Source organism: Caloenas nicobarica, chromosome 11, assembly GCF_036013445.1.
Source record: "Caloenas nicobarica isolate bCalNic1 chromosome 11, bCalNic1.hap1, whole genome shotgun sequence".
In the NCBI taxonomy this organism is placed as follows: Eukaryota; Metazoa; Chordata; class Aves; order Columbiformes; family Columbidae; genus Caloenas; species Caloenas nicobarica.
This window is the reverse complement of record NC_088255.1, coordinates 10,889,426-11,033,604: the sequence shown is the minus strand read 5'-3', so window position 1 is coordinate 11,033,604 and position 144,179 is coordinate 10,889,426. Positions and strand designations below refer to the sequence as shown.

General features: G+C 38.0%; 1 protein-coding gene across 2 annotated transcripts; it reads left to right on the top strand.

Moving 5' to 3' along the window:
* Positions 1 to 30,839: 30,839 nt before the first annotated feature.
* On the top strand, positions 30,840 to 117,242 carry LOC135992875 (contactin-6-like). Of its 2 annotated transcripts, none has more exons than XM_065642289.1 (20): positions 30,840 to 30,996; positions 46,809 to 46,904; positions 55,265 to 55,468; positions 57,149 to 57,251; positions 65,391 to 65,575; positions 68,225 to 68,361; positions 71,772 to 71,901; positions 73,048 to 73,198; positions 88,264 to 88,391; positions 93,941 to 94,116; positions 94,457 to 94,574; positions 95,442 to 95,600; positions 95,692 to 95,841; positions 99,722 to 99,792; positions 102,563 to 102,797; positions 103,337 to 103,452; positions 104,804 to 104,990; positions 108,032 to 108,144; positions 109,893 to 110,061; positions 117,091 to 117,242. In XM_065642289.1, exons 1-20 carry the CDS (start codon positions 30,855 to 30,857, stop codon positions 117,240 to 117,242), a joined length of 2,922 nt encoding a protein of 973 aa, XP_065498361.1. In that variant the 5' UTR covers positions 30,840 to 30,854. The 2 variants fall into 2 exon arrangements, with proteins under 2 accessions (XP_065498361.1, XP_065498362.1); XM_065642290.1 differs by lacking the exon at positions 117,091 to 117,242 and adding an exon at positions 110,736 to 111,166.
* The last annotated feature ends 26,937 nt before the right edge of the window (positions 117,243 to 144,179 follow it).

Here is a 144,179-nt window from a genome sequence, read left to right as displayed (position 1 = left end):
AGCACCTTTAGGAACGGAACAGCAGACCATATATTTTAAGACAAGTGACATCTTCGCTATTTCTAACAGCAAACTGTGGAGATGAACTAGTCCAGCCTGGAAATGTTAAGGCTTCTCTGAACAACCAGAGACATTTGGAGACCCACTGGTCAGTCAGAGAATGATAATAATTAGGTGTCCCTTGGACAACATGGAAGTTTTAATGACTTTGGGAAACAGTGACCCTGAAAGCTATATTCCTGTAAAATGACTTCCAAGCATCTCCCAAGAGAAGGTGAACTGGTAGAGCAATGACCTTCTCGGGAGAGTGAAGAGTGACATTTAGAGAAAAATCTTTGTTTCCATTTTATGGGGTGCCATGTGGTGCAGCTCATTTCCCATCATCAGTGAACAAACATACTCTGGTACAACAAAGCCGACAAAAGAGAGCACCTAAAGCCCCTGAAGACGCAGTGATGGGGTGGGGAAAAGGGTGATGGCGAGACACAGACAGACAGTCCTTCCCCCGCCATTTCAATGATAAAAATATTTTGGCTCTTGGCAAGATGAAGGAAGAGGGACTATGCCTGTATGGAGGATGGGCTATGAAATTTAGTTACTTTGACTTGATGTTAACAGGCTTTACTTGACTTCTCTTCTTAGAAAGACTTCATATATATCTTGCTAATTGCACAACAGCTTTACTCTCTTTCATATCCAGTTGTGATGCGGTAGGGATACTGCTTTGACTGCCTCTGGTGCTGAAGGAAGATGTCTCAGGAAGGCACTTTTCTAATGGAATAAGCTGATTCTCCAGCACCTGGAGGCACTGGCACAGGCTAATGTGGGCAGTGAGAGACAGGAGAAAAGGTCTCTTAGGTGCAACCTTCATTCTTGTTTTCCTCCAGTACCTCATTTGCTTCCCCTTTACATCAAAAAAATATGCGAGACCACATGCAAGATGGAGGAAAAAACCACCATGGATACAAAGGGAAAATATCCATCACCAATTTTTGCAGATACTGCAGTTGGAAAATATTATCCTAAATATTGCTTTAAACTGAAGCATGTGTGAGGCACAGAGAGTGAGCTGCTCTGCCCCCGTTCATTTCTAGAGGGGCTTCCACAAACCGGTCCCTCCGTATTTGTTCATTCTTGTTCTTAAAACTAATTTCACTACTTCCATTTCCTGTCTCTTATCAGAACCACAAACTGTTTCTAACTCAAGGGAAAAAAACAACAGACAAAATAAGCCAGTATGTGAGCAACGTGAATCTCTGTCCTCGGTGCAAGGCAACAGAGGACAAAGCCTCTCGTGACAAAGAGGACCAGTGCTTAGGAAGTCTGTGAGCAATTTCTAGGTCTGCCACATACCGCTTACTTGAACAGGAAGATGTTACAAAGCACCATGGAGTTTGAAATAGCTGTTTCCTTCAATACTCAGTTCAAAGAGGGATATATTCACACCATTTTGTAGCTTCAGCTGCTATGATAATGAAGCCCATATAGAAAGAAATGATAATGCAACAATGATAACAACTTCAACAAAGAAGAGACAATGTACATCAGTAGCAATTAGCTGGTGTGATGGAGAGAAGGAGTCAGCACTGATATTTTTATGCCTCCACAGATTGCAATGGCAGTTTTACCACTTGCTTTGACAAGGAAAGAATTAGGGCAAGGCTGAGCATTTGTGAAAACCTCACCTATTATATTTGGTGAATATAAATGCTTTTGCAGCTTTTCACTGAACAGACACAGACCCACCTCAAAATCTAGTTATTCTGAGTGGGCAGAGTGCAACACTGTCATGTTTCTCAGGTACACCATAGCCCAAACTGACCTGCTGGATATAGCAAATAATTTAATATTATATAACATGGGCTAGACTCACATTATAGATATATTCATTTCCAAGAAAAATTCTTTTTTTAAATTTCCTTAAGCATGCAGACATATGGTGAAAAAGAGGTTAGAGCTCAGATGGTTCTTTGAGGGTGCACTTTCAAATTTTAGGTTGCATTGATTTAGCTGTCAGAAAGATGTTATTTACAGTTCCTGAAGTGGAGCATGCTAGAATTCAGGGAAATCATTACTAGAGTTCTGTGTTTTCTATATGGCTCTAGTGCATAAGTCTCTTCTATAGTATGAAAGGCCTGACCAATTTTTATAGTGATTTCAATAATTACTACTTCCTAGTCTCTTCAGTTAGTTACTTCACAAAAAAAAGGTTTTTTTTTTTTCTACACTGAATTTTACATGGTTTCTTTCTGTTTCATATCAAGTCATTTCATCTCTCTGTATGAAAGGCTTATTAACTTTGTAAAATAACATCCTGGTAATTTAAAAGTCATTCAAGTTTTTTTTTTTTCATTTTTATTTGCAACAGATTCAAAGAAAATTCAATTGCGCTTTATTATCACTGCCAAGAAGCTGAGATTAGCAGGTGATCAAGCACTTAAAATATTTTGAGCACTTTCCATTGCCAGCAATGGAAAATTTAAGTACAAAAAAAATAAGATGACACAGTAAAACACCACTGAAAGTTTTCCTTAGGCATACTGTTTTTAAGTAAAATATAGTTCAATATATTTCTTCCATTTAATATAAATCTTGGGTGAGGATTCTGCTTCCCAAACTGCAAATCAGTTATATATGAGCACAAAACAAGCTGAAACAGCACATCTGCTACCAGCTCCCCCATTGCACAGGACTGTTCCCTGACCCTGGTGTCCTTCATTGATTTTGTTCACACCTGGAGACCTTCAGAGAGAAGCTCACAGCTTATGTTTGATCTTTCGCTTCCATAACCAGCTAACCTTTAAGCTTATGTTTAAGACATTGCTTTGCAAAGGTCACTACTAGAGCAGGGTACTTTGTTTATGAATGTTAAACTAAAACCACAGGGCTGGATTTTGAGATCCCCCCTTTCAGAGTTGAGGCTGCAGCATCTTGATTCGACATATAATTACAGTAATCAGATAGTTAACAGCATGGATTCCCTTGGAGTTTAATAGTCAAATCCATTCTATCTTCACAACCAATGCCTCAGTTAAAGCACTGGCATGTGTAATCTTAGATTTTTGTTACGGTGAGAATGATAGATATGTCCTACATGAAATGGAAGGAAACTCACCTGTAGTCTGTAACTTTCCACTAGCAGAAAAGTGATGTAAGTGGATAGTAAAAATGCGAAGGATTTAATTTGTTTTCAGAAAACAGACCTTGGAAATGCAAAAAAAGAGGAAAAACAAAAGATTAAATCTGCTTTACTTAGAAATGGAAATCCAGATCAAATTTTCATGCAGTTTAATATTTCCATCTAGCAGATCTGCACACAATGACACAGGTGAAACCTTGCCCACTAACTTTTAATAGCCAAAACAATATCTGCTACTTCCACATAATCACAGACTGATCATCCCTTCCATTGTTTGCAGAAGCTTGAAAATAAAATGTCTCTAGTTATTGATTTGCTACTTCTTTTTCATTTAGTGACTATTGATCACTGTTTATGTGCGTGTTCCTTGTTGAGCAGAAATTAACATTGAAAACTTCTTGGAATTCACTGCATTCATACCTACTTGACATTCCTGGGGAAGTTTGTTACCACAATCACTGTAACTGGGGTTTTAAAAAAAACCAAACTGTTTCCTTTTCTCCTCTAATCTCTTCACAGAAGAAAAATATATATGTATAATTTTTTATTATTATTATTATCATTGGCACTTGCCTGGGACAGAAAATATGGTTGTCACAGAGTTTTAGCTCACAGAGTCATTTCAAACCACAAAGTATTATTTAGGCTGCGGTTATCATGCCTACATTACAAAAATAAACCTCTCTGAGACGTGAGGCATTTTTTCATTACTATCTGGAAGAGAAACCCTTGTGATTACAACTAAAATTGCTTGCTGGTGTGTCTATGGGAAGCCAGCTCTGAGACACATGCTGATCTGAAATTTGAGAAAAATATGGATGGATTAGTCTAGTGGGGCCATGTGTAGGGGCTGGATGAATGAAAATATCCAAGATAGAGATTAACCATTGTTCAACTCAAGCTATTACATCTGTACCATCTGTAAAATGGTCCTCTCATTGGTCTTATTACATTCAATCGTTTTCCTAGTTTTGGTTTTTCTCCAAACACAATCAAAAATCACAGGCTAAGTATAGGTTTTCCATGAAACTAGATTGTAGTTCTGAACAATCAAATAAGAATGCAAACAGATTCTTTTTATTTACCTCGTATATGTTTTTCATCTTCCAGAATTCCCCTTTTCTATATTATGTCATTAAACATTAAGGTTAGACACACACATAAAAAAAGGCAATGTTTCATTCTCATGGAATTTAAACAGTTTCAGGAGCTGGAGAAAACACTCACACCTAACACTTCAGGATTTATGTTAGTAATTGCTCTAGTTGATGGCATAGTGATCACAATTAGCACCCAGAGAGATAAGGTTCTGTACAGCTTCTTCTGCAAGAGTTAAGAGAGGAAGGAATGAGAGGACAGCTGCTGAATGTGGAGGTAGAGCACAGACACCCACAAGACTTGCAGTCCCCACTTCTCTGGGTCTCTCTGCTTGTCCCTGCCTGTGCAAGGTCCAGCTGGATGTGACAATCCTTGTCCTAGTAGGGCAGCTTAAGGAGAATACTGTCCAAAATCCTACCAGCTTTGCAGCAAGAGATAAATTTATAGACTTTAATCCTAATCTCTATGCCTTTACTTGTATATGTTTGAGTTCTGGACCACTTTAGAATTTGGCCATGGGAACTTTTTTTCCCTCCTGCATAGCATAATAGCATGGTATTTTGTCCTGTGTTCAATATTAATATGTGCTTTATTGTTCTATTCTAATTACGATCTCATTATTAAAGGGGCACAATGTTTTCATCTGACAGATATTGCATCTCATTGTTCAGGAAACTTGGTTTTTCTGTGCTTATTGTTATTAATAATTTGCAGTAATTGAATTGGTATTAGAATATTACTCTGCTAAATCACTTTTGCTGCTAATTAAGCCACTATCTGCAACATTGCTTAGCTCCAAACATCATGCTTCTGCTTTTTAGCCCGCTGTAATTATCTGTAAGTCATTTATTTCTACTCAGGTAAGCCAGGTCTTTTAATCAAGACTCCTGTAAGCTTTGCCATGGTGTGAGCTGCCATTGGTGAGAAAGAAAAGTTCTCATGGACAAAGATACTTTTGTAATGATAAATGCATCTTTTACAGCAGCCCTGGAAGCCCTTAGAAATATAATAATTGTTCTTGATGGTTCCAAATTGGGCAAAAAGGAAGAAGGAGTGTTATGAGGGAAAAGTGAAAGATTACTGAAGTAATCCAGCTATTCAGGATATCAGCAAAGAAAGTCACTATAGCTTTAAAATGTCTTCTCACAAAATGCTTGTCTGCAAGATCAAATCTATCACACTATTTCTTGGGATAATATTTTCGCTGAATAAACAACATCACTTCATGATCTGCTTAGGAACATGATTCGCTTTTGCTCCCAAACAAACAGAAGACACAAAAAGGTAATTCTTGAGTTATTAGTGAAAACTCACGTTAATGCCTGGGGGGGCTTATTGATGTCTGTCTGGAGTAAGCATGGTTTTCTTTTAGAGACAGGTCACCTGATGTATTCCTTACATCGCAACTTTTTACACAGATCCAGGAAAATCACAGAATCACTTTGGCTGGAAGCAACCTTCGAGATCATCAAGTACAACCATAACCTAACTCTGGCATTAAACCATGTCCCTAAAAACCTCATCTATACGTCATCTATCAGAAACACTGTATTTCTATGCAATTCATTGTCTTGTCATTTGTCATGGAGGCACCCCAAAATGACTCCAAGCAAATGTACGCTTAAACCAACTTTTCATTCGTAACAAAAACGTAAGGACAGACTGAAACCAAACAACAGAAACCAGTGCAAGCCACAGGGGCAGAACACATGTGCGCATGTAATCCAGTCAGCACTCCAAAAACATTGGATAAACTGCAGGTTTGATATACCAGTTGGGACTGTTATTACCATATGACCACACAAGACTGATCATTTTGTTGGAAAAGACCTTTAAGATCGAGTCCAATCATTAACCCAACACAGCGAAGTCCACCTCTAAACCACGTTCCTAAGAACCTCATCTACATGTCCTTTAAACACCTCCAGGGATTGTGACTCCAGCACTTTGCTGGGCAGCCTGTTCCAACACCTGACAACTCTTTCCATTAAGTAATTTTTCCTCATAGCCAATCTGAACCTCCCCTGATACAACTTGAGGCCATTTCCTCTTGTCCTGTCACTTGTTACTTGGGAGAAGAGACCAACCCCCTCCATGCTACAACCTCCTTTCAGGTACTTGTAGGCAGCAACAAGGTCTCCCCTCAGCCGCCTTTTCTCCAGGCTGAACCGCCCCAGTTTCCTCAGCCGCCCCTCATCAGACTTGCACTCCAGGCCCCTCACCAGCTCCACTGCCCTTTACTCACAAAAACAAGAGGCCCCTCTCTCACTCCAGATACCCAGCAGAAATAATCACTTGCCCAAGGACTCCTTTAAGGACACATCCAGAAGAAAATCACTCACCGAGGAGCAGGTGAAGGCTCTCAGTCCAGGGAAGTCTCTTCAGATGGTGCGCCACTCTAAGGAAAGGCCCTGCTCACAGTCCCACAGACCGCCCCAAGGGGGCCTCTGCAGGGACCCCATTCTATCCTGGTCGGATCTGGCTGTGGGTGTTACCAACATGGGCCGGAAGCTCCTCCAGGTCTGGCCACCTCATTGGCTGAGGACGCTGTCTGTTGGCGGAGGGTGCCGCCCCCCTGCTCCCCCGCCGCGGGGTGAGCATGGGGGGTCACCGAGTGCCAGCGCGGGGGGGTGCGATGGTCCGAAGCCACCGAGGTGCGTAGTGAGGACAGAGACAATGGGGCACACAAGGTGCTAATGAGCCATCAGCTGCCCTATTGAAAGCTCCGGGCCTCATGGCGGTGTGTGCAGCTGCCACATCATTTTGCCGGAGTGTAAAAATGTGTAAAAAGGTGACAGATGTTTGTACTGAAATGGTTGCGCCGGAGCTGTTTTGCACCTACACGTGCGCACACATGTGCTTTGCATGTGCACACCAGTGCACATCGTTACGTAAAATCTGGTTTCCGTATCTTTGTTAGTTCATTTGCATGAGTGATTTAAGCAGCCCGCACCAAGAAAGCTGCAGTTACGGGATTGTGACAAGCAGAGGCAGAGCCGACCGAAGTCACATCTCACCTGCTGGAAATGTCGCCCTGAGCCCTCGTTTTGCTGCCAGTGCCACCGAGAGGGCTGCTCAGGAGAGGGACCGGAGGGTTCAAAAGCTCCGCTCGCATCTTCACCTTTCATTTGTCCCGCCCGTGTGGCAGATGTTCTCCTTCCTATCCCCGCCAGCTCTCGGACAGGCAGGCTCGGGCACTTCAGCATCATTACAAACCCTTGTTGCATGGTTATTTATATGCATTGATCTCCTGGATGGGTATATTTTTTTGCCACTGGATTTCCTTAAAAGCAAATGCAAAGCTCATTATCAATTTGGAGAACTGTGTCAGAAAACAAAAGCATAAAATTAGAGGAGAAACACTGTCCTTTGGAACTGGCTTCCCCTTCGCTGAATTGCTGTGTGTTCTTGGGCAGATTTCTGTTCATATTGTTCCATCGCCCCAGCAGATATCCAGGCTGCCTCTCCTCCCAAACCACAGCACGGTCTCCATCTCATCGTCTGTGCCCTGAGCTCACCCCGGAAAACAGCTTTGTAGTTTAGAGTAAAATCTATCCAAACGTTGACTCACATGCTTAGATGGGCTTCCCACCAACACAAAAGTGATTTATGGAATGCAATTTCTTCATCCTCTAATATTGTCTCACTTCACACATTTATGCCAAATAGTTTTTGATGATTGATTACTTTTCCTACAGCTTATAAAAAAAATGGATACCAGTACAGGCAATGTGAAAAAAACTGCAGGGGTTAATCTCTAGTAATGTCTTGTTGAGCATTAATCAGATTCATATTTCAGTCATATTAGTCTAAAGCTACTGAAATCACCGATGAGATAATGCAATTTAGGTCAGAATATAACATTATACCTCAAATTACTCTTTCTAATTAGATTTATTCTGCTTTACACTGAATGTAGTAGAAATAAAAGAGTTTGCTCTGCGTCTTTCTTGTAAACATTTCTGGTTTTGCAAAACAGAAATAATATGCTCTAGACCAGAGAAAATGTAGTCATTTATGCAATAGATATTGAATTCATATTTGCCTGGCAAGTGACCTTATCAGCTATAACTTGTCATCTTCTAATTAGTCCATTTTTTTTTTCACTAAATTAACCCCCAGCGTCTCCCAAAGATAAATTGACAGTGTACCAAATTATGTGTGGTGCTGCAATTAAAATGGTGGTGCATATGTACTCCGCAAAGTTGCCTTAAAGAAAGGTACATCTCCTTAATATCATATCAATCTAATTACAAATTCAAGGAGTGTTTATTCCCAATGATGCCACTGGCTTGCAAGGCTTACTGACCAGTAACAACACTGTCTTCTCATTAGAGCAGAGGTGTGGATCTCATTTTCACAGGAGGCCACATCAGCCTCGCAGTTGCCTTCAAAAGGCCAAATGTAATTTTAGGACTGTGTAAACGTAACTACTCCCCAGGTGAAAATGAGTTTCACACCCCTGCTTTAAAGAGTCTAAGAATAACCACAGAACGCTAAAAGCATACAGTGAGATCTAGAGACCGGGAATACCTCCATATTGTTAATATGCATTTCAAAGTACAGAAAGCAAACAACGAAGCCAGTTTTATTATTACTCCTTATAAAATCTGAAGCCACATGAAGTTTATCTGGATTCCAGGTTCACTTTTGTTTCCAAATGTACTTTCAAGACTTTCTATGACATAACATTTAAATTCACAGCTCTTGAAGGATTTACCCTCACAATTTCTGAGTGTGTTTTGTAGTAATATTTACTTTTACAAAAGCTTCTTCGATTCAAAAGTATCAGAAAGTCATTGGCTAAAGTAGGTAAAAAAAAAAAAAAAAGAAACTTGGACCTTTGCCAGCTACATGACAGTATCAAAAAGACATACTCATTGTCTCTTTCCTTTTTCTCTGGCAAAATGAACCTTTAGATATAAATGCAGTGTAAAATTGTATCATCTGCAGGTGCGTCCCCCTGCAGTCACTTCCAGAGTAACTTTCAGTCATCAGCTCCTGAGGAGCCGGCCCATTTTAGGAGAGAGTGGAGCTCATGTTCTCAGTGTGACAAAGCAGCACCGGTGCATCTGAGCTACTTCAGGTTACTCATGATGAGTAAGACCTGTGCTTGGTCTGTGCTGTCAAAATTGATAATTTCTGGAGAAGTACAGAAATACAATATTAGGAGCTGCACATCTACAAATTTTAAACATTTCCAGGGACAGATAGCTGCAGATCGAAAGTTGTGAAGATTTGAATTTAATTCCTTCACAATGCCAGGATCCTTACATGCTTTTAAATGTTACTGTATTTTACACATCAAGACTGACCTGAAAGTTGGGCATCTAACATTTGTATGGAAAAGACTGAAACACCATGAGCAGAATCCAGCCTAATTCACATTTTGTGCCTTAAAATGACTTGGTTTTACAGTTTGGGCTATAAATCTAAACCATTTGATTTGAAAAATCAACTGAAATTCATGTCTATTTTAAGGAAATTCAAGATTTTATGTCACAGTCTGATAAGTGTAAAATACTGCACTGTGCATATACATATCTAAATTATAGGGAGAAGTTGAGAAAAGAGCATTTTTGTCAGCCCAAAGTTGGACATTCACTGCAAGTCAAAATAATAAAACAACAATGTGTTATATTGCACCAACATTTTACTAAAATGTCCATATAGTTTTCAAAATAATAGAGACGTGAAAATACTAGGACACAGAAAATAAATGTGTTAATACAAGACGTGTTGTAAATTCAGTTGAATGCAGTTATTGAGGAGAGGAAACATGTAATACCCTACTTTCTTTCCTTTAAAACTCTGCACTCTAACCTGCCTAAATTAGAGCTGTATCTATCATTGATTATGTCATTCCCCAGAAATATGGCCTTCAGACGGTTTGTCATAACTCTACTGATGATACTACACAGCAGACGCATTAAGTATCAGTCAAGATGATACAATTTTCCAACTACTACAAGTCAAGCAAATATGTTTTCAGCCTTCTGGGACAACCTTTCCTGTAGATGGATGACACCAGATGGTGATGTATGGACTGAAACAAAGCAGTCCCTCATGGACCTTTCCGGTGCCTTTCTCTTCTTTTGATCAGGGCTCTAACCCTTATGGTAAGAATAAGAGCTTCAATACTTGAACCCCATTGAAATCAGGGGATCAGGAACCTGAATTCAAGTAACACGTGGCCTTTTGTCTTTACAGCCTGAAATTCTCCACCTCTATATTTTTTGATTTTTTTTTTAATAATATTGTCTTTATGTTATTTAATGCTTTTTGGTTTTTGCCTTTGCATTTTATTTTGTCTTTACATTTATTACGCTTTACTGCTCGCATTATTGCTGTAATTGAAACACTCCCTGCCCCAGCTCAACTTCGCTGTGATAAGAAGTAGCTCCCACATTGAGTGTACTTTTCCCCTTGGTGCATTATGCCTAAAACCCCTTTCCTATATATTTTTTTTTTAAATTTGCTTCAGTTTGAATTTCACCACTGGCATAGATGAGATGACTAATCCAATTTTCCTCTATGCAGAGTCCTCTTGCAGTTCTTCCTGCACTCCTACTTTTTCCCTGAATAGTCGTCATTTAATGCCCCGTTATCTTAGATGGCAGTCATTTAGTGGTTTATTAAGCAGTAATTTAGCAGCCCGTTATCAGTTCCTACCATAGCTTGGAAAAATATGCAATCCAAGTATGCAAGATTTCTGCAGAATTACAGCATTTTTGTGATTTTTGGATTAGAGAAAAATTACAGAAAAGTAATACATATGAAATGTTTCCCCTGTATTTCATTATTGTCCTTGCATTAGAACTCCCATCAGGCTATTCAGAATGTTGATTGCATGATCTCTATTTCTGTTTCCAGCCCAATAAGTGAAATTGTACAAAATTGCAGAGAACTCCGTGGACTGACCTAAGGATGTCCTAAGCCTGGACTTGGTTCTGGCTGCACTCATACTGTCCTTTCTGTAAGGCTGCCAGGCAAGGAGAAGGCATAAAGCTTAGATTTTTTTGGTGTGCTTCTTAAAAGAGGGAAACAGGGAGTTTAAATGAAACAATGGGCAAGGGTAAAAACTAAACTGTGCCCTAAGCATTAAATACAGTAGCATAGGGGAATCAGTATAAATCCCAGCTGGAAAAATTGTTTTGCAAAAGAATTTTGATAACAAAGGCAAAGAATTGATTTGAAATTACAGCTTTTAGGATTTGTATGAAAGTATTTTTTTAAATTAATAAAAAATTCCTGTTTATTAAAATTGCCAGATTACAACAGATAATGAAAGTAGAGATAAAAAGAAGCAGCTAAGAGGGTAAAGAGATGCCAGGCAGCTAAGCTGGCACTGGCGATCAAGCAGATACCAGAGACGTGGGGGTTTTTATGTATACCTACGAAAACCATTTCTGGTTCTGGTTTTCCTCTGGAAACACATGCATGAGAGACACAAGAGGACAAATCATACAAAATCTTCCCAAGTGGCATATCATCCCACGCTCTACATGCTCTTCTCTGGAGTGAGTGCCTCAGGAAGAATTAACTGGGACACCTAATGAAAACTGTATTTTGGATTACTGCTGTTTATAACAGCAAAGCATCGAAATGATGTCAAACATGGACACCAGAAGGGAAAAGGGACTGCCTTAAAGGTATCATGGTAGGTTTCTCCCTCTTTCCAATTTTCCCCAGGTTTTCCAGCCTGCTGACATGTCCAGCAGCGTTTCCACTTCACATACACCTGGTCCCAATTCCTGCCATGGTCAGGTCAGCTCTGTCTGCTGAACCCTTCCCTGTCTCTGCTCCAAAGCTGAATTTCAGTGCAGCCCTATCAGGCTGCATTTTTTTTTTCTCCTTTCAATTGGGTTTTGTTTTGCTATTTATGCTGTCATTTTTTTTGAGAATAGATCAGATAAAGGTCATTTTTTACTTGAATGGAAAAGAACAGTAATTTGACAGGGAGACATTCCCAGCTTGCCAGACATCAGAAATGTTGATATTAGCTCCTTTAAAACAGAGACTATAGACAAAAATTGCCAAAGCAACTCAACTGCTAGCAGTTATTTACCCAAAAATGAGTATTTGCAGTGATGTTTGTGGCTTCTGCTAAATTTTAGGATGCCATTACTGAAAAGACTTCAACTTCATTTCTGTTTGCTCAGAAAGAGATCATCATGAAGATATTAAATAGTCTCAAAAGACAATGGCTTCAAATAGTGTCTTTTGGCTGATCTATAATAATTTGCTTTGGCAATTTTATTCAACAACATTAGCACTGATCGCTTATGCTGTGTTCCTAATTATTTCTGAAATATTGTGCCGTTGCTCATGCTGAAATGCATAATGAGCAAAGCGGTAGGTTAGCTCGAAATGCAATATTCTAACTAGTTTTTAATCAATGAGCGATAATGATACCTTGTGTTTTGACTTTCACTGTTTAATTGCCAGTAATAAAGCGGATCTTAGTTGATGACATTTCACAGAGTTCAGTTTAGTTTATCTCTATTTATTCTATTTATTTTAAAAGTGCCTGGGAGCTTTCGGTGCCTGACACAATAGCAAAATATACAATGCTAATTATATTTTGGTTGCCTAATATTTTCCACAATAGAGGATTATGATGCCCTTTCACAGGGAGCTGTTGCACCTCACTCTTTTCAGCAGGTTACTGAAATGCAGTAGGTGTCTAATGGTAAAGGTAGGTTCCATGAAATCCCAATGAGATTTTTCTGAGATACAGACTGTTTAAATCACTATTTCCCTTCTGCTTCTTATGATAGCAGCAATTTTTTTTTTTTTTTTGCCAGGATGCCAAAATAATTAAACATAAGTACTCTAAAGATGAGGCAGATCTGCAGGTGATGCTGTACAAGAAAGTATATCACAAAGTACATCACATCTAAACAGCCATACTGGCTTAAAATAAAGGTGCATCCAACTGATTATGTGAGAGTCAGCCAATAGTAGTCACCTAAAGACGACTTGTAAGAGCAGAGATGGCATATAGCTATGTTGTATATTCTCCTACTTTTATATTACATGCAATATCCAATCCAGAGCAGAACGGGGATGATTTTTCAGACACAATTAAGCCAAATCCCCTGGGAGCAGAGAATTCTATGGCAATGCCAAGAGCTAAGAGGGAAAGCAAAGAGACATTTTTGCTCAACCCTTGAGTTTCTTCATTAACCAATAGTCAATTTTGCAATAGACTGTACCTGATTTTTGGTCAAGACAGACCTTTTTTTTGTTTAATTTTAAGTTCCACATGTAGTTTGTCTACTAAATGCATGTCAATACTGTGATGACAGGCATATGTAAATCAGTCAGTCAATACGATAAATATTTCGATAATATCCTGCCTGATTAATCTCACTTTAATCAGATCTGCCTTAGGTTTAAAATGTTATAAATATCTCTTGCATTCCTCTTCAATTATATGTAAGAAAATAAAGATCTTTTTAATCTTGCCTGGTTTGACATTACCTTAATTGCTTAAAATGATTTATTTTCCAAGATTTTATTCCCAAGTTATCAATCATCTGAAAGCAAAAAGTAGGTGGCAGCCTGAAATTTCTATATCAGATCTTCCTGTGCCCCAAGGATTTTTGCTGTGGTAGTAATTTGGACTACAAAAATTAATTATCTTCACATGTTTTTCTATTATCTTCATGATCTCTATTATTTCTAAGCTTTATTCCAGAATATAAACCTTTTTATCTACATACAAAATAATTTCTGATGTCAAGTTTTTACAGCTAGTTCCTGACTAACTTCATTCATGCCTGTTATTTAAACCCTAGTGGGAAAAGCAAGAATCTATGAAGCAGCCATTTCATTCCAGTTATTCAAAGTAAATAAGCAAAATTTAAATAACATGTACACAGACCTTAAACATCCACCTGCAATTTAAGTCTGTTATAATGGTGATTGTATCTAGCTTTCCACAAGGTCTGGGACTCATAACACTGCAAAAAACAAAATACTGCTTCACATTACAACATGTTTCCTTTTGAACAGAAATGGAAATTACAAAGCGTGCCCTCTGGAAACAAAAGAGGATGCATTTTTTGCTTTAGTATATTCATACTCTTTACAAACTAGCCTTTTTCATAATTTCTTTTTCATTCCAATGTGGCTGGATTTTTGCTAGTAAGCATCTGCTTGAAGATAATGCAGCTGTCATCAGTAGCAATTGCACACTGAAATCTTACACTTTTCAAATACTAAAGTATTTAGTACATCAATTACCATTATTACATAGCTTGTAGACAATATAAATAGAAGAGAAAAGAGACATTCTTAGCAGGTCTCTTCCTTCTTTCCCTATAGTGTGTGTGTGTTTGTGTATTTGCTAGCAAGAATGCATGTATTCTATACATTTATGTACACACATAAGTATAGGATAAGTGTATGCTACACAGGACAGTGTTTCACATACAGAGAAGACTAAGATAAAATGGAGTATCAGTTGCTTATACTTTGTTCAGTAGGGATTAGGGCACTGAAAGGCTTTCACTGACTTCAAAGCTCATGCTCTCTACGTAGAAAAAATAAAAGAATTGATGAAGCCTGAAACTGTACCTACTACCAGCTATGAAAATGTTAGCCAAACTTAGCATTCATCAGGCTGCTGCACATTTTCTATACTGAAATTGTAGTCACACTGGGGAAATAATTAAAAAACACCAACCAACAAGTGTCCCAGTAAATTCAGTTGTAATTGATCCATATTTTTCCAACAGATTCCCCAAGCCTTTCTGCCATGGGGCAGGAAGAGAGGTGCCAAGAAAGATAGTAAAGATTTGTGTAAATGAACTTGGAGATTAAAAGGCTTGGTTGTCCCAGATAGCCCAAGCTAGCCAGGAGCGGGGATGGAGGAATAAGGCATTTCAGTCTAGCTCCTTGAAACCACTCAGATGGTTTACCCTAACCAAGAAAAAGGGAGAAAAGAGAGACAAAGCTATTCCTTCTCCTAGGCTTGCTCAGGGTCTAGAGGAAGGAGGCAATGGAGCAATTCCCTTTTATCTCCTTCTGTCTCCAGAGTCACTGGATGGGAGCACAGGGCTGCAAGGCAAGATGCTTAATGAAAGGGCTGAAATGGGTCTGAAATGGAAGGTGTCTGTCTTTTTTTTTTCCCCCCCCCCCTCCGGTTTTGAGTATAAGCGGAACTGTAGCTTGCCATGTTGTTACATGCTTATTCAAGTCAGTTTTTCACTCTCTCCTCTTTTCTACAGAGCATCTATCAACAGTTGCAATGGAGTTTTGGGGTCATCACACAAAAACCCAGAGCTGATCAACACTAACAGTGACAAAAATTAGCTGAGTTTAATTAATCGCCATCCTCTTAAGACAGTAAAGCACAGTTATATTTTGCATGAAAAAAGTTGCAAAGAAAAAAGTGCTGGATTTATTTAACTGTCATGATATTAAATGATATAGCTGTTATCTTTTCCTGTATTGTAAATTATTGAATTAAGCCTTCAGTCAGTTTGGCAATGGTGCCAAATGAATATTACAGCAGTACAATGTAGCAAACAGTATCTGTCATTGAATCTAGGTCTCACTTATAACTGAAATGACACTGAACAAAACACTTGTGCAGTAGATTGGAAAGGTTCATTCTTATTTATTCATCTCGCCTTAGTAACACAAAAACTAATGAAATTTCATTGAGAAGAGTGCACGTCAGAATTACTATACATCATAAAGACACATCCCTCTAACTTCATTGTGGATATTTGTCTCTGTAATTAGGTGGCTGTTCCACAATAGTTCTGTATCTGAAGGACACAACCAAGTTCATGACATAAAAAAATCACTTGCACAAATAAAAAGGCTTCTTTTATCTTGTCTATATCTTGCACAATAGCACAAAAGTCTTCAGAAAGTCTTTCCATACAGCCAATGAAGTCAAGCGCAGTTAGTAATTATGGCGTTATTACTCACACATTTATTTATTTTTTAATAGAATATTACATTATTAATGCAGTTCACACATTGGTGTGTTTATAGCCCCTATACCTATTCAGGCTATTGTACCTTTACACATATGTCCACAAGGAATTGTTCATAAATCTGTACTCGTCTGTAACCAAAAGTGTAAATTAGTGAAGCTCCATTGAATGCTATCTAAAATGCTTCAATTATGAGCAATTTTTCTTCACTGTATCTTGAACTTCTGGATTGGAATCTTTAGGGAATATTTTGGTTTTGTATTGTATGCAGTTAGTATTGTGTAAATCCGAAATAAGAGTTTGATTGCTGTAGTCAGTATGATGCAATGAGAAACATCACACTTTGACATTTAGAGATCTATCTTTAATTATATTGGAATTAGAATGTGTGTATCTGTTAGCCTAAAATGCAGGTGGCTACTAAATTCACTGATACCCAATTATATTCACAGAAAGTTACTTCAAAGTGTTGAAGCAATACTGGTTAATCATAATAGAACTGTTAAAAAATATATGAGCATCAGATTTTGACAAAATCTTTTGTCAATACATATATTCAATTGAAAAAACTTCATAATTCAAGAATATCCTTGGTTTTGCACAATATTTCCTTAATTATTACCTGTGATATATTGTACCTTATTTTTATGTGCTAGAATCTGGCGATCCTGACAGCTGGTATATTAGTAATTAAAATCTTGTTTTATACTCTTATTATTTGTTTTCACACCCAAATACTTCAGGAAAACGTGCAGTTAGTATTTAACCTGAGTGCATTGCTTGCCACATTACCTTTAGGTCACCCTACCTACGTATTTATTTTTAAATATTAGGAAAAGTCTTGTAATATTTGTATAATTTTTCAAGCAATACAACTTAGGGTATACAGAATTATTCTCATTGAAGATAATTAATATTTCTGTGCCATTTGCCAAGAATGGAGACAGACACCCTAACTATTCCGGTCTTGAGCCACAGGCAATCTCTCCGTGATGGCTCCAACCCTGCTGCTGGGAAATGGCAGGTTCACAGCTACACCTCCTTTCATCTCCATTCACTCCCTGTTTTTCAAATCTACGAGGAAGGGGTATTGCCAGCCTACTGTGTTCCAGATTAAAGGGATGCCTTGCACTGTTGACTGTCATTTTATAGACAGCTTCATATATAAAATCTAGACTCAAGTGCAAAGCTTCAATTCATTACTGAGAGTTTCTCTGACTTCAGTGGGGCCAGGACTTCGCCCTGCACGCCCCCCCGACGTCTACCTCTCTCCCTACATCAGAGTTAACTAAGTGTCTTTCTGGTTTTGGTGTCTGATAACAGAGACAATGTGGAATTTCACCACTACTCCCAATTTGACTTTTTCAAGAGAAGCTGAAACTTGAAAGAAGCCCTGTGTCTCTGGAGCTCTTTGCATCAATGTCTGAAGGGAGAAAACGCATGAAAGTTGAAAGCCCTTTGGGAAAATCCTACAGGTTTTAGGTTGCTTCTGCCTGCTCAAACCTATAACATCTCTTCTAATCTCCCTTTCTGTGTAGTCTCCTGCTTCACTCTCTGATTGAGAACTGAGTGTCTTCAAGAGGGAGAGGAGGGAAGCCTGCCTCCCATTGCCTATGGTACTGACAAGTTGTTTTTCTTTTTCCAGAATGCTTTCGTGACCCTTTTATGCTTCTTACTTCTTGTCCCATCTTCTGTTTCAGTGTTAATGCCTGATTCCTTGAACTGATGTGTATTACTTTATTCTTTCTTGTTAGCAATCTCTCATTTTGCCATCTGCCATGCTCATTTTAAAGTCCTTGAGCTACCTGGTCCAGGCTTTTAATGAGGAAAATAATAATTCCGTTTTGCTTCTGACAAGATTCAATCAAAAGTCCTAATGTCATTTTCCGGGAAAGGCTCAATCCCATTTAAAGATCCGTGGGCCCTATAAATTCCCCCTCTTCCAATTAAAACTTACTAATGTCTTCAGCTGTGAAGAAAAACATATTTTGAAGTCATTTGGATTTTTCATATATTTGCTGCCCATGCTGTCATTACAAGGAAGAAGTCTCTAGCTCACCTATACCATCCTTTTTGCTAGAACTGACAGGTGTTTTACTATCAAGCTGATTTAAAAGAGGCCTCTTAATCAGGTGTCAGCTTTGGCCCATAAAGTCATATTAATGTTTTGGATCAGATATGAGGCTCTATCTAAGGCACATTAAGAAAGATTCATTAGAAACTCACTACCCCTGGAATTTACAGCCTTCCTGGAACTTAATAGCCTGGATAAATTCCTCCTTATCTGGTTTGCTTATGTGAATTATGGCAGTTTTGCATTTAGAAACTTTTTGGAGAACAGGTTTTACCATTATTCTGGCTTCTTTATTCTGACAATCTTCAGTAAGGATACACTGATATTCTATAGATATGACTGCCTAGGCAGCAGCATGACCCCTCCATCCCTACTGCTTGAGTCCAAGTGAGGAAAGAACATCCCTAGCCCATCATTTATTTGGGGTGCTTCAATGCAAGACCTCTAGCTACTTGTTCTATAACACACAGCACAAAGGACTCCTAATCTCCGAGAAGCTCCACGAAATGTCATGGCAACAGAAATAATCACAGAAGCTGCAAATATTGCAGATTTTGGAAGTCTCAAACCAATAGAACTGTATGTTTCTGGTCCTTGAACAAGGAATCCTCTTGAGTTTGTCTACTTGAAACAGATTTACCCAGGCAAACAAAAGGCCTTACGTGGTCTTTCTCTGCAAATGGGGCGCGGTGTTTATCTGATATTACTGATCAATTTGGGGCAACAGTAATTGCAACTCCACTTTGAAAAAAAAAATCACAATAGAAAGGAAAATCCGTAGTAGGAAAAGGATAAAAAGTCAGCTGATTGGTAATACTGGTCTAATCAGTTACCTGTATATATATGTTACAGACCGGGTCCTGGCCAGCCTCAGTTGCTCTCAGGTGTTATTGCTTAGCATTTCTAGTTGAGCAGATACCTCATAAGGAGCTGAACATGAAGCCATCCAGAGTCAAACAATAGGAAAAAACAGAAAGCAGGATTTGGCTGGAAATTAAGTTGACTAACTTTGGAGTCCAGTTTTGTGTCTCATTCTCCTTGTTTGGATGGGAAAGTGCATAAGCTTTTAAATATTTACTGTGACTAACCAAAACCTCCTTGACTACATTTGCTATGAATATTGTAGCCCAATATAACTAACTGTTGCCCGTAAAGCAATGAGAGGAAAGCACTGGGATATTCTCTGCTGATACATAATTATGAAAAAAATAGGCTTCCTCCTCTTCCATTGGCACTGTATTAATCTCTATATTGGCTGAAGACAATATCATATAATGAATAAAGGAATCATGTTTCATTTTCATACTTTAGATTTGAATTCAGACTAGCATAATTATGGTCATTATGGAGATCAAACTGATTTGGTATCATAAAGAAATACATTTTACCTTCTTATAAAACACTCCATAACAATAATTTATATTTACTTTCAACCAGCATGCTGAGGATTTGCACACAAGTTTTGTTTATAAAAATGATAAAGTTAATCAAATATTCATGTTCCAATAGATTAAAAAGATCTGGATTATTTAAATTTAAAAAAAATATTAAACAATCCTAAAAAGTTTCATTTGTCATATGTATCTCTGGAGAAATCATGGTGGCTAGTATTGAATTTGGAGAATGAAAGAGAAATATATGACTGTTCTCTATACAAAACGCAAAAGAATGCACCAGGAAATTAGAAATGACCACTCTGACCTTTTCTATAAATAAGAGATGGACTCACAATACACCATTGGCTCGAAAAGTGCACATCATTTCTCACAAATTTGGTGTTATTCTCTGTTGCAGATCAGGCAGGAAGAAAAGGATATTAAAGAGAAAACAAATGATAGCATGAAACCACCTTTACTAAAATTCATGGACAATGTTTTTGTGATAGGGTCTGCAATGTGTCTACCATAAAGGAAGTGTTGAGGTACTTGTAAACTATTGTGTCCTTATTCAACACTGTGCTGTATTAAGGACACTGGAAGGGGATACAAAACTAAGTTATTCAAAAGTCTGCAAATGACAAATGAGTCTAAATTCCATGTAGAACTCATCACAGAAATTTAATTTCATATTTATCAAAATATTTACATTTTCCTCAACTAAATCAGGGGATTTTATGTTCATTAGGTAGCTCACCACCACTAACTTCAGGCCCACCCAGCTACATTTATTTAAAAAATGGAACAATGATCCCTGAGTCATTTTGGTGCTGTAGAAAAGCTTTTCACTGGCAGTTCTGGGAAGGTAATGAGAATGACTAACAGGCTAAGTCAATTAACCCAGAAGGGAAGAAAATTCCTGCCAAAGAAAAGAGAAGTCAAAGGATCAATTGCAGAAACAGTGAAAAAAGAAGTCTTAAAAATTGTCAAGGGATTAAAAATAGAAGAGGAACAGGAAAAGAAACAAAGATTATTTAACTGTGTCCAGCCACCATCTCTGAGAGCCACTTTGCCTTTCCTCACATGGTTTGCTGAACAAATTGTCTTCTCAACTAACTACGACAAGAAAGGCTACTATAAGAAACAGAAACGTTTTGGGTTTACTTTACAACCATTTGATCCTGAAAAGTATGAAATAAAGAAAAAATAGTATGAGGTCTTGGGCCAGTTTTGAGAGATGTGTAATCTTTCTGATCAGAAAGTTGGAACTGTAACATATGAGCTATTTATTTTTCCTACAGCATCTTTCTCTATGACTAAAGACCTCTGGAAGAACCACAATATAAATAATTTTTAAAAAAGTATTTAAGCTCGAGACAGAGATAATGGCTGAAATATACACTTGTCATTAGGTATTTGAGTAACCCTACCAAAAGCAAACAGCAAGGCCATATCATGTCTTGAATGCAGTTCAGCGATAGCTTTTTTTCACTGGGTTTGCTTCATATTTTCTGAGATTTTCAACTGTGTCCACTAGTTATGGATAAGTCATGAAATATTTAGGGTCTACTCTAAGTTCACATATAGTCTGCAAAGTTTAGCAGAACGAAAAAGTTATGGAAATTGATACTTTTTATGGGATTTACTACATTTTATGGTCTGTCATGTCACTTACAACATCACATATAATGTTCAGCCAAGTTTAATATTTTATCTTCAAACCACTAACACATCTCAGCTGTTTACTAGCCTGACTTACTTTATATCCTAAACTGAGAGGATGTATTTTTTCTTTCTAGTATACCCATGCTATCTCCTTTATAAAACGAAATATTCCTTAAATAAGATGTGTCTACCCAAACAGCCCTTATGGTATAAAAAAAAATCAAACTTTTTTGACTGCTGTGTTGAATTTTATTCTGATTCTTTTGAATGCTCTTTCTCACAGCTACTGCTCATGAAAACACACTCACAGCTGGGCTGAATTTCTGAGTTTCCAAAGGACATACAGTTTAAATCAGGCTAACAGACACATAGGAATGGCCACGTTAATTAAGATATGGGGAAAACGTTGTGATTATCAGATGCCATCCTTAAAAAGGCTTCTGGTCAAAAAGCTTAAGTATAAAACATTTTCATCTGTTCATCCCTCTCTAGAGTTTTGCCAGATGTTCTTTGCTTTAGATCCACTGAAGTAGAAAAGCCTGACTACATTCATCAGTAGACAACAATTTTAATCTTTTAAGGTTGGAAAGATGAGCTTGTTAACTTTTCTGATTTAGTTAAAAATATTTCAGATATTAAATGGAGACTAAAAATTAATGATATTTAAGAAAATAAATATTATATTCTTACTACTTATATAAATATTATTCCTACAATTCCAGGATTAAGATTTTCAGAAAAATGGCATGTGTCACAAAAAGACAAATCCTGACAACAATGATGATCTGGCTCTTTTACAATTTAGAGGAAATAGATTTAAGTGGTTGAAAACTACAAAGGGAGATTAATATGTGTAGAGCTCCTAGTTTTGGTGGTTAATACCTCTTTTTCCCACTGCAAACTTTTTGAGTTTCTCATGTAAGACATCTGAGAACTGGAGGATGATCCAGTTGCTAAGCTTTATTTGAGGATCTGGGGTCATTTATTTGTTCTGTCACTAGTATTCAGTTATAGCTATGAACAAATCACTTAATCCCCATGAAAGTTTTCCTTGCAGGAATCTCTGAGATTTTGAGGAAGCAAATGGGTCTCACTACAGCCAACACTTCTGTTGTTCCTTTGTATTTATATGCTGTAATTAGACTCTGTGGATCACTGGGAAGATACAGGTTCTAGTGAAAATAATGAATAATCAACCTATGTTTAATGCTACTTCCGTTTTAAAAGGGCCCAAACAAGGGGGAAAACAAAACAAAAGCTGAAGTATACAAAAGTAATATATCAAAGGATGTGAGGGGTTGGAGGAGAAGGAAAGAACTGATTCCCTTACACTGTGACCATGACCTGCTGGACCCCATCACCAGAAAGAGAGGCCAAGTGGCAGAAGAAAGGAAAGCCCAGGACCATCACCCCACCACAACATACATACCCATGTAGAAGCTATTTGCTGGTCTGCTAGAGGTCCTCCTTTTCCCTCTCCCACCATATGAACTCTCACGGACCATAGCAAAATGTCTGTGTTGCTAGAGTTTTGCTGCAGTCAGTGAGCTCCTGTCCTTCAAAGTGTGACATGAGGCTGACACATCCAATTCACCACAGAGTAGGGACGTAGAAGCACCAAACACAGAAAACCACAGTTTCATGTTTTCCTCTTTCCAGTCATGATCTAAAGCACAAGTATGAGGTAGATGGGGGAGATTTAATAGATGGCCTTACAGCTTCCATAGGAAATATGCAAAGAAGTGAGTCTTCACTGTTACTTGCAAAATAAATCACAAACACCTAGGATATGTGATTTTATTATCAATCAGGCTTGAAATATTTCCTCCTTAATAGCCAAATGTCTGGAGGTGGATTCTCTGATGAATATAATAGCAGACCTTAACTTTTGACTGAAAGCAAAGGACACCAAAGGACACTTTAATGTGTAAGGATACACTAAAGAAGTCTAATCTTAAATTACTGTTTTTCTTTCACAGGGGAAGAAACCTTCCATGGTCCTATTTTTATCCAAGAGCCATATGATATTACTTATTCCATGGGCTCAGCAAATCCAGAAATCCTACTGAACTGTACAGCTAAAGGATATCCACTCCCATACTACAGGTGAAGTCAGCTTTGGAAAAGTATTCTCTCACTGTAAAGCTTTTAACTGTGCTTTAGGCAGTAGTACGTGATCATACATACCTCAAAATGTGTTGAGTATACACAGGTATAGTAAATTTAAGGAATGAAGGAAAAACATTTTTGCTAGTGTACTGTTAAGAAAACTAACATGGAAAAAGAAAGCGCATCCTTGAAAATTGGTCTCAAAGTATTTTAAAACATACAAAATTACTTCTGAATCCAGAGAATAGCTGTGAAAAATGGAAAATTTGAGATGTGTATCTGTATTTGATAAAACTTTCCATACATCAATATCTCCAGCAGGGGGATTGGACTAGATGATCTTTTGAGGTCCCTTCCAATCCCTGACATTCTGTGATCCTGTGAAATGCTTGGAAAGCAAAAGAGCAACATTGTTGCCCACTTCTAATTCTAACACTTCATTTATATATTTATAGCTTTTATTTAGAGAAAGAGCAAGGCATAGCTTTGATATCTAGTTTACGATACTCTGCAGTCTCAATAAAACCTTGGTATATAGGATTGTTTATTCAATAACTATGAACTTATCAAAAAGTAGGTTGTTGCACCAAGGATCTGGAAATATAACAGGAGGAAAAGCTGGAAATCTAGAAAAAATGACACGAATTTCTTCAGAAAAGGATGGGGAAGATAATGGTCTAGGAAAATGAAAATTTAAAAAAGAAAAAGAAATCACTCATGCAAGACATGAAAGAAAATTGTGCCCTACCAAATAGGCTCACACAACAGGCTCCTGGATGAGGTGTCACTTCTAGTTACCAACCTAGCTTTTGTACTTCATGTATTAATTTGTTTCCCGATATGGTGATACTAAAGGAATACTGTATCTCCTTTTTGCAATGTAACTTGTCTTTATATAAGTGGAAATCCTCGGCCGTTTCCCATCCCATTTGTTCTTCCAGTTTTCAACGTGAACATCCACTTGTTAGTGTCATGAATTTCAAGTATTTCCAGTTCATCCATCCATCTGCTTCATATCCATTTATACAGGCAGCTTTTTCAGAGACCTACAAAAACTATTTGCTCTTGCATTCCAACCGTAGACTTCTCATATGCACAAGTAGTAGAGAGAGCAGGTTGCATTTGGCAGGAGAGCTACAAAGTCTCCTCCAGATGTATATCTGATATTCCTATTTTCTCTTTCACTTTCTAATGCTTTCTTCCCATCCATGAATTAGATTCACTGTTTTCTTTGTACTAAAAGGACATTTTGAAAAGCCTGTTATTCTAGTAAGACCAAATCAACATCTAAGCATAGATCCTGAACTACCTAGGTCAGTTAGAAGTTATCAGACTGCTGCCATTACAACCTGGGAGATTTTCACCATGACTTGGAAGGAACAAGAAGTCTTCAGCACTTTTATTTTGCTGGAGCTAATGCCAGTTTTATCAGATAAGGATTGAGCCCATATATTTAAATTTCTAACAATTTTAGATAAATCAAGCACAGTATGAAATGTTAATCATATCCTTTGTTGAGTGATGGAAAAGAACCGCACTAACTACTGCAAGGTTTTTCTTTGATACAGAAAAAAGGAACGACTACAACAGGAATAAAGTTATATCCAAACTAATTTATAATTTAGCAAATTTATAGAAATAAATATGTGTATTAATACATTTTCTTTAAAGAAAAATGCTTAGCATTTCCTAAGAGTCTTATTTTGTTTTGTGTTGTATTATATTAGTATTATAGACCCATTGAATATAACAGTAACCTTTTGCAACTTCATTTTGAAATCCTCTGTCTAACAACCACAATTCAAGAATTACAGAGAACCGAAGTAGGCTAAGGATTAATAAAAATGAGAAATTTCTTTTGTTGGAAGTAATGGAGAACACAGATCTGTTCACAATGGAAACAAAAATATGAATATAAATATCTTTAAAATCAGAACATGTTATGAAACCTATATAATTGTCCTCATAAGCACCATTTTTTATTATACCTTTTTTCTTCAACAGTCAAAATTGTTTATAATATCAGATACATTATTTCAACGGTTTCCCTGTGTGATATTGGTGGTAAATAAACACAACCTTTCAAATTAGATTTATTAATTTTTTCCACTTGAGCTTTTCTGTTACAGCTGATGGAGGGATTATCCTCAACTAACTTAAGGAATGAATTTTACTTATTTTTCTGCTTACAGCCCAGCCACGAACATATCACAGTTCCACAGTTTTCTACCATTAAGTAACTCAGTGTAATACAGCTGGCCATCCTCCATACTGGGGTGGGGAGGAAAAAAAAAAAGAAAGTTATCTAGAACTTGCCAAGCAAGTGTTTTCTGCAGTATGTTGACATTTCCTGTTTGGTCTCAGCTGCTTAGTTCCAACTCATCACACTTTTCCTGAGTTTACATTCAGCATCCAGAGTAATCATGTAAACTAGCTTTTTCATGCAAGTTTGAAATTGAGAGGGTTTTTTTCCTCCCAGTAATCTACACACAGAGTAGTTAATTCATCAAGTAAATAAGAAATCCAAGAACAGCATAAGCATTATTCATTATGACAATATTTTAATATTTCAGCATAATGTAGAATGATGCAGTAAAATAAAATAAAGAGATTCAAATGCAAACCAAATCAAAGTACCAGAGAAGATAACTGTAACAGACAAATAAAAGCAAGGAGAACAGAAGCATAAAGTCTACAATGATTGCAAATGACATAAAATACATTAATAATCGTTGCATGAAACTGTTGAAAGATTCCCAGTAACCCCGAAAATATATTTATTTTATTCATACCCTTGAAAAACAAATGACAACCCTGCTATGGGGCACTTGTTCACTAAAATGCTGTCCCATGACTCACTGCAGATTCTGCTTCAAAAGTGAAGTAGAATTAGAAATGCCTTCAAGCTCTGTTGTCTTGCTCACAGTCAATAGTTTCTAAACTTTCTATTTTCTTCCTCTATGGAAATGCTGTATACTAGGGGAATTGCAAGGTTTTTTTTCCCCCAATTACAAGAAAGTCTCAGGTGACTTGGCAGGAATGTAAATAATCTAAAGAATGCAAATAATCTAAGGAACACAGAGCACAATGAAGACTTTAAAAAATTATGTATTTTTATTACAGCGGTACACTGAAAAAGTATTCAGGGAATCATATAGGCACAGAAAGTAGTTCAAATTAGGGAAAGATATATACAAATTAAGAGCTTCTAGCTGTTATGACACATTCACACGTGCTTTGTAAAACTTACAGAATTTTACATGTAGAGGTGGAGAAAGCATTTCTCTTTCAGCAGAAAAATCTAATAGTCCTAAATTATCTTTTTTTAAAAAAGGCAAGTAAAACAGATTAATAAAATATTGCATATGAAGTTATCAAAAATATTTTCATATTGCCTAAATGGAATTTTTTACTAATTCCTTAATTGCTTCAAGGTTCCTACATTGATAGTTTTACTGAAATGGATACACCTTAACATTTCATTTCCAAAAAGAAGTCACATCTTCTGAAAGAAAATGTTTCCTTTCTCTAAGCAGTTTCTATTGAACAATACTCTTTTTCAGATTCATTAGTCATACAAATTGGACTCATTTAATTATAGCTACCTAGACATTACATAGCACTGTACATATCTTTAAAGATGTGATCAGAAGTTTCCTGGTTAATTATCCACTTATCAGAAATCATAATCTTAGGTCCAAAGTTAAAACTTTCCTTAGCAAAAAAATCAAAGATTGTAGGTGGCCAAAAGACACTTTTATCTCACTGAAACAAACTTCCTGCTCTGAAGCCACTACCAGCCTGTGTAAGTGTTGCACTGCAAGTCCGACGCCTTATGCTTTGTATTTTTTATACAAAGTGGTGACTCCAGGCTGAGGGTTCCATCTTCTCAGCTCTGCTGGTCGGGGTGTAGGGAGTGGTGGTGGAATGGTGGTGTCAGTAGATACATTGCCCAGAAATAATTCTACTCAGAGAGGACAAGTGAGGAGAAACCTGTGGACATGCAGCTTCACAATCAGCTTTTGTATAATGAAACAAATTGATACTTCTCAAACAAGTCCTAAGAATATTTGTATTCTGCAAAGATCTCTAATATCTTACCATTTTTATAAGTTTTATGTGCTGGTGTCTTCTTTGAAGGTGTTGACTGGATCTATTTTTTTTTCCCCAATGTGAAAACATGATAGAAATTCATTTCCACAATTATTTTGTAAATTATTACCCTAAAGACAGATTACAGAATTTACAGTTGCATTGTAAATACATGTTACTCACACATTCATGTTCATTAATAAATTCTATTCCTCCTCGCTTTTATTTGCTTGGAGATGGAGACTATTTGAATAGCAAATCACAAGTATTGATTAAATAGTATAAATATGAGTAAATCATCATATATTACAAGTTTATCCTTATATAAATGAAACTGAAATGATTTGACTGTAGTGTACTTTAGAAGGAAGTTCCCAATAAGTACATCGTCAAAGATTTAACATAACCCACTGGCTTGGAAGAATACTGATGTATTGGTATATCCAAATGTTACGATAAATAGCTAACAATTTAAGAAAAGAGAACAAGAGAGAGCAGACTACCTCTCACCTGAGATCTTTAAGTCAAGATGGGAATCGGGGGAGGTCCCACTTATGTATATTCCCAAAGGCTTTAACTTAATGAAGAATTTATTTGGAACATTTTATAACTGGTGTTCCATAAAATGTTAGATTTTGAAGCAAACAGAATATGATCATTTGTTCTATGAATTCATGAAAAAGTGTTTGTTTTTTTTCTTTTTCCAGTTTAGATATATCAATATGATTTGAGAAGTCTTACATTCCTAGGGAACTATTGAATTCAGCATCAGAATACAGCACTTTTTTTGAGTTTAGGTTCTGAAACAATTGGTCTAAGATGCATTTCCTAAAATTGATTGAAAGTACTTTTCAATGGTTGCATGAAGAAGTCACTAAAATCTGTAGATGATCCCTGCCTTAAAAAGCTTATGCTAAAATTTTCTTAAAATAATTCTGCAAAGATTTCTGTGGAGTAGACAGTACACTGCAGAACACACAAAGCCATTAAATCATTGTGTATCACATGAATTCATTAATTTGCTTCCTTCAGTGATGTAAGCATATTAATTAGGAAAAAGCCCACACCAGGAGATGAACCTCTGATCTATATGCAAAGTTTAATAATTATTGTACCACGGTGATTAGAATGATTATGGGGATACTGTGAAGAATTCATTTGCAGCAACTAAGCCAACAACTTTGCATTTGTTTTGAAAAACAATTATAGAGCTTAATTGAGAGCCATGTAATGATGACAGCACTTATTTCAGTGATTGATTCTGAAATTAAAGAGAAGCGGCAAACTAAATACCAGAATATTCTATATTAGAAAATAGAAAGATTTAGACTGCACGTACCGTATATATAAATCCCAAAATACAGCAAAAGCCTAACACTGATTACAGACTACTGCTTCATAGAGCAGGCTCATGGATGCGCAGCCGCTAAGATTTTGCTCACCTTAGGAAGAAAAAAAAAGTAAAATATCTCAAAACAACAGAAAACACTAGACCAACTAAAGCAAAACATACAAAAAGAATAGAGCAGAGGTACAGAAGGGTCGAAATTATCTGCAATTAGTAGGAAGAATTACTGGTAGTCCACTGTTGCATCTAAATTTCTTAATGTTGATGAATTCATGAAAGAGGAGGCAGTAACTGTCAGGCCCACATAAATGATTTAACACTACTAGAATTTGTTCATAGAAGTCAATTGATTTAATATTTTAATCAGTCATTACTCATCTTTGAAAACAAGTGCCCACTTAAAGGGTCAGGATCCTCACTTCTCTGTACATATTTGTCAAGATTTCCCTTGGAACACAGAATTGCATTTGACAGCATAGTTTGCAAATCTCCTCCAGAAGAACAACAACCTGTGCAGTCTGATCATGTAATGTAAGGGGTGATGCGTTCAAACTGGAACACAAGAGGTTCCACTTAAATTTGAGAAGAAACTTCTTCTCAGTGAGGGTAACAGACACTGGAACAGGCTGCCCAGGGGGGTTGTGGAGTCTCCTTCTCTGGAGACATTGAAAACCCGCCTGGACGCCTCCTGTGTAACCTCACCTAGGTGTTCCTGCCCTGGCAGGGGGATTGGACTAGATGATCTTTTGAGGTCCCTTCCAATTCCTAACATTCTGTGATTCTGTGATGTAGAGAAAGGCCTGTGGGTGTCAGAAGTAAAGCATTGGGCTGTATATCCAGGTCAGATCTTCCAGGAATATAGTTACTGCTCAAGTTTGCTTCAATTTGTTAACTGTGGAAACTATCATCACTGTAAGTTCTCTGCAAATAACAAGAAATAGAGAATTTTTATGCTGTGATCCTTCAAGAAAATTAACAAGGATGCAATTGCCCTCATTTCGGGGACTGCCATAAAGCCTTCTGCAAACCCAAAGTGAGCCCTTAACAACTCTTGTGTGATCTTGGCATCCTCTGGAGGGGTAGGCATCACACCCATGTAGGTCAGCAGAAATTATACAGGCCTAAGAGAGAGTCATAGTATAAAATTAGGAGAAAATACACAGTTATGTAGTTTTAGGACTGCTGACAACTCAAGTGTGGCATAAACGAGCCCAAAACTTGCAAACATCAGTGGCTGAGGTCCTTTATCATTCCTTCGGACCTCATGTGGACAATGAAAATTCAACCCTCATGTGACTAGTGGCTCAGCCACAAAATTACCCTTCTTAAATCAGATATTTATTTTCTTTGAAATATAATTTTTATTTTGACATTTGTAAATAGCTGTATAATGTTGCAGACATGATCCATTTTCTACTTTAGTGGACTAACATGGACAAATCATGTTTTAAAATAACGGCATTCTCATCATTAAATTATGAGTCTCAAACTTGTTGTATAAGAACTTCTCTTTCCTTTCATCTGTCCTTTGAAGTGTAATTTGTCCTGATTTATAACTCCAAATCATTTTTGTAACCAAATTTATGGCATCAGTTGCAAGGACTGTGGTGCACATTCAGGTACCATTTATATTAAGAAAAATAAGGTAGATGCTGTTGAGGCATATACCATACTCCCAACTGGATGGATAACTTAGTTTGTATGAATAAGTTATAATTATTTTGTGTAGACATTTGGATGAACATTGGTGACTAGCATAAAAGCAGTAAAGATTTTTCAAATAACAGAATTATTGATATCATTAAAATTGATACAAGAAGCAGTCTTGTGTGAAAAATGATATAATTTTGTGATATTTAACTACATTTTTATCATTACAGGTATGCTACAGCACACTATTTAAGATAAATATGAATAGGCTCTGTAAATTATAAGCATAATTTGATTTTTTTCCCCTCAAAGGTGGAAGCAAAATGGTACAGATATTGATCTTACCATGAGTTATCACTACAGGTTGGTTGGAGGCAGCTTGGCAATCAATAACCCACATAAAAAACAGGATATTGGAACATACCAGTGTCTGGCCACAAATTCATTTGGAACAATTCTGAGCAGGAAGGCAAAGCTTCAATTTGCATGTAAGTTGGGAAGATCATATTTATTAGAGCATTATTTTCCAATTAATTCTGTACATGAACTGTAACTTACTGGATAATTAAACTATCATCGATGATTCTGTTCAAAAGGTTTGGCTTACATCAGCCATGTTTATTCTTAAAAAAATTATTCCTAGTAAATACTAATAACAAAACCAGACTTACGATTGCTGCTAGCCCTCATGAACAAGAATAACTTTCAGAAAATTGAAAGGTCAAGGAAGATGAGTGTAATTATTTTCACTTAATAAAGGTGTTTCCACTTTTTAAGACATTGCTTTCTTTGCTATATTACTGGTAGTTACCATTTGTGGGGGAAATGTTGCAAAAAGTTAGGCTTTCTATTTTCTGTAGGGTAATGAGGTCTGAGTAATGAAAACAGTGTACCCCTAATTGCCACACTGACATTTTGTCACATTAACAGAGTATGAAACACTTTTTTCCTTACACAGTGTGCAAAATGAGCAATGCTCTGAAATGTTTCATATTTCAGGTTGATTGGGTAAAGCATGTATGTTGTCTCGAGATGATTTAAAATATATTTTAGGCTTGCTCCCCATTTCACTTCTTTACAACTTCACAATCTTTTTCACAATGTTTATACATGGTGACTGAGTTCTGTTAGTGCCCTGGGAGGGGAACAGCAACAAAAACCCCAGATATTTACCTCCACTCCTTTTTCTTCAGTATAAAGGTCTGAGCTGTCTGTTGCTGGGAGAAAGCAATTGTTTTCAAACCTCATTAATAAAACATGTGTCTAAAGCCAACCTTGTGTCACTATTTCAGACACCAGTAAACTTATTAATTATTAATCTTGTTCCATTTCTCATAGCAAATCTCATGTCGCAGGGGTTATACAAAGGAGACATTAGAGGTCATGATGGTTCACAGACTCTCTTTTAGTAGAGCTGATCAAACAGTATATCACTAGTATCTCATTTGATAGTGTTTTACCCTGAATTTCTCAAAGAGCTTTCAATTCCCAAGAGCTGGTCAAATGGAAACGAAAATTTTGATTCATTATTTTCCCACTTTTCCTGAAACATCTTTGCAAGCCAACCTTCTTGTATGGGAAATTATTTCAGAACCTGGAGATGAAAATTGTTTAGTGACAGAACAAATCTCATTTTAGAAAGAAGCAAGAATAGATGGCTAACTCAAAATTGCTTGTGGAATCTATATTCCCCAAGAAACTACAATATGCCATGAATGGAGCTGTGAAAAGACCTGAAGAAAAGGAATAGCCTCAAATGAAGACACAAAGGAAATACAAAAAAAATAAAAAGGTGGGAAAAACGAAATCCAGGAATATCTGTGAAAGAAAGATGAAAAAAGAGGCTCCTGTGATTGCTCAGTATATCATATTACTCAATGATTTCATTTTTTTAATGGAAAATTCTGTCTCCAAATTCACAGAAGCACTTTGGTTTCCTGTTGGCTGCTTCCCCAGCCCATAGAGAATCACACCGACTTGGTGCACCAGCTCCTGGGGTGTATAAACAGCTCTTTTTGGCAGCACTCCTTTGAATAATATTTAATTGCAGTTCCTTCCTATGGTTTTCTATGATTACTTTTACTTATCGCCATATTATAACCATGTGGAAGTTGGGGAGCAAAGCTAGCTTCAGAAAATTGTCTTAACTCTTTGCAAGGAGGATGGTTTGGAGAAAGCTAAAAGAGTTAAAGAAGGGAAAGAAAGCTTACAGGGAAAGCCCTACTGATAAGAAGTCTTTTTTTTTTCCAGGGCACTGGTCCATGTTACTCCCTACATTCACAAATGCATCCCTGGTAGCCCTCAGGTAAATGAGAGATGCTGGTTGACACAGAAGTGTTTCATCTTCAAGCTCTTGTTGGAAGTGTGATCCTTTGGAAGTTTTCCCCAGTAGAAAAGGGAAACTGTACACCACAATGCACAGTTTTCTTTATTGAGACTGACTTTACTAAGGATCTACAAACATGGCTATATGTTTTACCACAGAGAGCAAGGTGGTTCTGCAGCATCCTCTTGCAACTCCCCACTTCTGGTGCAGCTGTGGGCCAGGGGTCTGTGCTCAGACATGCAAAACTGAAAGAAATCACATGTGATTTCTGCCCTGCCTGAGGCAGAACACATCCCAGTGTGATGCAGTCAATGCTACTGAGCAGCTAGAGGGCTTATTTGCCAGAAAATGGACTTTTTTGATGGCATTAAGTATTTTCAGCTGTTAAACATCAGTTCTTTAATACTCCGTGCTGGTGAAACATTCCCTCTGAATCTTTTAACTCACTAAGTAGAGCTCAAAGTCTCATGCCAATATACCACAATCAAAATGGGCTAAATATCAAGCAGTTCCTTTACTTGGGCTTCATACCCCCACCAAGACACTTCCCAAAGTTACTGTAGGGTGCAGGGCACAAAGTCAGGTCCTGTTTGTCCACAGCAGCAAACCCATATCTACCATCCTGCTTTAATCCTCCAGCTCTCAGCAGCAACCATATAGTGGTAAATATATCCCATATTCAAGAGGCACACTACTTTTTCATTAACGGTGACAGACATTTACATCCTTTCCCACAAAAAACAGAGAGGACGGACAAATTGAAGGTTGTCATTTATACTGGCAAACACAAACACACAGGAAAATGCTTCAATTTAGTGGCATCACTGCAAAACTGAGTTTTAGCTTGTCTTACAATAGAAAAAATCACAGTACATAGAAAATGCTATAATGACCTGATAAGAACAGTGGAACAAATTACCTTGAAACAGTTATTTCACAGTTAACTTATTCTCATTTCTTATTTTCATGTTGTCATCCAATTTACCTCTTTGTTTCAACCACTACTTGAGGCTATATCTTAAAATCCAGTCAGGTTGATATTATGACACTTTCATTCAATACCTAACAAAATGGGATTCTTCCCTGCATTGGACTGCCTGGCATATTATTGCAATCACCCTGATAAATAATGGAATCAAGCCTATTATCCAAGTAACCGGGCTTATGCATATTTGTCTTGTTACTACAAGGTAACTAACTCTGAGTTTGAATTAATGACACCTCTGGAAACCTATTGTACATCTCAACTTAATATGTGAAAAATACTTTTTCCTCTGTTCGAGATAGTGAGCTTTCCAAGTAGCAAAATAAATGTGGTATGAGATTAGAAATATGTCTTCACATTCAGCTGGAGTTTCATGCTTATCCTCTCTTAAAAACAGAGCTGTCAAATGAAAGCTGCAGGAGGAACATTGTACAGAAAGAAGTGACATAGATTATTAAAGCTACAGGCTGAAAATGAGAGACAGCATCAGTGCGAGAGAGCAGAGCAAGAGCACATAAACGCATTAGCAGGATACATCGCATGGCAGTCCTATGTTATTTGTACTTCCCGGTGAAGGTTTGTTTTGTCATAAATAAAGTTGAAAGCTCACTATAAATCCTGTATGTCTCCTGCTACCCACAAGCAGTACATTTTGAAAAGCTAACGTGCACTTTGCAAGAGCTGGAGCTGTTGATCTGGATCTTCAGCCTGGTTAAACAGCACTGGTATGAGATCTCACCTGGTGCAGCCATAGCCTGCTGCAGACATAGGACTCCTCACGCAGATTTGAGTTTTGAGAGCTTGGCTCCTGAGTCACAAGCTGCCACACACACGGTTCTTTCCCCACCTCTGAGTTCAGTCTTGACATCCAACACAACATCACCAGTAACACTTCGGCTCCATGGAAAGGGAAGGTCAAAGTCAACTCCATGGGGAGTTCATCTTTGTGAACATGCAAGAGTCAGCTTGAAGAAAGAGACGGGGACATGGAAGGTTTTCCTGCAGGTTTTACACAATTTAGTTTTCAAACCAAAATAAAGATGCTTGTGCACAAGCTTCCCAACAGCTTTTTCTTCTTCTACGCACACATCGGAGCAGGCACCTCCGATGAAGCGGTTGCCCTGAGCCCCACCACCAGCAGAGCCACCTCCCGAGGACACTGCAGAGCCTGACCAGGCACAAACAAAGCAGCTCTCACTTCTGAGCCAGAGACAGCAGCATCACAGTCATGTTCAAAACTCACAAAAGAAAAAAAGCATCCAGGTTTAAGGAAGTGTTTAGATCAGTAGAACTGGAGTTTCTCCTATTCTGCGATGCCAAGATGAACTCACATGCGTATTAATAGGGTGTTTTGCAAAAATCTATTTTTATTAATGAAGAGTATCTAAATTGCATTTCATGCCTTAAAAAATACAAACAAAAAACCTTCTATAGAGAACTGTTTAAATATGGCTTCAACCAGAACTCTATCCCAAGGCACACAGGGGATTTGTTTTAATTATTTCATCAGTTTTAAGTAAAAGTAACTGTGTGTAAACAACAGATCTTGAGGGAAATCCCCATAAGTAGCTGCAGTAAAACAGTCTGTCCAGGCCTGTTACTAATTCTTTTAGTTCTCCTACACGTCCATAACAGAGACATTAATAGATACGTAGAAGAAACAGGAAGTGCAGCTGAACAAACTAGAAAAAAGAAGTATTCCACTATGATAAAGAATCATGTGTGCACCTAATTCATAACTATCCAGGGTATAAACCCAGAAAATTCAGTATTAATTGAAAACATCTAGTTGCCTAGGGATCTCAAATGAGATTCTCAGTCAAATTGTTCTGCCATTGCTGATAGACAGTCACGACGATTGCAGCTTTCTCAAACCTCCATTATTAATAATGAATTTTAGGAAACAATGACAACAGTTTAATTCATGAATAGGATTAGTCATTATGTCCTGAACCACATGGGAGGGCACACAGTAGAGACATTAGACCCCATATTTAAAAGTTTTCCCTAGTGCTACAGGCTAACCATGAGGAAGGATTTTTCCTTGGCATTTGGGACTGCAACTGTGTTCCTGCATTTTTCAAAAGGGGTGCTGAGGGGTTTTGCCTGGTGCTTATTCTCAATAGCGTTTTTCTAAATATACACATCCTCCCTCCTCTTGGCTAGTGACAAGGCACTCATGGCAGTGTGGATGAGAATGATGGTGCTGGAGCACCTGGGATAAAATCTCAGTCTCCCAAGTGGTCTCACATGCTTTTTGTCAGATAGACAGAGGATGACACAGTTTTACCGAAATAAATTAGAGAGGCAATAGTTCCTCCTGGACAGAGTTTTTCAATTCCAAAACATAAAATAGTGTATCATCAGCATTTAACCATTTCAGGTGGAATATGTTAAAAGCAACCAAGTTCACTTAGTCTTTCCTAGATCATGACAGACTAAGCATTTGCAAAGCCCTGTTAGAGTGACTGTGAGATGCTCAGCTAGCGTGAAAGCCCACTTTTCATCTGATTACTTCATCATGTTGTTTACCTTTGACTGCACACAAATTACACAAACATCACAAAGCAATATAGCATGCCTCAAAATGTCATAACCCTTTTTACTTGTAGTATATGCTTTGAAACAGAAAATGGGAAAAATCAATACAGTTAGATCAGAGAGTCTGAATTTGCAAAGTCTGGACATGCATGAATTTTAGTCTAAACAGCATATACACTTCTGGATTGGTTGTATTGTGGTATTCTGTGTCCAGAAATCCCTCTCTAACATTGTATTTGACTAAAAGGTGTGCTAAATTTTGTAACTACCACCTCAAGTAAACTGGTTGTTAATTCATCACTGCATGCAAGGGCTGACATACTGATCAGGCTGTCCAGCAGCTTATATTGAAAGAATGAATCCTGCAACTTCTTTCTTTTTCAAAAGGAGGTATATGCTTCTCAATTTAGTGTTCAGTAGGTACTCAGAGATGACCAAGTGTTAACTGAAGAGCAAACAGGAGGAAGAATTCAGCTTTCTAGTGGCAGAAGCAGGTCAAAGATACACTCCCCCAAAGTTTTACTACATTTACTACATTCCCTCATCCTCTGTAGGGACATTCCAGGTAAAGTCATAGACTTGCCTCCATTAACATTTTTAACCTACAAATGCCAAGTAATGCATTGAGCTTTCCGTCTTGTTTTTTCAAAAGTGCTTCCTTACATGTAATGCAGAAACATATCTCAACTTGCAGATATCTGGAGAATCAGATATCAAAGTGTCCTTTCCAGACTCTCCCAGCCCTCCTGATGATCCTGGCAACACCTTACAATCTGCATCTTCCCATAAGCAGGTGAGAAAAAATTGCAAACTGCAATAGCAACACTCCCTGCAGATCAGTCCTGTCTGAAGGATGGAAATACTGCTGCCATCTCTTCTTATGTCACTAAATCTTACAGCTCTAAATTGCCTTTTGGACTTTTAACCACAGTTAAATAATCCATTATAACTACAACAGCAGTAACTACCTCTCCCTATGCATGAGTAGGTGGAATGCAAACTTCTGAACAGAATGAGTTACAGTAAATATACCAAGAATTCAGTTTATTACTTGGAAATAAACCCCATATTTTGTCAAAACTCTGCCTGGAGTAAAAAGAAACTGAACTTTCATTTGTCAGTTCTGATTGCCATGGACACTTTGTGCCAACGTTCAACACTCTCTCCAGCAGTTCCCCATGGTGGGAGTCTACATCAAGGTCAATTCTTAATGGACGCTCTCCATGGACAGACCCAGTAGCCTAAGGCATATTTGCTTTTTAGCTCTTCTTCACAATGTTTTCCACAAAATTAGGAAAAATATGGTGAGAACCTGATATGCATTGCTCTACGGGGTCTGTACCCTGCTCTAGCCACTCTGTAGTGGGGCACTGTGTTTCCTTTAAGGCTACTTTGAGCAGAATATTTGCAGAGAACCAACTAGAAGTGATGCAGCTTATTCACTGAAAGACCAAAAATGCTGCAAGACCTCACTTACATTCAGCTCATCTTTCTAAATCTGTAGAGCTTTCCAGTATTTATTTCTTTACAGAATTCTGTGCACACACAGGCTCTCACGGGCTTAAGGAAAAGCAGGAGCCATCAAGCACCATTCAACAGTGCTGAAGCAGGAAGCCTGGCATGGTTTCACCTGCTTGCTGACAGGACAAGGCAGGGTGATAAGAGCATTTCTATTTTAAAGCTCAGATACTATAAGGATAGATTATGGAAACATCCAGACCTTCCCAAAGACAGAAAGAACAGCTAGAAATCTTAAAACCAGAAAATACAGGTGTGTCTACATAATAAAGGGGTTTTGCTTTCTCCATCATTCCCTAAAGATCTGAATCTGCTTTGTGTTCTCAGAGCCCATCTAATGTCCAATACAGAAATGGCTTCCTTTTTCTTTTTAAACACACAAAGTGAGGCTGATGGTAGCAACATTCCCCTTTTATACTTAATGTCATCTCAGACCAAGCAGCATCAGAATTCCAAGCTGCATTTTTATCTCAAATGGTTTTAAACACCTCTCTCAGATTATCTAACCACCACCTTCAAGGCTATGCTGTATCAGGACACTTTGTTAAAGCTGTTTTTCTTAGACTTTCATTATAAAAAGGAGGCTAGCACTCTTTTACAGGAATTCTCCATGTACGAAATAGAGACATACACTACAGGCATATTGTAAGGAGCATTACAGACAGTGAGCTAGGCAGATAAAGTAATAATAGGGAACATACGAGTATTTGAAGATTATCTTTTAGTTATGTATTACTTACTATTCTGTAGTTCCTATGAAAGTGTTTATCCTAAATCAACCCATTGCAAGTTGTATTGGAAATGCGATATATGTGATAGAGATATGGTAGGTAACAGAGCATCTACAGGTCCCAGAGCTGCTAGATTCTGATTGATAAAATTTAATATTTTTGAAGGATAAACCCAGCCTATATTTGCAGTCTGGGTGATTTTCTTTTTATCTGCTCTGCTTTCATTGCATACAATATGCCTTAGATTCCAATAAATTATCAAATGAAACATCCATAATGTCCACATGAGCTGCTTCATTCTTTGGTGTGACAAAAAAATTAAGAAGTTACAATTGGAGGCTTGCAAGGGAAAAAAAGTACTGAATTAAGTTCTTGGAATAAATGACTGGCTTTTTAAATATAAAAATAATGAAGTTGATAAGTTATTTTTGCAGTGAAGGTTGATCCTATCTAATACAAAGGTTTTGAAGTACAAGATAAACGTCTCTATTCTGTAGCTTACGTTCAAGACGGAGGAACAGTGCTTGTCATCGGTGCTTTCCATGGTGTGAAGAAATAAGGTCACAGGCAAAGATTCTCTCAATAGGCAAACCACATCTGGTACATAGAATGCACAAAGCTGTAAATCTCTGTTTCCAAATATGCTACTGAAAGAACAACTAATAATGTATACTACACCTGAAATCCTACTTAGAAGATTCACATTCAAAAATCCTTTACATCAATCACTCAGGTAAAGATTGAAATTCCTGTTGGAAGGCAGTCTTTGATGGCTTTGCAGCTGGAATGAGTGAGATAAAGTGGAGGCATCTGGGGATAACCCAAAGTAATTCTGCGAGAAGCAGTTCTGTGCTGGATCAAGATCTCCAAAGGGCTGTGCAGGAATTCGTGAAGTGCTGAAATATGGATGAGCATGCTGATTTTGTTACACACCTTCGGTGGTGCATGAGGGCCCTCTCTTCCTTGACCTTGTTTTATTGTACATATAAGCGTAGATTATATTGTTGATAGAAGCATTATAAAGAGGAATTAATGGCCTGAAGTGGGACTGCGGGGTGTTCAACAGGAGGTACCCAGCAAGACCCTGGACATGGAGGTAAACAGGGCTCCCCACAGGACCATGGATATAGCTGCTCACTGCCAACAAGAAGTTGGTCCAAAGGTCCAAGGGAAGGGGCAAGTTCATGAACCATCTATGTGCCCTGGGAAACCAGGCTTTTTTGGAAGCACGGGCAAATAAAAAGAAGTCAGTTTTGGATAAGAGTTAACACCCCTGCCAAGAGGTAGTTTGACACAGGGAGACAAGGCCATCTCCAGTGTAAGTCAGACGAACCAGCATACTTCTGGCATGGATAAATCTGGCCTGTGCAACTTAGACTAGGGAGAGAAATGTGTTTTTAAGAGCACTCCAATCTGGAGAAAACTCATGCAGACAGTAGAGTGACTCTGTGATGACAGGTGACAAATGAACTCTGCCATGACAAGTGAGAAAACTGTTCAGGAACATAAAATATTAAAAATATATTTCTTACATCCTCCTCCCTTTGAGAGGGTCAAATCCTTGGATATGCCTCTGGCCTGCAGATGGGGTTTACAGCAAGAGCCCTAAGGCTGCATCAACACTTACTGCTCAGTGCAAGTCCTGTGTTCGGTTCAGAAGAGAGCTTTAATGTTTTACGCTTCTAACTGTATAAAAGTAAAAAAAACAAACAAAACCAAAAACCAGATGTAGACCAGCACTACAGCTTCACAGCGTATGTTTCTTTGCACTGAGTTTCTTGGTGCATGAACAAAAAAAAAAAAGTCAGCTAAGGATTCCCCCCACACCCTCCCAGTTTAATTTAATTGTGACCTTCCATTTTTCCTCTAGAGAAGCTTGATATTACTTTGTAAAGGGCATTTTCACTCTTTAATTGAAAAAGACAGTCAGGCTGTGGCAGAAATTATTGTTCCCCACCTTGAAAATTAGTGCCTGGATTGGCTATTCATACCATTTAAACTGAATTGAAGACCTGGGACCCATGTGCATCCTAATGTGTAAATTACATTTCCTCTCCCCTTAGAAGCTCCAAAGCAATTTAACTAAATAAAGGAGCCCTGATGAAGGTCCTGGTTTGAATATGCAACTTCAGAGAAGGACAAGACCCAGCAATTGTGCTTTTCCCCTCTCGATTTGGCAGACTGCTCTATCAGGGCAGACAGGAGCCAGGCTTTGGGGCAAGATGGCAGTGGAGCTTCTCCTGGTGGCCTTCAATCAGGGAAACAGGAGAGGGTGACTTTCTCTTTTAACCAGGGTGGGATGTGGTGTTCATCTCAGGTGGAAAACCAGAGCAAAACTGAGAATTTACAGTTTATTTTTAACCTATCTTGGTGAAAGGAGACACTCAGGTGTTGCTCAGTCTCATCCTGGCTGAAGCATCTTCAAGTTCTACAGACCCTATGCTCTGACAACACTGACAAAGCAAAGGTTCAAAGGTGCTTTAAATGGGGAAGAAGCAGAAGAATTCAGTAGGTGTTTAGTGGAAAATGCAAGTATTTAAAAAAATCAGGAAATGAGGAATGCTAAGCAGCTTTCAGACACCTTAGAGATAATACTGCTCTTAATCTCAGAATTGAATTCATAGAAAATCAATTAGAACGTATTTAAAAATTGAGATTAGATGGCAAAGGAAAGAGATTAATGTATTGACACTGTTATCAAGACAAAGGAACTGTAAGAGTTTGTTTAGCAAGTTTAGTACAGCTCCAAAAGCTGAAAAAAGTTTACTTTCCAGTGAAAGTTGTAGGAAATTACATTAGCCCTCCCTTTGGGAGATATTTGGAGAAAGATATTTTCAAAACACACCCTATTGGTAACCAAGCTGTAAGACATCAGTACTCATCTCCTACAAGGCAATTCAGTACAACAATACTGAGAAGCAGCAAGAGACATGGCTAGAATCGCAGGAGGTCTTTCTGGAGTGGTCTGAACAGATGATCACAATCTTTTGGCAACAGACACAGTCTGTACCTATAAGTGGCTTAGCCTGACAAAAGTTGGGACTGCCTCTATGTGGAAAAAAAAAAACCAAAACCAAAATCTGGCCAAGTATGGGACTTCCCAGAATTTGAGATTGTTTAAAAGGTCCAGTAAGTTCCAGTTTTTCTACGTGTGGCTATAACAGACCTAATTTCTCTGAAACAGGCTTTGAATTCAGACCCACATTTACCAGTGAGCTCCTTCATTATCTCACAGGCAAGTGAAGGTAACATTGTCAGCTCATAACACAGGTGTTAGAAATGCTTATAGCAAATGATAACAATGAGCTTCTTTTAAAAACTGCTAAGCTTGTAATTCTTATCCCATTTCCTTGTGAGAGCATTTCTGTTGTGATACATCACATCCAGTGACACCAATCATACTGCAATATATCATAGCCAATAAGAGAAACAGAAGAAACTGGAACAGATGCAATACATCACAATTTGCCACAGCCACATGGAAATGTGAAGAATTTTATTGATTTGTCCTCGGGAGCATAGTTAATTTGTAAAGTGCTCCTACTACTAGGTCCTTAACATTCATTGCACATTTCAATAACAAATAATTACAGCTATAATATTTGGGATTATGTAATGACAAAACATTTACCAAAAAAATCAAAAGTTCAAGAAAGCATGAAATTACATTAATTCAGATAAACTACTAGTAATTATACAAAGTGATAAATTGGACTTTCCTTAATTGTCTGTAACAATTTTGTATATTAAAATACCCCAGTTATCTTGGTTGCTATAAGACAGATGCCCTGTGCTTGTTCTTAAAATGGACTGGTTTGGAAGTGCTACACCTATCCCTGAGCAGTTTAATGAATTTCAAACATTAGTGAGAGGTTGAAATGAATTAGTTGCTACCTGAAATCAGGTTTTTGTTCCTGTCAGACATATTGAAGTAGATCCCTAATCCAAGGAAATCTGACCACGTCTTCACACATTCTATTGTGCAAATTAAACCTACTACTAAAACTTTAAAACTAGTTTTATATTAAAAAAAAAAAAACCACAACCAAATGTGTAGGTAATAGTGGCGGTGGTGAAATGAGAAGATATCAGCAATTATGTCAGTGCTGGGATTTAAAACACTTAAGAAAAAATACTGGGCTGCTAAACCTATTAATTCGCATATTAACACAAGTACTTGAGCAGGAAATATGTGTTTGTCAGTTACAATTTTTTCTATCTCCATAGATCATCACTTCAAGTAAACACCTCACCCACTGTTTGTGGGTTTGTTTGCCTTCTCTCAATGGCAGCTCTGTACTCAAAGCTATACCAGTAATCATATTTACCCCAAACCACTGTTTTTTCCCCACCTTTTTATTGTAATTGAATATCTACACTGAAGACTTTTGCAGGCCATATTGCTTGCTGCCATAAATCAGCATAACTTCCTTAATCCCAGTCGGGTACTATTGACTTACAGCATTAAAAAAAAAAAAAAGCTCTGGCCCATTCATTCTCCCCATTTCTCCCTTCATACCTGGTAAAGAGCAGAAAGCCTCTTTCACCTCAAATATTCCCACTTACATCAGAGAAAGCCCTGTCATTCTCCAATTTAGTCTCCACAAAATGCCATATGTTTTGCCTGTTCTGAGCAAATACCTTTCTTGCTTAGGTCTGCAAATGTTCCCAACAGAAAATGACTTCTTGCCACACACAGCTGAGTCCATATATTGCCACTCTTCACTGTGGAGAATCACATGTTCACCTGAGCATGTTGCTTAGCCTACACGACCTCATTATCACATCCAACTGATTAATTGTGCTATACCAATAGTAATCTACCAACACACACGGTGCTAGAAAAGAGTTGCTTTTTTGTTAAAGCTTGCAGCTGAGAGAGCAATGCAGTGTGAGGGAACACGTTCATAAAGTGAAATCCAGACAGACAAAGAATGGAAGGAACTATATAGAACTAGGTGATAATTTATTTATAGAACTCTGCAGAAACACTGAAGTTAGCAAATATACCATCTGTTAAATAGTCATATTATTCCTAAGTGCATATTAGCAATCTAAATGTGTGCCAAACACCTGATCTTAGTGATCTTATTCGCTACTCTTTTTGACAAGCAACATTATGTTTTATTAGATTGTGTCATGTTCTGTTATAAAGCTATACTAGGTAACAGTAACTGGGAGAACAGAGTGGTTGTGTTCTGTTTGTGTAAATGCCTGCTCAGGGCAAAGTGAAACAGACAGATTTTCAGAATAACAAGAACAAAGTAGAATATCTACATTTATATTCATCTTCAGGTTTTTTCTGTTAAATATATAACACATTTTAGATCGCAATTAATCATTGAAAATACCACCTCCCCCACACCCCCCGATAAAAAAACGGATGCAAAAATCTTTTGGGCACAGAGATTGCTTCCAGCAATAAGAAACATTTCTGATGGTCTACCTCTTGCTTTATCACTCTGGGCTGCATAACAATGATAGACAATTTTATAACTCATTATTGAATCTCATCTGAATGAGGTGTCATAATATTTCATAGGAGATGCTGCCTGCCTGGAGAAAAGGTCCAATAAAGATGATGACAGAAGACTGACTTCCCAATGAGTTATTTTTACTCATTTTTCTTTGTTTTGTTCTTTCAGAGATTTTTTTTTAATATGCAATGATTCTTTATTACAGAGAGAGACACTGCCTAAATTTATTTTCTACAATTATTTATCAAAATCAGCTTCAGAAAAAAAGATTATTCCTGTTTAGGCTACTAAATTTTGGGGGGGTGGGAGTCTCTAAAAATGCAGCATGATGAAGACTTCAGAGTCAAGCACTGGAATGGACCATCTAAAAAAAGTCTATCCCTAGAGGTCTCTAACAATGGGTTAAATAAGTATCTGTTAAGGACATCAGATACCTCTGCCTGTGATGGGCCAGAGGAATAGATTAAATTACCATTTATGTGCCTCCATACAGTAAAAATGATACCATGACATACGTAATTAAATTAAAAATTGCTAGCCACAACTTATTACTTTTCAAAATCTATTCCAACTTCAGAGCAAAGTATTATGTAGTTAACCCTGAATTGCCATGAAACCCTTTTTCTACTGCCGCACTGTACTCCTCCTTTCTTGGGTGCCTCATAAGTGAAGTTTTGTTCTCAACAAAAAAGTAGGCCTGATTTACCATAGCAGAAAGCATTGGAAACCATTAGTTATACCACATATATTTTCCCTACTGCCCAAGAGGTTTGTGGTTTTTTTTAAAACTCAGTTTTTACATAGAAACTGCACAACTGGCATTGTATTAGCAGCTCAAGGAAAGGGAAATATGACCATTTTTGTACCAAGTGCCTGAATCCTAAGAGATCTGAATGTTTTGCACATTTCCAATATTTTTTTTTTCTATTTGACATAATAAATAGGATTTCCCCCCATACAAAGCTGACTTCTTCTCCCAGAACGCAAAGCCTCAGGGCAGGCAACCCAACCAAATCCCCAGGTGATGTCTTGACATCTGGCCCAGGAGCCTGTTTTCCACACAAATATTTTGTGCTGGCCTTTTCTTTCTCAGAAAACACTTAATCTACAGGAAATAAAATAAAAAGAAGAAAGTTGATTAATTTTCTCAGACTGAATTTTGAGAACAAGTAAATAAATCCACACATTTAGAGACTGAACCAATAAGTACAAACCCAAAATCCGGTTGGTCTTATTACTGATTTAATTTCCAATTAGTATTACAGGATGGAAAAAAGTACCTTTTTTTTTTTTGATCAGGCCTTTGTCTTTTGTCCCTCCAGACTACGCAGACTGCAAGACAGAGATCTAGCCAGCAGGCAATTAAAAGAACATCAGAGTTTAAAACACCTTCTCAGCATATTGACAAGTACTATCCACTGTAGCTATGACAGCACAAGGAGGTGCTACGGCTGCCTAATTCAATTCAGTCACCTCAGAGTAGACAATATCTTTGTAGGAGACAATATATAGGACATGAAGAGGAGGAAAAGAAAAATTAGCTGTTTAAAGTTCAACGATGGGGGCAAAAATTGATATATTGACATAAATAGTTGAGCCTGTACAGGTAGTAATCATTATTGCTTTGACCAAAAAGAACTGTTTCTCCCTGTTGAACTCTGGATCAGATTCAGCTGATGAAAAATGGAACAATTCTTTGAAAGAAGAATCTATAACAAGGTAAATAAGCTTAAGGCAAGCAGTTTACAACACTATGGTATAAAGAGTTTTAAGGGGAAGCTGATGTTATTATATTAAACCCTTTTGAATGTATTTCAAACAATCTTTTTCCAGAGTACGCTGACAAAAGTAGTAAGTCTTCTCATGAGAATGAGAACTGGATCACAAAGTAAATAATCATTTTTTTAAAGTACATCTGTTGTATCACGTTTTGTAATTGAATTAAAGAGAATGAGACTGATAATACTTACACATATCAGTGAAATGTGAGAAAACAGAGGAGATAGAGTGTGGTGGTAGATTCAGCAAAACCAAACAAACGAAAAACCCCCAAGACAAAACAACCAACCAAACAACCTAATAGCCTTAAAAAAATCACATATGGGACATGGTTACACAGGAGATTTCCCTAAACCATCACAATTCCCTACTTCCATCCTCCTTCTCCCCTTCACGAGCAGTGCTAAAGTTCGTTCAAGTCAATTAAAATATATCCACTTACTGCAGCCAGCTTCAGGATAGAACAGACTCATTAAAATACAACATACTTCTATAATAATTTTAAAACACTCTGTAGGAGTCTTGATTATGATTAATTATCACTTGCGTATACAGAGGAGCATACCTGCTTTTTACTTCTATTAAAAAAGGAAACAACTTTTTTTATCCTAGCCATGTAGATTAAGAATGCAATAAGTTCCAAAAAAAAAAAAGCCAGAAAAAGTCATAGAATAATACACTGGCTTTGCAGTTAGCAATTGTAAATATAAACTCACAGGGTTAGGGTATAACTTTTTCACAATTAGTTATTTCATTATTTTCAAAGGGCTACATACTACACTGGATGAACTATTTTTCCATACAGTGTGGCAATCCACATCCTGAGTTACATTAAACATGTAAATCTGTTTCTGAGTTACATAATCATTGCCTGGCTTGGGGTACAGTTAGGAATAAATCTGACGTACTAACTGGGTCTTGTTTTCTCCTTCTCTCTCTCAAGATCTTGAAAATTTTGAAACAAAACCAAGAAGCACAGTGTCAGTCAGAGAAGGACAAGGAGTGGTTCTACTCTGTGGTCCTCCACCACATTACGGAGGTATGATGAACAGCTCTACATTGTGTGCAGCCTGAACATCAACTGCTCTAGCTCAGAAGCTACTGATTTTAAGTATCACCTATCCAGTTCCCTGCCTGATTAGCACTAGAATTTATTTGTGCATGAAGCATATAGGTTTATAGGAAAGCTGGATTTCATTTATTTAAAGGACATGGAAATTTGTACTTCTGAAGGGACCCTTGTTATTCTATGAGGGGCTAAAACATGTCCGTCATTTATTGGGTACAACACAAGCAAAGAAAATATTACGATCCAAATTATTATCTCCTGACATGACTGGTTATCTCAGCTTCTTCACCCATATGGGATAGCTGCAACCAACAGCAATTTGTTCTACATTAAAACTCCTTCAGGTTTGAGGGGAGTGACTTTTTTGCCTTTTAGTTCTTGCTACTTCAATGCTTTTATTTGAATCCTGCATTTTACTTATTAAATGTCATGAAAATTTGCCTTCTATTCTTGAATACCTGGTAATCACAAAAATCATCAAAATATTTAGATTGGAAGGGACTTCTGGAGAGGTAAACTCCCTGATCAAAGGAGGTATGATTAAATCAGTTTGCTTGATAATTTTCAGTGCTTCAGGTAAAGAATGAAAAGGATTTTTCTGGTGAATTGATTTGAGGATGCTTTGCATCTATTGCCATTGCCTGCTACTGCTGCTTCCTAACCATGAAGCTGGGTTTGAGGTTTTCCTTCCAGATGAGGTCAAGTCCAGGTGACAACCAGCTAACTAGTAACACAGTTAGCATTGTGTTTCAGATTTTCCATCTAATACACCCCCTAAACACAGGACACAATTTTCCTTTCCCTCCTTTTTATAGGTGTATTACCCCCTCCAACACCAGCATTTACAGAGCAATGCAAAGGCTTGAACACGTATGTACACTGCTGCTGTTGTTTTTTTCTTGAAACTTTTCGTACCTACTAGAAGTGAGAAGCTTTTGAGTGATCTTTTAAGACTTCACCCCCCCCCCACCACAAACAACATTGACGGTTGCAAGTTTTGAGCCACATACATTCTCAGATCTCCTCCGGGGGTGTTAGAAGCCAAATCAAAACTTCTTCAGATCTTTTGAAGTCTGGAGTTCAGAACTACAGTTTCCTAACATAACTAGCTGAAGATAATTGGATATTTTATCCCGGAAAAACAAACGTATATTAAAAAGGGGAAATGTCAATAGCATAACAACTAAATTGACTTGTTCTGGGCTGAAAGAATCAGCAGTTTTCAGGTGGCTCGTGTCCTGCTTTCAGCAGGAGTGACCACACACGCACAGTTATCCTTGTGCTAGCATCCTGCTCTCACCGATGCTTCCTCAATTTTTCTTAAAGAAACAGCACTATACAACAAACTCCCATGAGAAGGTGAACAGTGATCTGTAAAGAGGATGCAGTATTTCAGAGACGTAGAGAAACTCAATCATTTTCAAGCCCACGAGTCTTGAACATAGAGGAAGTGTCAGTTCTTAGTGTTTACAGCCATATGAAAGAAGTATATAATCAAGGAGATGAAGTGAAACCTGGTCCTTAAGGGCAAAAAAGGCTTGAAAGAGTTCCCGAAATGTATCAATGGGACATACAGAAGGACAACACATCCATCCGTGAGTCCGTAAGCTGTATATTTTCCTCCCGCTGTAGGGTGAAATTATGATTTGATGAATAGGAATGACTACAAGAAAACATTCAGAACAAATAAATAGTTAACAAGTGAGTTCACTGCAGATTAATTGAACTGACAAAATAGTATCCATGAATAAAGCCTTTACTCACAGTGTTCTGTAACCTAGAGATGTGAGCTGTTGACCAATAGGCCTGAAAAATACATTATCTGAAATAACAAGTCTCTAGAGAAGAGAAACTGAGTTCTTTCATCATCCATAAACAGTGTATTTGTGATCCAGAAATTATATGCCACAGGGATAAATTACATAGTATACAATTTATCATAGTTGATACCATCTCAGGATGCTTAGAAAGTTGTTTTTATTAAAAAGGATTGCATATTTACTTCTTTTTTTAATTGAAACCCTTGCCTCTGACTCAACATCTACAGGAGAAAGGATTACTAGCCTTGTGTACAGCTTCCATTTCTGTATGTTCTGTACTCTAAATGTGAAAGGAATTAGTTACATATCCAGGAATTTGGAAGATGTACCATACTAGCAGCAAAAGAATTGCCTTTCCTATAGTATTAACACAAGTAAGACAATAAAAGCTGCATAAGGTGTCGTATACACCAGGAAACAAAATTACTCTTAGAACTTCCTATTGAACTTTGTAGATACCACCTATAAACAATTCAGGCCTTTTAGTAGTACAAACATTTACAGAGAAACTGAGGTTAACTCTTTAGGTAGAAAACATTGACTATGCTTGTGGAAAAGAGTTTTTGGAGTCCAAGGGAGCCAGAGCAAATGGACACAGCCCTTCAGGTGTTCCCTCCTATAAGCCAGCTGCTTCTTCCCCCTGCAAGGTCCAGACCTGGCCTGACCTGTACATCTCACTGAGGAAAGAGGAAGGAACGTGGTTCTGATGGTTACTGGCTTTGCTTTCCTCTGACTTGAAGGAAGAGAGAAAACATCTGTACAACAGTTATTTGAAACAGCTCTAGTTAATATAATTATTTTGGAATAGGATGGACTAGCTAAATTCTCCATTAATTGAAGTTTCTTCCCATATAACGTTGAGAAGTAGGAATAGATATATAGCTCAAGAAATATTTCTATTATATGTGGTATCTAGAGAAATGTTTCACGTATCTTTTTACCTCCCACTACAGAGAGCAACATGTTGCCAAGCTTATCTAGCCCTCTACCACAGTCTGAAATTAATTTTTCTGCTAGGTTTATAAGAAAGCAAGCTCTGCAGATATCATTAGACCACTCAGCTGTTTGTCATATGCTGTAAATACATTTCCACATTCAAAGTATTTAAAACACTTGAAGTTTAGGCAAACTTATTTTTCTGATACAGCTAACAAGAACAGCTAGGTTACTGCTTTCTGTATATCTGCTTCTTAACTGAGACTACACTGATAAATTATTTCTGTGTTATAAACAAAAACATTATTTCACTCAACAGAAGATAGAGAATATGTTAAGCAGCTAAACAGTCAGAAACAAAGAAAAAGTTTCAAAGGGTTACTTCAACAACTTTGGTATTGTCTTTAGACCTCAAACTAACTCCCAGAAGAACAAAAAGCCTTGCAAAGTTACTATTAAAGCTATACCGAAACCTTTAACACCAGACTAGAGCACCTACTCTATAATGCTACAGATAAACATTAGCACTTCTCACAGAAAAAACAAAACAAACATACAAAAGAAAAAAACCCTCACCTCTGAAAGGTACAGTGTGCACATTGGACAAAGCAAAACATTAAAAACTTATTAGATTTAATGAACAAAACCCCACAGCTTTTGAAAGAAAGAATAAAGCTACTACAAGCCACCTCACCCAGCCCAGACTCTCCATTTCCTCATCTAGCCCCTCCTTGCCTATTTATGCAGGGTAGCTCTCCAGCCTCAGCTGTTTTTATTTATGAGGCTCATTAACACACCTTATAGAGTTCAGCATGTGGTTTTCCTCTGCTTGTTAGTGAGGCTCTGGAGTGCAGGGGTGGGGAGATAAGCTGTATTTTTTTCTGGGAAGTGTCTCCTCTCTAGCTTAAGTTCTTTCGGTCAGCTGCTTTTTTTCTCTTATATGATATACATATACTGTTATATTATTATTAAAAACTAGTGAGCTAGGAAATAAAGGGAAGCATATAGGGAGGAGGAAGGAAGTTTGAAGAGGCTTCCATTGCTGTAGCTATATATGAACTTGACCTGACTATGATTAAGAAGTTGCTGCCTAAGTAGTATTACTTGATACAAGACTGTGGGGTGGACTGTTATTCATTTATTTTCTCAAAAGTGAAGCCTGATATAAGGCCTGTTTCCTTCAAGGTGGCTCCCTGCAGAGCCTTAAGGAAGTTGCTAATCTTGTTAGGAGCAGCATGATCACTGATGCATTTGCATTTACTTTTGCATAAGAGCTGCTAGGGTTTGAAGCTGGGATGCTGAGTCTGTAGGCTTTCCTCTATACTGACACTACTACACCAGGGCTACGCTAAAAACAAACAAAACACTCTAAAGGTGGTGGGAGCCCTGTAGATTTGCTTAGTGGGGGAATATGCTAATTTCTCAGCCAGCAGAAGGGTGGGGAAGGAGGCGCACATGAGAGCAGGGGGTGAGAAATATGGGATATGTGGAGAGGATGAGATTAGCGGTGCTGCCGTATGTAAAAGGGTCTATGACTTCTGCCTCAGGTTGCTTCTGCATTTTTCATAAGAGTCACTTGATAAAATACATAATCTTAAAGTGAATGTTTGAAGCGTATCTCCCTTTATAAAGCAGAGTGCCTTAGTCATGGGTTTAGAGTCCCTTTTTCTCTGCTCCTATTTCTCAATGCTCCTATGAATCTTTAATCCATTCCTGCCAGTTCTGGCAGGAAGGTGAAGAGTCTCTTCCCAGAGACCAGCCTGTAGCTGTTCTCCTGCAGAATGAGCAATATTGATTTGAATTTGCTCAGGCTGAGGAAAGTGCTGAAATGTTATATTCCCTAGACTAGTATATCAGAAGTGATTATCAGCTGCTCTTCTTTCCCAGCTGTGCTCTAAAAGTGCTCACAGCTGACAGGCGGAGGCGATGCTCCTCCTGCCTGGCTAAGCTCCGGCCTTGCCTATCAGTGCTTGTCTGGAAGGTGAGGTGGAGTTAACCTCCTTTTGGGGACCTCTGTGAGGAGAATGAAGACTGACACCACATAGCCATCTGCCTTGGATTAAAAAAAAATGAACAAAATACACCATAGGATTGCAGCACTAATAAAATAGCTTGTTCTCTGACATATGCATAATGAAGAATATATTGCTGTAATTGTCCCTCTGCTGACACGTGTCCCCTCTGAAGTAGACACAGTTCTGTGCTCTCCAAGGTATCTTCTTTTGAGAACAAATACCATTTTCCAGTCTTCAGTGCTCAAATATGTTAATTTAGGCTGAGATCAATCTGCTGGACCTGTGAAAAGGAGCAGTACTGTGTTATTTATTATTTCAGCTAGATAGAATTAAAAGAATTAATTACTAAAGGTGATCAATGTTTTTAAAGCTTGTCTTGAAGTGCGATCTCAACTGCTATCTATTTCAGAAATCCTGTTGTTCAAATGGAAAACAAAAAAAAAACCTAAAAAAATAATTGTACCTTTATTTGTTCTTCCATAAAATAGCTGGTAGCAGCAATTTTCGAGTTAATTTTAGCTAGACTTCGTTAGCAGGTTACTGTTGCTTTATGATTTCCCTTCTATGCCTCTACTACCTTCTGTTCAGCAATACTTTCACCAGACTCTTCCTAGCTGCTGATTTACTCATGTGAATCAATGTAACGCTAAAAGTGATGGCATGGGCCTTTTAGTACTTTCTTTTGCTCATTCATTGAGTCTGCTCCACATCTGAGTTATTCAAAGTGACCCAAAATGGAAATGTTTAAGTTATAGTAGCTTCTTTTATAATATAATCTTAGATTTTCTAGCCTATTACATCTGTTGATGTTGTCACGTAACTTTTTAATAAAAGTCCTTGTGTAAGGGAGTAGACTGCTGGTATTATGCCTTAGAAGGAGAAAGAAAAGTTTCATCTCCAAATTTTGGGTTCTTTCTCTTGAGATTCTTTCCAACTCCCATTGAAGCCAATTAAAATTAAGGTTTCTACAGAGTTTAGTGGAGCTGAATTAGGCTCTAGGCAAGTATGGCCTGCGGATTGGTGATGATGAACCTGCAGTTAGAAGAGCCGTAGTGTTTATATCCCGCATACTGGAGAGAAAAGGGATTTAAATATGAAAAGGAGGGGCCTACTCTTGTTCCCAGTTAATGGGAAAATTCATCAATATGCCCTAAGGCAATGGTGGAATACAGACAGGGAGAGAGTAACAGAAACTTCAGAAGAGAAAGTCAGCTGGAACCCCCTGAGAACTGAAATCAAGACAGAAAAGGACTGGCTCTCTTTTACTGATTAATTAATTCACAGATTGACCTCATGAAGAATGCCTGTGTAGCATAAAGTTGGTTTTAATAGAGTTTTATTTGGATTCGTACACTCTATCCCACACAGAAAATTTAGTTGCATCACCAGGTCCTACAGCAGGAAACTGGTTTTTGGTTTCATGCCATAAGATGGTTTGAAGGTTCTTCATGGGCATCCATTTGGTGTCTTAGCAGGTACGATGGTGCTGTGTTAGACTGGGTCAGTGTTTTCTTCAGCGCTGTAATTGACAGCACCAGAACTGACCTTTGGGAAGGGAACCTGCAAACTCATTTTTCTTATTTTTCTTGCTTTTTAAATTACCTTCAGTTTATCATTAGATACACTAACTTTTCATGAAAATCTGTGCATCCAGCTATCAGTGGCTCAACCTCTCAGAGCAGTTTTATTGCATATAAGCCCGTATGTGACTTTGTGTAGGTCTAGGTGAGAAGGAAAACAAAGGACATCGAAAGAGACATCAGGGCACCAGCCCTGAGGTGTTCTTGTGAAATCCAAGGAGACTGCAGTTCCAAAGTATTTCTTTCATAGAAATCCCAAGTTTACAGCATACTGTTTAGCTGAACACAGATTAAAGTAATTACCCTGCAAATCATCATCATTTTTTTTACAGTCCCTAACTTACAGGTTAGAGAACTTCAAAGAATATGTTCAAACCAGAGTTTTTCCCTATACCAGTCATTTCAGTCTGTCTGTCCAGCCACACTAAAAAGTCATCAAACTTTGTACTTGAGACAGGAATGTAGTCTGTACGTAGTATGTCTCTGGAAGACATGTCAAGTCATGGCTACATCACTTATATCTAGCTAAAGACTGATCCTCCTTGTGGAAAAATCCACCCATGTCCACATTTTCTGTAAATAAATGCTTTAACCAGGTACCTAAAAGTACATGGTCATGGAAATGCAAAAATATGCTGGTTTTATCTTGCATGTATGCACATGTATGTATACACACATGATGTATTATACTATTTTAGGAATTGTTGTATCTTCTAGGTTTACTGTACATCAGGAAAAAAAAAAAAAAAGCTTAGCATTAAGCTGTAGTAAAAGAGAGCCTATTGCAGGATTTAGCCGAGTATAGAAAGTGTCATTGATTGCTCCCTGGAGATGCATCATTTCTAATGAGAGTCCTAAAATGTTAGAAGATGATAACATAAAACTGCACAAAACTACTGGAGTTTGCAGACTTATTACCATACTGTATCCATGTTGTAACTGAGGGGGGGAAAGAAACGTAAATAATCTTTTTCAAATGGGATTGTTGATGGGGAAAATGTGTAAAAATGAAGCTGTTGGCAGAACACTGTTAGCTTATGAATTATGCATTTAATTAAGGAAAGCTAAACTGGTAGATTTTGAAACTTCTGATTTACCGTGCCTTATTAAAGATGGAATTTCAGTCCTGTTCCTGCTGTCGGGTGCCTGCAGGGATGCAGAGCAGCCTCAGCGTGGGGCTTGCAGGACCGCTCAGGTGTACCTGTGCTGCAGCACCGAACCTGCTCGTTGCTGTACTGATGGCAGCAGAAAAAGGCGTGGCAAAAAAACTTTCTGAAAAGCAGGGTTCTTGGATGGTAAGCTAACATGGAGATCTTCCTTTCCAGGGTGGGCTAGTCAAATAAATTAGTTTTAAGTTGCCTAGACTATAGACATACATTATTAAGGTATGCTTTGTGAAACACTGCATGGAAAAAGACGGTAGAAAAGTGTTAGGAAATCAGAATACGATGAGAAGGACAGAGCAGGTGTAAGTATGGAAGATAAAGAGTCAAATGTGCAATAGGGTCAAATATTAACTTATCTGCAACATATTTGCATGTGGCTGAGCTCCCCCCTTCATGAGAATCTCATGATAAAGCTCTGTTACCAGTTTCATTTTTCCATATTCAGAGTGAAAAAGGAGCTATAACAGTGACCAGCAGTTCTCTCTCTAGATATTCAGAGGGAAAGTGTTATAAATGGGAATTATTTACTACAACAGCTGTCTCACAGCATTGCAGCACTGCCATTCCTACTTAAAAATAGACTAAGCACGAAAATGAAAAGTAGCTGGGGACAAAACTTTTGTGACCTTCTGAAGTGGCTTGAAATGAGTTTAAAACTAAAGCAATGCTTACCTTGCCTTGGCTAATTTGTGCCTCCCCAGTGGTTTGCCCTCTAACTGACTCTTTCTTTCAACTGGCAATATTGCACTTAAGCACTAATGGGAAGCAGATTATACTGGAAAGGATGCATGATATGTATCTGGTGTTTTCTAGGCTTGTCCTATACATGGATCTTCAACAATAATACCTTACATGTTCAGGAAGATAGTCGCCGCTTTGTTTCACAAGAGACGGGAAATCTGTACATTGCCAAAGTGGAGCCATCAGATGTGGGCAATTACACCTGCCTTGTAATTAACCCGAAAGCAGAGCAAAGTGTGCAGGGGCCACCCACTCCTCTCACTCTCCGCAGCGATGGTGAGTTATCTGGGCACGCTTGGCTAAAAACACGCAGCACAACACTAACTGGTCCACCTCCAGTTACTGGAAACTGATACTGCTGTACATCCTCATGGAGGTAAAAGGCTCTCAGTAAATAGTTGTGCACTGCAACATGATCCCACAGTTTCTGCTGTATTGAAATGAGATCTGAACTGTCAGGAGAGGGACAATGAGATAAACATACGTAAAGAGAACGGTCATAGAATCATAGGATAATTTCGATTGGAAGGGACCTTCAAAGGTCAATATCATTGAAAAATAGCAAGAGAATGTCAAATGGTGTGTTAACGTTTTTCATCTTAGGCATGCTTGTGTTGAGGTTAAAATCCAGCAAATCTTCCTAAATTTATAGTCTAGGTGTAGCTCAAATATCAAATCTAGAAAGCTGTTTCAAAACGAGTCATTGAGGTGAGAAAGCACTTGCACATATACAAATATCTTTCTGGCAACACTTCTAATTAAATGTTCACAGTGAGAAATACATACCTAGGAAATCTTTACATGAAGTTTGTTTTAGAAGTTTGCTCACCTAAATTTCAATATCCTTGTACTGTTTGCAAAGCAGTGGCAACAATCAGTGACAAAAGTCTGTATAATGTTAGGTTTCTAGAATAAATAAAACTCAGATGTGCATTATGGAGTAATATTTCTACTACGAGAGTGTGCCGCTTTATAATATAATCAAATAATGCAAAACAAAGTTATAGTTCCACAGCTCAAAAGTTAATAATTTGCTACAAACTGTGATTGTAAATGCTTAAGATATTTTCTGACTATTTTCTTTCTTTTTATCACTCTGCTTTGCTACTTTTCTCAGACTTGTTCTATCGGTCTCTTTCCATCTTCTCCCATTTACTTGGGTGGCCTCTGGATTTGGTCCTAAACAGGCAGGTTCTAAGGCAACGATGCAAATTGCATGTGTAATATTAGCCAGTGGGGGATCTGTGCAAAGACACTATGTGCAGGAAAATGTCTGATTCATATTTGTCATTACTGTTGTAATGAGTTACTCTAGAAGATGCATACACATTTAAGAAGTTTAGCTAAAAGCTGAGTTTGCTAAAGCAATCCCAAACCTGTTGCAAAATCAAATGCCTTAAACTGATACTGGATTATCTGTGATTTATCAGATGTTCGGCTAGATTTTCAAATGTGATAATTTCATCTAATTACATCAGTCTTCCTCAAGTCTGGAGCTCATGTTTGGATGTTTTAAAGTTTTAAGTGTTTCACAAGTATTTTGGACTCATAATTCCATAATTCCCTCTTACACTCAGAATCTATCCAGCATCATGAGAAGTGGCCAATGTTAAGACATGGCTTGTTAACACCTCTTGACAAGAGGTATGAACCTCAATTATCTCTAAAATCTTAGTGCAGAGGTATAACATACTTGTATATGTAGAATTTGTGTAAAGTCATGCTCTTCAGCTCTCCAACGCATAGATCTTACAAATTTCACAAAAGCTTTCAGCATAGGTTTGAATTTCGCCCAGCAGGCTAAGTCTGCTCTATAAACGTCATGTGTTGATTGCCACAGGTGGAACATGAGGCTCTGACATCATTAACACCATCCTTTCTTTCACACTGAAATTCTGTTGTACTGGACAAGTCTGAGGCTCAACTGGAGTGCTAGCTGTTTTTGATGTTCAACAGGTGTGATGGGGGAGTATGAACCAAAGATTGAAGTACGTTTTCCAGAAACAACATACGCAGTGAAGGGCTCATCTGTTAAACTGGAATGCTTTGCCCTTGGAAAGTAAGACTTCTTGTTTTCATTAAAATGGGGGTTCTAACACTGTTCTACAGTGAGAAACATGGTTCTTTCTAATTTACACAGCTGAATTTTTTTGGTCAGAATGTAAATTTGTAAAACTTACTCTTTTTTAAACAAAACAAAACAAAACAAAACAAAACAACCTTATCTTGGTTTGATTTTTTTTTCTGTGCAATGTGTTAACAAGGAAATAGAAAACAATACCATAACTGAAGTTCCCTTTAGTGAGGAACCAGAACAAAGACTCTATTCCCTGAGAGTTTTACTCTGGGGTAGGACCTTACTTCAGGTTACAACATTCACATCCTATCTGCAGCAGAACAGGAATATCTTTCTGTGTGTTCTTAGTTCTTGTTTGTGTTCTTTGTTAAAAACAAAACTTGGGGAAACAGGCCGTGTTTCAAGAGCACATAGACTGTCTAGGATGGATCCAACAGATTCACATGGCTCTCAGCACCCTCTTCTCCAAAGCGATGCTGAGGAGCCCTGGGAAGCTCTGGCAGTAGCTCTTCCTGCTAAAATCTGCAAATCTGTTATGCTTGCAGTAGCCTATATTTTTCCTATAGTAGGTTGCTTACACTGTTGCATTCATTTACAGAAAGAGTAGTGCATTCAAACAGCGAGGGATGCTCTATATTCAAAGCGCAGATGGTTAACTGAATAAGAGTAACCAGCCTACAAAAACCAGTCTTTCCAATGAGCATCCATTTTCCCTACAAAAGCTAAAATAACCTTAAATTGTTGACCTCTATTTAGTTTAAGTTCACTTTGACAACCCATTTTAAGGCTGTAAGCTTTTAAAGTGTTTAGAGCTTTCTCAGAGGTTAAAAGCCTGACTTGCAGACAGCACAAATTAATCAAATGTTCCTCTGGAACCTACAGTGAGAAGCAGAAAAATAAAACAAAAAGTTAATAAGACAGGAAATGGCCTTCCCTTTCAGATGAGATTTTTATATAAACTAATCTTGGGGCTAATTTTTATTTAAGGATGAAAAATATTTCTACAGAGCCATAGTCAAAGGCATATATGGGAGTTTTGGCCCAAAACAAGTATCAGACTGGAACACTCCTGCTAAACTGACTTTCCTTTCCAAATACTGTCAAGCTACTTCTCTTTAAATACCTCCTTAATTGTGTGTGAGTCAGTTCAGGCTTTACATTTCAAGTTGTCATTTCATATTTCCATCTGTTGCCTGGAAAGTATTTAACAATGATACACTGACTGAATAAAAGCATTTGAAAAACAGAGTAAAGGATATGTACAAAACCATGCTTTCAAGAGGTAAAGATGGGTCACGTTGCTGTGGCAAGAAGGTTTTGGCATTTTGAGAAAATCTTAGGGAAGAAGAAAAAGGTGGACTGGAAGGATGTATAGACAATGAAATCCCTCAGCGAGCACAGAACCTTCTATGCTGTGCTTAGAAAATGAAATGGCTGAGAGGGTTAATGAAGCTTTGATATACATATCCTTCTCTATATATAGGACTGCAGCTGAAAGCAGTCCTGTCATACTTCCCAGGAGTTATGCTATGTAAATACCCATGCCAATACCATAGGCAGAAATCTTTCCTTCACAAGTTTTTTTTTATATCATACTGCTAATGTGCAACTGTTTTAGTGTATGTATTTGAGAGGTGCTGTTTGTGAGTAAAGGCCCTTTAGTGGCATCGCTGGATAAGTTCTCCTTTCCAGATTTTTTTTTTAATAGGTTAGATGTCTCATATAGAACTGTACTGGTTTCAGTCTCCTTTTTTCTCCCTGAACAGAGCCTGGAAGCACATTTTAACTAACATGTCAACCAGTGAAAAAGCTTTATTTCAGAGCTGGCATTTATATGTGAATAAAGCAAGAGAAACAGATTGTAGGTGAAATACTCTTAACGTATTAGATAAGGCCAGATTTCTAAAGGTATGTAGGTGATTAGTAGTATTGTTAAAAGCTCTAAGTTTCCTACAGCCAGCTGTTTACAATTGTAGCTAGGCACATATAAATGCAACAGTGTGACCATCTGCACCTTTAGATGCCTTAATTCCGCTAAAACTTTAGCCTCTACTATTGTCTGCTTATGTTTAAGTCGATTCAGCTCAACATTTGTTGAGCTATACCTCTGATCCGCCACAAGCACTAACGGTTATTATCTCTCTTGGATTTCAAAACTGCTTTCCCATTATCCATAATTTTCTATATTCATACTGTTAGTCCACTTGTTCAGACAATGCTGTCAGCTGCTATTACCTCTGCGCTACGAATAACAGAAATCTCTCACATCTAAGGCAGATTATAGGCGACCTGCTGTGGTTTTGGTCTCCAAAAGTCTTAAACGAAAGTAGTTCCATGGTATTTAGAGAAATAGCATCTCTTTTCTATATGGAACAGCAAATCATACCTACTGGACCTTGCTCAAAAAGCACTTCCACATTTAAAACGCAAGTACGAAAGGCCAGTTTTATGGCTGAGTTTTAAAATGCCTTTCTACCATTGGAACTCAAAGTCACCTAAGAAGTACTCCTTCAGCCAGGCTGTGGGATACCTAGAGGTAGGTATAGTCCATATACCTTTGTTGCAAAGCTCTCTTTTTGCATTTTACATGACTGAGTCTCACAAGTGGTCGTCTAGTTCAGTCATAAAACTTGCTTGTTTTGAGGAAAATAAATATAGAAAGGACAAATTGTCGATATTTATTCTTGGGAAGAGGGTTTGGAGGGATGCATAGCAAATGGACAAGAGCACTTGGGACAGTTATTGACTATGAATCCTGCTTTGCAGAACAGAGACCATGAATAGTAAGATCTTTTTGGAAAGTAAATTAGTCCTCACTGTGTTGGAAATGCAGTCAGACAAAAAGAAATATAAGCAGCATACATCTGATTGGCCCAGGGAATCTAAACAAGCAAAAAATGCGCATCACACTTAATTCTTTAAAAGAGGTAAAACTGAAATATGAAATAGTAGCTTCACTATTCACTATGTCGAATAACGTAGCCTGTGGCAATTTAATAGAAGAGATGAGACTTTGTGTTCTACACTAATATTCATTATGTTGACAGTGTTTAATATTATGCCAGTATTAAAAGTCATGTTTTGGATCAAGCTATATTAATCATGCCATACATCTAAATTGTTGTTCACTGTGTCTTTGAGGGGATTGAGTACCATGAAAGAGTAATGTTCAGTTGAGTTACTATGCTGCTTTCTCTAGATTTCTTCCAAAATAACTTTTTTTCTCTTGCATGAATAAGAATAGTTTCTGGAATAAAATAAGCAAAGTAGTTTCCATGTCTGGCACACACGTTTATTAAACTGTCTGTGTTTCACACTTTTTGTCATTTTCTCTTCTCCTCTCGTCTTCTGAAATAATCTGTTCAGAATTCCTGCAAATGGGCGGTTGCCAGATGAGGTTGTAAAGAGCATATATGAATAACATAAACCAGGATTTCTTTCAACCCAGAATATTAAGTTTTCATGGGAAGACCCCACATATTCCTGTAAATGTATTCAGGGAAGAATTTTTCTAGAGGCTATTAGTATAAGTAGATAATAACACAGCTGCAAGTGGTTTTCAAATAACTGTCTTTACTGAACTTACATAAAAATACTACCCTTCACTTCTTCATTAAGTGGCTATTCTAGTATGTTAGCAAGGAGTTTATGTAGGACGATATAAAAGGATCAATTATGGGATTCTAAAATCATATATATATGAGTCAGTTCTTCCACCACAAGTGAAGTTTGCTGTTTTCAACCCACATTCCTGATAGAAATAATACCTTACGATTTGTACTTGAAGGGATAGGCAAGCAGCTCTGGAAGATCCTCTTTTATGTTAGTTAAGGTGAGTGACTTGTGACCACAGGAGAAAGAGACACAATAGCAGGTTTCAGAAAACTTTGCCTCTTTGCTGTTTCCCAAGTAATACATCAGGATGATTTGAAGTTTGAGTGTTTTAATTATGTTGCCCCTTGGATCTTAATTCTTCCATGTGTCAGCAGTTGTTGCAGACATGATAACAGCTTTCAAACCTCAGCTTTGTCTCATTTGCTTAACTAGGCATGGTCTTCATTATCAAAGCTGTAGATTTAATTTTATTGTGAAGTGCCCTCAGATGCACAGGACAACAGATGAGGCATAGATGCAATGCATCATCTGGCTGCTGAGTCTTTGCTGCAAAAAGGTGGAACCTTCATCTTGGTATGGGCTGTAATGCTGGAGACAGATTAATTACATGTTCAGTGTGACAAGACTTGTCACCAACCAAAAAATATTTTCCATCGCCTTTTCTTTCTGAGTTAGTAACTTATGGTTTTGTGATTTTGCTGCTTGTATGGTAGAATATAAATTAAATTAGTACTCCTAGATGCTCTGAAGTTTTCAGATAAACTGCAGATTTATGTACAAAGACACTCATATTTATGCACTGTTTTCTTATTTACTCAGGTGAAAGCAAGACTTCATCTATGAAGTGTAATAAATTTGAAAAACATACTCATTGTTTCTTTATATATTCCAAAACTTTTTAGCCCCAAGTAGTTATCTATTTTAATCTAGTTATTGGTAGTGACTAAATGAAAAAGAAGACCCACCAATTACAGGGCCACCTGTAATCTGCATGGGAAGGTACTGGTCTATGTGTAGAAATGTCAGATACTGGCCTTCAATAGAATATGATGATGCAACATAATCCTACAATAATTCACAAGTCGGTATTTATTAAACTAGGTTTGTATACATTTACTTATACCTAAAGGGCAGTTTCACTTCTCAAAGCATCAACTTGTAAAATATATAATTTCTTACAAAAAGTAATTACATTAAAGTAAATTTTAAATTTAAATTCAGGGTTGTTTAGTTTTGTTTTCACCTTGAAAGGTTTCGTATGGCCTGTACGAAATAGTTGCTGTTAAGAGATTTGAATATAAAACTGTAAATTAACATCAGAAGAAGGTGAAGCCAGTCAAAAACTCCTGCCTTCTGCAAAATACTGTGGCTGAAGATGCTGGAAAGCCTATGATAATAAGGTGTCAGCAAAGGCAATGAAGAAATGCAGATCTTCTCGAGCTGCTGTGACAACAAACGTCCCTCCTATGGCTCATGGCACACGGCTGAGCTAGGAATCCTCCTGCAGTCTGCTCATTTAACCTATAGCTCAGGCTGATAAGGAGCTGCTGTCCTGACAAATGAATTCCCTCTGCTGATAAAACTAGGCCACTCGGTACAAGACTTCCTGGCAGAAGAACAAAGTGCTGTTAACTATTCATTGCAATTATGCATTTAAACACAGCAAGGTTGATGAACCAGACTCAGGTTTTTATGTCATCCTGCTGCAGTCAACTTTAGAGGGAGTGCATTTCAAACACCCTTGTATTTGGCCAAAAATGAGGCAAGTTTGCCTTGAAACATCCCCAAGGATGTCATTATAAGCATGTGGTGTGGATAAGGAAAACAGGACAGCGTCTTCAGCTCAAACCTTGGTAAACTTGACTTGACAAGTTGACAGAAGGGGTCTTTTTCCACAGAGCCTTGCCTCTGGCCTCGGTGTCACTGCAGAATTTCCTTATTCATGAATAGTCAGTACTGAGAGAAAACAAATGGCGGATAGAACTGGAAATATTTAGATGAAGCACTTTCAGGTAGTGGACCATGAATGAATGCATCTAATTGTTGTTTTTCTTCTCCCATATGGCCATTAGTTTACTTTAGTCTCTATGTTATAAAAAAAAAAAATCAGAAATGATGCCTTTAAAGTAAGTAGTTAAATGCTTCTGGCATTCAATGCACTGCATGCTTCTGTTGTACAGGAGCTATTCACCCGCTTTTTAATATGCAATAGCATTTTAAAAGCCAGCCATGCTTTCCTTTGTGTCATTAGCAGTCTGTATCAATCTACTGCAAGACTGAAAAATACCTCTGGCTGTTTTCCCGACTAGAACATGGCAATTGCGGGACAGGCTTATTCTGCACTAGAGCTATGTTTCTTTTAAATAACTAAAAGTAACTTTGTTTACAGAAATCCTGTGTGAATGGTGTCATGCAAGATCTGTGGAGAAGACAGCTCCTTATAACAGACCAACCAGTGCATTTGAGAAAAACAGATGGGCCCCTTTAAATATCCTAGTAAGGAATAATCATAAACAAGTTTGCATCTGAAATAGGTTTTGATCTCATAGTGAAGGACGATTAATAAAGGTGATGATGACAACTACTGTTGTCCAGAAAGATTTTGAGTTTAAACGACTATATAGGTCCAAAATGGGAAATAGAAGAATAAAATCTCATTTGTTCTTTCTAGCTGTTTCACTGGTTAATGATCTCTGGCATGTCCCAGTCTCTCTCATTCATAATATACTGTTCAGCTATATTGGAGGAGTCATGTAAGAGTCAGAACTTGGGTCTGTATGTCTATATGAGTTATCCATATATATATACACATACCAGTGCAGAGCTAGCACCAAAATTGGGAGTAAATTTCTTGTAGTTCCAAACCATTTTCACAGGCAGTTTGATTCTGGTGGAAAATGTAAGGCTAGAGAAATTATTATGATGCTTAAATAGCTCTTGTAGATCCCTCTGTTAAATTTGTTGTCTCCAAACTATGATTTTCTATTTTACAGAGCAGGGGAAGGACATCTTGGAGGCTGTCTTACCCAGCTGAACTCCTACCAGTATGAGAAAAACATTGACAGAATTCCAGTGCCCCTGTCCTATCTTTCAAGCTTAAATGCAGAACTAAGCAAATTTATGGGATTGTTAATCATTGTATGTTAGAGTGGTCTAGCTGTAAACTGTCCTGTACACATGCTATTTCTGTTGATTTTACATTTGTAGTTACCCTGTTAACACCTGCCCAGCTGTTCAATCCACTTAATTTGTTGAGTACTCACACTTCTCCCAGGTCCTGGATCTTCTGGCATTGGGTGAACTTGCAAACGTCATAGCCACGCAGACTCAAAATGCAGAAATTAGGCCAAAATTTACCTGTGTTAAGTAATTTGTCCATTCTGTATTTGTGACTTGATTTCTTTGGTCAATAAACAAGGATTAGAACCAGGGACCTAAAAAATTTAAGGGGTGAGCAGTTGTAACCTCTGCTAAAAATTAATAAATACTTTGTAAGTCAGCACTGCAGGCCGAAGACCTTGGGGACTGGCAGACGAGGACAATGTGCACTTCTAAGTTCAATGAAAGTTATGTTTTCAAGTTCAGTACTGACTGTTTGCTGTTGATGTTACTTCCAATGGAAAAGAAGTCAGCATTTAGCCAAAGCATCTGTAAAAAGCTGTTCAAAAACATAACTGCTCGTCTACTTAGAAAAAGCAGCTTACTTTAAATGGCAGAAACAGAAAGCAACTGTGAAATCCAAGACTATTAATATTTCAAAGTGTTTTGGTGACATAATAGATCACAAAAGTGAGGCTTGTGTGGTTTGTGATAGTACCAGAAATCCAAGAAGTATTTATAGCTGTCTTCACACTTGACTATTTTTTTATTGTATAGAGTACATTGATCCAAATATAAATGAAAATGATAGAAAGCTACAAAATCATGAAAGAATAAATATTTTATTTTGTCTCTATCTCCTTTCAGCCTCAATGTCTGATGCTTTCCACTTCCTCACTCTACTGTCTGTCTGCCCTCCTCTATCCTGGATCCCTTTTTTTACACCTAGATTTATTGGCATTTTTAGGCCCTTTGAATTCTTGTCCAATATTTCCTGTTTTGAGGTGTGAAAATACCTCTAAAGGTACAGGGAGTTCATTTGCTTTGAAAGCCAGTCAATAATTCAGTGCTTCTATGGTCTTTATTTGGACTTCCAAAGTCATTCCTTCAGTCTTATCATGTTTAAAAGCAAGCTTGAGCCCTAAGTAGGAGTGACTGAGGGAAAATCCAAATTGGCCTGAGAAGCAATCATAGAATTGACTGGGAACTTCAACCACTGTTGGACTTTTGCCCCTAAATAAATTGGGCAGGTTATAAAATCTAAGTCTTATGAGCCTCTGTGTGTCACACTTAGAAACAGAAATGCTTTTTTAAAAAATTATTACTCTTGTGAAACGATTTCACAGTATCTTTTCTCTGCTATAACAAATTCTCTCTCTTTTTCTCTAATGAAATACAATTATTTAGTCCTGTCCCTAGTATTAGCTGGAAGAGGTCTGATGGAAACTCATTGGCAAAGAAAATTGAACACTACAAAACCAAAGGAGTTCTTGAAATCCCAGATGTTCAGCAGGAAGACGAAGGCGCTTATGAGTGCATTGCAGGAAACATTCGAGGAAGAAACATTGCAAGAGGTCAATTATTTGTCTATGGTAAGCAGATTGATTCATTTCTTTTTTTTTTTTTTTTTTTTTTACAGAGCAAGATGGTGTTCAAATGTATTTTGTAGATGAAGTCTATTAGCCCCTTACTGGAGATAAAAAATGTAGTTGAGGTTAAGCTTATTAAAAAATGATTGGAGGTCTGCAGTGACCTTCACTGAATTACATTCTCAGCAAATAAAGATATTTTGCATTAAAACTCAGATTGAAAATGTGGACTGTGCCATGATGAAGTTGTAAAGGTTAATATGAGGCAGAAAGAAATCCCTGGTACATTTACATGAAACATTAAGGGCAGGCAAAAAGATTTACTCTCAATAGCTCACAGCAGCATAAAACTGTGCTGCCCCAGATGCAGATCAGGGAAGGATTCATGAGGTTTTGGTTCATGTGAGTGTAAGAAAGATTATTTCACCTCCTCTTCTAGCTGAACTGTAATGCTCCTTAAACAGATGAGGGCAAAGCAGGGGAGACTCATTCCACTGCGTCCCTCTCCTTCCTCCTTGACTAAAAGTGGGGAATAATATTTCTGTGAAACTGTTCTCACTTTCCTCTTCCCTTCCTGCACGCATTAATTTCCTGTGATTCAAGTCACACATGATGGTCCCTCATAGCCAAGGTGAGTTATGTGCCCTATAGTCCCATTGTTAATACCCAGGGAAAGCAACACATTTTGACATGAATGAGAAGGGAGATCTTTTCTTTGCCTTATAAATCTTTCAAAGGAAAGGAAAAAAAAAATGTAACAGGAAAAAAGTATAGAAGTCTAGACTGAGCCTACAATTAACATCGATTGAGAAGACCTAGGCACATTAGTTGTTGGGTTTTTGTGTATTGGTGGGGTTTTGGTTGTTGTTTTTTGTTTGTTTGGGGGGGTTTTTTGTTTTTGTTTGTTTGTTTGTTTGTTTTTAGTAAATCTCTTCTAATGAAGAGATGCAGGCTTTGCTGATAAGCTACCAGTCTCCTGCAGCCATGGCTAATATCAAGATCTATGCCAAGAACAGAGCAGTCTGCTGCTGTTTTGAATATTTAATTATTTCTTTCCTTTTAGGGGGTTATTTTTGTTCTCATTGCTCACTAATTTTTGCCGAACATCAATCAAGCAGTTCCATTAAAATTAAGTTCAGTAGATTACCTGGACATGATTGATAACAGCATAGGCAATTACAAAATTATGATCAGTTAATACAATCTAAAACAATATGCTTCTTAAATGTGCTTTGCAAATTAATTAATAGCTGTTCATAGTGAAATATATAAACAGCACTCATAAAGCGTTTGCACAAGATTTTTTTTATCATATCAGGAGTGGGCTGGTGTATTAGCTATGTAATTGACTTCCTTTTGCTTAATTTTTGTGCCGTTGTGCTTCTACTTTGTAGTCAGCTCGTCTCTAGAAAATAGGATTTCTTTCCTGGACACTGTCTGCTGCCTTGTCTGTGATATCCAGATCTCATGCCTTAGGCTCTGTGAGCAATAAAAATGACATGTAATTAGAATCACTTTTCAGCATGGTGAGCTGTGTCCCAGATACTTTCCCATTCTGTGAAGTGGGTTGTTGACATAGTATTATCTAGTGTTGGACAATCTTAGGGTACTATGGGGCAGTCGTGAGCTACCTCCAGGGTCACGCTGTAGAGGCAGGCATTTTAGTAGTTTTTTCTGCTAGTCTCAAAGGATAGCTATTCTCTTCCTAAAACTTATTTGCTCTATGTAAGAACTAAATATGTGTGTGTGTGTATATATATTTCTATGCATATGGAGACCTCAGCATTATGATATACTAACCTGGCCAAAAATGTTTCACAGGATATTAAGACACCAGCCAATTATGTTAGAGGCAGAGGGATGCAACCCAGTACCTCACTTGCATGTGGCTTTGGTCTGTCCCAAAGTTAGGTGGGCGTTAGTTGTTCTCCCTAGGTCTCATATTCACCTATGTATTGACAACTATTGTGAATGTCAGCCTGCCTCAAACTAATTCCTGCTCAGCTCAGTCCCTGAGTACTTAGTCAGATGTTTACAGAGCCTGTATGTGATTCTTGCACATTCTGTTTTTACACCACAATGAATTTATGTCAATGTGCTACAAGTATTCAGACGGTGTTAGGCTAATCTGAGTAGCCCTGATTCCTTTGTGCAGTATTTGCATTGTAAATTACAGCCAAAGAACCCGTGATCTGAATCCATGGTCTCAGGGATGTGGGTAAAACAGAGAGGTAGTATTTACAATCCATGATTTTAGTTAGCTACAGACTAATATTTTTGATATTTCTATTTCTGGTACACAGATCCAAGTATGCTGAGAGGAGGACCGTTTTTTAGAAAGCAGGGTCTCAATGCTTTCAGAGAGTGTGCCCAGAATTTTAGGCATCTAAAATCACTGCTTCTGCAAACTTTGGCCTTAGGATGAATGATATCTGAATTGAACTTCCTGTGCACTATCCACTAGATTTCTAATATTTTCCCAAGTGAGTCCTGAAGTTTAATTCCAGGGAATTGTAAAGAATTCATTTGCAATATAGTAAGATAGTGTTGGACAAATACTAAATAGCCTTGCTCAGTTCATTAATTAATGGCAACATACCTCCAGCGAAATAATTTTTCTCCTGCTTAAAATGGTTTGCATATTCTTTTCAGCACTCCCGGAATGGGAAAAAAAAATACAAAATGCCTTTCTGTCTCTCTATGACAGTTTATTTTGGGAGTGTAAGGCAAAAGGAAAACCAATGCCTTCCTACAGTTGGTTAAAAAATGGCCAGCCACTCACATCAGAGGTAAGGTTCCTGTCGTCTTGATTGCTTTCTTGTTTATCCTTTTTTTTTTACATGATTTAGTCACAACATTCATTTTATAGTGCATTACCTTTTATTCAGAAATTTTATTAAAGCTTAACATACCAAAACAAACAATAACACAAACTCTTTGCAACAGAAAGCCTTCATTCTTGGAGTTCATCTTTATTGAAACTGTATGATATTGCCAGTTTATACATATATATATACACACCAATTTCTTTATATGATTTATCTTACAGAACATCTAATTGCTACACAATATGACAGTAGGTAAGGATGGGTTTAAAAATAACAATTAAAGTTAGGGAAAGAAGGGTCTGTCCAGAAACACTAAACACATTTTTAGATATAATCTGTGATTTGGGAAACTGGTAGGATGCCAGTTGAATGTTTGTGGAAGAGCATTTCAGAGCTGGCATTGCAAACTGATCAGCCTGTTAAGTTGCACTTTTCTTCTGTTTCTGTTCTTAATCTGCAGGTTGGATGGACCTATGGTCTCATGCAGTATGGCCATACTTATGTTATGTTAATCCTTTAACTGAATTAATCAGTCAGCTATGAAAATCAGCTAATATAGAGGTTAATGTTTTCTGGATCTGTGTGGAGGAATAATAGACTGAAAAAAACCCCATATGAAGTTATAAGGAAAAGGTGAATAAGTGAAAAAACTCAAAGGAAAAAGAAGGACCAAGTGAAAAGTAGTGAAGTGGTAGGAGTGCAGGAAGAAAGGGGAAATCAATTGGAGCTCAAATGTTTAAGAAACTCGATCAGATACTTATGTAGACAGGTCTTTCAGAACCCAGCTTTGTCTCTTTCCAGGCAGTATAATTATCCTTCTATAGTGGCCAAGCTTTGGCACATCCATCTTCTAATCTTCACTTGTTGGCAACCTCATGAAGAATGACTTCTGCAGCAAGAGACTCTGTTGCATTTGCGTTCTTCTGAGGCCAGGTTTTCCTGTTTTATTAAGCAACTATTCAGCATCTATTGGGCATAAAATGGCGTGGCCCATATGTAATGCATTTTTACTTGGAATAAAAAATACTGTGATTAATTTCTATCTGGCAAGAACAGATATAGAATAATTTCCAAAACATATGGGGCAAATTAGCACCTGCTGGGTTGCAGAACCAGCACTTGTTTGATTTACTAGCACTTATTTGAAGCAATTGGAGGGGGGTCCAATCTTCCATTTGATTTTCTGCTGGATTAGTCCTAAACAGAGCCCAACTAGCATCTGAGAAAGGTAGCCAAAATTTACTTGGATTGTACTTATTCTGAACCTCATAATTCCACTCATTGTCACCTCTTCCTAAGCAAGATTATCTAGTTTCTCTCTCTTTGAAGACAGCAATATTTAGAATCTGTCACTCTTCAATTGCATCATTTCAATAAAAAATAATAAACCACTATACAGACACATTTTCAACCAACATTTTCACAGTACTTACAGTGTATTGTAAATGGAATACTTCAGGCAACAAAATGCTGAAAGTTACTGCTCAGTGGACAAAATGTATAGTTTAGAGGTGGAAGTACAAGGGAGGTGTAATAAAATATTCAGTCTGTCACAGCACCCTGCTTGTTGGAAATATTACAGGAAGAATACCTTCCAGACACTTTCCACCTTAGGGCTGATTCTGAGGATATTGTCTACTCTTTGTCAAACCTTTCTGCTGACCACTTAGTTGGTCATCCCTGCATTATTCCTGCTTGTGTACATGGTGTGCTTTATTCTTCTCTTTGTCTGCATAGCTCAAAAGAGGCAGCAGAGAATGATGGGGAATTCAGCATGTGTATGAAACACGAGCATTGCTTCAGAAGGGGCTTTTACATTCAAAGGATATTTGTAAAAATAGAACGCATCAAGAGAATAGCAAACAGCCTGAAGGTAAAACTAAGTATGCAAAAAAAATATCTGTAGTGAGAGCCTCCAAAAAAAAGTAACAGTGGATAAGAAATGTAATGTTGTTAATTACTTTGTGATATACCAACCATACAACCACAGCCTGTGCTCTCATCAAATTTGCAACAAGATTGGGCTGGATCGGTTCTTGGTTGGGAGACCTCGAAGGAAAAGCCAGAGCGTTGGAAAAATAGAGCTCCATGGCTTAATAGGTGGCTCTTTCCCCTCTGCAGACACCACAAGAGAAATCCCCCTACAGGCTGTGTAACTGGCTTATCTGTGGCAACACAGCAAGCTAGGTTATATACATCCAGCAGTTCACAAACACATTTTAGATTCTTGTAGCTGTTTGGCAAAGACTGTACTGTATACTCTAACAATGCATGCTCCCATTACTGCTTCAGAGGCAGCAGAGCCAGGCTAAAATAGCAGCATAATAATAATAAGAATATCTGTTATTTCAGAGTTACATTTGGTGATGGTATTTATATTCCGTATTGTGGGTTTCTTACACACTGATCTGTTTTAGCGAACATATTCTCCTTCTCAGTGTTACACTTTGCAGTGGAGCTATTATTGTCTCTGGACAATTGTAAAATCACAAAATATTTAGCTTTAAGTTATGCTTGTAGCATGAAACAGTCTTTTGTCTATTTGCCAAAATAGAGCAAATAAAACTCCTTTTAATACAAAAAAACCCAAGCTCTGATCCAAATTTATCTACTGTGTGGTTTCATCTATTTCAGCAGAATTGCACCAAAGAAACTTAGTGTGTATAGAAATGCAAGCCATGAGCAGCACGCTCTCCCTCTGATCTGAACAACCGCCTGTGGGTTTCCAATAGGAATGTCCAAGTGTTGGCTTCCAGTAGAGCTTTTTCAGTGGATCATTTTTCTGTGACTTGTGATCTAATGACATGTGAAATGTTTCCATTATTTGAGCACCTCTTTTTCCTGTGGAGCTTTTCTGATCATCTTAGATTATCATCATGAGATTCATCTAATCAAACGAGGGGAGTAGGGTGTGCATCACCGTGCCTCCCGACAGGGCTGTAGATGCTGCTTCTCAGGAGCCGTATGGAAGATGCTCCAGGCTCCCAGCGTGGAGCAGCCGTTCCTGCCCTGCAGTAGCTTCTTCTGCATCTGCTTCACGATGAAGCATACCCACAGATTCACAGTTCAGCAATGCAGAGAAACACATGTCACAGCTGGAACATCTGGGCAAACCTGCCTAAGGCAATGGTTCTGCAAGATTTGCCTGGAGTTCTTGAAAAGTTTGAAGAGCTAAGAGGTCTGAAAACATAACCAACATCATATAGTCGAGGTATACATCACATTTCTGATGTATTCATTCACATTGCTTCCAATAAAACAATTCTGCTTCTGAATTATGATCAGGTGCATCAGTATGATACCAAAAAACTTTGGGATTGTGTACTCATTGGCTCTGTCAATGTTTTTTTTGCTTGTTTTTCTATTATCAGGAAAGAATTCAAATAGAAAATGGAACTCTTATCATACCTATGTTGAATATGTCAGACTCTGGCCTCTATCAGTGTGTGGCAGAAAATAAGTACGATACTATTTATGCCAATGCTGAGTTGCGGGTGATAGGTGAGTAAATGTCACTAAAATGAGCAAGTACTGAGTACAACAGGACACTCATTCAAAAAATTGAAATTAAGAAATGAGCAGATTAAATTCCACCTGGCTGTTCAAGTCTGTTGATATTGCTTTGCTGCTTGCTCTTCATCTCCATGCATGAATGGTTTGGTTTTGTGTTTAGGTTCTGGTTTGGTTTTTTTTGTTTTGTTTTGGTGCTTTTTTTGTTTGTTTGTTTGGTTTTGTTTTTTAATTTCATGAGTGGTTTGGGGGAAAAAATCTAATCCCATGTGTGGTCTTTTTTATCACATACACAGAAGTTTAATGAATGCTGTTTCCAAATTAGTATTTTGAGCTATTAATAGCTATTCTGCATTTTCTTAAAGTCATTTCAGAAAGTGGGAAAAGTAGTTTTAACTATTAAAAAAAGAGCATATGGCAAATATGTCTATAAAAACAAATATTAATAACATATAGCAAGTAATCCCATTAATGTTTACCAGAGATGCATATACAATGGAATTTGTTCATATATCATTAGAAGTATTTTGGTATAGACATCCAAATATAAAGTTTGTTCAACAGCTAAATCTAGTAAAACCAGAAAAACACAGACTTTAAGAGCACCTAACTGTTGTACAGAACTTGAGTTTTTTCCTTCTCCAAGAGTGAATTTTGACATAAATTACTGGACAAATAAACACATTTTCAGAAAACAGTGTTAGTTCATGAAGAGAAAGCCATTGAAAACCTGTATTTGTGATTGAATACTCTAAACTCTACAGAAGAATACATGTGACTGGGATCAGGATTGTGATGTTTATCCTGCTGACCTAGCTCTGCTTAGGAACCTCAATTCTTCATCGCAGATAGACCCATTCTCCCAGTCTGCAGATAACCCAAAGGAAACATTGTCAGAGCAGACAGTTCCTAGGTAGACAGTTTAGAAACAGCATGAATAAGATACAACTAATTCCGTTCTTTGGTGCTTAAATACATTTTTAATGTTTGATATATCTACTTTTGCTGGAACCTCAAAAGCAAAGCAATTATTAGATTCACCTACCATGTAACTTGAACGGAAGAATTTAAAAAGTTAATTTAGTAACTTCTTAGCTGCATACTATTCTGCTCTTCTTCTTTCTTTTTTATTTTTAGCTGCAGCACCTGATTTTTCCAAAAATCCTGTGAAAGAAATGTCTGTTGTTCAAGTTGGAGGTGAACTTACAATTGGTTGTAAACCGAGTGCTTCTCCCAGAGCAGTTATTAACTGGAGAAAGGGCTCAGAGGTTCTGCGTCAGAACAAAAGGTACCATCATAAACCAGTTTCTGGATTGTTGGGTGTTCTCTGTTTAATATCATTTAAACATCACTGAAACACAGCTGACTTAGTATTGCTTTTGACAGCTCATTGATGGAAAACTTTGATGCCGGAGGCCTATTTTATCTTTAGCAGTGGCCATAAAGTTCTACAGATACAAAGCTGGTTGAGAACAAAGCCAAATACACACGGGTAATTGTATGATACATACGTTTGTGTTCATCAGCAGTTAATTCACTGCAACACCATCAGAGCTGACTGTTTACCACACGCAAAGCCTGAGTGAATCAGCTTCATGTAGGAGAAACCAGTGGAGGCTTCAGGGAGTGGAATATACCCCCAGGCTGCAGCATAATTGCTTAGCAGCTGTACAGGTTGTACGATAACCCAAAGCTAAATCAGCCTCTATATTCTCTCTCTTTTCTGTTTAGCAGGATTTAGTCACTGGACCAGCACACTGGTGCACTCACCAACTGATATGGGGTTGCATGGTCTTCGGCAGGGCTTTACTGATGCTTGGTCTGTGTTGGCTGATAGCTTATTTGTGCGTTGCTATAAACCATCTACATTACTACATGCTAATATGTACTGAATGCTAGAGCATTAAAATCAAAAGAAACTGATTGACTTTAATATGTTGTGAATAGTACACACAATATACAACCATGAGAATATTTTTATACACAACTGTGGACAGATAAATGAAATGGGCAACAATGTCCAAGAACTGTAATCTTTCATAACATCTCTTTCAGTTCACAAATACAACAACAACATTATTTTATTACATGATCGTTTTCAAAGATTTTAAACAGAATCAGTGATTAATAAAGCTCTGGAAATCACACACCAGATTTTGCACACAGGACCAGTTGCTCGAGGTTAGTTGCGTCACATAAGACTTAAAATAAGTTTAATTCATTAAAACAACATTATTCAAAACTGTGACATAAATAAATATTTCCCTATGCCATACTGAAGTAATGTACAATGCAGATAAAAGTAAACTGAAGAAGTATATATGAAAGTGCAAATCTAAGAAGAGGTATTTCACATAGGTACTTGCAATGAAGCAGAAAAATTTGGATAAGCAATCCATGCCACAGGACATGGAGAACTTTCCAATGATTTTTCACCTGCTTTCAGTAATGGTAGTTTTATTTTCCATTTAACTGCTCAGCTAATGATGAAAAATATTTTTCTAACTAGCGCTCAGTCAAATCTTTCTATTTGTATTTTGATTTTACAGTCTATTCAACCAAAATGACTGCTCATTCCTATCAGATGCAGCCTATCCCTACAGTATGTAGAAAACATGCTCAGTATACAGTTTGCAACTGGTAATCTCTAGATTTTCTGACATTGATGAGAACAGGAGCAAGGAGAGTGCTGTTTAAAACATACAATTTAAATTACTGAATTAAGCCTAGATCTTGAGGTTCTAGTACCATCATGTTCCCCATCTGATTTGCTTTTAAAAAATATTTACATACCACACACAGTATTTAATTGTGCTTCTATATTAATTTACTAAGAATAATTATAAAAACACACTGTAATTTTTGAGCATCCCAGAAGGCCTTATATTCAGCTTAGCAGGAACAAACAAAAGGAACAAGATTTACACTGAGGCAAGGGGAGAGAGCATTTAAACTCTCCATGTGCAAAATACTATTAACAGTGCATCCACTGGTGCAAAGTAGAATTTATGAGATTTTTTTGATTATTAAATAACAAAATTGTTAATGCCACAGTTTTAAAGATGAGAAAATAACTCCTCTATGTGGTATTTTCCAGAGATCTTTGTGACACGAAACAAAAAAATGAAATAAGGATTTCTATGTTAGTAATTAAAGTACACAGCTAATTAAAGTACTAAAATCACATGTATCTTTGCTCATAAAAAAGGAAGAAGTCTGCTCTTCCTTTCTCTCTATATATGATTAAACCCTGACATATCACATACAGATCAATTATTTTAACTCAAGCTTTCCTTATTTCTGCTCCTGTTTTATTGTGCAGCATTTATAATCTCTATGGAGTCCTTTGCTAGTGTGTGGGGTTTTCTTTTTTTCTATTTAATCTGGTTGGGCTATAAATGCTGAAAAAAAAAAGAATTACCAATCTGACAGCAAAACTGATGGACACATTGCTAAATAAGTCAGATCACATAGCTTCTTCAGAATGATTTAGACAAATTCAATCATTTGTTATGGAAATAGTGCAGCTAGACCTATTCTACTCAAGGGGAAAAAGGGTTTTCTTTCTATTTCATCTTATTCCTTTCACTCATGATAATAGTTTATTCCTGAGAGTCATTCATGCATGGTCATTGCTTTCCCTGATCATCTGAGCTCTTACTATGACAAGACAACACTGCTTTGTATTAATGTTAGTTTGTAAGTATGTAAAGAGAAGTGTGCTAACCAGGAAGAGCTAATTAATAGGCTACTCATATTAATAAAAACACCGTGAAATATTTTTATTTGATTTCCTGTGAGGGTTTTTTTCAAGCTTTTCTAAGTTTACAAAGCTGCAATATTTGGAGCCTTGCTATTTGAAAAATATCTTGACATTTCCTGAGTCTGCAGTGTAAGCTGCTGAATCTCTTGCCGCTGCCCAGCAGTGAAGGTCCTCAGCCCTCAGCTGGCACAAACAGTTTCCCCCACCCCTGCTTGTCTCTCCCATCTTCTCTGTAGTTAAAACACATCGTTTCCCAGATCTTCAACTGTTTGTATACTCTATTTTATTTAGAACACTTCATTGCATTTGACACAATATGCATTTCCATATTGTACCCTCATTCATGTGGCTGACCCCCTGAGTAGTGGAATTTATCTTTGGTTCATGCTGCTGGCAACCTGAGAGAGATGATTCAAGGTTATCAGCTGTAGGAATCAAACAGGAATTCCACAGTTGGCCAGTTCTGGCTGTTTATACCTGCTCACTCTTCACCTGATCCCCCGATCAGCTTCTCTGGATCATCTATCAGTACAGCTTCAGGTTTTCTATTGTGCAATTCACCTCCTTCTTTGCATCAAAGTTTTGAGAAACTGGCTTTTGGGAGCAATATCACTTGTCCAATGGGCAACTGTTCGAAAGTATTTTGTTTGCCCTTCGCTGAATGCACGACTTTTTCCTGGTATGTGCTGTGGATTTTAGCTCAATGTAGAAATTAAATACAACAAAGAAAATGAACTAACTTCATGCACTGAACTCCCACCCTGTGGAGTCTGATACAGATGTGAGATATTTTCATGTGTCTCATATATTCTCAATAAGTGCAATGGGAATTTTCTTCATCTCGCTTCCCACATATGTCATTTCATGTGTCCACTGAGTAAAAGAGGAAAAGAAAGAGGAGAAGGGAACAATTCATATATTAAATAAAGCAAATTTGCAAGTCTAGACAATGATCTCATCACAAAAGTATGTCTTGTTATTGCCTTCAGTGGATTCAGGATCAGGACCCTCAGGGAAAACTTATTTTACAAAAATTATTTTTGATTGAAGCATTCTAATAAATGGGAATTGGAACCCACTTTGCTTAACCAGAGATGTTATTCCCTCACCATGAGTTGAGGATCCCCAAACACTGTCATGAATGCATATAAACATATGTGATTCACTCCACTCAGAATTTAAATGAGGATAGCTGAAGAAAAACTGAGAAATGAGGTAGGCTGAAAGAATGCATTAGTCATACATAGCACTTTCCATGCATTAATAAACAGTAATAAGCAAATATGCATAATTTAAGTCCTTTTCTGGGGACTGGACAAGCATGTTTAGGGGTCAGTAAAATACGCTCAATCGTTGTTGGATCCTAGACTTGCTCGTAGGACACAGTTCAGTCCAATCTCTGTGAAAGATGATGACTGATTTTCTGCTATAAATAAAGCTGCTGTATGTAGTAAATTCTCTCTCCCATGCCATGCTTCCTTTTGGTGTTTTGCACTCAAGTTATTGCTGTTTCTCAAAAGAAACATGGGAGAATGGTTAAGCACCGAAATGAAAAGCTGTCTTTCAACAACTATATGCAAAGAAAACTCAGCAGATGTTGTGGCTGGAGACTTCTAACACTATGGGTGGGGGGAATTATCTGTTAATTGCTGAGGTCTTACAACTGCCCCTTGGAGCCTCAAACTCAAGGGGATTCCCCTGCTCCTTTGTGAAATGCAAGGACCCAGCAGGTTTCCTTAACTAAAGGGTTGGATCTGCTCATGGTTGTGTGCTGCATCTGGATTGCTCTATCTGTCCCCTGGGCAGGACCATTCCACAGCCTTCCGAGTGCTTAGAACCACCATGTGCTTCTGCCTTTCTTCTGCTGCTCCATGTTCAGAGTCAGATTCCAAAACCATATACAATTGAACACATTTCAAACTTGTTTTGTTATTTGGGAAATGTGTCTTGTGACTGCTGTTGGAATTAGAGAAATAGGGTGTTGAAAAAATAAAGGCAATTAATTGGTAAACAGGAGAAGTCCTCAATCCACTGATCAAATACGACATACAAAACACATTGTACTGTGAAATAGCATTTCAGCTTGAACCAATTTGAGAAGAAATGTGTCAGGGCAGTTCAACAAACTTCAATGAAACATTTCAATTACCAGAATGTCAACACTGTTTGTCTAGTTTGTACAGAAACCTTCCAGAATATCCATTATCTTTAAAAAAAAAAAAATCTTCTTGGAGAGGAATAAAGACAAAATGGATTGAAAATTCCAAAATTTACACTGCTAACAAAGGAGGAGATTGATGTCACTTAACTTTTATTTAGCTGAAGTCAATATGCAGTCTAAGGTAGTTATTTATTTTTTCTTGGCAGGCACCTCCATCTCAAACAAGATGCCTAACTTTTAGATGAGCAAAGCTAAGGGAATGAAACCCATCCAGAGTGTTTGAAAAAAACCCCTACCTAGATATATTGAAGTCAGACCAGATGAGTAGCACAGGCAAAGGGAAGCTTTGCTTCTCATGCTGCTTACTGCCACAAACCACCCTGCTTTTTGCACCTGCTATTTAGGGATAAAAGTAGTGCAGACATTTGTATGCTGGCAGCAAGTTTCACACAGAACACATTTTCTTATGCACTTACCATTCTATTCCCAGCTTTCTACAGCAATGTAGCTAGGTGAATAGCAATGGGACATTAGTATTACTATTATTTTATTTTTTAAGTCTGGTTTCTGAAGCCCGGATTAAGTGTATCTCCATTTTTATCCTTCTTGCTTTTCTACCACAAGAAGTTTTGCATAGCTTTGATGATATGCCTTAACCCTTCTATCTTATCAGTGTCTGTGTGCTTGTAAAGAAGTTCATTTCCTATTTTAGATTTTAAATAGAGCATTCAAAGTGTGGGCATCAGCAATCAGAGCAATTCCAGATATCTTAGACACCGTGGCTGTAAGTCAACATGAATACAAATTAAGCTTCTCTCTTGATGAAATTCTAATTTTGCTTGGGGAACCAATGGAATTGATTCCACATCTGCTAAATTTGATTAATCACTTCAGTTCCATTCCTTGCTAACAAATAGACAGATAGAAATCAAAGGCATGGATTTACCTGTCTGCTTTCAGTGCTTGGCCTGAACTTACATATTAAGACATGAAAACTCCTACAAAATCTGATACTGCTGTATGGAATTACTCTGTTTTTTCATCTCTCAGGCCACACTACTGCTACGTATTTGGTGCTAACCAGGTGAAACCCATCATTACACCTTTCCCAAGGGAATGCTGAGAGCTGCAATGAGTGTTCTCTGTTCTAGCTAGAAAATGCCTCAGACTGACCTGAAATACCTTCAGTCTTTCCTTCTTTCTGTTCTCCATGTTTCCAGTTATTTCTGTCTTCTCCCCCAAGCTGAGAGCGAAGGCAGGGGAGTGGAAAGCATATGAGTGAAAGATGCCGGGGGGGGCAGGGGAGATATAAAAAGAAGGAAGAATGAGCACAGATGAGGGAAAAAAGACAATACTTTCTTTTTCTTCTTAATCTTATTTTGCTTTGTTTGCCCCCCCCCCCCCCTTCTTCTTTCTCTGTTATCTTTCCATTTGAATTCAATCCACTGCAGAGTAATGAGAAGGCAGAAGAGGACCCCCATTGCTACTTGACCCAATGAAACACTGGCAGGCAGCAGACAGAGAATATTAGTGCAGTGGAAGACATAAAAAAGGGCTTTTCCTTTCTTTTCTTTCTCCTTAGAGAATTTCATTATGGAGCAAGCCAATAAACATAATTTCATCATGTATTACTGACTACTTAATGCAATAGTGTTTAGCACATCAGATAGCATGAGCATCAAGTAAGAAAATGAACCATATGTTCTCATGTATAAGAAATAATGACAACCTGCGTGATGCTGGATTTATTACAATTTCCCTTCTGTATGACACCTCTCTAGTACAATTTCAAATTTTTCCTGCTCAACTCCTGGGAACCTTGTTAAGGTGAGCCTTTCTGAGGGGCTGTCCTACATGCTGAGATGTCCTAAGAAATCTGTCACTCTTCTGTGTCACATGGAGCTGGAATGAACTAAACCCCAGTGAACATCAGTGCTGTGCCCCCTCTCCCTTTCACTTCATGTTCTGTCCCTGCTTCATGCGCATATTCTGATTGATGTTCAGGACTTGATCCAAAGCCAGCTAGTCTCATTGGAGTTTTTCCATTGACTTCAGCAGGCTTTGAATCAAGGTTCCTAATTAGGAGTTTGCACAAAAAATAATGAGAGAATGCAACCTTCTGTGCTTCTCTTCTTGTCCAAGTCGTACTGCCATGTGCATCATTATCATTGCACTGTTCTGGTGTGTATTGCCATAGCAAACAAAAGTACTAGGACTGGATGAAAAAACGTGCTGCACAAACACCAAATAAAAGATAGTTCCCAATCCCAAAAGTTTTCAACCTAAGAGTAACATTAGAGGTAACAGATGGATCAGGAGATGTTGGGGAGGTGATGTAGAAAGGAGCAATAAGATATTCTTTAACATGACAGGCAAATGGACTGCTTCCAGCCATGCTGTAGGCAAGATGAATGAAGAGTCTTCTAGGGAGGAGTTTCTGGGATCATTTTGAGTGTGAAGTGTTCTGTGAGTGAAAGCACAAAACCAGCACCTTGAAAATGTGGCCAATGCTTGGCCAACATGAAGGGTTTGTAGGAAGATACTAACATCTCTGTTTTAGCCATGGGATTTTATTACAAGGAAATACCAGCATTTCGTTACTTCTTTTCTATAAGAACTAAAAACTTTTCAAATTTACAGTGAAAGGATGAGTCAGTTTAAGTGACACACACGGATGGTAGAAGATTATGCACACACTAAAAAGACATAAAATGTCTATGTTCTGTGTTATTTTGATCAAGGATGTGGGTCTAAGGTTTCAGTAAGCCACATACAGTGCCTACCATTATCACTCCTAATAAGCATAAATTCTACAGGCCAGTGAGGATTGCCCTGGGGTTTTCTACAAGCCACCACATAGGCCAACCCAGGAGTGCAAGAAGCTGGAGGTGATGGAGCTAAAGACATGAAGGCAGGGGCCTTTGCACCTGAAGGAAGATGAGTCATCAGCATAGAAGCTGAAATTGCTGAAGATGAACAATTTCTTCCCCAGTACTGTGTATCTGTTATGGGTGTGTGCATGTGAACATGCTGTCCTGGGTTTCTGAAAGTAAGCCAGTACCATGCTGTGTACCTGGTGTGAGTTGCATGTTGTATACACAGAAAACTTTAAAGTTAACAGCAGGTTTCATTGTACTTTTATTTTTGAAATATGTTCTGACAAGCGTATAGAGAAGAAGATTCCTAGAAGTGAATTGAACTCCCATGCAGAGGGTAATTCAGCACCTTATGTACTGTTTCAATTCTACTTAAGTCCCATATTAAGGGCTTAGTTTCACATCTGGTGTGAATTTGGTTGTACGAATGGCTGTGTCTGAACTCCTAATAATGTCTGAATCATAAAAATAATGATTAATGGTAGGATTAGATTGAATAGTAGTAGTGTGAGTATACCATCCTATGATGAAAGAATTTTTCTCTGATGTACTGCAGTTACGAAGATTTCATAAAACCAGCAGAACTTGTTGGCAAATAGAAAAAATTACAACCTTTTTCTTTGACAATTCAGTTCATTTTTTCCCAGGATTCTTAAACCAGAATTTTTGCAAAGTCTGGTTCCTGGTCCTTTCCTTCTCAGTGTACTACTTTATCACTAATTCTTTTTCTACTATGAATGTTCAGACTAATCAACATACAGCTACATAAACATGATGTTTCATTACGTCCTGTGCACAAAGTAGAATAATAGCTAAGAAATCTTCTGTTTTGCCTGGACATGCTAAAGTATGAGTCTTGTCTCAGTCCAGGACTAAACTATAATACCTCTCTCCTCTCATGACATCCACTGTTCAGATGCAGATTTGAAATAGGGCGAAGGCAGATACAGGGAAGAGAAGAGCCATAAATAGGCATATCACAGAATCACAGAATCACAGAATGTTAGGGATATGAAGGGACCTCAAAAGGTCATCTAGTCCAATCCCCCTGCCAGAGCAGGAACACCTAGGTGAGGTTACACAGGAAGGCGTCCAGGCGGGTTTTGAATGTCTCCAGAGAAGGAGAATCCACAACCTCCCTGGGCAGCCTGTTCCAGTGTTCTGTCATCCTCACTGAGAAGAAGTTTCTTCTCAAATTTAAGTGGAACCTCTTGTGTATATCTTGTAAATATGACAATGAGAACAAGTTCTCTATGTGGTAAAAGACCAGAAATGTATGTGTTTGTTTAACGCAACAGACTGAGGATGAACAGTCTCACAAGCACCATAAAACTGTCACAAGGATTTAGAAAGCTGAAAGGATTAAAACTTGGCAGCAACATTTTTGGGTGTTGCCTGTTTGTTTTGTTTTATCTCTAAACTAGTTGTTTGGTTGGCACATCTGTCTTTCCCGTACACACAGAGCTTCTGTTGCCCACTATCCCCTGGCTGCAAGTTTTGAGACATATTACTACAATAGATTTAAGGATGTCTACAGATGTGGTGTTTTTGTTACTCTTTTCTTTGGTCATCACATAAAACCATCTGCCTCACATTTAATACTTGAGTGTATTAAAGACAGGGCAAAACAAATTTTTCTATTTGATGTTAAAGAGGGTTCCATCTCCTGAAAATACTGTATTTTGTCTGGAAGCTTTATGATGGGGTATAACTGAGTTCAAATGTCTGTATATATTTACATAATATAAATATTTGTGGTCCCAAATTGCAGAGATTCTATGCAAAAATAATGTTCCTTTTTAGGAACAGAGAGGAATTTCAGGAAATAGCAAGAAACAGTGTTATAATGTCCCCTATTGCTAATATAATTATTTTATAAAATATTTGAAGAAGACTGTTCAGCTGGATTGTGTAATTTTGTTTTGATCCAAATAGTTAACACAGAGTATAATGGCATTTATTTTATTTCCAGTTGTCAGTCAACTCTGAAGCTCATTTATATCAGCATGCAGATAAGGAAAATCTTCTTTTAAGCATAGTTTATTAAATGGCAATACTATTAGCATACAAATTACGCTCAGAATAGGATAAACAGGTACAAAGATCATTAACATATAATACAGACAGTTGGATCTCAGATGAGACTCAGTGGGACCTTTTCAAAAATACCAGAGCTGTCATCAGCAGGTACAATTCATTCGCTCAGTCAAACTTTACTTACATTTACACCTGCATAAATCACTAGTAATTCTGAATCACTTGAGAGCTGTGCTCTTGTTTCTGCCCCTCACTTACTTCTCCTTGTACTTTTTAATTCAGCCTCTCATGCTTTTCAATCTTTGTAAAATTAGAAAAATCAGTAATTGGTTTAATATCTGCTATCAAATCTGAATAAATTTATAAACAATATATCTTTTCATAGCCTATGAAATCAAGAGTGTTTTTGCTCTTGATCAGTAAAGTGAGACTGACAAGACATGATTTCAAATAGGATTTCTCAGATAATAAAAATTACTTTGCCTCTGATTTCATCAGATCCAGAATACTCCCTTTTTATCTGCATGGTGCTATGATGATGACTTCAATAACATTACAAGGTGTCAGACACTTGATGATAGAGGCAGACAGGAGGAGAGTGAATCTTTACATGAAGTATCAGGGTTACTTAATTTTGAAAGGAATTATTTTGTGCCCTTGAAGAGGTAGCTGCCTTATTGGCAGTGCTGAAATTTGCTGAAATCAAGTAGGCTTGATTCACTCCCAGTTTTACACCGATCCAGCTCAACAGATTTTGATAGGAATTTCAAAGACATTCACAGTATTGAATTAATGCAATTCACATCCATGAATTAAAATTGCATCTCTCTCTAAAACAGGCTGAACAATAAAGAAGTGCACAAAAATTACCTCTACTGCACTTTAAAATCTAATGAGTTGACATCTCTTTCTTTCCTCATGCTTTATTTTTCTATCAGCCTTGTTAAATACATATTATTCTTTCATGCTCTTAAGATCAAAGCAAATAGCCATCAACAATCTTTTGTTCACATGAGACAACACTTTTGGAGATGGTTTGTTTGGCCTGGTTAATTAAAAGCGCTACCTATCATCCCCGCTTGATTTCTCAAGTTCTTTACTTAAAAAGTATGTGTGACAATTTTAATGAGCTCTGACTTCTTCCCAGTCTCCTGTCTTCTGCAGAAACATTGCAAACTGTGCTTTTTGAATGTTACGCAGAGTTTGACTCCATCAGATCTTGGGTAGGCTGTTTGTTTTCCCTTTCTGCTTATAATGCTTCACTTGTACACTAATGGAGTCACTTGGAGAGGACAAGGACGTAGATCAATCTGACGGAATGAGCAGTTTAAAAAACAAACAAAAGGACATTGCTTACACTATACTTAAATAAACCAGGGAAAACTCACAAAATTTTTGTGGGACTAAAGGTTTGCAGATGCTCAAAGAGCTTAGGATTCATTCCTGAAGACAGATTTCAACCTACATAGCAGGGCGCTATCTCTAGATCCAGACCCTGGGTTACAGCTCACTCAGCGCTGAGAAAGGACTACGGTTCCTTCCACTGCATCCTTACCCTGCCCTTGGCCTCTGCCGCGGTTATCCTGCAGACAGAAAACTGGACAGTCATGTCCCTCAACTGGGCTTTAATAGCTGTCTTATGTTCTTGTGATCCGGATGAAGTGAACTGCATCCAACATATCTATCTTTTTGCAGGGTAAGGTCCCAGGCTTGTTACATATGGAATGATATTTCTGAGTTTTGCTTATTACTCCTTGTGTGCAGGAACTTTTTATGGATTTATGTAACTAGATTTTTGTCTCTTCCTCATAGCAACTTTGCTTAATTGAGCTGTTTACCCAAAGGTAGCACCTGTGCAATTCAGGCAGGAACGTAGGCATCAGCACCAGTCTGATAAGTATTTAAGCATTTTGTAAGTCAGAGATGCAAGTTTAGAGTTAGGCTTATGCTTAAGCAATCCCTTGCTGAAACAGGGCTTTATGAACAGCTGTGTCTCGAGTAGCTGATTTCATTCTCCTTCTCCTTCTTCTTTCACAGGGATGCATTAATCAGATCTGCTTCAGACCTTTTGCTTTTTGTGCCTCGGCAGTTACTCATTTACTTATTGAGAGAAGTCCAGTTTTCCTGTCAGGCAAAATACTCTACTTGCATTGTATTGGATAAGTTAAACTTCTCAGTCTTGTCACTGTACTTGGACTTACCTTCTTTTCTGATGCAAATGCTAAGAATTATTATCTATAGCCTTCATGCAGTCTAAAATGTTGTGAAAACTAACTGTTTTCAGCAGGTGAGCTATGCATTTCACAGTTTCTTTTTACATAGTTTGTTAGAGCTTGGTCCCAAGCCCCGTAAAGGAAATATTCCCATTGCCACAATTCCATTATTTGAAAGAGAAATGGGGGAGAACAAAGTGCAGCCCCTCTGAAACCACCCACAGTGTAAAGTCATCGCTTTGAGGAATTTTATGGCAACTTTGTTGTTCATGGTAACTGGGTCAGTATTTCACATTTCATGCTTTTTTTTTTTTTCCCTTGCATTTGAAATGCATCATCTTCATTTTCTTCTGTGCTCTGCTTTCTCATCCTTCTCCTGATACAGATCTCAGTACAGCTGGAAATCACTCCCAGTTTTGGGAGTTTTTTGTTTGTTTGTTTGTTTTTCCTTTAATTCCATTCCTCACTGACTAATTGCTCTGGAGTGCTTTGTGCTTTTTCTGCCTGAGTACCCTCTTTACTGCTAGCTCCCTAATTGTCTGTAGGTAGCGTGACCTTTGTTTCAAACAACTCTGAAGCTTTTATTAGCTCATGGTTTCTCTTTACTAAGCTCTGTTTTGATCCACCCGAAGAGCCGTTCCATCTTCAGCCTGCCTAGTTGCTGAAATGTTGTTTCAGAACAGTATTTCTTCAGATCAAATGTTACCTCTTCAGCTCTTGAGTGGGTACAAACCTCTCTTAGTGGATAAACCAGGAAGCCGGGAATTATTCAGGTCTCAATTCCTAATGAAGAATACAGAGAAAAACCTCCACAGAACGCCTATACATTCAAAGATTCCCCCCTTTATTATTCCGTATTTCTACAGTTTTTCCTGTCCTTTTTTTTTTTTTTTTCCCTCATGCCCATTTCTGGATTACAATTTGTACCTAGAGCTTTTAGGTGCAACTGCAATAAAAATAACAGGCAATCAATATTCAATGGTGAGAAAGACACGATGGTGACTTCTTATAACTTATTATTCAGGTATCCGATTTATGAACATTTGCTGATTTACACTTGAATCTCTTTTGATATTGTTTGATGAAGCCACCATATGTTAGCTAACCAGTCAATTGAATCAACTATCTTATCCCAAGCAGTTTCTAATGAGGGTGTTTTCTTGTGGCTGGTGCAACCTGACGTGAAGCAATACATCATTAATGCAAAGAAAATTGCAGAGGCAGAAGTGGAATATTTGCAAATGTTTCTTATTTAAGCCTGCCTTTGAAATGCTGTCATCTGGTGTGTCCCCACACTGAAAGGGAGAGGGGCGCGTACTCTCTCATTTTGATGCACAGCATTGTGACGGCAGCAGAAAGGCTCAGTTCTTTCATGCTTATTCATCCTTTCTTATCCAAAAAATTATTTAGTTGATATATCATTATATTGAAGAGTGTACTTTATTGCTTCATATTTTGCTCCTCTCCAGTTTAATATGGATATATGATGGATTATTAAACTCAAACTTATTTTCTCATCATACTACAAATCGCATGCAAGGAACTGCTGCAGTACCTGGTGATTATTGCCAAGGAAACAAAGATTTTTCTTTCAAGCCTAAATCCCTTCCCCTCTCTGCTCCAGACCCTGGTGACAGAGAGCCCAACACCACGGGGACATCTCAGCTTTTCTCATTCCTAAATCCACTCCTGCCTTGCTCAGGAGCAGGTCTGTTGGCAAGGTAAGGTCAGACAAGAGTGGGAGACATGATATTGAGGCAATGTAAGTGAGAAAACCACCAGAAATCCAAGTCTAGTCCTTTTCTCCATCAGCTGAACAGCTGGGAGCATGAAACAGAACAAGGTCTAATGTGGGTTACACATATAGCTACAAGCTGTATGATGTTTTTTGTGTGTTTAATGGCTATGATATTACTGCCAACTTCAACTTCTGCTCTTATTGATGTTCATTTCTTTTAATAATTCATTACGTCATCCAATCTTATGTTGTTAGTAATAAATATTAAATACCCAAAATGTGATTCATGATTTTATTTTTAGAAAAGTATTATTGTATTAGATTAAAATGTCAATTAAAAGAGGAATATAAAACAGTATAGCAGTACTTTTGTGAGCCCTGGAATGAACAAGCCATGGTTTCCTGTGGATTTGTGACTTACAGATGTATTTTATTAGACATAGGAAACAGTGGCATTTGAGTGCAGCTCTTCCCTGGTTAGGTGCAGATTCTCTCATGCCTACTAAGGAGTGTGCTCATGCGGCCACCACACCAGCAAGAGTCAAGCACAGAGACCCCGACCCTGTTTTCATGAAACTTCCAGGAATTTCATGTCTTTCAGCCCACTGTTCTTCAAAACTCAGAAAAAAGTGGTCAAGAGCTTCAACGTCTACCAGGTGCAACAGCTGGATGGAAGAACTAACACAAAATTAATGAAACATTGCAAGATAATATTATTTTCTCTCCAAAAGTTCATTGCTTATCTAATTCTGTTTTCATTTTTAAGTTCTCTGCTTTTGATAGATACATATTCTATATATTTCTGAAGAAAATCCCCAAACCCTGAGGTGCTGTCCTTGCATGTGAAAGCTAAAAGGTGTCAGGCATGCTGGGAAAGCTTACCTAAGGAAAACATATGTCAAAGTCTGTACTGACTTAGATCTTAAAATATTTCATTGACATGAAGAAGCATATGAAGAAGTTTAGCAATTAATTTTGTCCATAAAACCCAGGAGTGGTCCTGAAATTACTATTAAATGCAATTTACCCAATACTCTTCAAACCGGTGTAAACAGCATAGTGACTAATAAGGTGATCTGAGGGCCCTATGAGACAGCGATGTATTTAATTTGGCTCCTTTGCTTCTGAGATGGCATTTCAGCATCTCAGCTAGTCTGCTAATATCTTGTAATAATCCTGACAAAATTGCACAGACAGCTGGGCTCAGACACAACCTTAGTATGGCGTGGGAGCTTTGGTATCTGAAAAAAAAGCTCCTCATGGTAAAATATAACACAATTCGGTAACAACTTATATCCTCCTTCTTTCTCTTGAAAATTCAAATTTTACTGCAAGAAAGTCAGTTAGATAAGTTAATGGTCAACTCCAGTATGTCAATATAACATTCCTAATATAGAAACCAATAATAAGCAGAGGTGAAAACTGGTTGATACATATTCAGCTTTCTGTAGAAGACACATTATAGTGGAAGCATTTGAATATTAAAAGTAGCATTGTATTTCTGTTACAGTTCATGTAAGAGAAGTCTTTTTTTTTTTTCTTGTTTGTTTATTTTTTTTCCCCAGGATCATCTTACTGGAGGATGGCAGTCTCAGGCTCTATAACATCACCAAATCAGATGCTGGGGTGTACACTTGTACAGCAACAAATCAGTTCGGAGTTGCCAGAAATTCAGGGAACCTGATTGTGAAAGGTACTTCAGTATTTTCTGTTGTGCTTTATGAATATTAGAAAGTATGTTCTTCTTTTCATTGAGATGCCCAAGTCTGTGCCAATCAATGCTAACATTGACAGGTTTTTACTTGCACTTTGAAACTGAGCTCTCCACTGCCTGCAGCAAAGAAAACCTCACGACCGCACCATGCCAATGATCAATTTGTTTATCAAAAAGGTCTCCCAAGATATCCGCAGAAGCATGTAGTAACATTAATAATGATATTTACATTTCAGTACCATTTAGTCATCGCAGGTAAGGGCTGCACTGATGCAGGCATTGGGCAGCCAGAGTTTGAAATGACTCTGAGGTAGTGTGGAGGTTCAGTTTATTCAGCTCATTTACAATGTGTATCGCATCTGAGACTGCAGAATAGTCTTTAAAGCTGGGGTGCCAAAAAGAAATAAGATGTTATGGAGTAAGCTGAAAATCAGGTGGGTTTATTTTCTTCAGTGTGGGGCAGATATAGCTTGCAGATGTGACATTCCTGCAGATCCTGAAGCCACCCACTCCTTCTCTGCGTCCCAGCTGCTCTGCACTACCTTGGTAAATAACTCCAGAACAAATCAGAGCCAAGCAAAAACTCTTCTTTGGCCCTTCATGTGACTTTGATTCAAAATATTAAAATGGCCACCCTGCACAGCACTCCCCAGGTCTGCACTAGTTCGTACAAACTTGTTACTCAGGTGGACTAGTTCAAAGCTGGAGTATGTGAAAAGAAATATTGTTTGTACAGATATTTCTACGAGCAGTATAGGAAATGACTGTGCTCTATACCCTCTGACTTTGATCTCTGAGAGAAAAGAAAAAAGAAGGAAAACTGAGACAAACATTATGTTTTTTTTTCTCTTTACTCCCATACAATCTTTTCAATACAGGTGTTTTCTTATGCAAGTATTCATATTAGTTGATTTTAAATGAGGACAAGTTAAAAAGTGAAACTTCTGAGATTACAGTAAGTGTATTTATCAGTTTTACGAAACAGCTAACAATGTCTGTAGTAACAAGAAAAGCACATTATTAAATGTAATTTGTAACTCTTAATATTCTTGTTTTCGGTGACTTCAGAATGGTTACTCCAGCCTGCAGGCATGACCTCCTCCCTAACCTACTGCATCTGGCAAAAATCTATTTCATACTCATCTTATGAAAGAGCAATTAGCATTGATGCAGTGCAACGTGTAGTCTGAGACTTTGTTACAGCACAGCTAGCAATGAATAAAACAAGAAGTTTAGGGTTTAGGCAGCTCTGACTTCATTAAGGTTATATACAATTTTACATATACATACATCCTAATGAAGCAATATGGGAAAATCACATTAAAACATGAAAAAAATATTTTGTTTGGCATTTCTGAAGTTTATTAAAACACTGAGTAACAACACGGTATAAAAATGATCTTGTTTGCAGGGAACATTTGTTTTTGTTTCCCCTCTGGAGAAGTTTTGGCTGTTCAATTATAGGCCTCATTGCTTCAGCATTATTTTCAACTGAAATGTCAGAACTTGGAAAAGCATATCTAATGTGCAAATTAAGTTTATTGCTGCTCATTGAGTTGTTTATTCTTCGTGTGAGAAGTCTTTATTATACCTCCAGCACTCACAACATCTTATCTATCTGATCCTCTGGAATAGGATTTGCCATATAATACATGTCTGCAGTTGCTAAGCAAGACAGATAACGTAGAACCAAGGGCTTTTAAGAAGCTTTTAAAAGTATTTGAGGTGGAAGTCTTAAAGACAAGCCCATAAAAGAAGCAAAAAATATCATACAAGTGAACACCCTTACATAAGTGCTATCACTGGATATGAACAGGCTACAACAAGAGATACAAGAGGATATTAATACCATAATTTTTTTTTTTTTTAACTAACACTACTAAAAAACACACCTTGCATGCAAATCCAGTATAATTTACAAAAAGGCTGTTTTCAACATTTGTTTAGTAGAGGCAAATAGGTTCATGGGAATAAGAAAATAGATTTATAAAACCAACAGCATATAACAGTTAGGATTTGTTGTGTGATCAGAAGAAACCGTTATGTTATGATATTCCAAAATACCGGTTCACTAGAATGGTCTTTTTTTAAAAAAAGGTATTTGTCTTTTCCTCTAAGGAGGCATTCCATAGGTTTTAACAGATAAATGATCTCTGGAATTTTTATTCCTTCTGATCACATTCTATAACAGGATTGCAGATGTCTTATTTCTGATCTTTTTGAAAGTGTGATCAAATAATGACACAAGAAACTGCATGACAGACCTAATGAGGCAAGCATAATATTATTGGAATCTTCTGATGAAGAAAAGTTTTGAAAAATTCCCAGCTATTTTCAGTACAACCATCTGGAGCTAATGGCCCCTTCCTGCACAACAGACAAGTGGCTTTGTTAGAAGCTTAAAGATTTTACAAAAAACAGGACATCTTTTTATATTTGTATTCTATGGATTTTAGAATGTAACTATTGAATCTGATTACAAATTCTATGCAGTCCTGTTGGTATGATTCTTTCTTAGTCTTACTTTGACCTTTCCATAGAAATAAATTAATTTTATTTTTAGTATTTTACTTATTTACAGAATGATATAATTGTACATGGTGCATTGCAGAAGAGTCAAAATGCATCAATCCCGGTGACCAACCATCCAATACAGAGAAGCAGGAGTTACAAAATGAGGTGGCAATAAGTCTTGTGGCAGTAGAGGTGATGTGGGTCTTGTGAAGGGTAGATATTTTAAAGAAAAATTTGAAGGACAGGGAGTACTCAACACATGGAAAACTCAGTAGTGGTGCAAAGCTTTATTAAAGCTGAATAAATCAAAGGAGAAAGAGTGAATTTCATCCTTGATTTGGAGTTTTAGCAGAGAAACCAATTCAGATGGTATCTTCAGGCTGTCATCAAAGCAGTGTGAAACAGATACATCCAAGTCAGCTTTAAGAAAGACAGATAAAATACCAGCAGCAGTTTATACCTGGAGCAAGGAGTTCATCTTAGGCTTTGGGGTCTATCCAAGAGGCCTGGTAAGCTGAACCCCGTAACCACTGTTTAGTCAGATCCAGATATTGAGCTTACTAATGGAAGGCTCAGGAAACATGCTGTTGTCCATCTAATGGACTGGCAATGTAAATGAGCCTTGTTAGGGCCAGATCTTTCCATCCCCAGGGGCAGATACACTGTACAGGAGACAGGAGCTGTGGAGATGACTCTTTGCAGTCATTTCAGAGGAGCTGGTTCCCACCTTGTGGTTCTCCCAGCAAGACTGCACAGGTCAGACCAGGGGCTACAAGAGTTAGGGAAAAACCCAGGCTGATTTGCCAGACCCTTCAACACCGTCTTGTAAACCAGGCATAACCTTTTGCATCATTTAAGAGAAAATATGTGTGGAGACATCTCTCCCGCACAGCTGAAGGCAGAGCGGACAAAACCCAAGTGAAGTCTGGGAGAAAGCATACCATAAATGTTCAGAGCAACGTCGAATTTCCACTTTCAGGTCAATTGTGGTTTTCAGGGGAAGACTTTGCTTCTTCACCACCATGTTTCATTGGCTTTAAACGCTCAGTGTAGAGATGTACATGGTTTATAGGTTTAAGGAAGGAGTCTTTATGGTATGACTTTGAAGGAAGAGATGATGAGTTCGGAGGACCATGTCAGCCCAGCAGATCATGCCTCTCCACCTGCTAGTGGCAAAGAGAAGTTTCAGCTATCATGAAAGTAACTTTTTCAATTTTTAATGTATACCAGGTATTGTTTATTTTTTCTGCTTTTAACTTAGGCAGCAGTATTGCAAATAATAGAATTACTCTCTTCAAAGTGTTATTCATGCAATTCTCTTTCAGCTGTGAGAATAAGAAATATAGGAGAAAAAGCAAGAAAAGAAAACTTTGTGGAGGTTCTCTGTAGTTCCCAGATACTTTTCAACATTATTCTATAAAAGTTACCTGCACTTCACAATGAAATTTCTTCATTTGAGATTTATGGAGCCAAGTTCTTTGCCAGCATGTGCTGAAATCAGTGGAGCTGTGCCAACAAAGAATATGGCCCTTGAATCTTCTGGAATTTATTGCATCTGACACTCTGCTTCCAGGGACAGGAAGAGATTTCTCTAACCTAATGATCGAGTATCTTCAAGACAGTCATATGAGGCCTTAATTTTTCTGCAGTCCTTGGCTTCAGACAAACTGCTGGAGCTGCCACAATGTCAGTTTTACATGGTTATGAAGAGCGATCAGAGCATGCAGGGAAATCTAAGAAAGTGTGTTCCAAGTCTGAGCTCTAACTCATGATAAGAATCTCTGACACTCTCTTAATGATGCCAGAAGAAAAAACCCTAATTTGTTTCTGACAGTAAAAATCAGACAAGTTCGTTTTTTGTTTTCCTTGGAAAACCTGATGCCTACAGCAGGTATATCACTGAAACCAGTGACATCCAGTTCGTTTTTTAAAAGGTTAGCAGAAAATGCAACTTTCTACCTTGTTGCTACTTGACCACTGCCATAACAGTGACTCATCCAGTGCAGATTAAATGCTGGGAAGAAGCCCTTCAAAGTTTCAGCCCATACTGCCTGGCTGTACCTACTTATTAACCAGTTACTGCAATGGTGGTGTTAGTCTGAATGAAAATGTGTTTGATGTGCCCTATCGCGCACCAGACCTTTGGAACAAAGGCCCTGATAAAACCATTTCTAACAGATGGGGTTAAACCAGAGCGAACGCTGAAGTCATACAGCTCGTGCCAACTTTCTTCTCCTCCTCTCACATTATTTTCAGAACATATTAATATTTTTGAATGGATTCTGCTTCCATTTTATTCATGTGCCTCTAAAGTCTCACCATTTTATAACACTTCCATGCACAAAAGCTTTATTCAAAGGAATTGCTTACAACAAAGTGGTTGTTATCTCTAATCTACCTGCCAGTCATATCAACAAAAGTGAAGCCATATAAACCTATTCCTTTCCCCTTCGGCAAGCTACTATTTCCCTTAATAAGAGCTGCAAGTTGTTTTCTCAGTGTAAGGGGTTAAAAAAGATTACATAAATAGTTTTTCTGTGTGTGAAGATACCTTCTTAGAAGCTGTAACGTAAGCAACACTGTGCAGTAAACTGCCACTAACATTAATACAGATGAAGGATCTCAATGTATAAAGCAATTTTGCTTTTGCTGAAGTTTCCTGTAAGGAGAGATTTTCAAGTTTGAAGAACCATTGTCATATTTTTAACAGTCTTAATAACGAAGCCTGCACTTTTTGAGCTGAAATCATATCTATTGACTATGAGCTTTACAAAGTAACATATGACTAATTTAGCATGTTGCCTCTGACAGCTGCTCACTCTCAGAGGCACACAGCGTGCTTGTATTGATACTGCAAAAGAAATAAGGCCACACGCAGGTAAGAGTGTTCTGAAATCATCACCATATTAGACACAATTTTAAATAATTTCACAAATGGTACAAAACTCATTCAAGATCTACCTTTTTTATAAGCATGTTAACCTTTTTTTTTTCTTTTTTTTCTGTCTCCACAGAAAGGACTGTAATTACTATTCCGCCTTCTAATATGGATGTAACTGTTGGAGAAAGCATAGTCCTTCCATGCCAGGTGTCTCATGACCCCTCCGTTAATGTGGTGTTCACATGGTCGTTCAATGGCCATACAATTGATTTTAGTAGAGGAATGCATCATTTTGAAAGAATTGGAAGAGTAAGTTTTTTAACCCTCTTAGTGCTTAATGAAGTTATTTGCCACAGTCTTTAGATGACACAAATATTTATCATAATTCTTCCATCGCTACTTATATGCATGGCAAATCACTGTTTCTTTACAAGGGCTGCAGACATTTATTTTTCTTACTTAAACTTCATGAAGGAACTTGAGTTATTTTTGAAGCCATAATAAAAATGTCCAATTGAAATAAACTGATGATAGCTATGAATATTTTAATTTAAAAGCCGAAGTTTTTATTAATATTGAGCAATTTATAAAAATGTCCAGTATGAAAAGCATGTTGTGAGTGATTAGTTTACTTTCTTTGTATCTCCAGGAATCTGTTGGGGATTTGATGATAAGAAATATTCAGCTACATCATTCTGGGAAATATGTGTGCATGGTACAAACAACTCTAGACAGTCAATCTGCAACAGCAGAAATAATTGTAAGAGGTATGTCTGTTAAATGTAGACACATATATCTTCCGGAGGAATTAGAAATTCTTAACATCAGCTGTTTTTTAAATGGTTCCTAGGATATCAATCCAACATTTCAACAGTGAAATGTTATATATCTTGTACCCTTGGCCCCGAAATTGGATTGAGATTCTGGCCAGCATGATCTTAGTGTGCGGCTAACCCAGGGAGATCTATGCAGTTCTGCCATGGCCTCTTTGGAAGGTAAACTTTTCTGGCCATACAGGTCAATATGGCAGGGCATTAGGAAGTCCTCGACTTTCAGCAGGCTGCTGTCACCTGCTCCTTGCTGGGCATCTCTGGGTCACCGTGCAGACTTGGAAAAAATGAGACCTCATTCATTTCCGCTATTTCAAGATAATATGAAAAATAATTGTCTATGGTCAACAATCTTTTTTACTACCAGCAGCAAGAGAAATGCTATGATGGGAACAGATCCTCTAAACCCTAGCAGAAATCAGAAATCTGTATAGTGCACCATTTTACAATTTACTAAACCTCAGTTCTGCTATAATTCAGCAGGAATTCTGAAAATGTTTGATGTTTCAGCAAAAGACACATTGGATAACTTTCTTTGTGAGACCAAAAAAAAAAAAAAATTCCTTGTCTGCAGTTTTTATATTAGAAACATAAAGGCATTCATTTTCCTGACTCAAAACTCCTCATTAATTAGGAAAAAAGTAATACAGGCATGAAACCATCATTTAGAGATTGTGCTGCTTTTATGAAACTGCAGCTTCATTAATAATTCCACTGACTTGAGAAAGTAAGAGTTGCCCAACCCAGGCCAGCAAGGAGTCTTCTCTTCCTAATACCTTCACCTTAAAATGCTAATCGTATTAGGCCCCCCAGGTCCACCAGAAGATGTTAAAGTTGAACATGTTTCTAGCACTACTGCTGTGTTATCCTGGAAGTCTGGAATAGATAATAATAGCCCAGTCCAGATCTACAGTATTCAGATGAGGACTCCTTTCTCAGTTGGATGGCAGGCAGTTGCAACAGGTGAGCAATTTGAGAGTTACCTTGCATTTTTTGCACATACCATTAATTACTCCAAAAATAATTTGTCATTACATGTTTATTTTGCCATTAGTTCCTGAAGTCATTAATGGTAGGACTCACAAGGCAACAGTGGTTGACTTAAGCCCTTGGGTTGAGTATGAGTTTCGTGTGGTTGCCAGCAATAGTGTTGGAACTGGGGAGCCAAGCAGACCATCAGCTCTACTGAAAACTAAAGCAGCAGGTAAGTCCCTAGTTTCTGACAGTTTTTTTTCCACACAGTCAAATTGCCAGCTCTTGAGTCTGAGAATTTCACTGCAGCAGAGCCACTCAGTCCTACAAGGTTACTTACATGTCTATCTGACAGTTTAGCCTGTGACTGCTATGGCTTAATGACAGCAGGCCTGTGCTATGGATGCAAGGGATGCTTGGACATGATTGAGGTATGACACACTTTGCTCTCTGAAGATCACTCGGGCCAGTAATAAAGGCTGGAGCTGGCCTATGCTTCCTCCCTTGGATATGTCCCAAAGTATATCTAATCCCCATGCCTGAACACAAGCTTTCATTCAAGCAACTGGGGAGCAGCATTTGTTTTCTTTCAATTATAACTGCATTTATACCCTGCTTAGGGACTTGTATAGAAAATTATAAAGCCAGCTCTCTGGCACATCCTAGCACAAGCATGTAGTGCCTTTGCTGCAGAGGCTGTTTGATATCTGAGCATCAGTGGGGACAGGAGATTGGCTTTAACTGGAGGAAATAAATTGGAGCATCCAAAGCCCAGTGAAACTAATGGCTTTCACTGACTCCAGGGCGGGATCCTTACTGTCTGCCTGTCTAACCTTTATATATTTAACTTCTGGGACTTGAAACCTCATAGGAAGAAGACTCATTCTTGGATGACTGACACTGTCAGTCCTTTGACCTACTCAGTTTGGTACAATTTATTTGAAGCCCAAACCTTTCATTTGTTTTATATTTCTCCCAGCCTCCTGCTTATCAACTCTCTCCCACCTATAAAATCAGTATTTATAGGACAGAAAGCAGTGAAGTGGAAACAGCTTTTACACTCCACTCTTCTTCTTTTCTCTTCTCTTCTCTTCTCTTCTCTTCTCTTCTCTTCTCTTCTCTTCTCTTCTCTTCTCTTCTCTTCTCTTTTCTTCTCTTCTCTTCTCTTGTCTTCTCTCCTCTCCTCTCCTCTCCTCTCCTCTCCACTCCTCTGCTCCTCTTCCCTTCTCTCTCCTCTCCTCCCCTCTCCTCTCCTCTCCTCTCCGCTCCTCTCCTCTCTTCCATTTCTCTGTTTATCTCATTTACCAAGCTCTGAAGGTTGGCAAGCTGCATTTCAAGCCAGAACTCAAAATACAGTGTTGTACATTATACAGCAGAATATATATATATATCCTTAGAAAGGAGGATCCATTTGTTTCTCAGAATACCTACAATATTTGTCCCAAGGCAGAATTACTTCAAAATGTATTTGATCAGCTGATTTAAATCTAATAAGTTTTTTTTCCTGTTGTTGAAGCAAAAACTTACACTGAGTACTCATGCCAGAATGGACTATTTGCTCAGTAGAACACCAATTTGGATAGATTTTGTCAGCTTTCCAGGTACAGAGAGACATCAGATGCGTCTTATCAGCTGTCAGGACTGCCTGGCCAGTGTGGCAGTAAAGTAGATAGTAGGCTGCTCCCAAGCAGAGGGAATAGCCTGCAACCCTCCAGCCTGGAAAGATGCACTGATCCTGCCTGGGCTTAGGTGTCCGGGGGATGCATGTCCAAGTGGTCCCTGAGCCCTTCCAGCCAGAGAACTACAGGAGATTTTCATATGCAAGCAGTAACGGACAATGTGGAAAGGGAAGGCTAAGGAAAAGCTGGATTCAGGAAGAGGCCAGATTTTCTAAATTTCCCAATAGAGTATCAGATATGTGTTCTCCATTGTATGATTGATCATGAAGTCAAAATTAATCTTAAGAAGGTCTTTCTTGCTCTTGCTACCTTGGGATTTTGTAAAGCATGGTATTCAAAACCACCTATATAGTCGGTAAAAACTTCCATGTTTCAAAGCCTTTTTTTTTTTTTTATTAGAGGGATTCACAAGGCTGGGCCTGGAAAGAGAAAGAAACAATAAAATTAATATTATTTACCATTGCAATAGCACAAGGAACACTATTTCTTTACAGTGTAGCCCCATGTGAAGTTTAACAAAAGGAACAGGAAGACTCAGTTCAGGCTTAGTTGCTTAAGCTCTTCACTGCTGTGAATCATTCTGTCTCAAAACAGTTCTATGCAGTGGGAGAAGTAACATTATATTTGAATTTTTTTATCAAAGCAGGAAACTGAAGACAGTATGACAGTGTGGACAGCAAGACTGGCCATGAAAGGGTGAATTTGAACTTGACTGTTGTAATAGCTATTTTTCCAGCTGAAATCTGAGCATTAGTAGATTTGTGGATGCAAATGAGCCACTGTTCATTTCATTAAAATGAAGCTGAGAATTAATTGAGCCTCTGTTGGTGCACTCAGCTGTAAATTTTCATCTGTTTCTCAACTATGACCTAGTTGAGGCTCTGCTGAGCACTAGTACAAATTTTTTCCCCATGCAAATGTAGTAAATACTGAACACATTTAACACATGAACTAATTGAGCATCAACTGGTTCATGAAACAGTGAAACATGAGGCTTGAAAGTCTGTTTTGTCATTTTTTCCTTTAATGCTGTTCTTTTCAGTCTTAGACTATTTGCCTCTGATGTGCACAAAGACATTGATTGTGAGTGACAAAATTGAATACCTATGCTAAACTCTCTGAAAGACCCCGGTCCATTTGCACTTGCACTCATTTTCATGACTGCACAAAAAATTATTGAGAAAATTCTACATATCTAGAGAGGATGAAATCAGATAAAGATTTATATGTGGACTTGAATCTAGAAGTGTATGTTCATATAAATTTCTGTGAACTTAAAGGGCTATTGCCTTTATTGCCTCTACTGTGGTTTGGCTAACGCTGGATGGAAGACATGGGGAAGGGCAGATGGACACGGCAAAACTTGCCAAAATCTCTGAAAAATCTTTTGAGATATAACTGTCCCATCTGTTCTGACCCTGTCTTCAGTCCTATCTCAACACATCAAATTTTCAGACAGTAAGAGCTGAATGAAGGGGATGACAAAACAATCTTGAAATTTCTAAAAATAGTATCAAGGTTTTGGAAATGTCAAAGAATACAAAGGCCCTCTTATAGGAGGCTTCTGTCTTGTTCAGTTCCAGGGTTGTCCTCTTTTTTATACTTCTCCAGCAACTGAAAAGAAAGATTATATCATCCTTGCAAGTAGATCTACAGCAAACTATACAATAAGAACAAGGTTGATCTGTCTGAATTCCATCCATTATATCACAATCCAGTTTCCCAAAACTGCCAATATTTATAGGCTAATGGAGTGGGCATGTGTATGGAAATACAGAGCAAGAGGCAAGAAATGCTAGTATTTTCTTTGCCTCTTCACCAAGAGTCATTTGAGTGATGAGAAGCTCCTTCAGCCTGGAACACCAGCACATTGCTTGACCTTGACCCTGTACCTATGGTGCCACACATCTGGGGCAATACTGGGGAAATCAAGCTATAATCAGTGAAACCTGGACACTTAGAGACTTGGGAGAAGGAGAAAAGCATATTACAAGTTTTGAATTTCTGAAGAAAAGCATACAGCCAATTAAAAAAATTAATATATTGATCCAATAAGATGTTTACTGAACAAATGCATAATTAGTAAATCAGTAGTGTTGCAGCTACAGTCTGAATGGAACATCATTTTGCCAATTAGTTGATGAGGCATAATAATGTCAGATACTTGATGCTACTAGCTTCTTTAATTAATTTTTTGAACCAGGGTACTTATGTATCAAATACATCTGTGGCTTCAACCTTAGAAACTTGAAAATGTGTAAACATAATTTCAGTTGATTTAAAATGTACCGTTATATAGTATAGTCCCTGTTCTACATGTTGAAAGGCAGAATCACCGCGTGTGAGCTAGGAAAAGCTCTAACCATCCACTTAACAAGATCCCCAGCAGTAGCAGTGGGTAGTTGCAAGCATCAACTATCTTTTCTTCTCCAGTTCCTGTCATGGCACCAACAAACATCAGTGGAGGAGGAGGGAGCCGTTCTGAGCTGGTCATCACATGGGAGGTAATTGTTAGCCTAATTAGTCTAAGCTGTCTAATGGGGAAGAGTCCATGGGTGAAAGCTCAGCCCTGCTCAAATTCAAAGGCTTTTGGTCGTGGACTTTGGTTGAGCCTGGATTTTATCCTGCATGTGGAGAGAAAACAGCCTGTAAGATATACAGCAAGTTTTCTGTGTTATACTGAACAATTTATAAAAATAAACAGTTTAAGAGGCATGTTATAAAGATGTTTAGAAGTCTGTATAACCCTCTTATCTTCATTGTACAGGAGGTGCTTAACACACTAATCTGCTTGGCCGTTTTTCTGCATTAACATTTTTCATACTTTTGTTTACATGTTTTTCATTCTGGAGCACTGTGCTGACAAGACATATCCTATTATGCGTTAAAAGAGATGAGCCCTTTAATTCTTCAGCACTCCAGCGAGAGGAGAGAATATACATTTTCAGAACAGTTAATACCATACTACAAGTTGCGATGGGTGAGTGCAGGTCATTTCAGAGAGTGGAAAGCAAGTGCTGTGGGAAGGAGCCCTCCTTCTCTAGCCACCCAGCAGCCTTCCCATGGGCATCAGGATGAAGGCAGGTGCGTCTTGCAAAGCCCATGCAGTGATGGGGCAGGTGCTTGGTCAAGTCTCCAGCCCCTATGGAAAAAAAATCCACAAAACACAGCTCCCACCCTCAGGGTTTTTCACTGCTGCTGAAAAACTCCTGTGAAATTCATGTGACTCACCTAATAAAATCTTTCTGCTGTCTTTGAGGACATCTGACTGAAGTAGGAGCTACTTCATGTCATTGGCAGCACCCAGCCTGGAGGTCAGGGGCCAGGCAGCCCTGCCACAAATCTTACTATCAGGTATGAGTGTCTCAGAGGCTGCAGAAGATGACTTCTGTTTAGCTTCTAATTTAGGACAGGGTCTCCAAAAACATGGTGGTCCCTTCATAAGCCCTGGGGAAAAAAAAAAAAAAAAAAAAAGACGACTTCTAGTTCAGCTTAAGCAAAGAAAACAGTCTGCTTTCGCCCTTGACTTCATTTTTTTTTCCAGAGAAATAACTAAGCTCATGTATAAGCTCAGTTTGAAGGAAAAGAAAAGGGATTAAATTAAACTAAAAGTGATGCTTTTCATCAGCTGATAGAGTTATCTGTGTTTTCCTGTATGGTAAAAACTGTGCCATTTAACCAGCCTTTTAGAGGAGGAAGAGAAGTGATAGGAAAAAAATGAGGTCAAAAGAAAAAAATCCCCACTAGATAATATTGCCAATGCTTTCTCTTCTCCATGCTCCAAACAGAGTGAAACTTCACTTTTACTGAACTAAGTTTTCCTGCATATGCATCTTTTGCACTCTTGTTTCATTCTCTCCTCTACTGATCTACTATTTGGGAGCAGAACACGAAAATTGAAAACAACCTGAGAGATGTCAATCAAATTATCCTATTGGACTCCATAGTGTGTCCTGAAAAATAGTCAGAGAAATACTAATTATGCCACGCTAACAACACTGAACACGATTCTCCAGCTTTCTGTGATGAACTCACTAAACATCTTGATTAAATCTGAGGTCACAGAAGCCTCAAAAACAAATTAAATGCTCTAGGAAGTAGCTTGAACTCTTATAAATCCACAGCGTACCATCATCACTCACACTTAACTCTCTCAGGACTGGAAAAGAGATAGAAGGGGGCACACTGGGGAATTAATGTTTGTAAAACACTTAAGACACATTTGTGATAGATGCCAGGCCAGGGTTATTATTAGCATTAGAATGAATTTATGAAGACAAGAATAAAATAAGTGCCCTGAAATCTTCTGATTTACTTCCCGATTTTTTTTTTATTTTATTTTTTTTTTAATCTTCTCATACTTTTAGTGCTCCTGGGAGTTTCTCTGCGGGATAGGAGCCTGGAGCCAGGAAGAGTTATAGGGGCCACAGTTCTGCCCCTATATTTTTCTCTCTTTGCACCATTTTTCATGGCTGCTTTTCTGTTCATCTTACTTCAATGCAAGCATCTAAAATAAATGAAGTTTTGCTGAGAAACGCTTCCTTCCTCCATGTACTACTGTTCTTTTCTTGTTTCATAAATGTTCTCTTGCTTTAAGAAGCCAATGGAGAAGTATATTTATCCCAAGAAAACAAAGAAGTTCATGCTGGACACAGAGTTCGTGTAATTGCCTGTTCAGCATGAGACATTAATACATATCTTGACATGAGATTTTATTAATAGAAACATTAATTTTGCCATGTTGACTTGCAACAATGTTTCTGTTCTGAACAAATAAGAATATGCTCATGCACTTGAGACTTTCATTTGTGCTAAAAAAAATATGTAAGTAGTGTACTCATATGCAGGCAATTACACAGCTGATGCACACTTCTGAGTATACATTTGCTCCTTTCCCAACTATGTTTTTTCTTTAAAAATAATGTATTTAAAATTAGCATTCCTATACCCCTTGGAGGGGGGGAAGGGGCAGGGGGGGATTCAGCTATAACCAGTGCTGAGTGAAATGCTTTTAATTTTGAAAACTTCATGCCTGAAAGAGAATAACTTTAATGGAGCTCATCAGATCTTTTGTTTCTAAATTGATTGCCTCAATAGATTTATTATTCTGATTTTTATTTCAATATTACATTGACTGATGGAGCAAACATTATTATCTTCTCTAAGGCACAGTCAACTAAATCAATACCACTAAAATATACTCAGAGAGTGAAGATTCAATTAAAACAGTGTGTACTTGCAAATGCTTATTGACTGACTGCCTTGTCACTACAGCCAGTTCCAGAAGAACTACAAAATGGGGAAGGTTTTGGATACACTGTTATGTTTCGTCCTCTTGGCGCAACAACCTGGATAAAAGCAGTAGTGGCTTCAGCAGAAGCAAGCAAATACGTTTATAGGAATGAAAGTATTACACCTCTCTGTCCTTTCGAAGTGAAAGTTGGTGTCTACAACAATGAAGGAGAAGGGACGCTGAGCTCCATATCCATTGTCTACTCAGGAGAAGAGGGTAAAGTGTGTTACTCTTATTAGTAATGGTTGCGTAGGACCAGTAGGCCCCAGATACGATCAGGCAGATATCCACAGAGATATTAAGGAGCCTGTTCAAAGCTGCTCATTGAAGATTGACAACAGAGACACATGGCAGAAGATGGGAAATGGAAGTAAGCAAAAGCAAGGGGCAGATTTTCAGAATCTCTTGAAGCAGACAGCGTGTTTGTCCCCAAGCCTGCTGAGTGGGCTGAGAAAAATCAAGAGACATTAAAAGTAGTTTAGCTCTCGGAGGTTCTAGCTTTTCAGACCACTCAGTGCAGCTGATCTCTGAAAATCTGTCCCAGCTCATGGGTAATGACCAACTCTGAGAAATTCCAGTTTTGTTGACAAATAAATAGGCAGCAAAACTGGGGATTCACACCAGGTTTCCCAAGCCTCTCCCTGCTGCTTCCTCCAAGAATCTCATCTTCTTTTCTTGAGTCTCCCTCAGTTTTGACATAATACCTTTTTAGTAGCACACCTGTTCCACCAGCTGTGTTTTCTCCCGTCACCCAGAGCCGCAGATAGCACCAGCGGGGACTTCAGCCCTGAGCATTTCGGCGGCAGAGGTGGAAGTCTCCTGGCAGCCCATCGCATGGAACCGGCACACGGGCAGGGTGCTGGGCTACGAGGTGAGGTGACTGGTGCTGGTGTCTGACACCATACAGATGTCCCTTTCCCAGCCACATCTGTATTCTGGTTCCTCCTCCCTTGCTTCTGAGTCAGCAGACGATGAAGCTCTTCACCCAGCTCTCATTAGCAACATTTCACCTGAGATAATCACAAGCATTTATAGACCAGGACTGCAATTCTGTCCCAGCTTTTTTGTAATGCAAATTAGTACCTCAAGATTAATCATTTGTGATGGCTACTATAAAAGGATTCACGCTTGACTCCAGAAAACAAAGCCGGTTCTCCTCTACTTACACAGCTGTAATGCCATCTGAGCATGATGGGGTACTTGATAGTATGGGGACATGCACACGACCTATAGCAGTGCTTACAGAAGAAATCAGGATAAATGCACATCACTACTATCCAAAGCTTGCGCTGCAGCGTAGTTGAAAGGCTTTTGGCTTCACACTCCTATTCATAGCGAACACCTGCTCACTTACTAATAACTGACAGGTTTTTTGCCCTGTGCACTGTGGTGTGATGGCATCAAGTCCAGGGAGAGATCCAGGGACAGACACTTCAGGGTCTGAGCAGAGGAAGCTGCAAGGAAGCTGTGCTGCATCTGGCTTCACTCTGGTCTCCAGCAACTGATGGGAGCAGAAACCTTGTGTCAACAGGATCTGACATCCTCAGGACAGACCAGAGGTGCTTCCCATGGGCTGAGGAGCGGGCAGATTTTTGTATTAAAAGCTTAAATACTTTAAAATAACATCAGATATGATTCCTAGGCATTTTACTTGCACAATGAAACTTTTTTTTTTAGATAAAACAAGAGTAAACTAAATCAGAAATTCTTAAAATTCTGTCCTATCATTACACATGTAGAAATGAAGGTGATAGGACTTATGCACAGTACACAAACCTTCCTAAATCAACTACCCACTGAAAAACAAACCAACAGGTCTAAATAGCTGTAATTGAATCAAAACTAGAGGCAAGATACAAACTAATTAAAAAACTTCTTAGATGACTGAGATAAATGCGATTTTTTGTATCTTTTAAATTTTTTTTTCAAATGTGTTCAAAACACAAAACCAAACAAGCTTTTAAAATTTCTCACATTATCAAAGTATTCCTTTTGGACATCTATAAAGCTAAGGATTCCATTTGCTTTCTTAATTGGAATTCAGTCTCTGAAATTTTATTTCTTGTCTATAAATATTTATGATTGGTTTTATTTCCTAACAGTTTTGAAAATGAAAAATCCTGTATTCCTTGAAATCTTCATTGTCAGCATGTCTGCTTCCCAGCCAAATCTGTAATTGATGGAAAACAATGAATTGCCTGTTCTTTGTTCTTGCTTTTCAGGTTTTATATTGGACTGATGATCCCAAGGAAAGCACAGCTGGTAAAGTCAGAGTCAATGGGAATGTGACAGCCAGAAATATCACAGGATTAAAAGCTAACACAGTGTATTTTGCAACAGTTCGAGCTTACAACACTGCGGGGACAGGGCCCTCTAGTACTCCAGTAAATGTCACCACTAAAAAATCACGTGAGTATTCAATTTCATACAACAAATGTTGCAAACTCCCAAGTGTGATAGTGACATTTCAGCTTACCCTGACCCATCTCTGCTAAATGTTGCAACATCAAAGAAAACTGGATTCCAAATTTCTTCAGAAAATTAAGCAACAAAATCTGTGACTAAGAAACATCTCCCTCTCTCTTCCCTGACAGTATTTTTATGGTCACATCAAGTTTGCTCAGACTCTGGTGTTTAAGACTTTAATATTTAGTTTGGGCTTTCTCAATGGAAGCCAAAATTTTTATCAACTTAAATCAAACTTGGGAAGGTTATTTTATTTACCCTATTCTATTTGTATGGTAAAGTAATTTTGTACACCTACAAAATTAGATAGCACCGTTGTTTATTTTCCTACAGAGTAGAAACTGTTAAGAAGGATTTCCTTTTGCATTGCAACAGCATGCCACTTGCTTTCAGGAGATTTCAAAAGAGATGCAGAATCAATAAAAGGAAGAAGTTCCACAGATCAGACTGTAGCTTATGGTGGGGAATATGGGTTTGTTGTTTTAAAGAAAACTGTTGAATTCTCCAAATACAGTGGTTTCTTTGTGACCTTTAAACTGTACACTACAGAGGGTAGCATATGGGATACATTAATATAAATACTATTTAGTCATTACAATTTAATATAAATAACATAAACCAAAATTAAGTCAGAGAAGGTATTTCTCATAGACTCAAACAGAACTCTTCTCACAGGCAATTTCTTAATGGAAAATAGACTCATCTTTGGAAATGACTCTCTATATTCCTATGTGCCTATGTATGAAAAACAAGTTAGAGACACGGCAGTCAAGTGACAAGACATACAAAGAATGAATTTGCTTTTGCTTTACATTGACTTCATCTTCTGTCAAATTCAGGATTGTGCTAATGGTCCATTTAAAAATTAAAGTCAAAATAACCCTTTTAATATTTAAAAACAGATATTAAATTTTTAGGCTCTAGCCTCTGAAAGATGCAAGCACTTTCAATATGAATAGAGATAATATGTCAAGAGAATATAAACAATGTTCATATTCAGTAGGAGCTTTCGCTTCAAGGTAATAGCTCTGTTTTCCTACTTATTGTCCAGGATTCCTACAATGTTCTGTGCATGCCATTATTGTAGAGACTAAACAGAACTAAAATAGTCCTTCTACCAAAAAGGTGCAATTCTGATTGACACATACTTATTTAAGATCAATTTGAGGTCTAAGTTGATATCCTGGTTTAAGTTTATACTGCTGAAGTAAGTGGAAATTATGTCTTCTGTCCATGAACATACTGCTCTACTAGGAGCTGTTGTGAAGCTCAGTTCTTCTGTTTCTTTACTTTCTTTAAAGCCATTTCTTTGCTTTTTCATTTTCTTTACAAATACATGTATATATCAATATTAGAAATACATTGCAAAGATGAAACCTCAACTCAGTACAGCAACAAAGCTAAATGTTACGTAAAACATGACAGTAATGTCATTAACTTAATAAACTTAAGCATATACTTGGGACTACTGTTATTCTTGACAAAGTTGATTACAAGAACATAGTTTTAAAAATTATCTGTTAGTCTTAGATTTGAAGAACTGTTTGCAGTGTTTTGCTTGTGGGTATAACTATGGAATTGGGGGAAGTGCTACATTACTGCCTATTCTGGTCCCTGGCTGTGTAGCAAAACCGGATAATTTTGTCTTTAAAATCATCTTGTGGTTTTTCAGCCCAAAGACTATGATTTAAGATGGTTTTAAGTGCTATGATAAAAATCTTGGAATAAGGCAGTATTTACCCATATTTGCATGCTCCCAGGACTTGTCAGAGTACAGAGTCAATTAAATATTTGACATCCTTTGCCTCTTCTGAGTTTTTTGTTATCACGTTCTTATATAAAATATCTACTAAAAGCAACAAAGAGGTTTCAAATAACATTTAAATATATTTTCAGTTTTATGTATGTGAATCTATATAAATACCTTCAAAAAGAAAGTTATTTTTTTCTTGTCACTGACAGTATGGCTCATATTCACCTGGGTGGTCCACTTACAGTTCCTTTCCCTACTGATGGGATGGATTAAACTTCTTCACAGTTATGAAGTAGATAGATATGAAATAACAGGCACCCTTCACTTTATTCTGTCTCCATGGGAAATGAAAGAAATTGCGGAATATTACCAAATCAACAGTACCTTCCCAGTTACGAATGTTAATCATCAATATATAGTAACTACAGGGAGAAAAAAAGGTCACCAAAGTTAAGCATTTGAAAGTCAGGTCTGGGACACTCACAACCTGTTGCTCCAAATCTCTCCTCCTTTTTCTTAATTCTGTTCAAGAGCTTATTTCCCCTAACACTCTCAGCACTGTCTTCCCAGGCAGGGTCCAGGAGGATGCACCATGGAGAAGGATATTATGTGTTGTTCTAAATCTGAGATACAGTTCAAAGGCACAGTTTCAACTTCACATGTTCACACAGGATTCAATTTCAGTCACTTGTAGGCAAATTTTCAAAGTCCTGGTACTTAGGCATAAAAAGCCTTTGAAAAGCTACTCTCAGCCTATTGTGCTGAGAATTTATAAAATCCTACAATGTTTCATTACAGATCACATGGAGACTTTAATGTGTAGCTCTTTGTAACCTGTCCTCATGGCTGATGAAAATCTTGTCTTTTGTATTCTGCTCTTAGTTTCAGCTTTTTCTGAAATCCATAGAGCAAAACATTCTCTAGTACATTAAAATACAGATAGGAACAACACAGTACTTAAACAAAATCCATCAAATATAACTTGAACTGTCAGACACTGTCAGGCTTTTCCTAATTTCAAAAATGAACTCTCACAGTAAGTGGTTTTGTGCTATGAACAGATCTTTATTCAGACTAATACAAGAGCAATGATAGACTGGAAAATATTTCTTACTCTTCAATTTGAATCACCCATGCATTTGCTACTTCCATGTCAGCAGTTCCTTCAATTACACTATGTAAATTAATATTCAGTTGTATCTTGTGATTATCATAATCTTTTTTTTTAAAGCACCAAGTCAACCCCCTGTAAACATTGCCTGGAAGCTGACAAATTCCAAAATCTGCTTGAACTGGGAACATGTGAAAACAATGGAGAATGAATCAGAGGTGTTGGGCTACAAAGTAAGTAATTTCTTTATCTCATTAATCAGACATTATTGATAATAGAGCTACAAACAGTGACCTGTTGAAAAGTGACTGCTATTATCTGGAAAACAGTGACTTTTCTGGAGTTATTGAGGTGATTGGCTAACATTTATACAAATGGAAGGATGGCTGTGTTCATTCAGCTCTTTATCCTGACACAGGGATTTTCTGTCCCCAATGCTGGATCTCTCTTGTCCCATTTCCCTTGTAATCTTACTCATCTGAGATTCTTGCATGCAAATATTTTTGGGGAAGGTGTTTCACATGTATATAAGAAGTAGAAAACAGTCTCTTAAGCATTGAAGACAGGCATAAAACACATTTAAAAGTTCTCACTCCCTGGCAATTCATAAATGTACCTTTGAAAATAGATAGGAAGATACTCATGTAAAGATGAATGTGAGTGAAGTAAAAAGCACTTCCATAAATCTATTTTTTAAGGGAAGGAAAATTTAGTTTAAAGCTTGCTTGCAGTGGCTCTGACCTCAAAAGAATTACGGAAAGACTTTTTTACTCCTGAAATTATGTAAAAATTGAGGTGGAGAGTGCTTACATGAGGAAAGGTTCTCAGGATCAAGATTCTCATATTGCTAGACATTTTAGTGTCTACACAGGGTTATTTGTGCTTAGGGAGGAAAAAAACACAAAAAGACACCCCCTGTCTTTCTTGAGATCATATTCTTTTACGCCCTAGTGAGTGTGTTTGAGTAGCTCCACACACTGGGAAAAATTTAAAACTAGACTTTTGTGTCTAGCCTACCTACTTTACACTTGCTTATTATATTTTGATGTGGAAAGAGTGCTTTAAGTACTTGTTCTGGTATTTCTTGTATTATCTCTGTTTCTTCTACTGTTTTGCTCTTCGGTTGCTCTTTTTAGCATAAATATGTCAAAAAGATTGTCAAGAGAAAGGAGTCAAACACTGTCATTGCTGTACTAGCAAGGGAGAAAGGCTTCTTGGAGGAAAAAAGCTGGTCACAGTCTGCAGGATGCCTGTTGAGAGCCCCCAAGCTGCTCTGCACCTTGTCCCAGTGACACGTTAGCAAAAAGGACGAAGTGCAAGCAGGCACTGGATCCATCATGTTTAGTTGTAGAAATGTGCTTCCTAATTGGAAGCCCAGATACTACTACCCAAATTTCTGTCTTTTTTTGAAGTCTTTAAAAACATACCACTATGCAATGTCTGATGTTTTCAGTGGTAATTTTACACATAAGTCAATGCAAATGTTTCTATTTGACTATAAATGCTCATCACAAACAGGTAAAACAAAACCAAACAAACAAGCAAACAAAACCAAAACATTACATAAGCCCTCAGTTGCTGAAGTGTCAGATGAATTCTGGATATAAAAGGTGTTCTAGATTGAAGTCTTCTTTAAAGGTGTGTCTAACTTCCATATTTACAGAAGAGCATAAGTGTGTTGGATAAGGATTTCATAATTCTGCTTTCAAGGTGAGCCTCAGTTCTAGCAAAGTCTCTCCTGCAAAACACAGACGGATTAAATGGCTGCTGTGGCCTCCATCACAAAATTCTGCAGAATACATTTCTATGTTTTGAATTAACTTTAATAATCTACAGGATGCTGATACTGCTCTGAAAAGTTTGACACGTGACAGAAGATATTCTCAGCCAAAAACTCTCTATTAAAATTAAAACCAAAACAAAACCAAACCAAACAAACAAAAAAAAAACCACTCTTGTTTTCTAATCCCTTTTCACACAGATCTTATATAGACAAAACAGACATAGCAAAACCCATATACTGGAGACAAGCAACACTTCAGCTGAACTTCTGGTACCATTTGAAGAAGATTATCTCATAGAAATAAGAACAGTTAGTGACGGTGGAGATGGCAGCAGCAGTGAGGAAATCAGGATTCCAAAAATATCAAGTACGTGAGATTTTTTTTTCTCTGAATGTTATTGTGTACGAAGAAATCTGTCTGCCTCCAAGAAGTACAGTAGATTAGCAGACTTACCATTACCATAGGTGGCCTCCCTCCTACAGCTTTGTAGTGCTGGGTACACATAGGTTAGTTTCTGGTGCTCTCACATTCATTAGCAGAGAAAGTATTTTGCACGACACCTAGATGTGACCTTCTTTTTAGTGTAGGTCTCCATCTGCCCTGGCCTGCAATGCTCAGGGAAGGACAGAGAAATAAGCTTTCTTATTAAAGTCAAATCTGCTCTGGAGCTGCTGCTGCTCCTGAGACAGAGGCTGAAGTTGCCTTTCTCCATGGCTGGGGAGGGGCTGCCCAGAGTCCAGTCTCTGCCTTCATAAATACCTTATTATTCACACAAAAATGGAGCACAGTTTTACAACGCACTAGCCAAAACTGTCCTGAAAGTAGATATTCACAGGAAGGGTGGGAAGTTGATTCAAAACCATACTCCATGGAATTGCTGCTACAACTTAAAAAATAAATAAATAGAAATAACCTTTGTGGATAATATTTCTTTTTGAAACTAGAACAAAGATTACTGTTATGTTAGCATGTATAGGAAAAGTGCTTTGTTGACACAAATTTACTTCTGTCAGAAATTTTGTGTGCTTATATTTTTACAGGTTTAAGCTCTGGAGCAATAAAATTGTCCCAAAGAGTAAACCGTATATTGACATCTGGGATCCTGATATTGAATTCTGTTCTTATGTACCCTTTTCTTTGATGATCAAAGCAAAGTTCAACTATGGACTTTTAAAAATAAACCATGTGTAGATTTTATCTGAATACTTCACCATGACCAACATTCACGATAGAGAAAACCAGCAGGGATGGCAGAGGGAGATAGACGTGGTCTATTATTAAGAAAATATTAAATATCAATATTACATTAATTTTTAAAAATAAGCTTTGAAATTAATGGATAAATGTATATGCATTAGTTAAGTGGAGTGGTGCCAAACATAACTTGAGATTGTAAGAAGAGTGGTCTCAAATTTTTTACCAGCAGTAGTTCTTATTGAAAATCCAGTGTGACTGTATGTCAAACATGAAAGATTTCTGCCAAGCTCTTAAAACTGAAAGAAGAGACTTACAATTGCTTGTGATGTGGATATTATTTATCTCAATTTCTTCAATGTAACCTGTAAAAAACCTTTCATTTAAATAAAAGTTATTTGTTTACTTGTTGTGCTTGTTTACATTACAGGAGGTGTCATACAATGCATTATATTAAGTGTGCTGTACTATTTTCTTCAGAAAAACGAAACTTAAATAAAAAGAATCATATGTACCAACCCAAACCCCATTGAGTTCAACAGAAAGACTTTCAATGGCATCAGCAAGCTTTGAACCAGATCTGAATGAAACAATACCTTTTACAATATGAGATACCTTACATATTCTCAAGTACATTTTAAAGGACTTTTTCATGCTAAGGCTGTTCTGATCAACAGAACTAGCAGAAATGCCGAATGCCTTTTTTGAAGAGAGACTGCAAAATCTGTCTTCAAGCAGGTTCAGTTGCTCTGTCACCTGATATTGTTATTTTTTGCTGTAGCTTGAAAGTGTAGATTCATCTTTGGGCTGGGTATGAAGCTAAATGAGAAGAACATTGATTTTCATCATCTTGAAATATAAATAAAAGCATCTAATTAAGCCTTTCAATCTATTGAGTTATTAGAATGACAAATTAAACATCAGAGCGAGCACAGCTTTCAAGTCAGTAGACACAGCTCAAAATGTGAAGCCACACTCATGTCAACTTTAACAACATCCGATAAAAAGTATTTTTTGTCTCATATCACTACTGGTTGACCTTTTCTTCCTTCCTGCTTTACTCTGAAGTATATTTTCTTTTCACCAATATCAAATACGTGTTGTGTCATCTTTGTAACCATTTATAACTGTAAGCGAATCAAATATCCCCCAATATTTTTTAAAAGAAAATGATTCAAATGGGGATGGTGATGCAGAAACACACAAACAAGCAAAAGGATAGAGGTTAATCTATGAATGATAATCCTTCAAACAGCATATTAGACTTGTTTCTTATCCATGGGTATGGGAGGCCAAATTGGCGACAAGAGAGTCTAAAATGTGTTTTTATATAGGAAACTGTCTAAACTTTGGTACCTGAGATTACTCACAAAGCCCATGTGCTGGACTTTCAGGGAGAACACATACACTGACATAAAGTAAAATCATAAATGTGCAAAAGCGCACATTACAGAGTGATATCTAATTTTGATTTAAGGACTACAGAGGAAGGAAAGGATATTAAGGCTGTAGGATAAGATGTTTCACGTGGAGTTGCATTGACCGTTAAACATTTGCATCTCATGTTGACACCATGAAATGCAAAAGAATGTGTGTTTCACGTTCTCATGTCTGTGCAGCTGCAGTCTCACTGAGAAAGGGACTGCAGAAACTTGGGCTTTTTTCTTTACTGTGGATAAGCAAATACCACTTACACCTGATGATGTTTTATAGTGTCCATACTGGACTTAACAAAATGTTTCACAGAGTTGACCACTGTTTGGTGGAGCTCTGACAGAGCTTTTTGCACCATCCCTTCCCAGCAGGTCTCCAGCAGGAACTGCTCTCTGCCATGGCAGCTCACTGGTAGACCTTCTCGTGTCCATTTTTCTGTTAAACAGAGTATAAAAATCTTATATTTTATAATACAAATACAATCCTTCTGCTAAGTTTAAACAAAACAGCTCTCTTTATTCAAGCAAAGAGAGATTTTCTGCAGAACAGTTATATACACCTGAATAGAAGGCCTGATAGATGCTTAATTACAGGGAGGCTCTGGAAATATAATACCACTTTTAGAAGCCTGTCCTCTGGGATTTCTACAAAGATGCTAATCACAGGAGTTATTAGAAAGAGGTTTAATACAGCTTTCAAAAGAAGAGGACAGTTTAGAAAGAAGTGGATATGGTATTAAAAATTTTGATAATACCCTAACGAAGGAAAACCATTTTTCTTTGCAGTGAAACTGAACAACGAATCATTTCTTCAGATTTGTTTTCATTTCTGTATGCATTACTGATGTTCTTTACAGGATACTCAAGAAGGTAATTTTCAAAATCAAGCTCTTTATGTCTTCAGTGTTTAACCTCTTAATTTCTACATTAGTCCTATTTTGTCATTCCCATGGGAGTAGCCCTTTAGCCTAGGAAGATCACTAACATGAATAAAGCTATTCCCTTGCTGAACTCCCTTAGAGCTGGAGCACAAGTGGATTGCCAAGTGATCATTCTGAGTTGGATGCAGAGCTTCTAATCAGGAAGGTGTAAGTATAGATTATAATTATAACCCCTCCATCCTCCCTAAATCAGTGTAGCCCTCTAACTTGTGCCTGTTCCTTTTCTTCTGTTTGGATCCCCAATTCTTTTTTTTGGTGTTTCACTACAACAAACTGATGTCTGAGCTGCCCAAAGCAGTGAAAGTCCACCTCTTCTTTTTACGTGAAAATGGTATTAGAGCACCTGAGGTTGAAATAGAAACAGCTCAGATGACTAGCAGTTTTCATTAAAAGGAAAAAAAAAAAAAAAAAAGGTCAAAAATAGTTCCTCGTGGTTGCAGGAAAAAGTTTTAAAATAAGAACAGTATAAATCCTGTAAAACCAGAAGTTGAAATGAAAACAGTGGAAAAAGTAAAACAAAAGACTCTGCCATGCTTCTATTTTCAGCAACTAGGAGGTTGAATTAAAAAACCCACTTAAAGATGCCCAATGCAGGGAACCTTGGGCCCAGTCTTGACAGATTTTAGTGGCATCAGATCAAATCACCGACCAGCCTTAATTTTCAAATAGCTGGAAGAGTAATGCCTATTTTCTTTTGACAACCTAAGCAGATTACCAAAAAATGAAAAAGAGTCACAGTCAGAGATTTTCATTTTAAATTTAATACATCAACAAAATATTTCTCCATGAAAAAAGCAATTTTTAGTCTATCCAAATGTTTCAGTTCACTCTAAACACAATGTTTCTTTGTGATTTAAGAGTGTTTAAACTTTTTTAATGCTTTTCCCTTCTTTATAGGGCAATTTTTGAATATGAATGCCAAGAAACCAAATAAAATAGCCCATGTGTGCTATTGTACCAGCCCCTAAATCAACATTCTCCTGAAGTGCAGAAACACCCTATGTTTTCTGCAGGCCATTGGAATGCAGCCCTGGTGATGACTTGATGCAGAGCTCTGAATCACACTTACATATAAATATGTTGTAAAAACAGAAAAATATTTTATTAACATCTGGCTGTAATGCAGTTGCAGAGAATTTCCCTCAATGATTTGCAGACCCTGTATAGAAAAGAGAGTCAATCTGCTCAGAGAGGTTTTGGCATGCACTGGGTGACTGTGGGTTGGTCCCTGGAGATCCTGCCTCCCTCCCTACACCCCTCCACAGATTTTTGTCTTTTCAGGAAGCACATGTCCAATTGCTCTTTGTCTTTTGCTGGGTGAAAGCTAGAGTAGAACTTGTCCTACTCTGAATAAACCAATGCTTTTGATCCCTTCCAGCACTGATATTTCTGAGGCACCGTCCCCCACAATTTCCCTCAAAGTGCCAGAGAGTTGCTGCATCTCAGTGCCCCTGAATATTAGAATATTAGGTTTCAAGTGCCTGTGTAGGTGCAGCCACAACATGGCCTTTGGGTGTCCACGGATGGAGGTATGATGGTACTAGCAGTGGATTGTTGAACTATTGCTACAAGGATGATGAGCTCTTCAAAACCAGGTAGTGTGGGAATGTGCATCACCTCACAGCCTGTGCATTGTTGACACCCAGGAGTGGTCCAGCCAGCCTCAGCCACAGAGTTCAGATAATGTCTGTATGCTGCCTTCTGCTGCTGAGTGTGAATAAATGGGGACCTGTCACTTACAGGGTTGTCACGGACTGAAAGCATGAAAGAAAGACAAATGATGCATTCAGAAATATTTGTCTATCTAAAAATTTAAACAAGGTTGCAGAGACTTAATATACAATGCCCCTGGTCATCATCGGAGTATATGTAAAGGCTTGGAAATTAAAATAGCTTGTATATAATCTTTCTTGGAGAAATTTACCATGTAGAAAAGGTCAGTTGGACATTTTGACAGTATGGTACAATAAAGGCCTCTAAATGGCATCAATCATTCAGGTTATTTTTTAATACGAAATTCTTCTTTTTATCAGTTCTTAGCACTTAGTACTTGAAAATATGTCTGATGCAGCAATTAAAATGTCATATTAATAATAATGTTCTGTATAATTTCTTTACTTAACCTATTCTATATATGCCAATATATTTCAGTACTGAAAAATGGCTACAAATATTTCCCATCCTTAGAGAATGAATTCGAATAATTCTGCAACACATAAGGATACCAGAATGCCCATTATAATATGAAAGTCTTTTGCAAGATTCATTTGAGTCTCTAGAATTTTTGAACTTGAGTAAATACACTTTTCCACAGACGGTATGGGAGATGGGCCAGGTTAATTAAGGCACTGACTTGGACACTGCCATACATGGCTCTGGTTTCTGCTTTGCCAGAAATGGCTTGTAGGACCCTAACCTGCTTGACATAGCTCTGTTAAGTACTATGATAAATCCTGAAATCTCCCTTCATCCCACACCCACCACCTGTGCACACACCTTCTGCATTCGTACTAATGCTATGTACAACTTCATGGCTATCATCACCTCCTAACAATCTCCTTTTCCAAAACATATTCAGACCCACAGTGCAAAAGCCAACACAAATTTTCCCAAATTATATCCCTGTTTGTCTCCTTCTGCTTGTTTGCCACCCATGCGTGCTGGGCAATGCAGATGGAGCACAGGGACAACCTGCTGCAAGCAACACTGCTGCAACAAACCCAGTTTCCTTAGGCATAGTTCAGTTTTTCCATTACAAGCAACGTGTCTGTACACTCTGCCCATGGTCTTGCATGGGACTGCTATTATAGCAATATGTAAAACAAAAAATGAGATGCTTAGGTTTGGGATTTTATAAAAAATGGAAGTATCTAGAGGAGCAAAACCTCCTACAGCTGTTTGGGCTGTAAAATAACCAGACTGCAGCTCAGCCTTCTCTGTGCACCCTTTCCTGTTCAGTCTGGCCTTTCTTGCTGAGGTATCACACAATGCCAGAAATGCCTTGTTGCTGGCAGATTTGAGTTAAAGGATATTTTCTGGGGCTCTTATTGAAGCAGACTTTGTGTGTGAGAGTGTGTGAGTGCTGCTAGCATGATTTAATTACATTACTCTGCAGCCCTGCTATCCCAGAGATTTTAAAGGGAAACAGCACAAAAGTTTCACGTCCCACTCCCCTTAGTAGATTTAAAGTCTGTGCATTTTGAGTGGGTTTAGAATTTATTTGAAAGCCGTCTTACACCAGTACAATTTATCCACAGAGATCAGCAGTTTACATAATATTGATTAATGTGGTTATTGATTTATTCTGTGCTTGTACTGTCCAGGTATATACGGTACTGGAGAGCACTATTTTCTGGGAGTGATTGACTTCTTTCTTTATTGACTAAAATGAGCTGATAAAAATCGTCCACCAGCTGAAGTAGAAGTACTTTTTTGTATTGCTGCTTCTAGCAGAGAAAAGTAGAAGACAAATGTTGATGCAGAGCACAGGACAAAAGTTGCAAGGCTTAACACCTACAATATTACCCTGGCTGGATTAAAGCCAACCCACAAGCTTAGTGAGCTAACAAGCTGGAAGGCTTGGATGGTAAAAAGACAGGCAGTCATTTGAATTTTGAAGTAGAGGACTAAACTGCTGTTCATTCTGCTAACTTTAACTGGTGGGCGCATTCTTCAGAGCATGTTGCTGTTTCTAATGTTAGTATCTCTGTCCTTTTCATCCAGCAAGAGACTGGGAGCTTCAGATGGGTTCCTATGGAGGAAAGGCTTGAGGCATCCCAAGGTCCCCCTGAAAGGGTGAAATGTTGCTCTTTTTCTTGCTTTTTTAGGAAACATTGCTATCTGTAGCAAAGTTCGAGCACCTAAGAGCTGTTCCAGCATCTCTGCCAGCTGGCTCCGGCATACGGACGTTGCTTTACGGTGCCATAAAGCAAATGTAACTGCTGTTTATCATGACTGTTCTGAGGCATTCCCAAACTGAGATAAGTAGGATCCTGTGCCCCTGATACATTTGACTGGTCACACCACATCACCTGTTACCGCTGTCCTGGTGGACTTCTTCTCTCAGGCCACCCTGGCTGAGGAAAATCCACCTTTGAATGCGCCTGAGCCACTGCACTGGATCCATCCCACCACCCGCACAAAGTATCGTGACTTCCTGCAACTTCTCTCCTTCATTAGGAGCTTGGAAAATGGAATTAACTTCAAAAGCAGATATTCTCCTGGGTAAATTCTCTCTGTGTTAAGGCTCTCCGTCAACTGAGGCTTAAAATCTGTCCTGCAGAATTTCTAAAAAGTTTAAAACCAACCAAACAAAGAAAACAAACCCATACATCAAATACTGCAACTTTCCGCGCCTCTCCCCCACTGAGGATTCAATGCTTCTTTTAGGATGACAAATTTCAAATGGAATTAATGCTCCTGAAGAATCTGCACAGCTCACAGCAGCTATAACAGAGCAGGGGGGAAAAAAGGCCCACGAAGGGCCAGATGAAGGAATATGGAAACAAATAAAAGAAAAAGAGAAAACTTAGTCTCAAACTCCACAGTGAAAGACATAGCATGAATTTTGTCAGTCCATGTCAGGCTGATTCCTCTTTGTTTTTAAATGAGCCCTCAAAGCCAGAAGCTACTTCAAATACCTGTATGCCCATATAGCTATGTTACAGCAAACATCCAGAAAGATCAGTGGATAAATCAATTGTTAAAACCCTAGGAAAAGAGAAAAAGAGTAAGGTGGGCAGCTTCAGAGAAGTTCTACTGTAGCTGTCAGTTTTTCCTACATGTTTTTTGGTTTTATTTTGTTTTTTATTGTTGTGGGGTTTTGGTTTGATTTGGTTTTGAAAAGTAAAATAAAATGGGAAAGCAATGATCAGCTCTGAGCATGCAGAAATTTGGCAGTTCAATCACTATTTGATCTTATGAGCTTGTCTGAAGAAACCTCATTTTACTGAGTGGGGTTTCATACCAGCGCTTTTGCTTACTCAAGGTCGGGAGAGGGGCAGAGGAACATCAGCTCAATTGTCCCATTAGCGACAAGGTTCTTCACCGCCACTTCTCTGACTCAAAAGCTTCTATTAAAGAGGCCACTTTCCTGCACACTGCTGGAATCAAAGCTAAAATAAAATATATTCTTCACTTTCCCACACAATGACAATAGGCAGTATTTGTGCTAAAGCTGGTTGGAAAACGTTTCATGAAACAGTTTCCCATCAGAAAACACTGTTTCTTCAGAGCAAAACATTCACAGGAACAAGCTGATTTTTGATGTTTCCAGGAGAGATATTTTCTGGTGACTCAGAATAAAACTATTTACTTTCAATGTCTCTGATTCTATGATTTTTTTTTTTATTTTGATGCGTGCACTGTTTTGCTTCATATAAACATTTTACTTAGCAGTTTTGTTAGGCTTATAATGAGTGAGGTATCTGGTTTACCATGCCCTCTCCCACTCCAGCTTGCACAGATATACACAAGCACAGGCACATGCTGGTTTATGGTACATTAGAAAATAATAACAGTTCTCCAGCATTACTGCAAGAAGACTTTCTAATGTTTTCAAAGGAAACAGCTCAGAGAAAAATTTTGAACCATTCCAGGTTTCGTTCTCATTTACAGTGATACGAAATTTCGGAATTGTCTAGAGAATGGAACATTTTTACTATTATTTCATGTAATCTGTTCTGCATGAGGTTTACAAGTCAGTATTACTATATTTATTTTTTTATATATATATATTTATATATTTATCTAGTGAAATTTGTAAAGTAAAATTTCTATAGATCAAGAAATAGCTTCCATAGAGAACTTCTATAAACACCTACAATTTCCAGCTCAGAGATACTCTCTAACAGAGAAATTCTCCCAGGCTACAGAGTCACACAAAGATTTTGAAAATTTCTCCTAAAGTCTAAACAATAAAATAACCCTCTCTTCCCATATCTATCACAATTATCTGTTAGAAGAGAGACATTGTACTGTGTGCCTATTGTATTGGTTGGCAGAGGATTGAATTTTCTCCATTAAGTAATGGATTTAATGCAGAGAATTGTTTGGTTTTATGGATTTACATTGAGTATCGCTCTTTTCCTCAGGATGAATTTCTGTTTCCAAAGAATGAATAGACAGGTCTGAAATTGCTGTGGGCAGGGCTGCCCCAGCAGTACCTGGCCATAGGTGCAGCATGTGGGACACAAGCATCTCCTGCAGCTGCACATATATGTACACACACACATATATGTGTACATACACACAAGTACACATATATATATAAGGAGCAGTAAATAGAGAGCTGTGTAATGAAACGAGTAATACATTTTTTATTTTCCCTCTCTACCTGAGAAGGAAAATCATAAGAGTGACTCTGCAGTAGCAGGCAGCGTGTAGCAGCAGACATTGGTATCTAGGGCCTATGATAATTTGTCTAATTTAGCTATGGCACTACACTCATAAATATGAGTTCCTGATCATTTCTCTGCATTAGGGGATGTGTGTGCTCCCCCATTACCCTCCCAGTTGCTGGAAGATTTCTTCTATAAATACATCCTGCTATAAATACATCACTGGCTATCCCCCTTGTTAGTTGTTCTGAGGAAATATAATAATAACATGCCTTGCACTTTAAAACTTTGTTTATGAAACATCTTCATAAAACCACTAAAAGGCACGTATGAAATAAAATCATGGCCATTGCTTATCATTATTCTAGCCCTACAAATTGATCCTTTTTTAAAAAAATAAAGACATCAACTACAGTACGGTCACTTTGTGGCAGTTCACAACTTAAAGTAAAATAATCCTGCCAGCACTTAATGATTCATAAGCACTCCAGGCTATGCTGGTACATACCTTGGCATTTAATAAAATTAAATAACCCAGGCCAAATTATGCCATTGATTTTTAATCAGTACAATATCCAGTGTTTAGTAAGGCTTTCATCATCATTCATGGTGGCCAGGCTGCTGTCTGCTTACCCACGAGCCTCTCCCAGCCAAGCAGGCACTGGCAGAAAGACATCTCCCCTCTGAGGGTGGGAAATTGCAGTTTGGGAAAGACATCATATACTGCTTTATCAGAGATGATACTTGATTTTATGACGTTTCTTTTGAGGTTTAAGTACAGCAAAACACTCACATGATTTTCACACCGTCTTCATTGAAGCAATTTGCTGGTAACCAAAGAACCACAAGCAGTTTAACAGAGGCTCTCAGACAGAAATGTGGATGCCTTCATGATTTTAAAGAGCTGTCAAAAATTTGTATCCCCTTTGGGACTGTGAAAAAATGGGGTTAGAGTGCTTTCAGGTTTCTTTTTTTTGTTGTTTTTGTTTCTGATTGGGAACAAAATCTTTTTTTTTTTTTTTTTTTTTAACAGAGAGTGTTTGTTTTCATATTTTAACCTTTAATAAATGCTTTAGCGTAATATTTTACATTTAGATAATGCAAGACAAACTTTTAAAACAAAACATTACTTAAAAAAAATGGGAATATTTCTTTAGTTGTACACTAAGATATGCACCTGTTTCAATCAGTAACACATTTTCTTCTGTTTTATTCTTGTGATACAACTCTATTTTTGCAGGCAACAGGCATTGCCAAATCCTCCTAACCAGATTTTCCTAGATCTGTGTTCACCAGAGCTGTTTAAGCCAAAAGAGGCAGCAAAACACTCTCTGTGTTACTCCACAGTTGTGCTTGGCCCCTGCGGGAGCTTCATGCGTTGGGCTCGTCCCCCTGGGGGGGTCGGTTGGAGCCGCCAGCCAACCCCACTCCAAAACAACATTTGTTCTGAGAGCTGTGCTTTGGCTGCTTACCCTGAGTTTTTGTTTCTACCCTCTACATGACAACTGTTGAGTGGAAATAATTTTAAATTAGAGAATGAAATTACTAAAACACAGCTAGAAAAATATCCACAAATATCTCCTACGTATTTTTTATTCTGTAAAGATTAATGTATGAGAAGAAGTGATTAATTCAAGCTTTACTTCGCAGATGATCTCTCAGGCCTAACAGTGTAAGCTCACAGTCAATATTTTGCAAATGTTTTGATTAATAAATCTTTATATAGCCCACTGCAACTTTGTAGAATTAAACTGATGCTTGCACTATTTGGGAAGCATACTGATTTTCCCTGCATGGTTTCCTGACTCAGGCTCGTTAGCCTCAAGTAAAGAAAACAAAATAAATGCTGGTGAACACATAACCTTTTACTGTCTCCGCAGAAACACCTTGAGGTATAAAGCCATTTGGAGGCAGCTCGGTTCTCAGCAGAAGAAGCTGCCGCCACCCCCTCCAGGCGGCCGCCCCCTCCAGCCCAGCCCAGCCTCCCCCAGCACCGACCTGGCTCTGGTCTGGGGCACCAGCTGCCCCCAGAGCAAATGCACTGGCAGGTGACCAGCAGTACTTCCATCCTCTCTCACCGTATTTACAAAACACAAGCCAAAACCAGCAGACCTCCAACATCGCCCGTCATTAAGGGTCTGGCTCCGGGGAGGAGAACAGGAATGGGACGGATTTCTATGCAAGCTTGCACAGCAAAGTTGTTCATCTTTAACATCAGAGAATAATTTCATTCTGGCTTTGCTATTTGCCTTGACTTATGTTTAATGACACAAGTACAGAGTGATTCACCTCCGGTTTGTAAGGGCTTTCAAATAAACTTTGAGTACAAAGGGCCTGGTGGAGGCACAGATGGGCTGAGCACGTCATGGGGGTTTGGTGTGAGGAGCTAGGCTACCAACCCCACCTCTCCCAGGAGGTCTGCATACATCCAACACCACCCAACTGCGCTTGGACACTTCTGTTGTCAGAGCTACATTTGGATGAACATCATTATTGTCTGGCTACTGCAGTAAAACTCCTTCATTAACAAACTTGTTCTCAGTGAGTCAGGGGACAGTGAAAGTCTTGTGGGATGTTCCTGTTAGGGAGGGAAACCAAGCAATATAGGTCTTTGGCAATACCCTGTCATTTATGGGAAAAAAAATAATAAAATAAAATAAAAATTTTCTCTCTGGTTTCTGATGCATAGCAAGATCAAATACTGGAAGCAACTTTTTCTCACAACTCCGTATGTACCTCCCATAGCCTCCATCTCTCTTCAGTTTCTTTCTTGACCATATTTGCAATCCCCTCATGCACTCTTCCGAACTGCTTCTTGTCTCTTATCTTGGGAATTCTGCAAACATATATGCAGATCCATACAAGCCCTCAATAATCAAAGAAACTTCTCCTCTGGAATAGGGCAGTGCCAATGGCTCTGGAACAGCAGCCTGTTTTCATCGAACAGACCTGGGGTTTCATTGTTGATCCCTTTTCTTTTCTTTTCTTTCCTTTTTTTTTTTTTTTTTTTTAATGAATAAAAGAAGGGTTTAGCAACTCCTTTCATCTATCCAGACTGAATTTTGGATGTCACATCTGGTGACTTTTCTAAAGTTTTATTTTAGCCTGCTTCTTGGTCATACAAATACAACACTGCCATAATTCTATATTTAATGTATCCCCAAAAGAATGAAGTACACTTAGGCTACATTAATACTGCAAAATGTGTAAGTTTTTATAAAGAAGTCACCAGAAAAACACTCAAGGGCCAGATTGAAAGCTCAGTACTATTTTTTCCAATAGTAATGGAGTATATTAATGAGAAAAAGTTGGACCCCAGCATTATAGCTCTTCCAGTAGATATTAACATTATGTGCATTTCACATTATTACTAATTTTGTATTCAGCATACCAGGACCATTAATTCAGATTTAGGCTGCAGTTGAATAAGCCAGATTGCTTAAGAAAATAAACGTCTCTATTACTTTTTATAGCATTGAAATTAATTTACAGTTCCAGATTGTGATAACTAAAATTGAGAATTAAAACTATATTTGCTACCTGAGATTTGCCAGGGATTAGCATTCACGAGGCTGTAAAAATATTAACTACTTTAAATAATGCTTGCAATATTTCTAGGGTTATAAAACATCTTCCCTTAGCTCATTTTAATTTATTTAGAACCTATCTCTTTAAGCTTTCCTTTTAGCGTATTCACACCACTGGAAGATTAGACCGAGATTATTGCATTAAGAGAAATGCTATTTACAACAATAGCTTGTAATACAATATGCATTCCCAGGGGCTTTGAAAGGCATGGAAATAAAAATTTTAATGATGTCTTTAAGGGCTCTCAGGTTGCCTTTGTGCTACCAAAAAGTTGAAGTTGAGTAGAATTTCTGAAGCAGAATGCCATCAAGTCAACAGTGGAGTAGATAAAACCTTTATAGGAAAAGAATAACTCAATAAAAAACACACAAAAAGCCAACATTATTTCTAGACTAATCTCTGAGAATCATAAGAAGTGCAGAAGAGAGAGATGGGGGAATCGGGGAGCAGGAGCCTTCAAACTAAACCAGTGGACACCGTGAGATCCTTCATGATTCTCTGATAGTTGTTTCTGTCTCCTCTGAAAATCACTCCATACCTGTGGCTGTCAGTGCGGGGGGATGAGCTGCCCTTCCTCATCCCTACCACCCTTCTCTGCAGCTCCACACAATCAGCATTGACACCGTTACTGAACACACCTGGTTATTTCTGGGTGAATGCATTAAAAACTCCCAACCATCACCCCAAATGGGCAATAATTTTAATGTTTATATATGTAGGGCTTTTTGAGCCTTCAGGTGTGTAACCAAGCCCTCAACCCTGCCTATCAGAAATACACTTATTGGAACAAATGAAATGCTGAGCTCCTCATACAACTGGTTGTCACAAGCAGCTGAAGCTTCAAGCAAACCATCACATTTCATAAGAAAACCGGGTGAGTTGGACACAATGTCTTTGTAGGTTCTCTGTCGATAACATCTGTTCTAATACGTCCCTTGTAAAAAGAGTAAAATAAGATTCAAATTTAAATCCATTCATTGAGCAAAAAGCATAGTAGCAGATTCATAGCTAGTGAGGTGCAATACATCCTTAGAGGTTTTAGCAAATTCTTGCCTGGTTTTGATATTCACTGATTTAAAGAAATATCTGCTTAATTATACCTGTCTGCACAAAGTTCAAAACTGAACCACCATGTAACAGCCTATCTAACCTTTTGCTGGATTCTTTAAACTTTCATTTTGATTTGAGTGGCATAGATGCAGTAATTGGAAGGATATTGTGTTGAGGGAGCTACTATGAAAAGCTCTCAAGTACTGTTAGGACTATGTGTGGTGGTAAATAATTTTGCAGATCTCCTGCATTAACAATTTTTCTTTTTAAAAAAGTTTGTCGCTTGACCGTCCTTCCATATAGATGTAACTTCCTTTGGGCACCACTGGAGCAGGTATCACATTCTCAGAGACTTTTACTTTGCTTACATAAATACTAATTTTTATTATCTCAAATTGAGGGGTTTTCTATAAGGGTTTTGAGGATGATAGCATCTCAAGCTGAGATTTCAACAGCCGAGTTCATACTCTGAAACCACAGAAATAACACTGCCTCAAGTTTTCATTTAAAATAAAAAAGAAAAGAAAAAAAAAGAAAAAAAATATACTCTTCTTAATTCTGAAGGCTAGAACCCAAATGCCCGAGTGTCATTTTATGAAAATTGCCCTTACATCTTGAGTGAGCCTCCAGTGTTCCATGGCTGTGCCTTTGCAATAATAGTTTAAAATGGAAACATTTATTTTTCCCCAGTTTTTAGTAGCTGCAGAAGAAGCAGGGGGCTAATTACCAATACTGAGCTGCAAGGGTCAGATCGAGAGGAAAAAATGAAACTAAATGTTTCAGAAAATAGGTGAAGAATCCTGCTGTGGCAAATTTGGATGATTTAGCCTAGTGCTGTGGGGTTTTTTCCCCCGTAATCTATAAGTTATAGTAGAGTCAGTGCTTTTAGGGTATTGAGCTGGAACTAGAAACTGCATGTAAAGAGACACAGTCAGAACTGGACAAAATAAGTTACTAAGAGATTGAAGGTTTTTTTCATATTAAAAACAATACATATTCAAATTTAAATATATAGAAAATCAGAATCTGAGAATACAGATACATCTTCACAATAGAAATACACTTCAGCCATTCAGCAGCAGTGATATACCTTCAGTTCCTATTGCTCTTTTATTGGAGGTAGGATGTCTGCTTAAAGAGGATTATCCAAAATAGGTCATTGAAAGAGGAAAGGACTGGGTTTAAAATTATTTTCTTAGTAAGTTATTCTTCTATGTCATCTTAAGATCCTGGCAGGGGAAACTATGTGGAACTTCTACATGTCTTTTGAAGATGGCCTTGTTGTCACATTATTGTCTGGTACAAAGTGTAAAAAGAACAAATATCTTCCAAATCTTCAGGTGAATCAGAAGAGTGGGCTCTTGGGTTTGAAAAATATAGGTATAAAATTATTGAAAAGCACCATGGGGTTGATTGAGCTGCCTTGGAGTCTGAGGCTGCAGTGGTTCTGCTGCCACGAGCTGTGTCCTGATCTGCCTCCCGCACGACACTGGCACAGCCGCCGGTGGGGAGGTGCCTCTGAACAGAAAATTCTGAATTGCTTGATTAGATTCATTTTGACAGAGCCCAGAGCAGTAGTAGAAGACCAGCACAGTCATTGCAGGACATCTGGAGGGCTGGTTACCCCCTTTGTGTTACACAGCCCTGTAGGACTGCAAGAGCAGATGGTGTTTGGCTCCAAGTCTCAACTCTTAGCCTGCCAAGGAATGCTGAAGATACTGGCACACAAAAAGCTTGCCAGAAACTTGTGGATATTTCTTTAATTTCATCGTCTAACAGAAAGCTTTAGGACCCTTCCAGATTAAAAAAATTGAATAGTTAAAACCATGCGGGATCATCCTCCCTCCTCCTTGCCAGGGAACTGTGCTTTGCCATGGGTGTCATGGCAAGATCCATTTAATCAGACACCAGAAAGCAATGGGCAATTACCAAGCAGAGCATTGGTGGCATAAATGAGATTAAACACCCACTTACATCAACAAACTTAAAGCAAATAGAAAAGTGGGGGAAATCAGTCCTCAAGGCACACTGGAATCTAGGTTATTTTTTGTTTTTCCTTTTGCCTTTCCAGAAAATACCGAGTAAAAGGTCCCCTTCATTATGATCAGTTCAAATGTAACTCCTCACTGTAGTCATAGAAAGGCAGGCAGTAAGAAGTTCTCAGAAGAAATAAAGAAGTTGAGAAAATCATTTTATTGCCTGACAGAAGGGGAGGCTGCCTTAATTTTGTTGTCACTGGGAGTCTAAATGTATAAGGACAGCTGCTGTGCTCAAGCAACAATGCAATCAGTTAATGCTTTCAGCAGGGAGACATTAGCTGCTTCTCCCTCCTGCCAGGCAGGGAGAAACAAAGTTTACCAAAAAAAGAAAAAAAGGAAACTTTTAGACAATTTTTATGTCTTTTTTTTTTTTTTTCCTATGCTCCTTTGAGCAGAGAGAGGACAAGGAACACACTGGAACACGGAATGCCTTCCAGGATGTTCCCATTACTGCATTTTAGTGGTGGTGGTATTCTGATGCATATATTGGCCATGGCACATTTTCTGATACAACTGCAATAAAGACACAGAAGGACAATTATTAAATAGCATGCAGTAAGGAACAGATAGGTTGTCACCAAAGCTACTCTTTTTATTGACCAAAAAAGATCAAACAGCAAAATGTTCAATAAGATATAAAATGAAGCCGTGAAATCAGGAAGAAGTTTGCCCTACATAGTGATGAAATTAGCATAAACAAAATGAAGACATTTGCTATTTTTACATTCCCAATTTGAAATGAAGGTAAGGAAGAACAAACAAGAAACTAAAACTACATGTAAACTCTATGATGTGTTTCTGCCTTAGAGCTGTAATAATGAAGGCTTCTTGTAAAGGAACAGCTTTCGGCACCTACATATGTTTTATCTTTAAAAAATTTGAGGTGATAAAAAGCAGAATCAGAGGAGCCTTATTGTGGCATAATGATCTGTTTTCAGGCATTTCATGAATAACTAGAACAAGTACAACAGGACAAGAGGAGAAAAGAAGAGAGGAAAGATAAGAAAGAAAAGAGAAGAAATTAAACCCATTCCTGTCAGGCACAATCATTAGTCCATTTAAAATTAGGGACATAGGTCCATAGAATAATTTATGTTGAAAAAAACCAGTTAAGATCACGGAGTTCATTCTGTCAGGTACTGTCAGGACCATCAGAGATGTCACTTTCTTCCACCCCTGGCACTAGTTTTGCTCCCTGCTGGGCAGGAGTAAGAACTGCTGACCATTCGCTTCATGAGCAGTATGAAAGTGCTGGGATTCCATCTCAAAATACCTAAGGACAAATGAAGAGTAGGGCAACATGGGAATTAGAAATTGGAGTGTATGGGTGATGAGGAAAGAGGAGACCATCTTCCTCAGATCACTGAACTGTTTTGCTCCATCTTTGCTTATGTAGATGTTTTAATGAGGATGTGCTCATTAACAAAGAAAATGAAAATAATTAATAAACATGTGTAAAGGGTAATTACGTCAAGAAACTAACTCAAAGTATGGATGGAAACAAGACAGAAATGGAATCTGATCAATAACTTGGACAAATTTTTGAATAAAGAAAGAGAAATCATGCTTTAACTTAGTAATCCAAGAAAAAAAAAGATATACTTAGTCAAAGGAACAGCAAAAATTAAAACTGTTAGCGACATATTTTTTCCAAAGAGGCAGAAACATCTGGCAGCTTGAGTGTGTTATACTCAGTACAGAGTATTGGAGAAAGCAAACAAAATCTTCAAATTGCATATGTCATCTAGAAAAGTACACACCTTGAACGAACATCCCATAAATATATATATAAAATATACAATTAGCATCCACTACAACACATCTGAATGCAAGAATCACAAAGAGAATTACCACTTCTTATAGTTATGTGTTGGCCTGTCTTAAGGAAGTTCAAGATTGTCTCAGAGAGAAAGGAGTGAAACTAAAAAAGGAATAATGGTGACACTAGAAAGATTTTCAATTTTGGCACATTTGAAGATGTTTTAAAGATTAGGATTTGAGAACCACTTGTGATAGATGCTCGAGTTCTTCCTCTGATCACTGTCATTCAACTTTTCTTCATGTTCAGCAAGCAGCCTTTCTAATAATTTCTGTCCTCTGCTCATTTCAATATAAAGGGCCAGCAACAATATTACCTTAAAGGAAATAGAAGAATGTTGGGTTTGTAACTTTAACATTCTCAGGCCATCACTGGCTGAAATGAAAGATTTTTCCTTAAGTTTCTGTAAGCTCCAATCTTGATCTTATTCATCATTATTAAATGTTGAAAGTTTAAATATTTCATACAGATGAGATGAAAAGACTGCAAGAGAAACTGAATAATCTCCACAGACTTTAGAAAGCATAGAGACGAAACTCAACCTAAAAAGAAATGAACACTACAACTACATTGTTGATTAAATCCCTTATTTATAACATTTGTCTTAATTTCAAAGATTTATTGAAAAGGGATTCAAAGAAGATGAATTAATCTTTAGAAATGACAGACTAATCCTTTCTTTGGGACCAGTGATTATATGAAGGTATATTGAAAACAGCAAAGAGAATGCTAGGTATGCTTGCTGGACAGATACTACAGTTCAATTTAGACATTAATCTGCAAAAGTGGATTAGCAAAGTCTGATGGTTAGATATTTTCACAAGGGTTTTATTCAGTCTTGGGAACAACATCTACGAAGAGTACAGTGATGTTGTATAGCTCAGAGAAACCACCAGGGAAGGGAGATGGAAAACAGATCTTAATGCATTTGAAAAGATTAAACACTGACATGAAGTAATCTAATTAGTTGTATTCTTTGTTCTTTTGGGGACATCTTCAGAACTGGTTGTTTTATTCTTCTGCTGCTTTGCTCCTTTTGCCCCCATGCAAAGGACTCTTCTCTGCACCAGTGAGGCTCCAAAATGTGTCCGTGAGTGCACCTGAAAAGGTCACTATGCAGATCAAATGAAGCCAGATATAATGAGACTCATCTTTAATACCTCTTGTTAATTAAAATACAAAAATCTGAGCCTGGTCATGTTTCCAGTCAAAACAAAGAAAGTTTTTCAGTTATTTCAATGGCAACTAGATAAGGTTTCTGATAATATTGATCAAACATCAAACACAAGAGGGCAAGATGGTAAGTGTGAGAGTCAGAAAGACAGAAAGCAGTGAGGACACCAAGCAAAGGCACACTATTTGGATCTTGATCTGCTGACACAATCCGGTAAACTAATTAAGGATGGTCTTTTGAACCTTACCATTCTGAAATGGCTATTGTGATCGTATTAACAAATTACTCCATGTTTGTCAAAGGCGTTTCATACCAGTTTTGACTTAAATCTGGAGAGGGTCCGGCTTGATCCAAGCTATTAGACAAGAGGTACTGAGACGTACAGATCTTATGTGCAGGCTGGAGAAGATTAGATCAGAAAGGACTGAAATGAGCTGTCAAATGCTTTCATTTAAGCATTCTGGAGAGGATTCTTAAGTCATTGAGCTCTAAATACATTGGGGAAAAAAAGAGCTAGATGAAGACACAAATAAATGAAATTGAGAGACTATCTTGAAACAGAACTTGACTTTATAGATAACATAATAACACAGGATATTTTTATGAAAATCAGGAAAATATGTCAAAAACAAAGAAAATTAACTATGACCAAGCAGAAAATACAGTCACTTACTGTGAATGGCAGATATTGGATTTGAAGGGAAAATAATCTATACAATACTGCTTTCTTCTGAATAAAACTGACACACCATTTTGGCTGATAATCTACTTTCCCATGATGCAACTGTATTCTAAATTAAATAATGTAATCACTTCATCCTGTTTTAAGTTATTGTGTCATATTGCTGTCAACAGTTCAGGAGGTGCCACAGATCAGGGAAGTGTACGAACGAACAGCTATCAATCTATTTATCTAATTAAAGCTTTTTTAATTATTAATTTTGTGAGTTCAATATGATATAATAATTTAAGATGATCTAAGTAGAAATGACCAATGAGATCTCTTAGAGACCGTTTATAAAGTCTCTTGCTGTTGCAGGTTATGTTTTTCAGCAGATGAATAAAACATTTTTCACTAAAGGTGTAGCCTTTTTGTAGTATTTGTATCTGAACAGAGCCCTGAAGAGAAGCATCAGACTCCCAGACAAAGTGTTTTGAAGGCCAAGTGATTCCCGGTGAAAGGAATTGAAGAATGTTCTTTCTGACTACTTCAGTTCCAGAAACGTTGTTTGCATACTAAGAAAGCAAGTTGCAGCTAGAAGTTATCCTCCAGTTCCAAAAAATCTCCTAGATGTTTTCAGACATTTCCATCACCTTCAAAAAAAGGTTAATAATGACAGAACCGGACTTTGAACACAGATGGTTATGAAAACTGGTAAGAAAAGAACAGAACACTTTTCCACCACTTTTCATAAACTTTTCAGTCTTGCTGGTTTCCCCGAGTGATTTTATTCAAATACCTCGCCTTGAATAACGTCTTTAATAGAGAGTTGATGAGGTTGAAGAGGTTTAACCATCATGTTCTGCCTTTAACCTCTGCTTACAATTCCATTTGAGTGATCTACATCCAGGTCCAGTTCTGAAATGAAGCAAAGGCAATACCCCCTTGATTTCAGCAGGCAATAAAACAAGTCTTCATTCCTTCAGAGTGGATTTAAACTTTTGGCAATTTCCATCTCAGTTTCTTCTGTCTATACAAAACAACAAGAATTTTTCTTCTTTCAAATAAGAGCAAGAGAATATACAAATGAGAAGATATGCCAGCTTCGGTTTCTATCCTCTGAGGTTCTTTGAAATTATTTCCCTTGAACTTCCATCTTTAAAAAAACAGATGACTTTAAACCACCCTTAGAACTCTAGAGAGGCATCTGTAAAATGTTTTCTCCCAGGCAAAGGCAGGATACCTTTGTTTCTCAAATCCTATGATAAATAAGGAACTCTGTCTTAAAAATATATATATATTTAAACATAGGAATAATGTTAAACTCTTGTCATGTTGTAGAAAGTCACACTTGACTTACAGTTTGGAAAGACTTTCAGGGCATACTTCAAAGCCCATTTATTTTCCCAGACTTGCCAGAAAACAAAGCTGTGATGGGAGTTCTTGTGTACAGGGTGGCAGCACTTTACAGGGGTGGTCTGAGTATTGAAGGCTACAAACTTCTGAGATGTTGTTATGGTGCTGGCTGCTGACATCCATAGTGGTGATAACTGATGTTGGGTTAATCGTCCCAAGGAAGTAAACAGTTTATCCACTGAGGAGTTAGGATATCAGTCAGCCTTAAAGCAGAAGCTAGATCTTTGTCTTGTATTGAAAATGTTTTGGGAATTTACACCCTCAGTGTTCATTGACATTTCTAAAAAACTGACCTTGAAATGTGTTTAAATAAGGGTTTCTAGCAAAGAATTTTAGGGAGGCTGCATCACATCGCATTTGAGAAAGCTACCAGATAAAGAACGATTTAGAATTCTTAAAAGACCATCAGCTAGACCACTAAAGAGGACACTTAGAAGGACTATACTCTGTCTTCAGAGATTAATTCAAATTACTCATAGATTTACATTGATTTGTTTATCCCTCACCCTTGGTAAGGATCCTTGCCCTGCATTAAAAACTAATTGAATGCTACTTAAAGCTTAGCCTTATTGATTTGCATTTTAGATGAGGAAAGAAATATAATTTATGCAAATATAATACATATATGCTTCCCTGAACCATTAAAGGGAAGGTGGGGCTACACAGTGCAGTAGTTTAAATAATTCTGGCTGTCACTCAAAATTATTTAAACATTTGTGCTAATCAAAGTTTTCAAAATCTTTGATATAAGACCTCAGAAGTTCCCCAGGAGTAGCTTAGAATATCAGAAGCAGCTAAAAGTACAATCTTTTCATTTTAAATGATTTTGACAGGTTTATTTTATTCTCATACTTTCCAAAAAAGGTGCAACATGAAACTAGAAATGACACAATATTGCTTTCATTTCATCCTCCTATAAATAAGGCATCATAAAATTGTACAATAATATCCAGGAAACATTTGTGAAATAACAATGCTTCCCCTATGAGCACAAAGACCTCTGTCTAAATCTGAGGAAAGTCCTGAGTACTCAGAGAAACAGATGCCTTGGAAAGCAGTTAGCGAAGGAAACCTGTCAGATACCTTAGCATGAGAAATCTGGACGTACCTGACCAGAAAGCTGCTCCAGCTGCTTCAAGGCCTGTGATGAAGATCTCCACTTACATGTTTCCAGGAGGGAGCCCAGCTCCGTATTCTCCATGCAAATCTTCAAACTAGAGGAACATCTGAGAGAAGCAAGAGGCTCTAACATGTCTTCTCCTCTACCCGCCAGCCCCTCTGCAGAGATGCTGTCAGTTCATGACACTTGTGATGACGGATCTGTCATGGGAACAGGTCTCTATCGAGCACAGAGGAAAGCAGCCAACTCCTTTCATACTGGGCACTGAAAACCTGGGTAGCAATACTTCTCTGTCATTTCCAGGCTTGGCTGTATACATTTTACGTATATATATATACATACATTTAAAATCAAGTGACCTAGAATTGAAGGATTCTACAGCACATTACTGGACTGGAGAGTATCTAGCTCACTTGTATTTTTACTCAAATTCTGTTAAAAAAAAATCAATATTTTTGGTATGAATAAAATAGTGTCTCCGGTATAGGTGGCATTATTTTTAAAATGTGTGGCTCTTTGAACGATGTGGCAGATCCTTTGAAATGCAAAGGCAAGACCAAGTTATTAAAGCTTTCTTTTTTTTTTTTTTTTTGCTCACATTATTTTTAGTCTGTGCTTGCCTTTGATTTCCAGCACTGAAGTAATAATATGGGTATAACAACAGAGGTCACAAGAAAGAACAGACAAAAAATCAGGTCTTAAATTGTACACAGGCAGATACTCTGGTTCACAAATCATCAATCCAAAATAGTGACCTCTAAAGAGTGACAGGCAGAGATATCTGCATCCTAATTCCTCCATCCCATTCACTGCAGGGAGGACAGGTCTTTGTAGTGACAATTACTTGTATGAATAAGAGTCTTTCAGCTCAGCTCTCAGACCAAACTTCTTGCATGTTAACAGCAAGCTGCCCTATAGATTTCTGTAGTACTTTGCACCATTATGGCAATGCATGAATTTAAAAAAATAGCAAGAGACAGAGAATGGAAGTGGGACTGATGCCAGTGCAGAATTCCCAGGTCTGAAGCACTTCGTGTTGGTGCCTCTGCTCTCTCCTTAGGCTGCCCTAATGATGGCCTGGGTAGCCGAAAGCAGCTTTAAGCCAAACGGTTAGTCTGAACCTATTTGGGGACAACAGGCTAACGCAAAAGGAGAGAATATCCTGAAATGGATACAAATACATACGCTTCCAGCTGATGGGGAAGGCTGAACAAAGGTCTGCAAAACACCACTGAGTATTGCTCTAGATGACTCAGACCCGCAATACTGCTAAAAGAGATCTCAGTGCCTTAGAAGATATGTTGGACCTTTGGAGGAGAATGAGGAAGTAACAAGGTATCTGGGTATAATATTGCGGACTTTGTTACATTTTAACCAAGTCTCTGAACTCCACAGTGTCCACATTTTGCATGTCAGCACTCTGAATTGCATCTGAATCTTTGTTCTGTGACATTTAGCATCACTCTGCTTTAACAAAGGTTGTTGCTTTTTTTTCCCCCCCCCCAATACCTTTCTGACCTGTCTTTAAAGTCAGCACTCCCATCAGTCTCAGCTGACATACAGAAAATAGTGACATATTGACTTTTACAAGAGGTGACACAACATGAATAGATGAAAACTTGGCACTGGATTTTCCATATGAAAGGAAGTGTCAACAAAACAGATGAAAGTCCCCACACTTCATCCAGTTAATGAATCACCATTGTCCGTGTACATACATATATTCAGTGCTCCGTGAAATACATCTCCCAAGAGAAACAGATGAACTTTAAAACCAAATTAAAACTTTGAAAGCCATTTTTTTCTTAAAAATATGGAGGAATTAAGTTAATTGATTTGAGGTGTACGCTGCTCTAGAAGGAGATAGCTGAAATGAAGGAACACAAGTTGCATCTTTTTTAAGATTTAACAAAATGTCTCATCCTAGAGTTTCAAAAAGTCTTTAATTGTCCTCCCACCTTCTTAGGAGCAAAGGATAACTGAGGCTGGATGGGACTTCAGGAGATGTCTAGTCCAACCTTGGACTCAAAGAAGGTCAGCTCAAAGCTCAGATGAAGTTGCCCTACACTTCCTTGCACAGAATTTTGTTCTCATAGAAATGAGACATTTTCTGCCCTTATTGCCCACTATCCATGTGTAGGAGTTGCTTCACATTTCCCAGTAGCACCCAGGACTAGTTCACAACCAGTGATAACAGACCACCAGACCAAAAGCATGTTGAGGCAAAAGTGTTTCGCAGCACTGGGATGGCCCCAGCCTCATGTACTAGGTGATCCCTTACACAGCAGGTTACCCCGGAGTGAAAAAGTAAAGGTGATAGTTCTAAGGATAAACCAACTGCCCTGTGCTATTGGCCAGTAGTTTTGGAAAGCTAAATAAAATGGCTGATTTGGACTGGTTAAAACTTCCAGTTTATAAACTGTGGTGAAAATTTGCAAAACTGTCCTGAATTTGAAACACAGAACCAAGGAATTTCTAGAAATGTTTCTTTCCCATTTTTCAGCTGCTTTCTAGTCCCACAGAGCCATCCAGTGCTGTCATATGCTGAACAAATCTATAGTAAGAACACTAATTGACTCTGGCTGATTAACAACTGACAACTGCTCAGTGGTGCACTGAAGAGAGTCTTAGCTAGCTCCAAAACTGCAAATGCTACAATCTACCAGAACTGTCATTAACTAGCATTTTTTGCTGGCAGTCCCAATGCAGAGGTCAAAAAGCTTGCTTCTCTGCAGATGGGGGAAACAGTTTACTATTGTGAGCAACAGCTCCGTTTTACTGAGCAGCTATCTGGCCTTTGGGAATAGAGGTTTCCTGTGGTGCCAATAGACAAATTTTCATAACAGCACACATTCTTTCAATAGTTGATACTAACCATACCATATGCATGTTATTTCCTTTCAAGAGTTATCATGCAAAGAATTATTTATTATCGTATAGAAATGTTACAATGAAATAATGGTTGCCTCAATGCCCTAAAGCTGTAGGGTCATTTAAATGCAACTGTCAGATTAAATTAAAAGCTACATGCTGCTTATAAAACTGCAGGACTTGTTAGATTAACATTTCAGTCTTCTCAACTGAGTCAGTAGATTTGAGAAATGAACCCAATATAGAAAATTAGATGTTGAGAATAGCATAGTTGAGTATTTATGAAATGTCATTTCCCCTTAGAAATGTAGACACTTGGAGCTGAATGCTTACATATCTCGTTTCAGAGGATGGGTTTGACACCAAGCACAGCAGAACTGCTGTAGCTCAGCAGCTCAGTGGCAGAAAACAAAGCTTTGGGGCATTTTTGTACTGTACCACCATCACACTGCAGCGACAGAAACTGGGGTCTGCAGCCAGGCTCAGCCAAGCAACATGATTTCTCTGACTAGGCTTGCAAATACCCATCACACTTTTTTTCCCCATCACTTCCTGGCAGGAGAATGACCAGCTGCTCATGCAGCTCACTGGTGATAATGGTTGCACTCCCACATCCACATGGGCAATGCCAAGAGGACAGAGGGAGGGTGAGGAGACCTCGCCTCTAAACACCATTAGCTCTTTTTAGCTCTCCCTTCACATTGCTCTTTTATTTGCTCCTTTGTTTTCAGCACAGAGGATGAACAGGGATAGCATTTGGCCCCCAGAAGTTATCGCCAAAGCTAGATTTTGTCATTTATCTACCTTCCAATTTTAATGAATCACATTAGTTAAAACTGCAACAGAAAGGAGAAAAAAGAAACCCTCCACATCAACCTGTCTATTATTCTTTTGATCAGCCTGGCCCTTTAGGCTCATTGGCATGGATTTATTTCCCAGAAGATCAATAGCAAAGTCACATATTCTGAAAAGAGAGCTCTTTTTGTGTTGCACGAGGCTGTAGGTGAGGGGTAGGGAGGGATGCTCTGCTTTTGAGCATGTACTGCAGAGCAGAACCAGCTCCAGTGGTACCCATTCCACATGTACAGCCTGTGCCACAGTTTCCAGGTGGCTCCAATACAAATCTAACAACTAAAAGAAGAATGTGAACTGTTTAATATTTGAAGGCTTGTTTAATATTTTAGACAGTCATATTCTTCCTGTTGCAAAAACCAACATTGAAGCAGGATGGAGACTACCTGCCAGGATTCTCCATCAAAGAAACCACTGAAAACTGGTTGGAAAAAAAAATCATGTAAGCTGTCTATCCAACTATATTGTGGGCCATCAAGGACAGCATGTGTGATGTACCCCTGCAAAGATGCTGCATGTCACTGAAGTTTTCCACTAGAGGCTTTGTACATCTTCTAGTTACTAGTGAGTGTCACCCTGAGAGCACAGTCAGTTACAGACTCTAGTTGCCTCCTGTCATGCTTCTCCTCCCTCTCAGGCTGTTTACCTGTATTTAGTGCAGAAAGTTTCCTGTGATACCAAGTACTGAGATGAAAAGAATTCCTCTGGCTTTTTCCAGTTAAATAAAATCTTCAGCCATTTTAATGACAGAGGAATCAAGCTTAGTGTCAAAAGAGCCTGTATTTAAACTGATTTCTGGTTTGGAATTAGTACAGCTGCATTCAGCTAGGAATCAGGCAGTGGGAAAAATTTTCTTAGATCCTACACTGGCAACACAACACATTCTGTTCCTGATAATTAATGTCAATGTTATATCTTCTTTACATTTTTAAACTGCGTGGACTGAGTCTTCCTGACTGCTCTTCAAGATTCTTCTGCAATTACCTTTCCTTTGGAATACTGTTATATGCTGCATGATCCCATCCCAAGGCTAAAGCAATATCTTGGCAGCCAACATGAGCCTGCTGTGAATGTGTTCAAGAACTTGGCCTTTTCTAGTTACAAACCAGCCCAGATGAGCAGGGGCTACACTCTATGTAAATACTGTAGCTGCTACAGTATTTTACATCAGCACATGACACAGTTCTTTGTGCTTTCCTCCCATTACATTCTTCTCTGGGCTTATTATAGACCTGGTATCAAAGTCCGTATCACTTCTCCATTCACAATCTATGGAAAAAAATATGAATTTGAAAATGAGTAGGTACATCTTGTTCTTTGCAAACTGCTCATGTTCCTTTAACTCAGTTTCAAATCTATGGTAATGCCTTTAAGTCTCTAGATTTATTAATTGATGAGAGAAGTCCAAAAATTCATGAAAGAAAACTGATCATCTTTTCCAGTGGCTTGCGATAGCAAATTCAGTTGTCAATGTGTGTTTAAATGTACTGAGATTAATTCTGTCTCTGCAGTTAAATACAATTGCTTAATTCTGCTTCTTGAGCACCACATAAGAATGCAGTTCTCTCTGAAAACCTCAGTTTCAATTTTACTTTCCTCTTGTGGACATTTTTTAACTATTTCACACATTGTGAAAGATACTGCATGATGTGAAGGTTTAAAACCACATTGGTCACAGATGTCCCATCATGAAAAGCAATTATGTTTCTGAAGGATTTATTTCCCTTACTTCTGAGTCTAAAACTACCCAGAAAACAAAACAAAAAACACAGTTCTGGAAGCTTTGAAGTACATCAGTCATTTGAAAGGGAGAACCAAAAGAAAAAGAAAACAGATTAGAGTCATTGTCACGCTTCCTTTCTATTCTATAGGCTTTTGTTTGCTTGTGTCTTGATTTTAGCATTGGATAACAAATTCTTTAACCTACTTTGGTTCATTTTTCCTCTTTAAGAGGGTAGGAGGGAAAAGATTCAAAACTGGAAAACTATAATTTGATGCTCATTACTTTTATGTTTGGCAAGACCTTGTGGTGCTTGTCCAACACAGCACTGTCCTGCCAAACAGCATGCAAGGAAAAAGGATGTCTTTACTATATATACTTGTGCACTATTCAGGTCCAGATCAGGCTGTGGATAGAGACAAAAAAACAGAATCACTATGCCTAACCTTGGGCACCTACCTGGAAGATGCAGCTTTCTCAAGTCACATATAAAAAACCTCATCATCCCCAGAGGCAACTCAACCCCAAAGTGGGCTGTCACCTCAGGAGTACCCAACCGTCCCTCTACACCCATAGTTCCCACAGCAGGTGTAGTACATAACCTGTTACAACAACTGCTTGTGCCTCATCTGCCATCCCTGAGCAGCCTGAAACCCTGACAGGCACACACGGCCAAGGAGATGATGGGAAGATGTGGTTAGACATCCATTTGGTCAGTGAAGACCCACAAATTTTAATTCAGGAAGGAAAGTGTTCCCAGGTATAAGAATTTAGGAAAATGCTGGTACAGATTGAAAAGAGGAGTTTATAACAACCAGCTTGTGAGTTAGATGTGGTGCTGTAATTAGATGCCTGAAGGTAGTGTCATTAAGTCTAGACCAAACTCTTGGAAACACTAACATGTCCACAGCTTTACTTTCTCACAGTGACTGCTAGGATGAAGTCACTCTTTACCTTGCCATTAAAAAAAATTTAAAAATAATAAAAAAAATTGCTAGTTTCATTGGATGAGCACAAAACCAGCTTAAAATGCCTGGTTACCCCCTACTATTATAGTTCAAAGGAAACCTAACTATTAACTACTTACAACCTTCATTACTATATAAATGCAAAACGGGAACAGCAGAAAGTGGTTTCATGTTAATAAACAAATACACAAGACAAGATCATTTAGTCAAAATGATGTGACTCATTTGTCATTTACAGAGCACTGCAGAGAAACTCATCCACACAAGAACTCTGTTCATCAACCGAGGATTTGGCCTTGTTCTGCTCACAGCTCTTGCAAAGGTACCTTTAAAATCAAACAATTCAACAATCTATGCATCCACTAAGCCCTGTTAGAAAGAATCAAAGGTAAAGTTGCTCACTGTCTACTGAATGTATTTTTTTACATCTGAAAGAGCGGCATTAGTCATCTTCACATTGCCCAAATCCCTGTGAGTGAAATACCAAATTGTCCTTCAGTAATCCTCCTCCTTCTGATCTCTCTGGTAGCTTTAGAAGAAGAAAAGCAATGAAAATAAAAACCCTGAAGTGAAGGGGGAACAACAATGGATATTCAGGTGTCTATCTAAACTGCATCCTCAATGTTACGATCCAGTATAGTTTGGTCTAATTCACCTGTGTCAATCAGCAAAATGTTGCTTTGGGTTGTCTTTCTAATACTTGCAAAAAAAAAAAAAAAAAAAAAAAAGCAGGTGTCATAATGCCCTACTTATTTCAGTTGCTCAAACCTGAGAGCAAGACTGTTTCAGCCTCCCTGTACCATGTATGCTCCCTTCCAGGAGTGGCTTCATGAACTGAAATCAATGCAACCATTTTCAAAGGTGCAAAAGTGGCCAAATTCTTTCTGGACCTTTCCTGTTCTTTTAAAACAAACAAGCAAAACCTGAACTTGCTGGTCCCATAACCACAGTGCAGACATCTGATTCACTTCCAAACAAGCTCTTTGGTGTTATCCCACCATACTCTTCTGTAGATTGAGCCAGTTCCTTTAGCTCCTGTAACTTCATTTCTACATAAACACAGAACAGGAGTAGAAGCAAGCTGTTTAACTTAATAAACAAATACACAAGGCATGATCAGTTAGTCTAAATTATATGACTCACTCGTCATTAACACAAACCTACAGAGATTCTCATCCACACAAGGGTTTTACTCATCATCTGAATACTTATTTAATCACATAAGATCTGCTCAGCATCAAACCTGTGACCCCCAGTCAATGCACTAAATCAGGGACTTGAGGTGTTTCGGCCAGCAACATCCACGCTGATTTTTGCCAAATGATGAGGTTTAAACTTATACTACTAAAGCAGGGAAAGAGCAAGAGCAGGATTAGGACGCTCCTCTGGTAGGTGTACAAACTCTGAAATGAGAACAAATTCATTTCTTGAGATGTGTGGCAGCACAACCATAGATTTCGCAAAGCACCTGGGCAAAACTATCCAAGTTGTCCTCCACATCTTCATGGTGATTTTATTTGGAATAATGAGGGGAAATGGTAGGTTTGTCAATTTGACTTTTTTTTTTCTTCCTGAGGAATTAACCTGGTTTTTTTCAGTTATGCCAAGTCGTAGAGTCCAAACACATCCATTTTCACATTCTAGCCTGTCTCCCAGGACTAGAAGGAGAGCAGAAATTTCATTTCCCAAAAGCGAGAACTTTATAAGCTGGAAAATATGGCACATTTTTCTGGAAATCTTTGTGAATACACTAAATCCTGCAGAAAATCTTAAACGCAGTGAATCCCCATGCCCACGGATTTCTGTTGTCCCAGGCTATTTTTCTGACATGTCATTAAAAAACAGAATCACAACATGCCTTGCACAGGAGCCTCAGTGTCTAGCAAACAAGTCCCTCAAAGCCTGAAAGCTAAATGCCATTCACCCAGAGGCTCACTGCTAATTGAGAGTGGAATTGCAAATGTAGTGCAGGTCAATGGAAAGGGAATATGCTTGGAAACTGATTACTCTGAAGTTTTCAGAGCTTTCCTGGAAATCCAAACAGACAACCATCTTTTCATGGGACCACAGGTCTGTTTTCTTCATCTCACTGCAGATGAAAATGGCTTGCCAATAATGATGTGGAAGGTTTATTTTTACGAGGCTGCATGCTGTGAAGCATGGTGTGCTAATTGGGATGGGGTGGTGTGTAACAGGCATTACTCACCATTTGTAGGATATCTGTTACTTTTTCTTGTATGCATATGAATTAGCTATTTTTATTATACCAGCAGTCAGAAGGCAAAGGCACACAAATTGTAGGGTTGAGCTCTAAGATATGTCATGATATGGCTTCCTCAATATACATCTCGATCAAGAAGTGACTGGACAATGCTGTAGGAACATGTTTTAAGATACCTTTAAGTATGGCATCACCTATACTTATCTATAGGCCTCTTTCCCCACCTATTTAATTCACAACCTAAACTTTTTCAGTTCAAACCACGCATTCTGCTGTGTGGAAACTTTGCCTGAAACAGAGGGGTTTAGCTATGGCCATGGTGCAGGGATCCATCAGCATGTCCATCTGCCTTTTTGGCACAGAGATATTGCAACCCTGAAGGTAGTGACCAGCAAAGCTGTCCTGTGTATTGCTGGTTTACCAGGCACTGATGCATGAACCACCACAAGTGTCTAAACCTCCCCTAGGCTGGGAATAGTTATAGCCAGTAACTCCTAAGGATGAGCTTTCCGACAGTCATGGACGGACACATGCTGTCTCATACTAGGTAGGAGTGTTTAAATCTGCCCAGCTGGTACTCCTTGGAAATAAAATCACGGTCGTGTTACTGTGAAAGAGTTCAGAGAAAAAAATCTCATGCTGGTGTTTACAGACAAAAGTAGGAGCATAAAATAATTATAGACTACAGCCTGACTAAGGGCATTATATAATAAGGGAAAGACATTTATATAGAACATTACTATTCCAACAATAAGAAAAAGAACATGATTGATAGAGAAAATTTTAAAGGCCAGAAAATGCTTTAGGAAGATGGAAAAAACACGTGAAAAATCAATACAGTAAAATGTCCTGTGTTCCACTTCCTTTATGATTTCAAAACAACATGAACAAGGTTCTCTTGCTTTGACATCTACAGCAGAGATGATAGCAAACAAGGCAGAAACTACAATACTCTTTGGGACCCACCTTGAATTACAGCACTAATAAAAAAATTTAAAAATAAATTTTAAAAAAAAATCACTTTGGCTATCTCCCTAGCAACACATTTGCCAAGTGCATTGAGCCATTAATTGCATAATTGTTCAACCACTACCGCCTATTTTACTGGCTTTGAGACTATCAAAAGAAGAATAAGCAACCCTGCTAACAGCATCATATAGTATTAGTTTAATTAAACATAAATGCAAGGAGAAAAACATAGCTGAAACCACACAGAGAAAAGCTGTTGGGATATGATATTTGTTGTGATTATTCCCATTCCCCGTTTAGTCATTGATGTGTCTGGATTGGTATTCCAGGTGCATGTAGTTGTCAGAGAAATTTCTGACCTTATCTAACAAAGTTTTAACCTCTTTCCTGGTAATGCAGAGGCGTTTTCTAGGGTCAGACAATTTGTGAATAAAGAAGAAATGATCAGTCAGGAATTAGGACAGGATTATACGTTCTAGTAATTCTATATGGTGGGTGACATAGCCTAGAGGAAAATGAAAAAAAACCCAAACTCTGTGGTACAAAGAAGATAATTAGATTATTATCCATTAGATTAACATTTTTGCATCCTTCTGATACAGTCAGATTAATTTAGTCAGGTTCGGAAGAGCTCTGATGGCTGCAGGAAGTGATGGCTTTTGATTAAGTCAATGGATGTAGAAATGAGTTTGGTCCTTGGTCTTGTTAGAAGTTGACCCTGTGATCCTGGCCTAACCTTCGCAGGTGAGATCCCATTCACAGTGCCTGCCTCCCTGCTGCCACCAGGAGAAGGGCAGGGAATTGTCCAGAAGAGCCTTCCTACCCTCGCTCCCCTCATGGCTCCCTCTAGAAAAACAGATGAAAGCAGAGGAGCTACAGCTCAGTGTTACTCTTCCATAAAGTTGTCTGAATCATGTTTCTGGCTTTCTATCTCTTTGCAAATGTTCTATTACTACTAATGATTATTTACAACTAAACTTATTATTTTATCCTTAAATCCAAAGGTATCCCAAGGGGAAGAAGTCTCTGTAGTCCGATAAATCACCAGGTAATCCAGCTCTGTGAGCGAGTCAGGCTCCAAAACCCAGAGACTGCAGTATGCAACTTCAAGTGCCCAACACTTCTCCTCTAACATATCCCCATGCTGATAGACACATCTCTGCTAAGCTTCAGTGAAAAGTTTTGGCGTTCATCATGTAGAAAGTCTACAAAAGGCTTGTCTCTTGGCATTACCTAGGAAAGCATCTTGTCATACTCCAGAATAACAGGAAAACTAACTGGACCTCAAGAGTTTTCAGAGATGTGTCATACATATTACATTGCAAAGCATTTGTTCTTTCAGTCTAAAATTCTGTCAAATATTGTCCCATGGATCAGCAGTGGTCTAACTATTAGATAACTAAAACTGATAGCCTGTTGCACTGACCTCAGAGAATCGAACTTGTTATTGTCCTGTACTTCTGTAAAAGTGGGAAAACAATGCTTCTTTTTAACCCTTTGTTGTTTGCTTGGGCTCATGCCATGTAATTCATCATGCTGTGGGCATGATGGCACATAGAGCAAAGGTCTGGGTCTCTATTGGACCCTGCAGTGAATAACGGCAATATCTTCCCTTTGGAACAAGCATGGGGGGGAGGATACCTCCACTGCAGCCAAATGATGCTCTGTTCTCTGTATCAGCAGGATAACACCACTGCATCCCCACAAACCTCTGTCAGTTTGTGAGTGACATCCACGTTCACACTCTTGCCACTTGTGCCAGATCTGTGAGACTGAGCCCTAACCCGACAGAAGTGGATGTGACTTTGGCAAAGTGTGAAAAGGGATGAGGAGCAATGGCAGGGACTGATCTGGTTTTACCACCCAAAGGCAAATTGCCCCCTCAGAGAGGAAGCATCTCCAGAGTCCTGATTTATAATTACCTTTAGGGAACAGCCTGCATGGTAATAAACCCCTCAAATCTGCCTAAGAAACTGTGAGGTCCTGCTCTTACTGGGTTCTCTCCACAGGATCTGGACTCCATTTTAGGTTGTGGTGCTGAGGGGGACACATCTTTTCTCCTAGTTTGGCCGAGCTTCTCCTCGCTCTTCAATGTTTTGTCTTATAAGGA

What these genes read in the sequence shown, in the direction of transcription:
- LOC135992875 (XM_065642289.1), top strand. Translation starts at nt 30,855, where the DNA reads ATGAGTTATCACTACAGGTTGGTTGGAGGCAGCTTGGCAATCAATAAC. An exon ending in TCCTCCACCACATTACGGAG is followed by an intron (nt 46,905 to 55,264) that starts GTATGATGAACA and finishes GGTGTTTTCTAG; the next exon opens with GCTTGTCCTATACATGGATC. An exon ending in TCTCACTCTCCGCAGCGATG is followed by an intron (nt 55,469 to 57,148) that starts GTGAGTTATCTG and finishes GATGTTCAACAG; the next exon opens with GTGTGATGGGGGAGTATGAA.